The sequence below is a fragment of the Rutilus rutilus genome, assembly GCF_951802725.1.
Source record: "Rutilus rutilus genome assembly, chromosome: 7".
Taxonomy (NCBI): Eukaryota; Metazoa; Chordata; class Actinopteri; order Cypriniformes; family Leuciscidae; genus Rutilus; species Rutilus rutilus.
Genome location: NC_140221.1, coordinates 10,400,154 through 10,544,332, shown reverse-complemented (window position 1 = coordinate 10,544,332; position 144,179 = coordinate 10,400,154). Strand labels below are relative to the sequence as shown.

The following is a 144,179-nucleotide window of genomic DNA, read 5'->3' as shown; positions in this document are numbered from 1 at the left end:
ATTCAGCTTTCTGCCATCTGCCTTGTCTCTTTTCAATACACCACTCTCAGCTTGCTACTTGCACTGACTTCGCTCTCTTCACTTCGTTTTAATGTAGGGCCACTGTTTAATTCCTCAGTCTTGTAATGTATAAAGCTTTTCATAATATGAATCAGATCAGGGCAATATGAGCTGTGAAGCTTAGCTGTACATCTAAATTAAACGGTATTTGGCTCGAATGACGTGTCATTTGAAGCTAATTCATTTTAGGCAGATGCCAGCTTTATCAGGTTGCGTCCACAAACTCAAAAACCATAAACAAATCACATATATGGTTTGTGCCTACCACACGCTTTTTGCAATGAATTGCCAAAATTATAGTTGTGTTACTGAAGTTACAGAGATTAACCTATTTTTATATTATCTATTATCTGTATTTCATGTTATGTTATATTATTATTAATAGATTGAAATGCTGTATTGTATGTCTTTTGAAGAGCAGCATGAACATTCTGCCTAAAATGTCCTTTCACAAGTTCACACTTACATACAATTTGAGGGGGTAAAGTTTAATGCGTATTTGGCGTGCTGTCCGGGGGGAGGGCTCCGAGCTCGGAGTTCGGCCCGAACCCAGAGTACTCCCCCCGCATGTAAGTGTTTAGGACTAGAAGCGTGGAGAAGGGGTGGTGGGGAGATGCTGCAAAACTGTCAATGGATTGAGGTGAGACTGCTGAATGTATATGTTTACCTCTTACCATTGATTGCTGAGTGCTCTCCACTTGTGTTAATTATCTGAACGTGCTCCTCCCGAACTTTGATAATAAAACATCATTTTGTGTTCCACAGAAGAAAGTATGTCAAACAGGAACAACACGAGGGAAAGTAAATTATGACAATTAACAATTTTGGGTGAAATGCGTTTTCAAAGTCAGCTCAAGTGTTTTTGTTCTAAAATTGCTTCATTTCCTTAGCAAGACACCATGTCTATTTTCTATGAATGCAATCTGCCTGTGCATCCTGTGTGTCTGCCTTTACATTGACATCTATTCTGCTCTCTGTGTGATACCACTGCTCATTATGCACCTCTCTCTCCCTCCTCTCCAATTACTATCCTCACAAGTCATTTAGTGAGGGGTCTCAGACGACTGGGACACTCACAGTGCCATTACCCAGAACTCCCCTTGATCCAGCCCACAAACTGCCCAACCTGAAAAAAGATAGAGCAACCGGTGCTTTATTACAGTCATTTATTAAATGAATTTTTATGCCAAATTATAAACACAAGTAAAAACATTATCATTGATATTTGATTGTAGAGAGGATGTTTGTTTTAGATTGCAATAAAGTTTAGAGAGCAAAAATGCTAATTCATTTTATATCTACTGTAATATTCCTGTGCCAGTAACACCTTTTCTTCATACGTTTGATTGTTGAACTTGACATTGACATGAAGCATTACAGTTTCACTTTCAAGATTAAATATGGAAGGTGGGCAGGAATTAGTGTAAAGAAGAGTTATCAGGCTCTCTCATCTCTGGCCTCTCTTTAGATGTGAAATGCATGCTCTGACATGAATTAGCCCCAGATAGACTTATATACACATGTCCTTTGGGATTCAGAGAGCCCTTCACAAAATCCATCCTCCCATGTCTCCCCTCTTTTTCAAGAGGCTCTCTGATCCTTGTTCTCCATTTGTTCTCCACCTTGTCTGTTGACTATCACCTGTCTTTTGGCTGGCAGAAAGGCTGTCTGTCTCCTGCAGATATGCTGTGCACGAAATATGGTGCTTGCCTATACAAAAGTTGTCTAAATGATTATAGGGTGGTGTAGTTGGTTGCCAGGACATTGCTATGGTTGCTAAGGTGTTGCTAAGGTGCGTGCATGTTTGTGTTGCTATGCGGTTACCAATGTATTTTGGGTGATTTTAGCTGAGTGATATTCTACTTTTTTTCCACCAGACAAAAATGTTAAAGACAATATTTAGACTTTTATTGTATACTGTATAAACTGTTGAATTATATTTTTTTTCAGCATGTGTAGAGTACAGTGTACTTACCCAAGAATGTATTGAGTATTATACGGTATAACTACATGGATTTAACATGGGGCCTGGCTAGGTTTAGGGTAACATATGTAGAGAGGTTTGTTGTTCAGGAAAGAAGGAGGTGGGAAACGGCGAACAATCAAACGTAACTTTAATCATAAAATAAACAAACACAAAATTAAAATAAAGCGGCAGCCCCTCACGGACAACACACACATAAACAAAATATAACATAAATGTCCCAGGCCTGGTCCTCTCTCATCCTTCACTGTCATTGCTCCTCCTTTTATCAGTCCAAAGCTCCTCGGTGAGACTCGAGTCCGGTGTAGCGCTTATTAGCAATCGCGCCACCGGCCTCATACTGTTCTCACAGCTCTCTATACCTCGTCCTTCTAGCCACAACCTAGTTATTACTTAGTAACTGCAATACAGTACCTACATAGTATGTACATGCAGAACAGGACTGTAAAATAAAGCTCTACCACACTAACAATGTGCAACAAGTTACCGACAAATTTTAAAGGCCCTCTGAAGTGCCTTGAAATGCGCAGCATTGTTCAATGTGTTGACGTAATTTCCACTGAAACAGGAAGACAGGGCGGGATATATCGCACAGCACCTCCTTTTTTTAAAATAGCCAATATCGTTTATTTTATATCACAGCTCGGCCAGAGCTGTTGAGCTCGGTAAAGCCGCAATTTCCTCCTAATCTCAGACCGTTTCTCCTCCTAATCTCATCCACATCGCTTTAAAATATAGCATCTGTGTAATATTCAAATGGGTCCGATACGTTTTGTGGTCTGCGCCGACTCGCGCATATGATCTGCTCTGTGATATTTTATCTCTGGACCGGAGCAGACTGTGTGAGACAAATACTGTCGTAAAAAAAAAAAAAAAAAAAACACCATTAAATTAAAGGGATAGTTCACAAAAAATAAATAAATAAATCTGTCATTACTTACCCATCCTCATGTAGTTCCAAACCCGTAAGACTTTTGTTCATCTTTGGAACACAAATGAAGATCTTTCTGATGAAATCTGAGAGCTTTCTGTCCCTCCTTTGACAGTCTATGCAACTACCACTTTGACTCTTCGAAAAGTTCATAAAGAGATTGTAAAACTAATCCATATTAATTGAGCGGTTTAGTCCAAATATTCTGAAGAGGCTCGATCGGTTTATAAGATGAAAAGATTTAATTTAGGCTTTTATTCACATATAAACATTGATCAGCGAACATACACAGAAGCTCAACCGAACCTGCTTGATGCGCGAGAACAAACCTCTTGTGGAAGCTCAAACGTGCTGCGTAACACACAAGAATGAACCTCATTGGTTCTCGTGAACATGCTTTTGCTTAGAACCCTTTCTATTCCCTGCTCATTGTAGATGCAAACAGTGAGAAGAGATATCTCCATCTTCCCAGTGTGATAATTTCTGTCAATAGTTGTGGGATAAATTTTGCCATTTGTGTTATGTTATTTATTAAGGCAGCTGCAACTAAAAAAAAAAAACGCTCCACTGTACAACACATGGTTACGATGGAAAAATATTAAATTTTGTCAACTCAGTTGACAGATTTGACTAGTAAACTAATGGAGTTGACAACAAAACCCTTTATAATGATATAATATGTGACCCTGGATCACAAAACCAGTCACACAGGTATATTTGTGGCAATAGCCAAAAATACACTGCTCAAAAAAATTAAAGGAACACTTTGAAAACACATCAGATCTCAATGGGGAAAAATATCATGCTGGATATCTATACTACTATAGACTGGGTAATGTGTTATGAACGAAAGGATGCCACATCGTTTGATGGAAATGAAAATGATCAACCTACAGAGGATTGAATTCAAAGACACCCCGGAAATCTGAGTGAAAAAATGATGCAGCAGGCTTGTCAATTTTGCTGAAATTTCATTGCAGCAACTCAAAATGGTACTCAGTAGTTTGTATGGCCACCACGTGCTTGTATGCATGCCTGACAACGTCGGGCATGCTCCTAATGAGACGACGGATGGTGTCCTGGGTTATTTCCTCCCAGATCTGGACCAGCGCATCACTGAGCTCCTGGACAGTCTGAGGTGCAACCAGGTGATGTCAGATGGACCGAAACACAATGTCCCAGAGGTGTTCTATTGGATGTAGGTCAGGTGAGCGTGGTGGCCCTTCAATGGTATCATTCCTTCATCCTCCAGGAACTGCCTGCATGCTCTCGCCACATGAGGCCGGGCATTGTTGTGCACCAGGAGGAACCCAGGACCCACTGCACCAGCATAGGGTCTGACAATGGATCCAAGTATTTCATCCCGATACCTAATGGCAGTCAGGGTGCCATTGTCTAGCCTGCAGAGGTCTATGCGTCCCTCCATGGATATGCCTCCCCAGACCATCACTGACCCACCACCAAACCGGTCATGCTGAACGATGTTACAGGCAGCATAACATTCTCCACGGCTTCTCCAGACCCTTTCCTGTCTGTCACGTGCTCAGGGTGAACCTGCTCTCATTTGTGAAAACCACAGGGCACCAGTGGCGGACCTGCCAATTCTGGTGTTCAATGGGAAATGCCAATCGAGCTCCCTGGTGCTGGGCAGTGAGCACAGGGCCCACTAGAGGACGTCGGGCCCTCAGGCCACCCTCATGAAGTCTGTTTCTGATTGTTTGGTCAGAGACATTCACACCAGTGGCCTGCTGGAGGTCATTTTGTAGGGCTCTGGCAGTGCTCATCATGTTCCTCCTCGCACAAAGGAGCAGATACCGGTCCTGCTGATGGGTTAAGGACCTTCTACGGCCCTGTCCTGCTCTCCTAGAGTAGCTGTCTGTCTTCCTGGAATCTCCTCCATGCTCTTGAGACTGTGCTGGGAGACACAGCAAACCTTATGGCAATGGCACGTATTGATGAGCCATCCTGAAGGAGCTGGACTGCCTGCGCAACCTCTGTAGGGTCCAGGTATCGCCTCATGCTACCAGTAGTGACACTGACCCTAGCCAAATGCAAAACTGGTGAAAAACAGTCCGAAAAGATGAGTAGGGAAAAAATGTCAGTGGCCTCCACCTGTAAAACCATTCCTGTTTTGGGGGTTGTCTCACTGTTGCCCATCTAGTGGACCTGCTGTTAATTTCATTAACACTAAAGCAGCTGAAACTGATTACCAACCCCCTCTGTTACTTAACTGACCAGATCAATATCCCAGGAGTTTAACTGACTTGATGCTATTCTCTGATTAAAAAGTGTTCCCTTTATTTTTTTGAGCAGTGTACATTGTATGGGTCAAAATTATCGATTTTTCAAATCGTTAGAAATCATTAGGATATTAAGTAAAGATCATGTTCCATAAAGATATTTTGTCAATTTCCTACCGTAAAGATACAAAATATTTATTTTTGTGAGTGAATGCAGCACAATCGCTAACATAAATGGACAAATTTATAGGCGATTTTCTCAATCTTTCGATTTTTTTGCACCCTTAGATTCCAGATTTTCAATAGTTGTTTCTCGGCCAAATATCGTCATATCCTTACAAGCCATATCATCAATAGAAAGCTTATTTATTCAGCTTTCAGATGATTAAAAATTGACCCATGTGACTGGTTTTGTGGTCCAGGGTCACATATATGTTTTGCCTATGAGGAATTATTCTAATGTTATTATATGATTTCATTTACATACTGTATATATTTGGCCCGATTTACTTGCCTTGTAAACATAACATCTTTACATCTACTGCAGACTTGCAAACACGTGCACACAAACACACTTTTTTCTTTCATAACCTGTTCCCTTACATTGTTCATATATCAATTCATAATAATGTATTATTAAATAATAAAAAAACCTAACATCTTATGTCCCTTTTTGGGTACACGTTTTGTCCCTTATTTCAAGAATCAGTGAATTCCTTGAATGTGTGATGTCAGTATATTCATATTTCATCAAGTCCAGAGACAGTGAGGATCCCTCAGACCATGTGTGTAATATTCTATTACTATAGACTCCTGCTGCACATAATATCCTATTAATGAACACTCTAAATTCAAAGGCAGATACTCATTTTGTGGGCAGTTACAGATTTAAGCAGAAGAATTGGCCTGTCTTTATAAATACTCAGATGAATGAGACAGGAACAGGCTCGTGCTGTTACGTACATGCGATTTTATATGAGGTTGTGGATCCAACAATATCACATTCTCTATGGGAAACCACTATCTGCTCTTTCCTAACTTATGCATATGGCAAGATCATTTACGTAGCTTTCTAGTGTTTCTTGATCATTATTTGTTGCAAAGTGTTTTTGAGTGATGGACATTCACATCCTTTAATTCAAGCAGTTTCTTTGTGATGCATCAAATGGACACAAAAGTGAAGACCTCAATTGTAAAAAAAAAAAAAATCCAATCTATAATGCTTTTAGGGCTGCAGAAGATTTGTTAAAGAATTGGGAAGCCGTTAAATTAATTGGTTCACATTGCTCTGTTGCTTTATTCCAATGAACCGATTCAAAATAAAAATTCACTGTTTCAAGTCATCAAGGCAAGGCAAGGCAAGGCAAGTTTATTTATATAGCACATTTCATACACAGTGGCAATTCAAAGTGCTTTACATAGAAGAAATTAAAATAATAAAAAGAATAAGAATAATTAAAACAGTTTATACAGATAAAAATAAAATACAGTACAGTTCAAACAGTCGGACGAACATTGGCACAGTGCTCATTCATTAAATGCATAGCTAAACAGATGTGTTTTGAGTCTGGATTTGAATGTGATTACTGTAGGAGCACATCTGATCTCTTCCGGAAGCTGGTTCCAGCTGCGGCTGGCATAATAGCTAAAAGCGGACTCGCCATGCTTAGAGTGAACCCTTGGTATTTCTAGCTGATATGATCCTAATGATCTGAGTGATCTGTTGGGTTTATATTCAGTGAGCATATCTGCAATGTATTGAGGTCCTAGGCCATTGAATGATTTATATACCAGTAATAATACTTTAAAATCAATCCTAAATCTAACTGGGAGCCAGTGTAAAGACCTGAGGACTGGTGTGATATGTTCATATTTTCTGGTTCTGCTCAGAATCCTGGCGGCAGCGTTCTGTATGAGCTGCAACTGTCTTATGGTCTTTTTGGGAAGGCCAGTGAGGAGTCCATTACAGTAATCCACCCTGCTGGTGATGAAAGCATGAACAAGTTTCTCTAAGTCTTGTCTGGAAACAAAGCATCTAATTCTTGCAATATTTTTTAGATGATAGTATGCTGATTTTGTTATCGCTTTGACATGACTACTGAAACTAAGGTCTGACTCTAGTGTCACACCAAGATTCCTGACTTGATGTTTAGTTGTTTGACCCCTAGAGTGAAGGTATGCATTCACCTTGAGAACTTCATCTTTGTTTCCAAACGCAATGACTTCAGTTTTGTCTTTGTTTAACTGAAGAAAGTTTTGACACATCCAACTGTTGACTTCATCAATGCATTGGCACAGGGAGTCAATGGGGCTGTAGTCGTTAGGCGATAGGGCTAAGTAAATCTGTGTGTCGTCTGCATAGCTGTGGTAAGAGATTTGGTTCTTTCTCATTATTTGGCTCATTGGGAGCATATACAGGTTGAACAGGAGTGGTGCAAGAATTGAGCCTTGAGGGACTCCGCATGTCATGGATGTCCACTCAGACTTATGGTCTCCTATACTCACATAATAACCTCTCCCATCTAAGTATGACCTGAACCATTTTAGAACTATCCCAGAAATCCCCACCCAGTTTTCCAGTCTGTCAAGAAGTATGTTATGATCGACAGTGTCAAATGCAGCACTGAGGTCGAGTAGCACCAGCACTGATAATTTGCCTGAATCCGTATTTAAGCGAATATCGTTTATTATCTTTATGAGCGCTGTCTCTGTGCTGTGGTGCGGTCGGAAACCAGATTGAAAATGGTCAAAGGATCCATTCAAGCTCAAGAATTTGTTCAGCTGATTGAAGACAACTTTTTCAATGATCTTGCCTATGAAAGGAAGATTTGAGATCGGTCTATAGTTGCTTAATATGGTCTTATCTAGATTGCTCTTTTTCAGGAGGGGCTTGACAACTGCAGTTTTTAGGGAGTTTGGAAAACTCCCAGAGAGAAGTGAGGCATTTACCACTTCTAGAAGATCTGCTTCTAAACTGTTTAACACACTTTTGAAAAACGATGTGGGAAGTGTGTCGAGAGCGCAGGTTGATGTTTTAAGGTGCTGTACGGTTTCTTCCAAAATGTTGCCATCAATTTCTTTGAAGTCAGACATAGTAACTACTTTCTCAGGTGGTCTGATCTGTCTGACCCCAGGGCAACTCAAGGATGTGCTGATCACCTTTCTGATATTGTTGATTTTCTCAGAGAAGAAAGAAGCAAACTCACGGCACTTGCTGTCTGAGAGCATTTCACTGGGAATCTGGTTTGGCGGGTTTGTCAGTCTCTCTACAGTAGCAAAAAGAGTGCGTGTGTTGTTTAAATTGCTGTTTATAATATTTGAGAAGAAAGTCTGTCTAGCTTTGCCTAGTTCCATATTGAAAGCATGAAGGCTGTCTTTGTAGATGTTATAATGGACTACAAGTTTTGTCTTCCGCCACATGCGCTCTGCTTTTCTGCATTGTCTTTTCATATTTTGCACTGTTGTTGAGTTTCTCCAAGGTGCTTTTTGTCTGCCACTCTTCTTCCTGACTTTCACAGGAGCAATATCATCAATTACACCTTTAACTTTTGAGTTAAAAGAATCAAGGAGAAAATCAACAGAGTCAGCAGATATGCTTGGTGTTAAGGATATAGCCTTCATAAATAGGACACTAGTGTTCTCATTTAAGCATCTCTTCTTGACAGACACAGATCTAGCTTCAATGGCAGGAGAGATCAATATATCAAAGAAAATACAGAAATGATCAGACAGTGCTACATCCTTAATAACAATCAATGAAATGTTTAGACCCTTACTGATAAGTAAATCTAGAGTGTGTCCGCGATTGTGTGTGGGTCCATGTACATGCTGAGTCAGATCAAAAGTTTTTAAAACAGTTTTGATTTCTTTTGCCATATTGTTTTCTGCATTATCTATGTGAATGTTAAAATCTCCAGCAATGGTAAAACAGTCAAACTCTGAGGTAATTGCTGATAACAGTTCTGTAAAGTCCTCAGCGAAGGCTGGAGAGTATTTTGGAGGCCTGTAAATAATGATGAGTAAAATGCGTGGAGCACCTTTTAACACAATACCTTTATATATCTTTAAAAAGAGCAGCTAGACCCCCACCTCTCTTAACAGCTCTGCAGACACTCATAAAAGTAAAGTTAGGAGGGGCTGCTTCATTGAGGATTGTTGCACTGTAGCTGTCTTCTAGCCAGGTTTCATTTAGAAGCATAAAATCTAGGTTGTTTGTGGTTAAGTCGTTAACTAGAAGTGATTTATTTTTAAGTGAACGAATGTTTAAAAGTGCTAACTTAACAGTCTTACTTTTTGTCCCCACATCAATCTTACTTTCACATGTAATAGGCAGCAGATTAGATGGGTTTGCTGTACGGCTATTGAAGGCCTTAGACTTTCTATCTTGTAACAGAACAGCAATAGAGAAAGATACAGGCACACTGGGTTCCCGCTTGTTTTGTAAACATTTGAGAAAGTTACTGTTATCAGAGCGGGCACCCGACACATATCACTGAGAGCTGGTATCAGTTGTTTTTGGTTCACCTCGAGCAGAAGGAGGAGGGTGTGGGCCCTGGCGTTGTGGCAGAGGCCGAAGAGCTCTCACAGGAGGCGGAGGGCGAGCTGGGCCCGCAGGCTTTGGTGGCAGCGGTGCCTGTCGTTTTTTGGTTGTTATCTGGGGGCTTGCAGCAAAAGAGTGGGATAGTTTGGTTCCAGCATACACCAGTTCTTCCATTTTCTGTGAGAAGCACAGTAGTGGCGTTGCTGGAGAGAGGGAAAAGGTGTCTGGTGAAAGGGGCTGTTGCATCACTTAAAAGTTTTCCCAAAGCCCCTGTGTGTAAATATATAATACTATGTATGATAAATAAATATACATAAAAAAGGTTATCACATTTTAATTTTATTGGTTGTATTTATTGTATATAGTGTAAATTAATGAAATTATTGTGTACTGCTTACTGCACACTACACAATATACAAATCAGTACTACATACAAAGTACTGCTTTCTATTCTAAATAGTATGTGGAACAAAAATAAATGTTGCAAACCAAAGTCTGATACGTTGTAATCAAATGACCTGCATGTTTAATTTCAGTGAGTGGCATCCAGTTATCATTTTACAAATGTTGTGTTACAAACACTTTATTTTAAGGTGACATTGTTACAATGTAATTACACAATTAAGTACTAAGTAGCAATAATTAACTACATGTAGTTAACTTACTGTAGGGTTAAGGTTAGGGTTTGGTTTATGGTTAGTTGCTTGTAATTATTTTTAATTTACTGCTAGTACTGTTAGAGTAGTAAAACGTAACAACGTAACCTGAAAATAAAGTGTTACCTACATTTTTGAAGAAATGTTGAAACTTTTTGCCGTCCATTCAAGTAACGTGTCAAGAAGGATCATTCGGAAGTGGTAGGTCAAATCAAGTGCAATGCATTGTGGTATGCAGTACTAAGAAGTGTGCTCTGTTTCATACTGCACATTTTGGCATAATGTAGTTGGTCATCCAGGTATTTCATCCAGGTATTTGAAAATGTGCGCATCACAGGGGTCTCTCCCACAGCGGCATGGATAAGTGCAGAGAGTTTCCCCCGGACACTTAAAAGAGCAGTTTCCTTTCTAAAAGAGCAGAGCACAGGTGGAAACTATGTTTGTAAAGATTCCTTTCCACCTGTGTGTTTTTGGATGTGGTTGATATTATCACCCTTGGACGGCCACAATCTCTGCCTCTTCTGTTTAGGTTGTACCCACACTGAGAAAGCTTTGTGGATGTCTCATGTCCTTACTGCGAGACCATGGCAACATTGCGATCACGACTGGAGTCACCTAAGCTGCTTCCCACGCTGGTCCTTCTGCAATGCACAAGGCCGCAGCTAGCACTGGCACTGGGAGCGTTTCTGCCGGTTGCGACATATTGGCCCACCTGGACTTGGTTCTCGGAGCTCATGCTACTTGCGACAGCCCCTCCCTGGCGAATCCCCCTGAGGAGGGACCTTCTTTCTCAGGGCGCATGCGCTAGGACCTCTGGAACCTCAATGTCTGGCCCCTGAATGGGACACGGAAGACATGAGTGGGATATCATCAGTGATGATATACACTATCACTCAGGCTAAAGCCCACTCCACGAGGTGTGCCTATTCTTATCAAGTGAAGTCTGTTTGCTAACTGATGTGCTTCCTGAGGGGAAGACCCACAAAGATTGTGTCATTGCTTTCCTTCCTGCAGGAAAGGTTGGAAGGTCAGTTGTCCCCTTCCACCCTGAAAGTGTATGTGGCTGCCATAGCAGCACATCACGATGCAGTGGATGGTAAGTCTTTAGAAAAGCACAACCTGATCATCAGGTTCTTCCGAGGCACCAGGAGGTTGAATCCTCCTAGGCCATCCCGTATTCCCTCATGAGATCTCTCTGTAGTCTTGCTGGGCCTACTGGAAGCTCATTTTGAGCCACTGGAGTCAGTCAGCTTAGGACCCTCTAGTCGAAGATGGCACTTTTGACCACGCTTACTTCCATCGATAGGGTTGGGGACCTGCAGGCACTCTCTTTCAGCGAGACGTGCCTTTAGTTCGGTCCTGCATACTCTCAAGTAATCCTGAGACCCTGACTGGGCTAAGTGCCCATAGTTCCAACTACCCCATTTAGGGACCAAGTGGTGAACTTGCAAGCGCCGCCTCGAAAGGTGGCAGACCCAGCCTTACCATTGCTTATCGTTATTTACTTTGACTACACGAAGAGCTTTAGAAGCTCTGAGCAGCTCTTTGTCTGTTTTGGGGGACAGCAGAAGGGGAAGGCTGTCTCCAAAAAGAGGTTCACCCAATGGATCATGGATGCTATTGCCTTGGCATTAATATTGAACACACACAAGGAGTGTTGCATCCTACTGGGCTTTAGCCAACGGCGCCTCTCCTACAGACATCTGCAGAGTGGCAGGCTGGGCAACATTTAGTATCTTTTTACTATCTCCGGGTTGAGCCAGTTTCGCCAGCTGGCCGAGTACTCCACTTGCACACAGCACCTTTCCCCTCCCTGAGGCGATAACATGCGCTTTTTTGTCCATGTGAGTTCTCCAGACTGGCAAACTCTGAACGAATCTTACCTTTCAGCTGTGGATTGTTTCCTTAAAGAAGAAGAAGAAGAACAGAAAAGGTCAAAAGAAAGTCAGGCTAAAAGAACCTATTCCCATTGTAAGTACTGTCCTTTCGGTACCCGAGTGGTACGAAGGACTACATGGCTTACCTGGGCCGCTGGGAAGGTTACTATGTCGCGAGTGCACGCAGTGGTTACCCAGCACGCAGTGGTTTGTACACATCTGCTTTGCCAGAACTTCATAACTCAGTTCAGCGGTTGTAACCCTTTCCATAGCAACCCCTAGTGTCAGCCCTCAACAGTGACTGGCAGATGGGGAACATCCTAGTTACTGTCGCAACATCTGTTCCCTGATGGAGGGAACGAGACGTGATGTCCCTCCTGCCACAATGCTGGAATACCCGCTGGATGACCAGGACACGCTCTCGGCTCCTCAGCACAAACCTGAATGAGTGGAAGCACGCCATCTACTTTTATACCCAAATGTCTGGGCGAGTGGCGCATGCAAATTCCACTCTCCAATTCTTATTGGCCTTTTCTGTAGTATCAGAGGTGGTTGGGGCTCCCAAGTGTGACCCCTAGTGTCAGTCCTCGACACCACGCCTTGTTCCCTCCATCAGGGAACAGATCCTGATTATGAATGTTTGCCAGATAAATTTTACTCCCAAACAAAGTCTTCCCTTGTGGTCAAGTGCTTTTCAAAACCTATTAAAAGAGATTTATTTGCAAATTAAACATTACTAATTGGTAACTTCAGACCTTATGTAGATGATTTTAATTATTCCATTCTTCCTCCAGTTGTCCTTTCTCAGGCTCCCCCTCCTGCCCCTCGGTGCTGCGGTCGTCTGTCCCAGGGGAGAGGCTGTCCTCCCCCGCAGCTGTGTGAATGAGAGAGGATGTCAGTGCTGTTATCTGGACTATCTCCAGGGTGCAGTATCAGCCCTGAACAGCACTGGCCCAGACACAGTCAGAGCAGCCCCGTCAGCAGCGACATGACTGATACAATCTGTGTTTGGTGAATCAGCTCTTGCTCCCTGTTTCTCTCTCTCTCTCACACACACACAGACACACATATTTTCACTCGCTCTTGTCAGAAGGCCCACAGGGAGCCCCTCAGCCTTACAGATAATCAATCCAGAGCAAATAGTTTTATTGACATGACAAATGTTACATCTGCATCTCCAGAACAGATTTGGACAAGCTGTGTACCTATTGAGAGAAGGACAGAATATATACCTGCACTGATGATATTTGTTTGATACTTAAATAAGAAACTCACAAAACAAAAACCATCACAAACATTGGCATGAGTACAGTGCAAGCATTTACATCCAAACCCAGATTTTGGGCTGGACTTACAGCAATGATTCTTACTAATTAAATATATACTGAATATAGATGTATATAGATGGATGGATGGATAGAAAGAACAGACCGTGTGAATTAGAATGTGTAGAAGCTGGAAAAACAGGGGTCGGATGTATATTATGTGGAAATTTGCACATGCACATTTCATGTTCATATGCAAACTGCATGCTTTTTAGCTGTAACAGCACAAACAAAATGTCTTTTTTCTAGTGTCTAACAGGCTACCATTAAATACACATGGATGGGAATATGGATATGGAAATGATATGCAGATGAGGTTATGCATAGTCAAACTAAGTGCTGTACACTCCATATATTGCTGTGGAAGAGCCGAAGTGGGGATGCATTGTACGCACAATCTTCCGCGGTCTAGGATTGCTAAAAGGAATTTTGTTCAGATTTTGAATTATCTGTGAAGCTGCTTTGAAACGGTATGTATTTGTGAAAAGCGTTATACAAATAAATGTGAATTGAAATATTTTTAGGTAATTACAGCTACTGTCTAAAGCATTACTCATACAGTACTTATATTACTTATAATTGAATGCTGTTAAAATAATTCCTGTAGCTTAAACAATCAACCAATGGTTTGATTCCAAGGGAATGGATAAATGATAAAATGTTGATCTTTGAATGTACTGTAAGTCATTTTGGATAAGTGTCTTATAAATTTAAATAATCGAATAAATGTAATAATTAATAACTAGATTTAATGGTTTTGGTGTGTCAAAAAATCACTGCCAACACAAAAATGATCACTTTTCCCCATAAACATTACTGAGCTTGAAAATGGCCACTGAGCTTTATTTATATGGTGCTTTTTACAATATAGATTGATTCGAAGCAGATTACAGTGATAACAGGAATTAAAGCAACAAAGATTGTTTTTGGCTATATACAGCAGCTCTAGAAGAAAGGCATTGTTCAGTTTAAGTAAGTTCAGCTTTGATCCATTTTCAGTTGTAAAAATCATTAGTTATTAATTTAGGGGCCGTTTAGACAGCACCATTTTCAACTGAAAACAGAAAACTGATACGTTCTGGCTGTTAATGTACACAACTCAGTGAAATGATTATTTAATTTCAGTTAATCCACATTTAGATAGAACTAGATTTGTTTTATTTTATTCAGTGCATTAAAATATAAAGATGATGAAGGTGAAAAATTCAGTCTGATGCATTTAAAAGCACACACAAGATATGTATGCATTTATGCATTCTTCTGTAAAGGACTACATATATTTCATATGGTCTCTGAAGTGCAAAGGCAGGAATTGCTGTTCCAAGCTGTTGCCTCTCATTTCCCTTCTGAATCTCTTACTGCTATTCCACTGCCTGCTTCCATTTCCTCTGCTCTGAGCGAGAGTTGGGAATAAGCGAGTGACGTATGGAGCAGGAATGTGTTTGCTACTCAGCTGAATCACTGTTAGATGATGTCTGTTTTGGACCCTCAGAGGGTGTCAGTTAGTCAAAGAGTCACAGACGTGTCTGAGATCAAAACTGTGGAAACCTTAGCTGGACATGTAATTTTCTTGTGTTCACACTACATGTGGTGATGTCATAAGATTTATGAGAAGGAAAAGAATGGCAAGCTATGGAAAACTACATTTGATAAAGAAAAAGTTTCAAAAGACTCACATAAAATGTTCCTGTAGTTCAAACAATAGTCAACAACAGTCAAAAAACAACAACAAGGACATGGGTTAAATTCCCGGGTAAATCATGAACCGAAAAAATGCATAAATTGCAATGTAAGTCTCTTGGGATAAAGTGTCTGCCAAATGCAAATGTATATGAAGTTAACACTCAACATTCAGATCTATCAAGCCTCTCCCATTTGATTTCCTGTAACTTTTCTCTACTACAGGTTTATAACTGCTCAGTGCCACACAGGTCTCAGGATCATTAAGGGAGCTCATATCTAGCATAGATCTCAGTTTCCGTCTCACAGCTCATTTTTCACCTCCCAAACGTGCTCTGATGGTCTGCAATAATTCAATTAACAAATGACCATCCATATTTGATTAAGGCTTTAATAATTGCCAGCCATGGCTAGATAACTTTTGATAACTAGTGCCCTGTAAAAGATAATTCACTCTGATAAGTAATTATACTTTTCTATTAGAGTTCCATGACGGACTTCTACCACTCATTTGTAGGGAATCTGTAGAATATTTAATAGGAAATTACTTAGCTTATGAAATTAAACTGTCTGTAAAGCAGAACTTAAATTTTGATATAAGTAAATGAAAAGGTGTCAGTTTAAAGGCGGGTGAATTATATGACAACTCTGTGTGGTTTCTATACTACTCTAACACTACCGTCCAAAGATTTGTTAATGTTTTGACTGCCTTTATTTGATCAAAAATAAAAATAGTTATACTGTGAAATATTATTAAAATAACTGTTTTCAATGTTTTTATGTAATTTTATCCCCGTGATGGCAAAGCTGAGTTTTCAGCAGCCATGAATCCAGTTTTCAGTCTCACATGATCCTTCAGAGATTATTCTAATATGCTGATTTGCTGCTCAAAAAACATTTCTTATTATTATCAATGTTGAAAACAGTTATTGTTTTTGTGGAGTCTGGACAAATTCTTTCATCCCTGTTTCATCCAGGCCAGCCCATGGCACCCCCTCTGCTCCCTGGTTATCTGATGTTCTCCGTGAACAGCATTCTAAACTCAGGTCGCAACATCTAGCTACTGGGGTGCCTCAGGGCTCAGTGCTTGGACCACTTCTCTTCTCCATCTACATGACGGGATCTGTCATTCAGAAACATGGTTTTTCCTATCACTGTTATGCTAACAACACACAACTCTACCTCTCATTCCAACCAGAGAATCCGACGGTAGCTACTCACATCTCAGCCTGCCTGACAGACATTTCTTGCTGGATGAAGGACCACCACCTTCAACTAAACCTTGTGAAGACAGAGCTGCTTGTGGTCCCGGTAACCCAACACTACACCACAACTTCTCCATTCAGCTAGGTTCATCATCCATAACTCCATCAAGGTCAGCCAGAAACTTTGGAGTTGTTCCACTATTTATTTATTTTAAATTACGTATACTGCATTAGACGCTCGATGGTGTTTTAAGCCCCCAATGGCTCCTTAGAGGCAGCTAACCCTACCCTCAACCTTAAACCTACCCATCCCCTCGCTGCCTGGAAGGCGCCGTTGGGGGCTTAAAACACCAAACACTGCATTAGACTAAACTGGGAAGGGTTACAGTACTTGCATATTGTTGTCCTATATTGTTAGCTTAATTGCTTTTATTGCTCTCCTCATTTGTAAGTCACTTTGGATAAAAGCGTCTGCTAAATGATAAAATGTAAATGTTAAATGTAAATGTATATTTATTATAATATTATGAATAATAATTATTTTTAGATAAATGTTTATTCTGTGACTCGCTGTAAGATTTGACAGATGCGTTATGAGAAAAGTAGGTTTACACATTGTACAGTACATGTACTTACAGTGTACTTACCCAAGAAAGTACTGGTATATAAGGCAATTACGTGTGTTAAGGTTAGGTGTAGGTTCAGTGTTCGTACTTAGTTATAACCCAATTATTGTAATTGCGATAATAAGTACATCATAGTACATGCAGAACAGGACTGTAAAATAAAGTTCTACCGAAAAGTATTAAAACAAATGCAGTTTTGGGTAATTCATCATTCATTAGCATCTGTAAGCTTTGCTCTTGGCTCCAATGACAGGCAAACCAAGGCTGATTCTGGATGGTGAAGTTCTGGGAATGGAATATTTATGCGTGTCCCTGCAGGCCTCTTGCAGGCTGGAGGGCTGGTTGCAGTCCTTTGGCTCTCTCCTGCTGTGTGATGTATTGAACAGGAGTGTTGAGCTTGACTCTGGAGTGGCCTAAGGCTGTTGTCGATTGGCACCACCATATTTGTGATGTTTTGTTCTGAGCATTCACGTCAGTCCAGGCCTGAAGAAGCCAGAGTCCCTTAATAAAGCAGCACTGAAGAGAAGTCTGTGTTCTCCAACTCTGGGATCAGCTGTTCTTCACTACAGCTCCATTAGCACTAGCCCACTGCCCCTCACACCTCAGCCCGAGGTCAGCGTTCGTGGCACCCACAACCTAATGCGCAAGAACATACTGTCTCCTCATGCCTATTGAAATACATTCAACTAAACACAAAGACCACACTTCATCATTCTCCTTTTTGCCATGAACAACCCTCAGCTATGAGTTTTTAAATAATTTATTTCGTGCAGTGCATTTAAATGCTGGCTGGTTGACTTTTAATACTTTTATTCTGTAGCTTTTTGACATTTTAAAATATGAACATTTTAGTAGCCTGTAAATTTTTTAATCTCCCAATAAGTCTTTTGTCATCACATTTGATTTTATATTTCAATGCACATAAATTGAATTTGCTCAATTTCAACTTGATTCAATTCATTCAGGATTCTAATTTAATTTAATTTAATTTGATTTTAAATATTTGACAGGAATGAGATCAAAGGGATAGTTCACCCAAAAATGAAAATTCTGTCATTAATTACTCACCTTCATGTCGTTCCAAACCCATAAGACTTTCGTTCATCTTCAGAACAGAAATTAAGATCTTTTTGATGAAATCTGAGAGATTTCTGTCCCTCAATTGACAGTCTACTCAACTACCACTTTCAAGCTTCAAAAAGTTAATAAAGAGATCGTAAAACTAATCCATATCAATTGAGCGGTTTAGTCCAATTTTTCTGCAGAGACTCAATTGTTTTATATGATGAACAGATTTAATTTAGGCTTTTAGTTACATGTCAATGGAGGGACAGAAAGCTCTCAGATTTCATCAAAAAGATCCTCATTTGTGTTCCGAAGATGAACAAGTCTTACGGGTTTGGAACGACATGAAGGTGAGAAATTAATGACAGAATTTTCATTTTCAGGTTGGCATGCATAAACAAATTTATACAAAAATACATTCAGTAGACAGCAAAAAATATATATTTCTGATAACATAATAATTGTTTTGCATGTGGTAACCCTTGTGAAATAGAAGTGCACTTAACTGTATTAAATGTGCACTTGTACAGGCCTACTTCAAATCTAAACAGTATATTTTTTAAAATCTGATTGCATATAATGTAATATGTAATAAAAAGCCACTTAAGTGTACTTAAAGTACACTTTCGTGACTAAATTCATATTGTGTCCTTTTTCACAAGGAAACATCTACACTGGTTTATGCATAGTGAAAATATATTTTGAAATAATACAGTAACCTTATCTAATTTAGGCACAGAAGATGAGTTTTCTATAAGATTTCTACATATATGTAATATATGAACTATATACAGTGGCTAAACTATGAGTCATTACACCTTCTCAGTGGCTTAAAGGCTGGAGGTGTTTTGACAGAGATGGAGGGAGCTGTGAAAGCCCTGGAACATTTGTGTGGATGTCTGTGGAGATTGAGAGCAGATAATAGCCTCCGTGTTGACATTCCCTCTCTAACTGTGACCAATTAATGATGGCTGGCTAAAAGAGCATTTCATTAGTTTTTGCCCTTGGCTGTTGCGCATGCTTGCGAGGGCTCTGCTGAAAACAGATTAGGACATTAACTCATGAGGGGCTGAAGGACTTGTGGAGTCATGCCTTCAGGCTCTGCCAGGCTTCAAAGAGCCTGGCGCTATCGTATCACTCGCTGCACTCTATCATCCGCCGGCCTGCCAAACGCATTCATCATAAGGCTGCTTTAAAGGTCCAGACCATCGCTTTCACCTGGGCGTCCTTTTTATGCATGGAGGAGAGCTTCATGTTTGGAACGGCCAGGTGCACTGCAATAGTACATCCAAGGATTACCTAATTGTAAGATTTCATTATGACTTGATGACAGGAGAATCTGTCTTGATTTGGGGGTTGTTTCAATCCGTTTTTCTACAGAATTCTATTGGATGTGTTTCAATGGAAGCAATGAGCCCCTCTCATTTCGATGAACCAATCACAAACATGACGTCTTTCAACTGTTTCTCCTTGACAGAGAATGGAGAAGTCTTTTACGTCTCAGTTTTTTCAAATTCTTCCAAAGACCAAATTTGCTGAGCTTATATGTCAACAATTGAGGGCGAATTCCAAATGCCGTTTTTGCACCCTTGAAGGGCACTTCGGGAGGGGAAGCCATTTGTAGGGGCATTTCAAACTAAACTAACAACGGATTCCCTTCTCAAAGGGCCCTTCAAGTCTGTAAGCGAAGGGTACATGCCATGGTCCCTTCAAGAAATTTATTTTATCGTTTATGTGATACGTTAGGTAAAAGAGACTACATGTGAAGAGTGACCACACTATGGCAAAGTGACTACACTATATGGCAAGAGAGGGAATACTGTACACACACACACACACACACATATAGCCTATATAATGCACATTTTAAAAACTTCATTATCAAATGTAGATTTATTTGCAACATATTAACAGCAATAATAAGAAATTCCTGTTGTAAGAACAGCTAATGGGGTGATGGATGCCACGCTGTGTTGTCAGGTGAAAACAATGAGGAAATGATATTGTCGTTAATTGCCATCACCAAGTACTTCCACTTAGGGCTTTGGTCCAGACTTTATACCAGCCAGATGTGCGAAAAGAGAAAGAGAAAGACTTAGAGAAAGAAGAGGTGAGGTACTTTATCTGCTGTGTTTCACCATATCTCCATCTAGTCTTTTAGCAGACAGGCAGAAGTGAGCTTTCAGTGGCAAACAGGGACTGAAACACTGATATGACCTGTCATGTTGACTTGAGGATGCCATAAAAACAGTGTCCAGTGTGGCAGATAAGACTTGTGATTAATGGCTAGTCAACACCAGCACGCTCTGCTGAGGGATTGGGGAGCTTTATGAAAAATGATTGAAGAAAACAAAAGCAGGGATAATGCATTTTGTATGTGTTTGTGGATGTTAAATGTTTATTGATGCGATATATTGAATCAAACAGAATGGGGAATGGCTCATTGAAACAGTTATTGAAAACTGCATTTTGAAATAATGAGGACTATTAACGTTATTTCCTGCTGTGATATATACAATTAAATTTCATTCTAAATACAAGTTAGATCATAAGCAGCTTGGTATGTCTCACCGTTTGTTGTGTGTGAGCGTGAATGCATGTGTAAACACACTCGTGGAGGCCCGAAGTGTGTTTGTGCATGTCGTTCTGAGTTTATGCTAATGAGCCGCAGAGGGCAAAGAGGGAGGGATGAGATCTTCTAACGGCTTTTTGAATGAGATGAATGGGTTACAGATGGCCCACTCAATACATTAAAATGAGACATGCAAAGCAGGGGCGGGGCTTCCTCGTGATGGGGGCTTTTCTAAAGTAGCTCAGCACCTGTCTATCTTTCGTCATGGATGTATGCAGACACACATATGATGCAAAAACACGACTGACTCACCATAACAAATAAGCATGGACAGGCTTCAACCAGACTAAAAGTGTAATCAACTCATTAAACCAACAATACTGCATCTATATATAGATAGATCATATTTAGGTCATATTTCATGATCTCTAACACTGATATCACTCTGGGTCAATAAAGAGTGGAAATATTAATATCATCATCAGCTTAGTGTGCTCTCATGATTATCCATGTTTTTCTTCTAATGCACTGTGTGCAGATTGTTTCTGCCTCAGAATAAAAAAAAGGAAATTGTGACTTTAAATCTCCTTATTGTGACTTTATATCTCACAATTACACTTTGTTTGACTTTATATTTTGCAATAACGGTTTTGTTTCTTGTAACTGAGACTAGTAATTGTTTCACATAATTGCATCTTGCATTGTGATCTTACAATGACTTTATATCTCACAACTGCATCATCCTTCCTTGTAATTGCGACTTCATATCTCAATATGATTCAAATCTCACAATATGACTGTACCTTGCAATAATGACTTTATATTTCCCAAATTGCGACTTTGTTTCTCGTAATTGAGACTTCAAATCTCACAATGTGATTTTAAATCTCACAGTGAGACTTTATGCCTCACAATTACAACTTTGTTTCTCAAAATTGCAACTTTATACATCTTGCAATGTTTCGCATAAATGCAACTTTGTTTCTGATAATTGCAACTTTATATCTCACAATGTTCTTCTACATCTTACAATGTGACTATGACTTTATATTTTACAATTACAGCTTTGTTTCTCGTAATGCGACTTTGTATCTCATAATTGTTTCTTTATATCTCGCAGTATGATTGTAAATCTCACAATGTGACTATGTCTCACAACTGTGACTGTTTCTCATAATTGCAACTTGTCAGTCTCACAATGTCTTTGTATCTTGCAATGTAATTTGAAACTGCGCAATTGTGACTTTGTTTTTTGTAATTACGACTTATAAATTTGCAATTTAGTTTCTTGTAGTTGTGACTATATCTCACAATGTGATGGTTTTGTATACTTTTGTGATGCTTATATTCCACTTCCACTGTTTGGAAAATAGCAGCTTGGACATTCCACTAAGTAACTTGTTTAACCGAATAAAACCATTCCTTAAATACTGATGAGGGCTTATAATGTGATTCTACCATTTGGCTTTTCAAGACATTTCCAGAGGTCTTTCTGATCTGACAGTGAGTGTTTGGAGTAAATGTTTATGATTGAGGAGCAAAGAAGTGAAGAAATGGATGCTGGGATTGTGAGGTTCAGCTGATTTCTCTGCCTGTATCTCTCCTTAGTGTCACTCTGACACGTGCGCACTGCCCTCTTTCACCTCCTCCGTCACCCCCATTTCACCGTCTGGCTACCCCTACCGTAACCCCTTGATCTCCACAAAGACACACTGACCAGCCCTCTTTTTGGCAAACACATCGTCTGTCCATCCTGCTGTAATTCATATGTGGGTGTAGAGATTTCTTTGAGAGACACCAACACAGATGCCAGGATCTTCTGTTTTCTCAGAATGTGCAGGCTGTTAGATTGATCAGACTATTCTGTTTATTTAACCAACGGATGAAGAACAGACCAAAGAAGACATTTAACTCCTTCCAGCTTTATTCATTTTGTCCAAATGAATGGATTGCAACTAATAAGTCAAATAACAACAAAGATATGGCTCTTGTAAATTTGACACTTACTTGTGAATTTACAGCTGAAGAGAGACTTGCACAAATAATTACAGCAAGCAATATCCAAATATCTATTCCTATGTCTGAATAGTTTATATATATATATATATACACTCACCTAAAGGATTATTAGGAACACCATACTAATACTGTGTTTGACCGTTCCACCACATCCCAAAGATGCTCTATTGGGTTGAGATCTGGTTACTGTGGGGGCCATTTTAGTACAGTGAACTCATTGTCATGTTCAAGAAACCAATTTGAAATGATTCGAGCTTTGTGACATGGTGCATTATCCTGCTGGAAGTAGCCATCAGAGGATGGGTACATGGTGGTCATAAAGGGATGGACATGGTCAGAAACAATGCTCAGGTAGGCCGTGGCATTTAAACGATGCCCAATTGGCACTAAGGGGCCTAAAGTGTGCCAAGAAAACACCTGCACAGTGGTAACAAGGCATGATGGATCCATGTTCTCATTCTGTTTACGCCAAATTCTGACTCTACCATCTGAATGTCTCAACAGAAATCGAGACTCATCAGACCAGGCAACATTTTTCCAGTCTTCAACTGTCCAATTTTGGTGAGCTTGTGCAAATTGTAGCCTCTTTTTCCTATGTGTAGTGGAGATGAGTGGTACCCGGTGGGGTCTTCTGCTGTTGTAGCCCATCCGCCTCAAGGTTGTGCGTGTTGTGGCTTCACAAATGCTTTGCTGCATACCTCGGTTGTAACGAGTGGTTATTTCAGTCAAAGTTGCTCTTCTATCAGCTTGAATCAGTCGGCTCATTCTCCTCTGACCTCTAGCATCAAGAAGGCATTTTCGCCCACAGGACTGCCGCATACTGGATGTTTTTCCCTTTTCACACCATTCTTTGTAAACCCTAGAAATGGTTGTGCGTGAAAATCCCAGTAACTGAGCAGATTGTGAAATACTCAGACCGGCCCGTCTGGCACCAACAACCATGCCACGCTCAAAATTGCTTAAATCACCTTTCTTTCCCATTCTGACATTCAGTTTGGAGTTCAGGAGATTGTCTTGACCAGGACCACACCCCTAAATGCATTGAAGCAACTGCCATGTGATTGGTTGATTAGATAATTGCATTAATGAGAAATTGAACAGGTGTTCCTAATAATCCTTTAGGTGAGTGTATATATATATATATATATATAGCACATTTAAAAACAGCAGAAGTTGATACCAAAGTGCTGAACAGGTAGAGTAAAACAGATTTAAAACTGTTTTAAAGATTAGACAGAAAATAATACAAAAACCAAATTATAAACAATTGAAAATTATACACCCCCCAAAAATAAAATTAAAACAAAGAATAAAAATGTGTCTTTTTGAAGACTATTACAGAGCCTGGGAGCAGCAGCCGAAAAAGCCTGGTCACCTTTAGCTTTAAAACATGAACAAGGGACTGAGAGGAGTAATTGACTGGATGACCGAAGAGATCTCGAGGCAGTATACAGTGTGAGGAGATCACTTGACCTGTAGCCATTGTAGGGAGCCGAGTACATGAGTAATGTGCTCACGTTTTCTAGTGCCTGTCAATAATCTGGTTGTCACATTTAGCACCAATTGCAAACGATCTAAAGCAAATCCAGGCAAACCCAGATAGAAGGAATAACAGTAGTCTAACCTTGATGTTATAAATGCATAAATAACCCTTTCAATGTTCTTCTCAGAAAGCATCTTCTTAATTTTAGCAATGGATCTTAACTGAAAAAACTGCTTTTCACAACAGCATTGATCTGTTGGTCAAAACACAAAGTTGGATCGAAGATGATCGAAGGTTTTTGACTCTGTCGCGCACATTGGTAGAGTATGAACCATGCTAACCTCATAATGGCAGAAGTCAGAACTGATGGTCCAAAGATGATTATTTTAGTTGTATCACTATTTAACTGTAAAAAAAATCATGTCCATCCAGCATTTCATGTCACAAAGACATTCAAACATATTAGACACAGAACAGCTGATATTTTTAACAGGAGGATAAAGCTGAATTTCATCGGTATAGAAATTATATCGTAAGTTGTGTTTTGAATAATATGACCAAGGGGAATCATATATAAAGCAAAAAGAAGAGGTCCCAAAATGGAACCATGTGGAACACCATAAGAGATTTGAGCACGAGATGGGAAAGATTTCCTTATATTAACAGAAAAAGTTCTCTCTTTAAAATCACTTCATCACAGGTCCCTGAAACCCAGCTACCTGATCAAGTCTTCGGTGTCAAATGCGGCACTTAAATCAAGCAGGTATACAGCAAGAACCAGAGAGTAAAATAGAATTGGTAACCTTCAACAAAGCAGATTCAGTATTGTGTAGATCTCTAAAACCAGACTGAAATGTGTCAACAATATTAAAAGTACTCAGGTAAGATGAAATCTGAGAGTACAACTTTTTCCAAGACTTTTGAAATAAAGGATCATTTGGAAATGGGTCCGTAGTTATTCATATCATGCTGATCAAGATTTAACAATGGTTGTACAATAACAACTGGCTGACACAACTACAGGGAGCTATTAAGAACAGCAGTTATGACCAGACTTAAGGCTTAAAAAATATGTGTGAGAAAATCAGAAATACAAAATGAGGGCTTCATAATAGAAACAATATCATAGAGTTGAGAAGGAGACACAGGTTAAAAAAAGAGGGAGAGAGTTCTGATGAGAAGCTGTTTCTAGAGGAAAATAACTTTGAGATGGCATTAGACAGAATGCACTCAACTTCATGAATAAAAAATGATTTAAAAACCGATCACACAGGTCAGTAGAAATCTCTAATGGGGCACAAGGAGTGGGATTTAGAAAGGCATTAATTGTACTAAAAAGGACCTTCAGCCTTTGTGCATTTGTGCAATTAAATCTGAAATTTGTTTTAACTGTGCCTCCTTAACAGCGCTCTGATATTAATAAACCCCATGAAGATTTCATCTGATATCTGAAGATTATATTTCTTTGATCTGTGCTCAGTGCACCTACACTTCTGTCTGATTTCATCTGATCTGGGTTTGAGTGTGTGCTGCTGGCGACTAACAGCAAACTATAGCTTGTATATACTCTTGTGTACTGTGTGTTCATATTTTGTGTTTTCTTGTCGTTCGTTCGTCATCTTCGCTTTATTATTATTATTTTGCTTCACTTCTGCTATGATGCATTTTGGGGGCTGAGCAATGAAGTGTGTTTGTTTGGGTTGATTTCAAATATCAATAGTATTCAACAACGATTTTGAAAAATCACATACTGCACCTATAAAGGGATAATTCACCTGAACATTTTAATTCTGTCATGTCATTTCAAACCCATAATTCTTTAGTTAATCTTTGAATAACAAATGAAGACATTTTTAATGAAACCTGAGAGGTTTCTGTTCCTCCATTGAAAGTCCAGGTAACAAAGAAAGGTTAGAAAGGCATTGTAAAACGAATCCATATGAGTCAAGCCATTTAATCCAAGTCTTGTTAAGAGATATGATCACTTTAAATGATGAACAGATTTAATTTAGACTTTTATTTTAATCTAAATAATGATCACACATACAAAGACCTATGGTAAACACGGAAGCTCATGCATGCATCATATGCTAGAACCAACACTATCTCACGACCAATTCGTACGAATTCGTACGAGTGATAAAAAGGTGGCTAATTCGTATGAATTCGTACGACCTCACTCGTACGAATTTGTACGATTTGTCTAAACCCACGTGATGGGTAGGTTTAGGGGCGGGGTCAAGGGTAGGTCATTCGTATGAATTCATACGAATTGGCCAATTCGTAAAATATGTACGATTTAGCAAAAATCGTACTAATTCGTACGAGTGAGGTCGTATGAATTCGTACGAATTAGCCACCTTGTTGAATTGTTGCGAATTGCCGTGAGATCAGGTTGGCTAGAACAAACCTCATTGGTTTTCATGCATCACGCACACACAAGTACCAATGAGGTTTCTTCACAAGCTTCTGTATTTACCATATGTGCTTTATTTATGTTTGTTTATATGTGAATACAATCCTAAATTAAATCTGTTCATCATATAAAGCGATCATATCTCTTCACAACACTTGGAGTAAACCGCTCGATTCATTTGAATTTGTTTTACGATGTCTTCATAACCTTTTTGGATCGTTTAAGTTTTAGTTACCTGGACTTTCAATGAAGGGACAGAAATCTCTCAAGTCTCATTAAAAATATATTGATTTTGTCTTTTGAATTAGGAACAACATGAGAATGAGTAAATGATGATAGAATTTTCATTTTTAGGTGAACTATCCCTTTAAATGCTTCTGAAAAATATTCAATTAACAACAAGATGATTTGATCGCTATTGATGTTGCCCGTATTACAGTCTAACAAGTGGATCGCATAATCCATTCATATTTTCATTGTGTCATCAAGGTATTGAAAATTCCTTGATATTCAATCAAAGATTATATTTACCCATGGTTCCCATTCATCAGAGGAGAAAGCCTAAATGTGATTATGTAGAGGAGGGATTAATGTGGAGATAAGCACAAGGTAATGCATAGTAATGATCTGACAGGAGTATTCCTCCTCCTTCATTTGCATATCTTAAAGTGCTGACAGGTGTGCCAGGGCACGAGGTAGAAATGAAGGCCAGTTGACGCTGATAAGACACCGTGGGGTGTTTTATACCTTTGAATGTTGCCGATAATGTGGACATTGGTTCTCTCTCACACACACACACACACACACACAAGCATGAAAAAACTCTGAGTATGTTTGTCACAGATAACATACTGTAGATGGCTTGCTGGACCAACTCTATGTCTAATGTAGTCTGTCTGCAGCTCTGTTGTGGGCTGTAGCACTTGTGAGGGCACTGATAAATCAAGTCGAATGTTATACTGAGGTATTTTTTGTATTCACACACACATGCACTCTTTGCGATGTGCCTCATGCATCATTTTATCTGAATCTGCCACATGTTGTTGATTTTTCTCCACCGACAGGCAGCCCTGTCTCATAATATATGCTTGGCTGGTGCTTATAACAGTACAGAATCAATCGTTATATTGGCAACACACCACACCGCACTGAAAATGCTGAAATATCCTTCTCGACAATAAATGTGCTGTGGCCTGCTCATAGGATAACATCCTTTACCGGGACTATTCAATCCATGCAATCTATATCATACAGCAACATCATTACAAGAAAATGTTCTTCTGTATTCTTATTGACTAGCAGTGCATGTGCATATGTCAAATGTCAGAGATAATTGGGCAGAAGTGCAAATGGAAAACAAATTTATATTCATTACTGACAATGCTAATGTATCTTCCGTTGGGTTCTTTACTGTTAAAGCCTCCTTTGCATGCAAGTTTCTTTGGGTCATTCTTGGGAATCTGTGCATTTCTGTACCTTTTCTATCCCTGTGACTACTGATATAATTAAAAGGAAAAATCACAGACACTGAACTTTTAACTCTCTATGGTGTAGCATGCAACATAAATATAATATTTTTTGATGTAAAGTTTTTTCCTCTGAATATCAGCCAATTTGCATGTTGCCATATATCAGCATTATAGTTTAAAGGATTAAATAGAATTGATAAAATATATACTGTAGAATTAGAAATACAAAATTAAAATATCATGCTTTCACTGTCTAGCTTTCTTTCCGAAATGCGTTATCTAACTTTCTCTTTCACAGTTTTTGTAAATAAATTTGTCTAATAGTCATATAAACTTAATTTTTCTTTAACCTTGGCACAAATAACAAAAATATTGAAAGTGAATACTTTGGTGTGGTGCAATGGCATTTTGCTGGATAAGGATATGGTTTGCTGGTTTAAGCATGTTTGTGGTGAACTTCAGCCTTGTAATATTTTCAATGTAGCGGGGTTGAATTGTTATTGCTCAAAAGATGTTTTGAAAGAGAAACTCCATAATTAATAATATCCATGTATATAATTAGATTATGTAAAGATGAAGACGATTCTACCAGAATTTGAAAAGTTATTTACATAGACAAACAACTATTATTACCATGCTGTAAACACATATTTAGGACTAGGGGGAAAATCCATATTTGTAGATGATTTATTGGAATATTACAGCATCCATTGTGTCTACAGTATTTATGGGAAATATGGTCATACTGCTTTGAGTGGAAACATTTGATTATCTTAAAAAATCAGCCATAGCCATTTCAAATAATATAACAAATTGTATTATTGGTTTATGTATTGGTTGGTAGGTTGTTTGACACAAATGGCACTGTTTGCATATGAGACCTCTTCAGAAAGCATTTATAAGTTATTTTGCTTTTAATCATGTGATCTTCAAATACACAGATTGTAGACACTGCAGACAATCACAGCAGAATAAGGTCTTCTAACTGTCTTCTGACACGGCTCATGCAGGGTCCCCAGGAGTCACTGTATCAATTGTGGTGCCGTTATTGGGGTGTAATCGGGCATGAGAAAGGCCAGCTTGCTCAGGGTTGGGGGCTATTGTGAGGGTCCCATCTGTGACTGCTGTGTGGAAAGGGGGGTACTGGCCTGGAGGTCTCTGACACATGTCTGTGAATGGTGGGTATGAGACGGGGCAATGAAGAAGCAGCTGATACGCCTGGAAGTGTGGGTGCATTGAACAACCTGTCTTTTGCAATAAATATTTAGCTTTTACCCCCCCAGATTTCTAAGAATGTGTTCCTTTTCACTATCCGCCAATGTTTCATTATTGTTAACCTAGAATGTGCTTAAAGGAGTAGTTCACTGTAAAATGACAATTACCTACCCCATGATTTATTCACCCTCAAGCCATCCTGACTTTCTTCTTTCAGATGGAAATCATCAGAGTTATATTAATAAAGACCCTGATGCTTCCGAGCTTTATAATGGTAGTGGATTGCAACCATCAGTTTGAAGCTCAAAAAAATGCATATCAGCAGTACGTCGCATCACTCAGATAAGTTACGCTTTAGGCGCAAGTAGACTGCATATGTTCGTTTGGCCGGAAGCGAGTTATTTTACTTTATAAAGTTTTAAATATTAATCTTTTTCTTACTCAAACTCAGCGCTTTGCTTCAGAAGGCCTTTATTAACCCCCCGGAGTTCGTTTATGATGGATGGATGCACTTTTTTGAGCTTCAAACTGATGGTTGCAATCCACTGCCATTATAAAGCTCGGAAGCGTCAGGATGTTTATTAATATAACTCCGATTGCATTCGTCTGAAAGAAGAAAGTCATATACACCTGGCTTGAGGGTGAGTAAGTAATGGAGTAATTTTCATTTTAAAAGTGAACTACTCCTTTAAAATACCTATTGATCTGTTTGCAGATGTGCATGTGTCTTTCCCTCTTCCAGAAAACTTCATATTGTCATATTGACTTGTCTTTGAGTGCACATTCAGCACCATCTCCAACACTGAGACCCATTTGAGAGCGAGAGTGTTGGCTGATTGATCCCGTGGCTTCCTCTGCCGGGATCAGTGGGTCAGGCTGCTGGAGATGATAAGCTGAGATGGAACAGGGCTATCACTGCTCTGGGGTCAGGACCCCTCTGTAAATTGAGCTGATTACTGCCACTGCTGGTCAGTTTTGCAGGGAAGATCCGTAATCATCGGCCAGGCCAGGGTACAGCAGAAGGCTGCTATCACAGACAGTACATTCTGTAGTAATGGACATGGCTGAAAACTGTTGTCCCAATATAGTGCAGCCAGTGGCTTATTGCTTTTATAAAATGGATACTAAAACCACCATTCTTATGTTAGAAGATCTAGACCATAATCTAAAGGTAATAGTTGGCCTCTGTGGGTGCTGTAAACAGCGTTCAAAAATGTTTGGGACTAATTTAAGTTTTATGTATTTGAATTACAAAGTTTCAATCCATTTGGATTACACAGTTGTAACAAACTAATAAACTTAACGTGACGCTTATTTGTCAGTCATAACAGGTAATAAACAATGTGAAATTTCTGTAACAGTGTAATATGTTTCCCATGTCTTGTTGGGACTTTTGTGTTATTTCCTGTGTCCGTGCCACGTTTGTAGTCGATGTCTGGCGTTCCATGTGTGTTCTTTCTATGCTCCCCGTGTTTCCCGATTGTTGTTCTGTGTCGATTATTATTAAACTCCTGCACTTAGATCTGCTCCTTTGCGTGCTTGTCTTGCACCTAGCATTACAAACAGTACTAAACTGAATGTGTTTTAAATACGCAACAACCAGGTTTATATGTCCATCATCAATAAATCCAATTTCTTTCATTCTCAACTGAATATTTGATGCTTGATCCACAGCTAGCATATTTTAACCATGTTCATATTTTCAATGGATCAATTTCATTGCACAGATTTATGCTGATTGTAAGCAATTTAAATAAATACACAATATGATTATTTAAAAATAAATCAAATAGATGCAAATAATGAATAATAAACTATGGCATGATTTTTTTTTTTTAAATGCATACATTTTATTTGTTTCTTATCTTTTTCATTTATGTATGACCAAAATTATGTATCACATTTTTTTTTTTTTTTTTTTTTTAAACTGTCTAATCCAAATCCAAATTCATATACTGAATATGCTGTGTCATGCTTTCACAACATTTTGTGCTCTAATATTCGTCATATGCTTTAGTGTCAAAGACATTTTATAAGTCTAATTTTATAACAGAGAGATATTTAAGATTTGATTTGAATGATGGTTCCTTTCCCGAGTGAGTCGTATTGAACTGCGAGTGCTCTGGGAAAATTGTGTCAAGCTAAATTGGAATGATGATACTTGTGCATCTCAACCTTCTGGGACACCTCTCAACATCCCATCAACATATTCACACACAGAAAAACAAAAACTGGCAGGATTTGCACAAAGCATGAGGGTGAACAACTCAGATGGTCTCCACTCCCTACTTGACACAAGCTTGACCTGTGTGTTTGTGTTTGTGTGTGTGTGTGTGTGTGTGTGTGTGTGTGTGTGTGTGTGTGTCTAGCCCCTCCTCGTTTCAGTCTGTCTCTCTGTTCCTTTTCTGTGCCAACTGCTCAGTCAGGGCTGTCCTCCAGGGCCGGGGTGCATCCTCAGGTCACCTGGTCAATTAAATTCAAATTGAGGATAAATGATCAGCACATTATGTCCAAATAAGTAAGTAAAAGGAATTGACTTTGAAATGGCTCTGGGGAGCGAGAGAATGCAGAGCTTCACTAACAAACCCTTAGATGATACCTCAAATCAGGAGTTTTGTCACCCCCTCAGGCAGCTACATATTTTATGCATAAAAAAGCATTAAAAAATACAGTGCAAGACAAAAACAAAACAAATTAAGTAATTGGTTTCCAAATTAAATTACTGGCTTTTATACCAGTATTGTACTAAAGCAAATTGCTAAAATATTATCTGAACCTTTAGTACTTAGAAATATGCTGTTTTTACAAAACTAAATGCATATTTTCTTTTTATTTATTTCCCTTTTAAAGCAAGTTCTGTCAATAAACAGTTTTTAGAGAATTTGGTAAAAGTAAAAAATAACTACAACAAGGAAACATCACCTGAAGCATATTTTTATTAATGTGTATGTTAATATATTATATATATATAAAAATGCTCAAAATTTTTGTGCACCCTCTTATTTTTTTCCCTAAGTCATGTGACCAGATAGTTGCGCTATTGTTTTTCTACAGCACCAGCATCATAGCAAAAACTAAACAATTAAACAAAAAAATTAAACCTAATTCCTAACCTTTTTCCTAATGTCGAACAAAAGCTTAATTTGGACCATAATAACGTAGAGACTTTTAACTTGACCACCCTGAACACCAAAGCAACTGCATAGCAACATCCTGGCAATTAACAATACCCTAGAATTGTGTGCGTTTTGCATGGTCATATTTTCTTTAGAAAAATCTATTTTCTTTAAAAAAATGTAACCTAATACTTTTCACAATATATGTGTTCATTATTTTGTCTGTATCTTTAAGTATGTGTTCTTGTCTGTGTGTGTTTATGAGAGAGAGAGAGAGAGAGAGAGAGAGAGAGAGAGAGAGAGAGTAAAAGGCATGTAACGGTTTTTGTCCCTGAGGGCCTGATGACACTAAAGAGACACACAGAAGAAAGGAGGAGGGGAAGCCCATCACCCTCTGCTCCATTCTGTTCTTTTACAACTTGACAAAATAGCCTTTTAATTTCGCTGAACGTCTGGGGCGTCTGCGGCTCTGCCTGCATCAATCTCCATCATCAGCAGGCTCCAGGCACTGAGTCCCCAGGGTCCTCTCACTGCCAGAGGACCACTGTCTCACCCCCTCTGGGTACACGGCAAAAGAGAGCCGCCAAGTCTCTCTCCCTCTGTACAGACAGAAATAGAGTTCACCATCTTTCTATGTCTATGTAAAAACACTGTATTATGCTGCAAGGCCAGTAGTTAGCAATGTCACTTTGTAAACAAAACTATGTGCCTATAGACTGAAAACGTAATATACACGTGCATGACGACATCGTTTTCACAAATTCACGTTTTTTGTTTACCTGGAGATGATAACGGTATCATTTTCAAAAAACGTTTTAAAAAGTTTGCGTTTTCAGGCCCCCAAAACGTTGTTGTCGTGTGAATGAGCAACCAAACCGCATAGAAAGATTTTTAAAAAGCGTTTTTTTGGTACAGATGACAACATTGTCAAAATGATCCCTGTTCACACGAATCCACGAAAACAATTAAAAAAGCTGTATTATGCTGCTAGGCCAGTAGTTGGCGACATCACTTTGTAAAGAAAAACTACGCGCCTATAGACTGAATATATAATATGACGACATCCTTTTCACAAATTCACATTTTTGTAGGCCTAGGCCCTGTCCCAAATGGCGCACTTCATGTGGACTTTCGGTCTTGTGGACTTAAATTGCGCGTGCTCGCTGAGTCTATGAGTCCGTAGGCTGTCTCATTCAGCATTTTAATGCTCTGAAGTGTGCTCAGCAGCGCCCCCTTTGTACCCTTGAAGCAGTCTTCCGCGAAACCCGCATAGATGCAGGCTCCACACACTTTAACTACCCAGGAATCCTTGCGAAAGGCCAATCAGACAACGGATGGGAGGAGATTTCACTCATGGACAATTGTTGACATGGCTGAGAAGAAAATATTACGGTTTTTATGACCTATATGTACATTTTACCAGTTGTTACCTACAGTTTATACAAACATTATGGTCATCGAGCAGTGGTTGATGTCTCAAACATAATAATAGCACGTTGAATAATACCATCGCATATGATTCATTAAATAAATAGAACCGAATGTCAGGGCTTTCCCAGCTAACAATTTTTGGTACCCAGAACATTCTCAGAATGTTAGTTTATGGTTCCCAGAATGTTATTTTTTATGGTAACCACCCAGCAACGTTCTGGGAACGTTATTTTATTGTTACATAAAAATAAAACCAAAAAAGAACATTCCCCTAACGTAAGTATTTGGTTCCCAAAAAAATAACCAAAAAATAACATTAGGGGAACGTTCTGTGTTAACTGGGTTAGAGTCATATCATATGTAAACATAGTATGAATATTGAAACCTGTAAATTAATCTGAAACGCATGCACATTTTCATTATGTGTTAAAATTGTAATTAGTTCAAATGGAACATTATGTATTATTATGTACAACTGTATAAATCATTTAAATAAGCATGATGTATCTATTGTCTAATGCCCAGGTGGCATGCACAATATCAAAATACAGAACTGAAAAAGTAGGCTGTGTAGCTGACATGGAGATAAGACGTCGGAGCGCAAAAATGTGATTTATCCTGTCCAACAACAACCAGGCCGTTATTTCCGGCGTGACGATCGAGTCTGTCCCAAAAATACCTCTCAATGCGCACATGTGGACTCGCGCCTATGGCTCTATAGTTCTGCACAACATGACGTCACCAAAGTGTGGACTCTGAGGAAGTTCACAAGTCCGGAGTGTGCCATTTGGGACAGGGCCCAAGTTTATTTGGAGACAATAAGTTTTCAAAAACGTGCACTTTAAAACACGTTTTCAAAAGTTTGCGTTTTCAAGCCGCCAAAACGCAGTCATGGTGTAAATGAACGGCCAAAACGCATAAAGGGCCCTATCTTGCACCCAGCGCAATTGACTTTGTACACCGACACATGTATCATTCCTATTTTGCACCCGCGCACAGCAGACTTTTCCCTCCACAGACGCACGCCGGTAAGTTAGGGAATGAACTTGCGCTCCCGGGGGCGGTTCAGCGCAAAGAGGAGGCGTGTTCCGGTGCAAACGTTCCCTGGTGCTATTTTGCAGTTCCAGAAAACAATTCCACCACTGACTTTAGACTAGGTTTTTCCTGGTCAGTGGCGGAATTGTTTTCTAAACCTGCTAAATTTAGAATGCTGCGTTGCGCATGTTATTCATATGCTATTTTAAGGGCGCATGCTTGGCAATAATCAATGTAGCGTGTGCACAACGCACATGCACTTTGCTTATCTCGTCTACACACAGACGCAGCAGTTGACATTTTTAGAAAACCATACATTATTACAAGGAAAAATATTAACACACGAGGGAAATCATTGTTGTGTCCATGAAGATGTGAAAAAATAGGCTTACACATTTACCCAAATTATTATACGCCTGTTTAACCGAAGCTAATTTGGGTGGGTTTCTCCCATCCCCAATGTCCCTTCTCTGTTTTACGGCCCTGACGAGAACGTCAGTCTCCTCGGCTGTGAACCGCTCCCGGCAAATCCGCCGTTATAATAGCAATCCGCCATGGAACAAGCGCGCCTGCTCTTAAAGGGAATGTGAGATGTCGATCTGATTGGTTTATTTCACGTTACGCCCAAACCACACCTATGAATAATGAAGCTTCTTCAGACCAACCCATTTTAGATTTGCGTCGGGCGCAAGAGTCATTTATCCCGCTGGTATAATAGCAACAGCGCCCAAGACCCGCCCACAAAGTTACTTGCGTTTCACACTTGATACTTGCATTTCAGATCGTTAAAATAGGGCCCAAAAAGTGTTCCATTCTTAGTTGAAAATGGTGTAGTGTAAACGTCCTCTGAATTCACAGTTCTTAAAGTTCAATGTTTTCACGCTTTCAAGTTGAGCAGGTGGCCCTCTGTTCTTTAGAATGTTTCAGTGATGCTTTCGGGTTTGAGTTCTAGCGTTTCTGGCTTGATTGAACATCTTTTAACTCACAGGAAATGTCACTGGTATGGCCTAGCCAGATGCAGGGACATCATTGAGTTAGACAAATCCATGATATCAATTGGCAGGCTGAATGAGAGACAGTCAATAGGGATTAGAGGGAAGTCTCTCCCTATTTTGTTGCGTTCATACCTTTGCATCTAGCATGTCAACCAAGGTAAGTGAAGCAAAACAGGTGTGAAGAGTCTGTGGACAGAGAACACAGTCTATCAGCCTCATTCACACAGAAAAAGAGGCTTGATAAACTCTTCAACCAGCCATCTGTCAGGAGTGGCTGTCTGTAGCTTCATCATGCATTTGAAATATATGCTTAAAGAAATATTGTAGAATTAAGGTTTAGGTTGAGCAGTCTTAATCTAAATCTATGGTTTCTCAGCTCAATAAACTGTGTTTTATTGTTTAAAACAGGGATGCTATTGTTAACTAGAACTAAAATTAAAACCATTAAAAAAAAATGTCTTACTTGAAACTAAATAAAAAATAATAATAAAAACATTTTCATAAACATTTTACACTTTCATTTGGTTTAATTTAAAGTACTTAAACTAAAACTGATAAACTAATAAAAGTGACAAAAACGCGCAACAAAATTACTAAAACTAAAATTAAAGTGAAAAGACGAAAATATAAAAAATAACAGAAACTATAATATATCAAAGATACTAAAATAACTGGTTTGTGGTTTTTGCTAATAAATCTGCAAATATCATTAGTACATACAGCATCTGGAAATTCTTTGGAATTCTTGTTTGTTTGCAATAAATTACAAAAGACCATGTTATATAGTGAATATGATTATAGTCTAGGGCATTGTTAGGCAAGTAGTGAATGTTTTTTGAAAAATACACTTTTAGAAAGCAAATTAAGTTTGTTCTTCCCCAAGAATATCTAATTCCTGACGTATAAACTAGGTCAGTTAACCCAATCTCATGAAAAATACATTGTTTTACTTAAATTGTGGCGAATTTATACATTTGTTTAATTTGATTTGTGTGAAAACTAGTGACTTTTAGAAAGAAGTAAGCATGAATGTCTACCCCTAACTCCACTTCTAAAGCTAACCCTCAGTGGGGCATGAGCAGATTGTATGAAAACGTACGAATGACATTCAATTCGGCAAAACGTAAAAAGTAACCAATGTCCATGAGGGTGTGCTGGCCTTAGTGGGTTATCTACAGAGATACAGTAGCTGGTGAACAAACAGTTTGCATCATAACTGTTTCTATATTTTAGCACACTGACCAACAAGCATGAAATGGTCTAATTCATAATTAAAGCACTTCATACATAAGGAGATATATTGAGATCACCAAGCTCCAATTCAACCTCAGCTCTATGGCATCCACACTGGGGGGCAATCTGCATAAAAACCACAAGGTAAACCTGCTCTCCACTACACCCAAACCGGCCTGACCTCAAGCTCCCTTTTGACAAATGGTTGCCATGGCGATCTCTCTCCATTCACTGAGCAAAACCCTTTACCCTGCTTTAAGAACAGTCTCACTGATATAACTTTACTTCATGACCAAGTATGCGGACATTCCTTTATAATGCCAGGTACACGTTGTTTGCTGCTACGACCTAGGCTATACGTCTGCTGACTAGCTAATAAAAATGCAACATGAAATTGCGTTGTCACAGTTATCTGGACTTATTCATCTTTAGTTTCACTTTCATGGATTTTCAGTTTATTTTCATTCCTCACGTGTTCCTTTGTTTGTTTTTGTTGTCATGGACACTCATCAGATCATCACACCTCTTCATCATCTCCTCATTATCACTGTGTATTTAAGTTCCTCACCTTCACTCTGTGTTTGTCGGTTGTTGTTTGCGTGCACATGCTGTTACTTTCGCTTTGTCATTGTGGATTACCTGAGTTTGTTTCCATTAAAGAACCATTTTGTTTAAAGAAACCTTTTTGAGCTCTCCTTCGTCTTCATCCTAGTGACAGGCGTATTGATCAATGTGACAATGCTAAAACTTGCTTGCCTCTATTTGGCCTCTTTTCCCTAAGAAATGATTGCATCCATATTCTTCTCTTTTGCTTACTCCTTTTCTTTTCTTTTTAGTGCACATAAAAAACACAATTGCCAAAGTGATTCATCTTGCTCTTTTTTTTTTTTTACCATTAGCACATGCTGATGACATTTTATTCTTCTATAATAACTTGTCGTAGCCTACAATTCAATGTCATCATCGTACAGTCTACATGCATGTACCCAAGTTTATTAGAACCATGTCTTACAGTATGATTTGTAATGATCTTTGCCGAAATCACACAGTCTATAGCAGGCACAACAGGTTTGGCTATTTCATTACTATAGGTGCATACAATCGAGCATATTTCTTAGACAAATATGTAGCCAACCAAGAGCCCATAACTTTTATCATAAACGCATACTGTTCTTGGTTGTGAAATGAGCAATAGACTGAAGGTTTAAATTTGATCAGTAAGGCAAACGTATTTACAAAAATATGCAGAGTCACAAAACACATTCACTCAACCACCTGTGTGTGGCTACAACTGTGCTAAGTGGTTTCATTTGGCAAATCATAATCAATTATGTTTTCGGCAAATTATGTGAATGAGCGGTCCCTCTGGGTTGCCATCTCATCTTGTTGAACTCAATTAGCAGTAATTAACACGTGCTAATGAGATGAAGTGGAATCCAAAACAAACAGTGGGAGCTCAGCCTCATATCTAACAGCAACAGAGGCTGAACGCAGAAGGTCAGGTTCACCGCAACGGTCTTAGCTAGAGGATTCAAACAATAGTTTACGCAATCTCACTCGTGCAAATCCTTCAAACCGAGCTGAAGCAATGGCAAATAATAAACAAAATGGTGTATGATGTTTAAGCACTCGTGGTTTTTGATTTACTTGGTGGTTTTGAGGGTGGCTTTGTAGTTCAACATGTCTTTACACCCATTCGAGCACAAAAGACATTAAGTTTTACAATCAGTTGTATTCTCTCTCTCTCAAGTTGACTGCACAAGCTGACCACAACCCTTTCTTTTGTATTGGCTATATTTTTCATCTGCTTGACAAATATTCCACGCAGGCATAAAAGTGCAAGTCGGACACCGGTGAGATATCACTTTCCCTGTGAGAATAAAGCTGTGTCCTCTTTCACATTTAAAGGCTAATGCATCTTTCTTCACAAAGATGCATTGTAACAGCACATTGATCTTCTGCAGAACTCCTAACATTTTTTATGAATAATACTCATAAAAATAAACATGTGTAATGGTTCATCAAAGAATGCATGTATTATCAAGGACAAATTTTCCATAGAGTTCTTGATGTTATAGCCTATTATTGGAGGAGAGAAAAAAAAAGAGGGATCCAGGTGATTCAATGATTTTAATAATTAAATTTACAACCATATTTAACCCTAGAAATCTTCTTTTTTTAAATAAGTACTGCTCTTTATGGAACATGTAAAAAAGAGACTTTTTAGCACCATCTATTTATAGTTTAAGTCAGAGATTTAGTTATAGCCTTTTCTAAATAGCATATAATCCATTAACAAAGGATAAGTAAAGCCCCCCTGTGTTCTTTACATCACCAGGACATTGTGTTTTTTTTTGTTTTTTTAGAACAATAGAAAGGCAAAAAACACAATTGGAACCTTTATTTTTATGGATGGCATAGTATTTTGACAGTTTATTTACTTCACATTGGCCCATTGCATGATTCATTTCTCTAAATTCTGCTGTAAGATTAGATATCGCGTAAAGCACTCACGCATGACTTGTCTTGATAAAACAATAAAGTCGTAAGAACACGTTCTCTCATTGCATTGATGATCAAATCCCATGGCTAATGATATCTATAGCATCCAGGCATGAGGCTTGTTCGCTGTCTGTTGTGGCCATATCTCTCTGTGCAGCTCCTCCAGTGGTTCCCAGCGCGCTGATAATATCTCCAGCAGCCGGAGACTTTATATTATAATCATTAGTGATCCTTGCCCTCTCACCCGTATACTGAAGAACAGTCGCAGAGGAACATTAATCTGAGCTGGAAACGGCCGTGTCCTTCTTTTCCCACATGGCTGTCGAGGTCGTGTTTTTTTTCTTTTTCTAATTGTGCATAATTTTTTAATCACTATGAATTCACATTATGCCAAACTAAAATATTTCAAAAGGCCTACATTTCGTTACTGACAAAACGAAATTTTAGTGTAGTAGGCTATATAAAAATGTTTATTATAATAAATAATATTTTATTAATAGAATAATTTGGCCTAACAATATCGCATGCAGTCTGTTTATTTAAGCAATAAGTGATCTATAATTAAAATAAATATCTTATTTTCATGTTGCATTAAATATCAAATCATCTTGCTTCAAATTGCCTCAGGTAAGGATTGCTTAGTTGATAACAAGCTTCCATTATTCTGCAGATCCTTCTATGCTGAGATTTAAAGGGTCATGAAATGCCATAAATCCAATCTGTCGTTCTTTACAAAAAAACGTCAGTAGCCTTCAGAATGAAAGTGAAGGTGCTTGACTTAAATCCATGTCTTGCATTTCGTGGGAATTATTAATTTCTAACAACAATGAATTCATTTATTATCAATGAAGAAAAATAGACAAATATCATTGCATTAAAAAATTTTTTTTACACAATACTTCCACTATATTTTTTAAATGTAATTAGTCACCATGCAAGTTTATTTGCTAATACTCACTGTGTTGTTTCCGGATGGACTGTATAGGCAGCAGAAATTGCAGGGGAAAGTGTTTTCCACCTAAATGACTGTAATCTGATTGGTTCTGTTCCAGCGTGACGTCAGTTCGCAGGGAATAAGGTCTCTCGGCAGCATCCAAACGCATGCCAGCGACTGAAGCAGAGCGAGATGCAAGTGGAAATCAAACAAAACGACCAGGAATATATGTGATATACTTTGAAATCATTGATTTCACCTTTAAAAAAAAAAACGAATTAAACACCTTTACGCGTTTATTGTTCCTGTTCAGGCACTGGGCACATTGGAGATTCCGCGCGCTCTATTGATTTAAATGTAGAATAAGTATCCATTCCACGAACTAACACTTCAACTAAAGTTTGTTTTTATTCATCTTAATGCTAAACCATCAACGTATGTTTAATCGTCTAAAGAGGAGCTGACACTTGTCCGTTTCTGTGCTGTCATCTTCAGGCAAAATTTTGGGATGCAATACATTCAATGCCTGCCTTTTTGATGACTTTTTGTTTACTTGGATCAAGGACCACGTAGTGTTCTCTAACTTTTGGCAACAGATTTTTACCCTCTCACCAAGGATAGCAACGTAGTGACTGGAGTCACAAAATATGATCCACTGTGCTGGATGCGAGAGGCCTATTCTGGACAGGTTTCTTCTCAACGTCTTGGATAGAGCCTGGCATGCAAAATGCGTGCAATGTTGTGACTGTAAATGCAATTTAACTGATAGATGCTTTTCAAGAGAAGGACGACTCTACTGCAAAAACGACTTTTTCAGGTGAGCATTTAAATCGAAGGAAGTCTTAAACTAGATTTTTTTCCCATGCAAAAAAATTATACAAAGGCCTATATATACTTGGATCTTACTGTATATATACATATATATATATATATATATATATATATATATATATATATATATATATATATTCCATACACACCATATAGCCTATAAAATAATAAATGCACAATGAAATTCTAAAAATAGAAATTTCGATACGACTGTTGCACATCACATTTTAAACCCCCGAATAGGCAACTAGACAACTTGTTACGTGACAGACTAAAACAGTTCTCTTTGTTTACATGGTATGAGTGTCAGGCAAGGGGATGAGATTTCCAGCAGCACCTGACGGATGCGTTCCCTGCCTCGCCTCAATCGTTCGCAGCGCACGCGTTTGTTTGCAAAAGCTCGAGCAAAGATGCGATAAGTGGATTTGAATAATGAATGAGCTCGAGAGGAAAGCCACAGAAATCCAGACAGAACGCATTTGATAACCATTTCAGCGAACTGCATTTACATGCAAGCGCAGAGACAAAAGAATGTATATTGTGGCTTGTGAAGTTTATTCTGTTAATGCATTCTGTCAAATCAAGGCTGAACATATGAGCAACTCTTTCCTGAAAATTTAAATTGAGTAATTCTGCATACACTATAGTTCATGCATCTTTGTGGGTGGAAAATGTATTTAGCCCATTGATCACTATAAAATGCAATTTTACAATAATGTAAAACACAACAGTAAAAACAAGTGAATTGGTAAACCTACCTTTCCATCTAGTGTAAACAATTATTATAAAGATCATTGTGTAATAAATGGTTTAGATGTAAAAAAATTGGAAGAATTAATGTATGTTACACTTAACATGACAATATACAATTGTTAAAATTATGTTTTATAAATAAAGTGTCGCCTTAGTTAAAAGGTAATTCACAATTATTAATTCACAAAAAGGCATTTTGTGAATTACCTTTTAACTAAGGCGGAATGTTTTACGTTGTATTTTTTATTTATTTAATGTTTATTGCAATATTTAAGTGTCGCGCGCTTTTCTCTTATGCTATTTTGCTCTGTCTTTATTATTTACCATAATTGCTGGAGAGGCCAATTTTGACATGTGTAGCCATCATAAGGATTTTGGTTGTAGCCAATACCCCCTGTGTTATTATCAGTAGGCTACATTTTACTGTAACATAATAGATTGTAATAGCTCAAATATGTTGGTAGCCTACATTAATATTATATCATAATGACACCCACAAGCACATTCACCTTTTATGGTGGTTCTGGCAAATAACTGTGAATTAAAGTGTAGACATGTCATGCAATAAACTTACTATGGAATCAGGAATTAAATTAGAATTTTTAAAGAAATAAAATCAGTATGGGTGAATCTGCTTTCATGAAACAGTTGCAGTGCCAACAATCTTTCTCACAGGCTACATTTTCGTATCTATTTTATTACTTTGTTTTTGTGAAGTTTGACGACTGGTTTTTGACTCGCTTTTTTGACTTCCATGACTTTATTACATCTTAATGCCTGTGCTCTTCTCGCAGACGTTACGGCACTAAATGTGGAGGCTGCGCGCAGGGAATCTCGCCCAGTGATCTAGTTCGGAAAGCGCGAAGCAAAGTCTTTCACCTAAACTGTTTCACCTGCATCATGTGCAATAAACAGCTTTCCACTGGCGAAGAACTTTACATACTGGATGAATACAAATTTGTCTGCAAGGAGGATTACGTCAATAACAGCGTCGGAAAAGACGCAACCCTTCTGTCAGGTGAGTCATTTTGGAGATTATAAATTTGTCTGCTCGATGAATTACACGAACAGTGTTAATAATAAACTCAAGGCTATTAAGCTTTTTTTCTCTCTCTCTCTCAGTGTCTGCTGATTATATAGGCTATGCAAATTTGTGTTGTCTTCGAATTTGTGGCACATTTTGAAAAGAAAATATAAATTGCGCATTTATTTAGAACTGTATCCATATTATGACAGAGACCTGAAATGTTTTCTGTGCTCTTTACAGTTACTACGTGCAGTGACCCGAGCTTATCTCCAGAATCTCAAGACCCGCAGGATGATAAAGACTCTGAGACTGGACACATGTCAGACAAGGAAACCTGCAACAATGAAAACGACGAGCAGAATCTGGGTGGCAAACGTCGCGGGCCGCGAACTACAATCAAAGCCAAGCAGCTGGAGACACTGAAAGCTGCCTTCGCCGCAACCCCCAAACCGACCAGACACATACGAGAGCAGCTGGCGCAGGAAACAGGCCTCAATATGCGAGTCATTCAGGCAAGTATGCATAAAACTCGAAGACTAAAGTCACTTGGCAGCGAGAGTTTATCTGATGAATGCGCACAGGTGTGCGTTGGCTATTTTACGCATAGACCGCGGCTCATAGTGGGAGCTGTTCGTTTAATATGTCAGTATTTACTGGTGGCGTATGAACAACTTGGTTAAAACAAGTAGGCCTAACAACTAGAAAGGTCTCTAAAAAATAGCCTAATGTAGGCCTAAATGTCTGAAAGTGGGAGAATATTTCCGTGTAGTTAAAATAACTGCAGTGACAGCTTTGTATAATTTGGCCTACTCCAGATAATAGGCGTGATGGTATGCAAATATGTCCCCTGCAATTGTCTGACGTGATGTCTAAATGACAAAAAAGTCAATGACATTCAGTGGATAATAGTGCTGAGTTGTCTTGTCTGCAGTAACGACCCGTCGTGACGAATAGGGTTGGAATATTAAACGTGGAGAGCGTGTCATTATTATAATTATTTTTATTTTTTTTGGCAGAAATAATGACAAGTGATTTTGGTATAAAATCAAATTCTCCAAATTTACCCAAATTCTCCAAATTTACCCAAATTCTCTCTCTCTCTCTCTCTTTTTTTTTTTTTTTAAATATGACTTCACGCGACGTTTACGTGCTTCATTTAAATAGGCTAACTATTGCAGTTCAGTGTTTTTTTTTTTTCTTAGTCGTTAGGTTTTCCACGTGCTGTCAAACAGCAACGTTACTCTCAATAATGTGTCTGGGGTTTATTAATATGGAAACTAATGTGTGTATTTTCTGTCGCGCAGGTGTGGTTTCAGAATCGGCGCTCTAAAGAGAGGCGCATGAAGCAGCTGAGCGCGCTGGGCGGCAGAAGACACTTGTTCTTCCGCAGTCCGAGGAGAATGAGGGCGCTGGGCGATCGGATGGAACCAGGAGAGCTCATGGCCAATGGACATTTCTCTTTTTATGGCGGTTAGTTAATATTCATGAATATTAACTAGAAACAAAAATGCATCTATAGCGTATATATAATATATTTTTCGGAATGCAGCAGTAAGTTACAGTTATTATAGGCCTATATATATATATATATATATATATATATATATATATTGATAAATATAAATACAAATAATTTATTTCACAATCATTAATGTTTCCATGTGGTAAAAACAAACATGCAAAAAAATAGACTTACATTTCGCACAAATAACATTTAGAAAATGGTAGGTTTTAAGGCTGGTAATTTATTATTATATGTTATAATATTAAAATAATATAAATATAATTATACATATATATAATTATATGTTTGTAAACTTAAAACAACTTATTACACAATCATTAATGTTTCCATGCTTACAAAAATAAAAACAAACATGCAAAAAACATTATTATTACATTTTATTTTATTAAAATGATATAAATATCATATATAAATGTGTGTGTGAACAATGATACAATTGCATTTAATTTGAAACATTTATTTTACAATAGGCTAATATATATGTATATAAAACTTAAAACTATTTATTACACAATCATTAATACTAAAACTAAATTCCATGCTTACAAAAATAAAAACAAATAAAAGCTATATATTTACAAATTTGTTAAAATATAAGGCTGATATATTTTTTAAGGATAGACATAGACCTTCAATATGAAAATACACAAAAATACTGAGCAGTCATAATGTATTGATATACAGTATTCAGTTTTCACCCACACTGCCCTACAAAGTCAAAACACAGTAATTACATCAATATTACACCTGATTGACCTGATTTCAGTCGACAAATGTGCAGTCAGGCTTTTCGCCTTAAATGAGAAGGCTTTGAATGATCGCATGTAATGATCATTTGATGATCTCCACTTTCTTACAGACTATCAAGGCGAGTACTATGGCCCGGGCTCAAACTACGACTACTTCCCTCAGGGTCCACCGTCCTCCCAAGCCCAGACTCCTGGTGATCTAGGATTCATGACCTCCTCTGGCCCAGCTGGAACCCCTCTCGGGAGCATGGACCATCATCACGGAGCACACCACCCCTCCAACGAGACACAATGCTTCAGTGAGATGATATCGCATCACCCAGGGGACTCCCCCAGCCCAGAGCCCAGCGCACCCACCTCCATCCACAGCATCTCTGACATGTGTGACTCCACTCCACCCTTCACATCCCTGAACTCTCTCAGTGCCAATGGATACAGCAATCTGTCCTCAGAGATGAACGAGGGAACGGTGTGGTAGCAAACAACAGACTGATTCAGGACACAAACACGGGAAAACGTCTGTTCATGTGTGATTTCATAGCTACAAAATGTCTATTTAGTTATTTATTGACATTATTTATTTGTTCATTCGTTTACTTATTTATTTAATGTATTTATCTATTTAAGCAGCATTTGTGTATTTTGAAAGTGGAATGTCAAATATGGGTCTGCAGACCTTATAGCTGTGCTATAGACAACGACAGTTTAAGAAAAGCTGAAACAGAATGTTTATATTTACAACACCTGGTGTGTCTGTTCACATGTGTATCATAACCTGACGACTCAGACCTCTTTGCCTTTTGAGGCTTTGCCATAATGACACTTGAAATCATCTCACACCAAAATCTTTCTCTGCTCTTCATGCGGTGGAGTTATGAGTTCCACCAAGTCTCTGAGCGTTTTGCCTTTAAAAGGGAAAATTAAAATTGTTGGGACAAACCCTTTATTTGAAATGAAATATGACTTGAATTATAAGACAAAGTCTACCTTCTATAAATCATTTCATATATGGTCAGTGGACAGAGAGGAGTCAATTGTTTACGTATATATATTTCTTCAGGGGTTTAAATATCAACCCTCTTGATACTGACATGAACTTTTTCTTCAAGCAAGGAACCAAACTTTTGTATTGATTCAATTTATATCTGACTTGTGATTCGCTGTATTAGTTTGTATGATATTGTGTTTGCACAAAGAATACACTAAACAAAACCATAAATACATGTTGACAAATGAAGCGCAAATACATGTAAATTTACTTTTTTGAGATCGACTGGCATAGGATTACTTGATAATCTGTCATTTTAGAACTGTTAAAACAAACAGTGCTCTAAACAGGGAGTCTGGAGAACAAACTGGGAGGACACAGAGGCATTCATAGTGGGACAAATGGCAAAAGGATGGGTTTTTATGGATTTTATTTGAGGATTTGATAATGTCAGTGTTAGGTCACCCTTGTTGCTAAATGTAATAAATGTAAAACATGTGTAAATGTTCATAAAATCAAAACTTTTCAATATATTTTTGAACATGTCATAATATTTCTATATTATGACATCCAGAAATATGACTTGCAAAACGTAGATTTTATGAACTTTCACTGACAGTGGCCTATTCCAGAATAACAGAATCAAATCTATAGGCTGCATTATTTCTCATGAGCATGAATTGCATTATTTATCTTTAATGACGTTTTAGACGTGTCAATTTGGCAGTAAAATAAAATAAAATAAAATAAGCGTTGCATAGCCTACATAAAATGCCTTTGGCATTTTCTTTAGGCTACTTATTTCAAATTTACTAGCATGCAGCTATTGATTCGATATTATGTAAAATTCTACATATTATCGTGCTGAATGTAAAAAAGTCTATAGGTCTATTTATCTCACTTTTTTGCATAGACCTACAGCTCAATTTGTTTGCCTTAACATGCTTGTTTTTAGCCATATTAAAAACATTATAGTCCCCAAATCAGATAAACATTATAGGAAAATGTATGAATTTCTTTCATCTCTTTTTCCACAAAAGAAGATATTTCGAAGAATGTTGGTAACCAAACAGTTGATGGGCCCCACTGACTTTCATAGTATTTTTTCTCTCTCCACACTATGGCCCATCTGTCTGGTTACAGACATTCTTCAAAATATCTTCTTTTGTGTTCAACAGGAGAAAGAAATGCATACAGGTTTGGAACAACTTGAGGGTGAGTAAATGATGAACTATCCTTTAAAAAAATTATATCCTCGATCTGTCGGGTAAAATATTTCTCTTCTCCACACACCCACAGCTTTGATTATGGCAGGTTTCCCTAGAGCATAACAATGTGGAGTATTAATGATTTAAATACTGTTAAACTCACTCTGTCTGAGAAAAAACAATCGACTGTGTACTTAGCGTATCAAACAAACACCAACCTATTTTGTGTGCACGTCACGAGACGACTCCTCGGGCGCGCTCCGATGATGTCATTAGAGGTGCAGCGTGGGACAGACATGGCAGCTTCCATATCACAGCAGCTCGAGGATTTGTTAAATCCTTTACCAAACTTCGTGGATCCCGAGGACGACCAAGATGAAGGTATTGTACATACATATCATAACCGTTCATTTAATGTGTTGTAAGGCATTTTAGTGCTATTATAATGGCCAATCTGTCACCTCCATTGCAAGCACGATGTGTCTGCATGCCTCAGTGTACTGAGAACTGACTTTACTTCACACTTATTAAGATCAACGACTCATAACATTTGATGTAAGTTTGTAATAAATACGATATTCGTAACAATTACTATAACCACACATTAAATTATGCTAAATAACTGCTATTTTTGTTAAAATGGTAACTTATTTTAAGTTTCCACTAACACAATGTACAATGGTGTGTTTTGTTTGCCGTGGAAGTACCGTGTTATTCTTTAAAGTATTATGTAAATACTATGGTAGAGTATGTGTTTGGTAATATGGTAACCATTCAGTACCATGGTATTACTATCTGATTCCATCATTGTACCATGATACTAACACATTAGTTATAAGAACATATATTAAGAAGAAACTTATTACAGCAGGATCTATTGATAATTACACTACAAGAAATGTGAAAGGCATTGCTTTTATGCTATAGACATAGTCATTATTATGGTTTAGTGATATAATCAATATCTTTACCTTATATGCAGGTTTTATTTATAACAAATGTATCACTGACTGTTAATATGATTAGCTGTAAACTCCCATGAGTACTTAGCTAAAATAAATAATAATATTTCATTTATTTGAACTGCAGAGACAAAAGCCAAAGTCATAGAGAAGTTTGATGAAGGTGGAGATGAAGATGATGATGCCGAACTTTTATCGGGCAATCTGCGGAGGCGCTCCGTTGCCATTCTGGCTGACGGTGATCGTCGATATTGTGGCAAGGCGACATCCAGAAAAGATCTACAGAAAGAGTTGGATGGATCAGGTGAGGTGAAAATGTTTAACAAAAATAGAGATACTTTTTGGTTACATCAACTAATGAATAACTTGCATATAGCTATCTGTGCATAATATGCTGGGATTGAGGAATTAATTTGTATGCACATTTTTAGCTGATGAAGAAGAAGATGATGATGATGATGATGATGATGATGATGATGATGAAGAAGAAAATGGAATGCTGGACAAGTACATGGAGTGCATCAAAGATGATGATGATGATGATGATGATGATGATGATGATGAAGATGGTGACCAAGATCACGCCGATGTCGAGGAGGATCTCAATGGAGACGATAGTTCACAGATATCCAGCTTGGTCTCTAAAATGAAGGGCACAGACTTTATGAAACTCACAGAGGGAATGGATGATCTGGGAGACAGTGAGGAAGAAGAGGACTCAACAGCCAGTGAAGGAGAGAGTGAGGTAGGCTCTGAGGAAGGTGAAGAAGAGGAATCAGCCTTGAGGACCTTCTCTAAAGAGAAAGTTGATGAAGAGGTCGAGAAAGGGAAAGCAGTGAAAAATCAACTCGGTATGGATACTTAAACACATTCACAATGTGCTCTAAAAATAAATAAATAACAACAATACATTTATAATATATATTATAAGAAAAATAGAAAATACCAGAAAAATACTACTCAACTTTATGCTGTTTTCAAATCTCTCCAGCTCTTTGGGACATGATGCTTGAAAGGCGAATCAAAATGCAGAAGGCTCTTGTGACAGCCAATCAGCTTCCACAGCCACAGACATTCCCAGAGTTCAAGAGCAGGGGAGGGGCTGAATACGCTGAAGCTTTAAAAAATAGTAAGTGAATTGACTCCATTTTACCCATTTAAGTTAACAGTGATATAAAAAGAACAGTGTTTTTCTAATCATTCCTTAATCCTAACTCAACTTTGGTAGTTGCAAATGTGCATATGTCTGAAATTTCACAGAACATGGGTCAACTTCTAGACACATTCTTTTCTTTCTTATTTTGACGCATTACCTATTGAAATGTTGTGTTTCAAATTCGGACGTCAAATATTAATACTTCACTTGAAGTTGGCATGAAGTGGAAGTCTTTTCTTCCTTTTTGTGACGAGAAAAACGGCTTCTCGAACAATCTCTAGGACGGGACTTGAGTTTGTCCATCGGGAATTGATTGGACCGTTGTCATTTGGCATTGCTGCAATCTCATGTGAGTGACAGGTTACTGAATGGGAGAGGTTAAAGTCCCACCCTCAGCCAGGAAATGTCATCAGAGAAGAGATCATCATTGCAAGAGGGAGTGGAAGTTATTTTGATGACATCAATGCACATGAATTTAAAAAAAAAAGATTTCAATTTCGATTTTACTGTAACTTTAATACTATAAAGGTGTTCCTTTCCATTGTTCTTAAAGTACATTTTAAATGTAATATTTAATTTATTGGTCAACTACTCTGCAAGGTCGCATTAAATTGATCAAAAGTAACAGTAAAGACATTTGTTGTTACAAAAAAATGAATGATGTTCTTTCAAACTTTCTATTCATTGTAGAATCGTGACAAATTATTTCATTGTATCATGGTTTCCACAAACATTAAGCATCACGCCTGTTTTCAACATTGCTAATAAGAAATGTTTCTTGAGCATCAAATCATATTAGAATGATTTCTGTAGGATTCATGTGACACTGAAGACTGGAGTAATTCAACTTTGCCATCACAGAAACAGATTGCATTTTAAAATAAATTAAAGTAGAAAATTGTTATTTTAAGTTGCAAATGAACACAGCCTTGGTGAGCATAAGAGACTACTTAAAAAAAAAAATCTTACCGACCCTAAATCTTTAAAAGGTAGTTTATATGCTTGTATCCTCTTAAAATATGGTTAACCGACATGAACAAAAGGCATGAAACTCATTGTAATTCTCCCATCCTGAGTCCACAGTGAGTGAGGAATTATATGATCAGGCAGTTAAATTTCCACCTTTATCATAATTTAAACCTGTGCAGTTAACCAATATCCCCTAAGGAAGCACAGCCCCAACATCACTTTTGGTTTTAATATCAGGATTCTTCTAGCTCTGAGCAATTAATACATTTGTGCACCTTTTTCTCAGGCAGATCTGGGTGCTTAGAGAGACTACCTGCCCCTCATTTGCATATTTATTGCATTGGTCCTTTTGCCAGCGAATGATTGATGTGGGACCGTCCTCCTGAATTTTGAACAGCACGTTGCTTTGGGGTGAAAGGAGAGGGTGCTGTGCGTGCATACTTTTGATTAGCTGTAAAGATGACACAATCTGTGCAACCCCCCACCCCCCCCACCCCACCCCCCCACACACACACACCAGTCCTTTTATTTATTTGCTCTTTATTATGTAAAGTAAATTATAACATGGGCTTCAGGGTTTGTTTCAAGGCTAGTAGTGTTTCGCATGTTGGTTCTGCAGGAATACTAGGATTTTACTAGTACTAGGATATTTTATATAATAGCAAGTCACTTATTTTTATAGCTAACAGGACAAGTTTTTTTTCTGCTTTGGTTCATTTTTTCGGTTTAGGTTTTGTTTTTGCTTTGGTATGGTTTTGGGCATTACGGGTAAGCTTTTGTGCTAGAAATGGCACTTGTTCTTCCAATGTACATCTATGGAATTAGTAAGGAACTACTTAAGTCTTAAGATTTTAAATATGATTTAATACCTCTCCTCAACCACAAATGGCTAACTTCTAGTTGTCTCTGACATCATTTTAAAATTGAAAAATGACACACTTAACCTTTAAGCTTGTTTTTTTTTTTTTATGCCATGGAGTCAGTATCTTGTTTGATGGCTTGTTTGCTATGGGCTGTAGAATTTATTTCTTTGTGTTTTTTGATGTTTTTAACCAGTGTAGTGCAGAAATGATAAGATCAGAGGAGGTGAGTTGTAATGACCTTGCGTTTACAGTAGTGTGCTGAATAATGTTGTGGTCGACATATGCTTTATGATAAGCTCATATCTGTGTGTGGTAGGTCATAAAGCCCTGAAGGCTCTACAGAGGTCTCTGCTGGAACTCCAAGATCTGCTGCTCTACCAAAACCCTGAAACCAGAGCTATTTCTCAAGGCAAGACCTGGGGAGCCAGCAGGTACCAAATTCTACTTTTAAAATACATTTTTATTAAGAAAATGTTGACAGAATGTTACTTTTTGGCTGAATTATTCCACATTTTATTAATGAACCAAAAAAACATGGTATTGTAATATCAATTACTGTTCAATTTCTATTGAACTCATTCTTTATTTCTATTTATCAATGGGAACTAATCACAGGTTACTATTTTTGGGACGCTTCTTACATGTCTTTGGTCTTCTGTTGTCTAAACTGTACTGTACCATAAGCATCTAATTTCCTCATGTACATTTTTTTTTATTTTTTTTTTACATATAGCAGTTCTAAAGATGATGAAGAAATTAACAGTGAGGTAGATATGGAAAATGGGGATGATGGCCAAGAGGAAGAACAGGAAGCAGTTCGGAAGGGACCCCCCAAACGAAAACTGGAAATGGCGGAGTATCCCAACTTTATGGCCAAACGCTTTGCCGCTTTTCTGCCTTACCGCGATGCCACCCTGCAGAAATGGTATGACAAGACGCGGCTCACAACGGGCAAGAGCAATAAGGTAATAAAAATAGTGTCTATAACCTAAAATGTTATGTTATAACCTTTTTTTTATTATTTTAATATGTTACTTGAGGTTCACTCACTCGTGGAACGAGCTGTTCTTCCTGTTGAGTAAAGTGTCATATAAATGAGTGTCCCGTCATTCTAAAATTCTCCTTTCACTGTGAAGTGTGAAGGAGAAGTGAAGTGGAGCAGGACAAACGTCCTTGTTTAGGATTCTCAGCCACAGACAACTGGTTTTGGGTGAGGGGCATTTTTACTGCGTGATAAATATAAGCAGCACGGCACAACGATTCATATGCTCATTGTCTCCAAATTATTATGTCTACTGTTTAAAACAAATAAAGAACCTATGTAGGAAAATGGTAATAAGCGCAAACAGTGGGAAACTTTGTATATATGTACAGTGTGCGCATGTCAAAAAATGTATTCCGATTTGAAGCTTGTGACATATAAACACGCACATCATCAACCCGATCACTTTTTTAATTTATCATATCAGATTTAGCAATCGGTATGAATTCAATCCGATTGAAACAAAAGTTGTACATGCTACTGCCAGTGACTCAATGCGGAGTTGCCAGTTAAGGGGATCTTTCCAGCTCTTAACGCCGAATCTGCTTTTGGATGGTGGTTAGATACATGATGGGCTAATGTAGGACAACATCAATAACTTAAGGTCATTAAATATATTCTGGGATGAATATATTCTGGCAATCCTGCTTTTTTGTCATTAAGGGAAATCATCTTGTCTAAGTTACAAATTTGATTGGTAAATGATAAAGAATGATTTTCCCCCTACTTTTGTATTTAGTGCATTGCATAGCATATTGTATGTTCAGGGATGACAGACTGATAAGCAGACATGGTATTTATGACTGGATGTAACTTTCGATACTTTGCGGTTAAAGTGGCTCTCCTATTAAGTTTGTCCTATGAGTGTGGCTCATGAAAAAAATAGTGAAGACCACTGATATATGCGGAAAAACGATTATGTTCAACCTTCATTCTGACCATCTGTCTGAATTTGAAAAGATGGTACTTTAAAGCTTGTCAGTAAAAGGCCACTGTTATGATTGGCTTACGTCATTGTCATATATATACATATATAAAAGAAATGTATTAAAAGAAACCACCCACTTGTTTCCAAAGCTGAACTGAACTGGGTTGCGTTTCCCAAAAGCATTGTGAGCCCAAGTTGATTGTGGAGACCATTGCCACCAATGTTCTCTACGATATACTTAACTGAATGGAACATGCATCTGTTTACTATATTCAGTGTAGACAGCGTCAGTGATTTATAATGGGTTCTATTTGCTTTTGACGTGACGCTCACATCCAGTGTTGGCAAATGTCAGTCGTTAAGCGACTAAATGCCAGTGGGCGGAGCCTATGGTGCGATGATGTCTTGCTCTGGAGGCAGGCATATAAAATTGATGTCACAGATCCCACAATATCAAAACACGACGTTTTTGAAGCTTGATTAAATAAATTGTTGGTTTATAATAAAAGGAATTTGCAGGATGTTTTAATGGTACTAAGACCCCTTATATGTCAAAATATCAAGGCAAATTTGATGTCTCATGTCATGACCCCTTTAACACCCCAATTGTTTGGTGTTCTAAAAACAATCTTTATGATTATGACTGTACACATAGGATGGCAAGACTTTATCAGTGAAGAAGAATAGTTGGCGAAAACCGAAAGTGAATGATAGGGACCATTGAACACTAAGAAGGATTGTATGCCAAATTCACAGAACTTAATTTTTTCTTAAATTATTATGAGGTCTTAACTGCATTTATAATAATATAGAAGAAATGTGTTGTTTAATATAGGCCCGGTATCACAGACAGGGCTTAAATTAAGCCAGGATTAGGCTTTAGTTCAATTAGGACATGAAGGCTTAAGCCTTGTCTGTGAAACCGGGGCTTAGTTTTAGATTGAATATAACGTCACACTGCTCACGTCATCACTTCTTGATTTTCAACTGCTTGTGTATCTTCACTAGTAATTTACAATTTCTTTGTCTTTTCCATCACACAGGGTTTTGGGGCATTTGACAGGAACATCTTGACACAGGTGGAGCAGGTTTTAATGGACAAAGAGAGGCTGGTGAGACGTACACAGACGCGCAGGTCTGAATACAGAGTTCTGGGGAAGCCGGAGCCCATCGCGCCTGAAATGGACAGCAGTGTCACAGAGGGAGAGGTAAGACATGGCTCTGATTTTAGAGGGATGATTCTCTTTTAATTGAATATACTGCTCTGTAGATTTGCTATAGCATTGTTAAGAGTAAAACATCTTTAAGTTAGTCAAGCCAGCCAGTTCAGTAGGTGACAATGAGTTTTTATATTTCTGTTAGTGTAATTGTATTAGGAGTAGCACAATAATGTAAAACTACTTTTAAAAGTAGTAAAAGTAATCTCATGCTAGTAGACTGACTGAGCTCACTCTCTGTTTTAGGCAGCTGAATTGGCACTGAAAGCTAATGTGCACCTCAAAGATATGGACGAGGAGATTTTTGATGACGATGACTTTTATCACCTGGTAAGAAAACAGACAGGATGAATCGTTATTATGCAGTTTATTTGTCAACAACAATGACTACATTGAGTAGCTATAAAGAGATTGTAGACATACTGAGGTGATGTCAGGAAGCTCTCTCTCTTTTTCACAGCTACTTCGAGAGCTTATTGAGCGCAAAACAAGTGCGACAGACCCCAATGATCAAGTGGCCATGGGAAAGTGAGTGTGTGTGTGTGCGCATGTAAATGTTTCATGCGTCGCGTGTATTTGGCCATAGTAACTCAACCTCTGATCTCACAGGCAGTGGCTTGCCATCCAGAAACTACGAAGTAAAATCAAGAAGAAGGTGGACACCAAAGCCAGCAAAGGCAGGAAGGTCAGGTAAGCTGAAACACTGCTGAAAGACTCGAGATATGCTCAGAACTCAGGATATACTGGTGAATCTCACAAAACCTGTCAATAAAATGTCCAAGCCATATTTCCCCCCAAAATCAAAAGAAAAATTAAGAAATTATATTTAATGTGACATTTTCATGCATGAGTCATTTTCCACCCAAATTCTCATTTCTCTGTCTGTCTGTCTCGTCTGTCATCAATTAATTGTAAATAACAAATTCTAAACAAATCGATTTTAATTAAATTTTGCTTAAAGGAAATTATTTAATTTATTTTACTCTTGGTGTTAATAATGGCCTGTAAACTAAAGCTATCAAAAATGTCATTAACTGAAATAAAATAAAATATTTCAAAAGATAAATTATTTCAACTAGTTGCCAAGTTGAAATACTAAAAATTAAAATGTTCAGACAGGAGGATTCTCATTTATGTAACATAGGCATTTTCTTTTCATTTTGGGGTTAAAAATGGTCTGAAGATACATGCATACAATTCACTCATATAATACACCAAAACAATTGTTTTGACACTAGCACAACTATCGCAGCTCTTCGATACAGCGTTATTTTAGTTTTATTCAATACAAAAACAAATTCAAAATTGAAAAAAAGAGAAAATGAAAACATAAACTATAAAAATAAAGACTAATTAAAAATATTAAAGGGATAGTCCACCCAAAAATGAAAATTAGCCCATGATTTACTCACCCTGAAGCCATCCTAGATGTGTATGACATTCTTCCTTCAGACGAATACAGTCTGAGTTATATTAAAAAATGTCCTGGCTCTTCCAAGCTTGATTATGAGAGAACGAATGGCAGTTTGACTTTGGAAGTCCATTAAAGCGCATCTATCCATGATTAAAGTGCTCAACACAGATCAGAGGGGGTTAATAAAGGTCTTCAGAAGTGAAGCGATACGTTCGCGTAAGAAAAATATCCATATTGAAAACTTTGACTAAAATAACTAGCTTCCGGCAGACGGCCATACTAAGACTTACGCCAAAAGAGTAACACTTGAACTTGACGCACAACGTAATGACGGCAATTGACGCCTCTCGCGGTTCAAACAAACAGGGCTGGGCAATTGCGTTCGTCATTACGTTGTGCGTCAATCAAACTTGGAAGAGCCAGGACATATTTTTAATATAACTCTGATTCGTCATGTCATATACACCTAGGATATCTTCAGGGTGAGTAAATCATGGGCTAATTTTCATTTTTGGGTGAACTATCCCTTTAAGAACTATAATAGTATCTCAGTGATACTAACATAACTCTGCTTTTATTTTATTAGCTTACAAAGCCATTTTTTTGGCAGCAAGTCATATGCTGTTATTTGGTAGCTTAATTCAGTTACGCCCAGATAGATGATATTACAGGAATGAGGTGAGTTGTTTCTGCTGATTAAGCACCAGATATCATCTCTTATCACACATCTCATTTAATTGTGTGTTTGTAATGTAAATGAGTTCAAAATCACTCACAATGAATCCTCACAATTCAATTTATTCAAGACTGTTTGTGTTTATACTTGTCATGCTTTCCAACTTCTTGTCAGGTTTCACATTCACAGTAAGCTGATGAATTTCATGGGTCCTATGGACAACAGCAGCATGAGTGATGAAGCCCGGTGAGTGACGTCTTATGTTCTTCTCATGTCTGATTTTCTCTTTCTGCTGAAAAATCATATTCATATGATGTATAAAGTTGTTTAACAGTGTAGTTAACACAAGAATGAGAATGCTGTCATTTATACTGTGGAACAAAAGATGTTTAGCAGAGAATCCCAGCTGCTGTTTTCCATACAGGAAAAAAAGGACAAAGCAGCATCAGAAAAGCAGTTTACATGCATTGTGCGCTACATTCCCAGACTTCTGAAGCCATACGATAGCTTTATGTGAGGAACAGACAAACTGTCTTTATAGCAGCTAGAACAATCTGCAATATGTTTCATTTTGTGTTCTATGGAAAAAGAAAACAAAAATGGTGTTGGAATAACGTGAGGGTGAACAAATGATGACTGAACTTTCACTTTTGACTGAACTGTCCTTTTAACTGTCAAAGCATGATTTGAGTGGGCTTTTTGTGTGCCAGTCTGTGTTTGTACCCTTACTGTATTACTGTGCTGTAAGGACACCAGCAGGAAGTTTTGTGTGTGTGTGTGTGTGCGCGCGCATGCGTTTAATTAATGGTTCAGTTGTGTGTTTCTCTGTCCTGTCAGCCAACAGTAATCCTCCTCAAACAGAGAACAGGCTAATCAAACACACTTTGGAGATATGCAAATACACAAACACTCACGCGTCAAAGATTTCACTTTAATCCCCCTTCTCATATTTGTATGTTTTCTCATGGTTTGACAAAGACTGTTGTACATATCAGGTGTTTTGTAGCTACTTTTTTTCATTTTCTTATGAGTGATCAAAACATACATACACTTCTGTTCAAAGTTTGGGGTCAGTAAGATAACATTTTTTAAAGAAATGAAAAGAAACTTTTAATTAGCAAGGACACAATACATTGATCAAAAGTGACAGTAAAAGTAAAAAGATTTCTGTTTTTATTCATTAAAGTATCCCGAAAAAAATATATCTCAGAGTTTCCACAAAAGTATTAAGCAGCACAACTGTTTTCAACATTGATAATAATTTGTTTAATCAACCTATAAGTTACATTTATATTTTATAAATATATGGACTACCCAAGCAAAAATATACCTTAAACTACCCTGTTTTTGGGTTAATACCATGGTATTCATCAAAGTACCTTAAAATACTATGTAGTACATCAATGACACACATTCAGTACCATGGTATATATTAGTAGTAAGTACTGTGATATTTCTGTCGCTGTAACATGGTATCACATTAATTTTGTGCAGGTGTAGAAACACTTTTCATGATGATGCTTATCAGATCAGTCTTGATCTGTTTATTATGGAAGCTTGTTTCTGCCATGGAATATAATTGCGACTTTTTATCTTGCAATTCTGACATTATAACTCGCAATTGCATTTTTTCTTTTTTATTCAGTGGCGGAAACAAGCTTCCATAGTTTACTCCCCAGTACTTTTCTGTCTCCTAAATTTTAGTGTGTTTCTCAAACAAAATGATCAAATGACTTTAGAAGACTCTCGACAACAGCAGTCAATATTCACTTTCTTTATACAAAGAAGAGCTTGAACATTCTGCTAAATAACTATGTTTGCGTTTCTCGGAACAGAATCACACAGATTTGGAGTGACATGAAGGAGAGTGAATGAGAATTTTCATTTTTGGGTGAAATTCCTTAGAAAAATATTGAAATTGTATACACCTAAAACAGGAAATCACAGTCCTACAAAATCAAGCCTTGAACACTCACAGTAATTATTCCTGAGGAGGTTTTAAGGGTTCCAGCATATGCTGTGCTGTTTGGAGAGGTGTAGAGAAGAGAGAGATGGAGGATGTGGAGGCAGGATTACAGAGGAGAGGATGGATTGATGAAGAGGTGAAGGATAGACTTGGCCTGGTGATCACGGTCACAGTGCTGCTCTACTTGAGCACGTAGGGGACGAAAACATGAAGCACTCAAGGAGGTGACAGAAATGAAATGAATTATGCTGAACTGTAATGCACACACACATCTTTAGGAAGACCAGGAGACAACAGAACCAATTGTGTCAAACTCTATTTGCATTGTAATGCGTGTGTGTGCTTCTCAGAAGGTCATTTAAACGTATTTTGATTAACAATGGATGAGTTATCTGTAATCTCAAAACTAGATTTTAGCCACAGTAATTTATGTAAGAATGCTTTATCGAGTAACATTTTCCTTCCTGCATATACATGTGAAACGAAAATGTATTCAAAGACCAGAAACATCAAGTAATATTTCTTATTTTTTTCTTAAAGCTGTGTGTGTGTGTGTACACTGTTCAAGAGTTTGGGGTCTAGGATTTTGCGGGGAGAAAAAAATAAAATAATTATTTTATTTAGCAAGGATGTGTTAAATAGATTAAAAGTAACAGTAAAGACATTTATAATGTTACAAACAAATTCCATTTAAGTAAATTATGTTCTTTTGAACTTTCTAATTATCAAAGAATGTACTGTATCACAAAATAGTTTTCACCAAAAATAGAAAAGAAAAAGCAGCACAACTCTTTTCAAAATTGATAATAATAGGAAAATAGGAAATGCTTCTTAAGCATCAAATTAGCATATTAGAATGATTTCAGACTGGAGTAATGGCTACTGAAAATTCAGCTTTGCTCTCACTGGTGTACTTTAAATGAAATACTAGAAAATAGTTCATTTAAATTGTAATGTTTCATAATATTACTATTTTTACTGTATTTGTGATCAAATAAATACATCTTTGGTGAGCATAAGAGACCAAAACGTTTAAAAAAAATTCTAACCTTGACCCCTTGAGTTTAAGGCCGATTTATCCTCGATTTAACCCTCCCGACAATCAGAGAAAAAATCTTGTCCAGGACCCTGGTCGGTTACGATGTTAATGTGAGGGGTTTACAGATCAAATCTTGAACCTCGCAATCTGCTCATACAGTTTGTAGCATTAAATTCACAATATTAATCTTTTTATCTATTTTTTTTTTTTAAAGAGTGCATGCAGTATATTATGATAGTGGTCAAACTTTTTTTTTTGAAATCGCAACATACTGATAATAACACTGTGACCGTTATCAGAGCCACAGATGACACAAAATGAAGCCTGACCTTTGCCAGCCACACACTCATACGTAGTTACACGTGCTTGGTGGCTTGGTCTTATTTACATAACAATCGGTGAACTACAGTTATAATGATGTATGCCGATGGCATCAGAGAGTGACCGGTGACCTTTGCCGGAGAGAGGTTCTAGGAGACCTTTTCCTCGTGCAGCCAGATACACTCGTACACATAAACACTTTCCCTCGCCTGCTTACACATCCCCTCTGCCATATCTTAACACCGGCTCTATAACACCGACATGCACCACTGGCCCCATGAATGTTAATGTTGACGTTGCAGGACTGGGAGTACACGCACACCATAGCACACACACAACCTACACCCTCTCTCTCTCTCACTCTCGCAAGCAGCATACAAATTCTGTGGGGGCTTAAGAGATAATCTCAATGCATTTGTCCCTGATGGGGGTGATGGGAAGAGCCAGGGACTCTGGGTAGTGTGAGGGTCCTGGGTAAACCTCATCAGGAGAGATGGGTCTCATCTTTCCCTCTGATCCTGAGGATCTCTCTTCAGCCCTCTGCTTCTCCTGGTTCTGTTTGGATCAGATTGTATGCGTTGTGTGACGGCGGCTACGTGCTGTAATCCTGAACGCTGGTGGTGCATTTCTAACAGGGATTTGGGATTAAGGATGGTCCTGTTAGCCTGGTCTCAGCCCTGGCCCTCTGGGACATTAGCACCTCAGTCTCAGCACCGTTCATGTGTGCTTTTGTCGTCTCTGCATTAAATAGGGCCACAGTTTATCTATTAGGATTTGTGGCTTTTAGTCGTGGATGAACAGATTTAGTTCTTCATGCCACCTGTATATAGATTCTCTTCTCGTTTAATTTGTTTTGTTTTCCAATTTCACAATTTTGTTGCCTTGAAACAAAAATCTAAGTGATGAGAACAAATGTACAGCTCAAATAATACACATTCTTACCAGTATAAGTATAAAAAAGCTTTACATTTCTGCTTTTAATCTTCAATGAGTTAATATCTTCTGAAAATTTTACTTCCATTTGTAAGTGCCTCATCATAACCTTGATCTTTCTTTCTTTGAGGTGAAGTTGAAATTATTGTATATATGTGTGTGTGTGTGTGTATATATATATATATATATATATATTGTGTGTGTGTGTATATATATAAATATTGTGTGTGTGTGTATATATATATATATATATATATATAATGTGTATATACATATATATCTTTTAAAAAAAATTTTTTTGATCAATGTTGAAAACAGTTGTGCTTAATATTTCTCTGAAAAACCATGATACTTTTTTTTTTACGAAAAGAATGTCCAAAAGAACACAATTTATTTTTATTTTTTTCTGAATTAAAGCATTATGTATCTTATCTTAATGTCTCCCAAAATTTTAACGGTAGTGTATTGTCATACTAGGTGTATGTATTTTAATATGAACATGGCACTCGGTACATGGCACAACAAAAAATAATTACTTTTTAAAATGACATTTTCTGAATTGAGAAATGCAGTAATTTATTCAACCTATTTTCTTCTATTTGTGTTCAGGTCTGAGCTGTTTCGTTCCCTGTTTGCAAATGGTCCAGCACACTGAAACATCTCTCAACATGCTTAAACCCCAGTGTGTGTATGTACTGCACTGTTCACACACTTCTGCTGGTGAAATTCTTCCGGGACCTCAGACTCAAACCTAGTTTGTTTTTTTTGTTTTCTGTAAATGAAACTAAAAATGTCTTTTTATTTGTGAAATGACACATTTTAGTGCCCTTAAATTAAAAATACCATTTTGTCAACAAATGTGTTTTGTCAATGTCTTCACTGATCCCTTAATTTTACACTCAGTTCTTGATCACATATAGTAAAACCAATATGTACCTCTGTTTTAATTTCCCTCTCTGGAAGAATTCTGTAATGTTTTCTGATCAGAGGTATCAGAGAAATCCTAGGTTATCCACCTCAGGCTTTCACTATTGTGGCTGCCATAATTTTAATTGGGTATTGAATTGCTGTGATTCAATTTGGCCTTTGTCATTGTTGGTAGGTAGTATGAGAATAGAATGTGAAACCCACACAGAGGGGACCAGATGAGAGAATGATTGCTGAATTGATAAATCAATGGAAGTGTGTTCCCAGATCCTTCTGTCATTTGATTTCTCTCAAGACTGAAGAATAGCATGAAGACAAGCACTGATTATTTCTTGTTAGAAACATGCAGTCACTGAACATTCAGGATTTCATCTCTTTTGCATACTTCTAATATGTAATTTTCCACCCTCTCTGATCCTTAGCATTTAACATCTGGATATTTAAAGCAACTGTTTTTGTTACTGTATATTTATGACATCTATACATAACCCATCATTAATAGCTAGCCTTTTGCATGTAAATGAGTAACAATGCCTATTTCCCACATTACATTGTGATTTAGCTGTCGAAAGATGTTCTAAAATGTAACAAACTGGGGAGCCCAAACTCTGGTTTGAGTCAAATTCACTAGTAGATCCTTCAGGGTATTTCAGAGAGGAGGGGGTGCCTAACTCACGTCAACTAACCACTGGTGTACTTCAGGGTTCGGTACTTGGCCCTTTTGTTTTCACACACATTCAAGCACATGGACGTCCCTGCTAAGCAAGTGACAAACAGCTCTATTTAGCATGCCAGCACAGCTCTCAGCTTGTCTAGTGGGCATCTTGGTCTGGATAAACACCACTTCACCCAGAAAGTATGTACTATAAAACTGAAAATCCTGTTTTTCATGATATGACCCTGTACAATCAATCAAGATAGAGCCTCTACAGTACATGTAAGATAATTCGATTTTATTCAGTTAATATTTAGAGGCAATCACAGTTTGCCACAGTAAATTCTCCATTTTGAACATGGAGAGACAGCTTCAGATCACTTCAGTAACATGTTTAACAATGCTTACAGATACATGAGACATTTCATCACCCATTTGGGTCACAGCATGTCAGTAAACTTGACAATTTTCACCTTTCTTTGAGTCAAGCAGTAGTGGCAGCTTGAGGTTTTCCGGTAGTAGCTACAACCATCATGTCAATGATACACTGAGGATACAACAGAGCATCTTTAGATTGTGTATAATACTCTATTCACCTCTCTCAAGTATCATTTGCCCCCTCCATTGCTTGCTTTTAGTATATTTCTACACTATACTCCTGGTAAGTCTTTCCAGAATATGTACATGGTAACAATCAAATTCAACTAACCTAAACGTTTGTTGAATGTTCTACAGTTACGCACTTGCAGTATAATGTACCATGTTGTTTTTAGAGATGATCGTTTAATAAGTTATTAATATATTCTCATGATATTTTATCTATGCTAAAAAAAAATAATAACAACAGCATATAAGTACAACACCAGTGGATTGACATTTATTTTAAAAAAAATATTATTTTTTTGGTTAAACGAATGAAACAAGCACAGTCAAAATGATGTGGTCATATGGCTCAATGGACCATCCTGCATGTGAAGAATAATACTGCCCCTAAACTGCAATTTATACGACAACAGCTACATCACACCCATTATAACCAGCGACGCAGAAGTGATCTAGTCACATGGCTCGTTCTTAGAGTGGACCGGTGTTATAACCTGACTGTTGTAGTAGAAAGTATAAAAGTTGATTATGAAATTGCAAACGTTCTCTCTTGCAAAGTAATCTACTGCCTTTTAAAGAAAGTTCTAGAAAAAAAAAAAAAAAGTGAAATCCTCTAACAGCTTTGGGAAGCTTGTTTCTATAATTGGTCTCCGTTCATCTAAGTCTCAAAGTGCACTTGACTAGACTGCAAAACTATAAATGACAACACTAGTACTTTCTCTTTTTTTTTTACTTTAGTGTTTCTGAAGGTGTGCATTTATGTGCATTGATAAGTACTAACACAGAGTATTTTTTCTGTAACTCTTATTTCAGATTCATAGCCAACAATGTGAAGTAAGTCACGGCACTGCCATGTTGGCTCCTCTTGTTCCAGTTTCCAGTAACATCAGGCCTCTGCGATGATTGACAGGGCTCTACGAGGATGCAGGGGCGTCCATGGTGGACAGGATACGGACCACCTCGGCACGCTGCGTGGGGGAAATGTGCTGGGTCATATGAACTATCGAGTCCATGGCCACTTCTGGGTTAGCTTGAACCAGGCTAAGAAAAAAAAAAAAAAAAAAAAAAAAAAAGTGTTAATTTAAAAACACAAGACATGAATTTAACAGTGAATAAATATGGTTGTAAAAATGCATTGCATTGCAAAATTCAATGCAGTGATTTAATAAAATGAATTGACCATTTCTTTTCCAATTATATTGGCATATAAATAGTTATTTTAGTAAGCAAACAATTGTAGTAAGCATCCATAAAATCCAGTTCCCCCTTCTACTTCTGGTATGGAGGCACTGGTCTCTTAAATCCACTTGCATTTGTATCAGCTTTTTTTTTCTTACCCAATTATGAATCATGCAAAAACTTGAATCAAATTGTGACCAAATTTCCAATTTACATCATACAATTTAGTAAAGAATTGGAATTGCACTTGAACTGCTGTCAGTGCAAATACATACATAATATATATATATATATACACACACACACACACACACACACACACACACACATTATATATATATATATATATATATATATATATATATATATATATATATATATATTTTTTTTTTTTTATATACATACATATTATTATAAATATATATATATATATCCCCTGGAAAACTGAGTCTGATTAGTTAACTCTTTCCCTGCCATTGACAGAATTTTCCAGCTTTCCGTGTTTTCTGAAAGAGTACAGAATCTCCTGATTAAAATACGTGCGAAGAAATAGCAGAAACAAGCGCTATCATGTGTAATCATGCATATTCAAAATAACGCGATCATCAACATTAAACAGCGTATAAATCAAAACTGCCTAATGTTACTAAATGAAAAGTAGACTCAGGATGAGCTACAGGACTGTTCAAGCATTAGGGGTGTTGATGGACTCGATTTACTCCATCTATGTTTTGATCATTGTTCTGAATCCGATCCAGATGTAGTCTGACTTTCTCAGCTTTTTGCTCAAAATGTTGCTTTTTTATGAAACCACATTCAAGTGTTGATAAAAAAAGAAAAAAGAAGCTAGAATAAAACGTTTTTTTAAGCAGCGGTCTGTTCTTTCTTTTGATATATTGCATGTTCAGATATTCATACAACAAAATATTCTGGGGGCCATACAATTTTTGTGAAAATGGTAAAAAAAAGCTGGCGAGGAGAGTTAATCACAGCAATTTCTTTTGTAAAATGACCAATAAAGTACATTTCCCCAGTGTCTCTCATATCAGTTGTTTCTTCTTATACACATACACACACATTAAGGCTGGTGTCTGGACGTTACCTGCGGATTTGTTTGAGGATATGATCTCTGCGGATATATTTGATATTCTCATCGATGACAGATCTGGCACCCTCTTCCTCTGCCAGCTGCCTCTCCAACCATTCCACAACATCCTCATTACTGTCCCACAGATATGCCTAAGAGAGACACGCACAAAAATGACACATAAACATAAAGAAACAAAAAGAACAAAAGTAAAAAGTTCTAAACACCTTAAGCTCGCTTGAAACATCTTGCCAAACAAACTTTGACAATGTCTCTATTTGAAAACCAAATCACAATCCTAATCAACGGCTCTTCATTTAGGCTTAGACTGATAACATCTAAAAACAAAGCTGGACTTGTGCTTGTGAAGATTTGTCGAGGCATTAATGGGCTTCCGTGCTTCTAAAAACCGCAAGCACTTGTAGTCGGCAAGAACATTTAATGCCCCATATTAATCATTTTTAATCCGTTTGCTTTTAATTAAGAAACAGCGTGTTGCTCTGCTATCTGCGCGTGGCAGGGTGGAGATTAATTGTAGCTTAAGATAGCTCGCTCAGATTGGGCTAATGTATTAGTGGTCCAGACACCGTCTTCTGCAGATCCTTTAACCTGCCCTGGGGACTTGGCTCTGCTCCAGGACCTGGTGTGGCGACTCTTCGGAGGCCTTGTCGGAGCTCGGGAGAGCTCATCCATTCCGATCATAATTGTCATATATTCCCTGGTCCACAATCCACTTCATTAGAAGAAAGACTTAATTTTACAATCACTAAGACACATTTCTCAATACTTTAGTCACATTTTCCAAACTCTTCACAAGATTTTTGTTGCCGATCTGGAGAGGAGATTTGTTAGTGCAGTAAGCGATTTAAAGGTGCAGTCTGTAAGAATGACAGCTAGAGTTCGAAATTCAAAATATGGGAGATCCTTGTTTCCCCGGACCCCTCCTCCTCAGACTCGACGGTCACGCGGGTTGTTTGAGGACACGCAACAGGAACGAGCGCAGTTGACAATGAAAGCTGAGGAGACTTACCCACTGTAAGTTAATGAGTTGATTTATCCGCGTTTTAATATGCTGTCATAGAGGTTTTTAGATGGATATTGAGGCTTTTTAGGTTGTGTGGAATCTGCAATCTCTGACCCAGTCTGTTTGCTGGCTGCAATACGCTGCGTTTCCTGCCAACTGGCATCCCGAGGTGTCGAAATACTATTGGGTGAACTGGCAGTGGGGGAGATCACACAGACCAAAACAAAAACCCAATGACAACATGGAACGCACATTTCATAACACGCACAAGTGTTTTTCAGAGAAACGAGTATGTTAATTTACCATGTTTCCTAAATATCTGCAAGGTATTTTTATGCTTTAGTAGAGTGAAAAAGTTACATACAGCACCTTTAAGAGAGAATGAGCAAGCAGGACATTACTTAGGTCAGAGGAATATAACTGGAAGAAGGGTTACGATCAGGCAAGAGCTAGAACCTGCTTTACAGTTTTTTACAATTGCTAACAAGCGTTTATCAATACTTAAAAGTATTTTGTATAAACTCTTTACACAGCAACACACAGGCCCATATATCACGCAACTGGCCAAATAGTTAATTTTCTGGCCAAAAAAATAAATCCAAACTCTACATTTCAAAATGCTAAAAACCATACACTTTCTACTCTATCACAACAAACTCGACTCAAAATTGAATCATTCTGTCAAAACACTAGCACTAGTTTTCTATTCAACATGTATATAGTCAATCATAGCGCAATGACTGTCCAAATACTAACAATTGATGGCATTATGAAAATTGCATTACTTGTCATGTTTCAGTTCTACCTGCAGACAATCTAAAATCCATTGTTTCCTTTTACTGTACGCCATTCTACATTTTTGGTTGAGTGTTGAATGTGTGCATTCTTGGCAACATACTATCTAAAAGTGAATGAGGCATTACTTTATCGAATGTACAGTCGTAACAATTGCTCAGGGCAGCCACTGGACAAATGGGTTCAGCTGACTCATTGATCAACAACAAATACAACATACATGACCTTTGGTTACTATGGAAGCTTTTTTATGCCACAGAAGTAGTAAGTATAAAAGGTATCTCACTAGATTTTTTTCTTGCAATTGCGAGTTTACATCTCACAATTCTGACTTTATTTTTCTTATAATTGTGAGATATAAACTAGGAATTGAGAAGGAAGTTTGAGAAAGCCAGAATTGTGAGATAAAAAGGTCAAAATGACCTTTTTCATTTTCTATTCCATCGCAGACATAAACTTTCATAGGTTGCACAGTCCAGCACACATTCTTACTCCTCTCCCCTAACTCTTGGTGGGTTGATGTTGCATGAGTTCTCCCATCCAAGATAAATTTCTTCTAACCTTCTTCTCCCTTGTCCTGATCCAACTACTGCTCTCCCTCCATCAACTATTCCTCTCCCAGACATTATTTTTTTCTCACTGCTCCTCTGAGTTGTTCTGCATCCACATTGAACAAAACCAATTCAAATAGTCCCTTTATTACTGTGTATGTCCATGCAATGTAACACCTGACTACACCTCCGACTGAGATTGGATCCAGCTATTTCTCAATATTACAGTGATTACAGTGATATTTCAGTACTTTTGAGGTGCTGTTGCAGAAGTAGAGGCTTTGTACTTTATAAAATGTAAGCTTTTCAGAAATGTGTAAATGTGACAACAGATCAGACAAAAAAAATAAAAATAAAAATAATAATACTGGAAAAGATTTCCAGCGCTGGAGAGATGTTAGAGAGCGTGAAGGCCTAAAAACAAAACAGACACTTAGGTTGCTTTGTTTCTGCTCGATACGAATAACTATTTTTATTTTATTTTATATTTATTGTATTACAGAACCAAGATATGCTGTTATATGTATGCTGAATATCTCAGCTGATTCAACAGCTGTCTCTATAGAGCTGCTAAGTCCCGCCCCTTCCGTAAAACCTCGCTGGACCTCTAGGTTGAAAAATCATCAATGCAAGTGAATGGGAGAAAATAATTATTTTCTGGTCCCGTTTGAATTGTGCCATGAATGTGAACATATGTTGTCTGTGATTTTATTATAGAATCTTTCATGTTACGAGTTTGACAGTATATGGTATGATTCGTCGGCTAGCAGTTGTGGAAAAGACATAACGAGAAAGAGTACATGTCGCCTATGTGACGTCACCCCATAAAGTTGACTTACCCGTGGTTTTCGCCAACCTCAACGATTTTGTCCTCTCCCTGAAAGAAGGCGGTGAAGTGCACCAAAGACACAGTCATGTTTAGCGGGATCCGTGAGCTAGTGTCCGTGTGCGAATGGTGGTGATGTTTCAAAACGCGTCGAAAGCAGCGAAGAGATGTAGTCCACAAAGTGCTCTCACACAAAGTCTAACCGTATCAAACTTCTACCCACTAAATTGTAGCATTCTTCACACGAAAGATTATATAAAAAATTCACAGACAACATATGTTCACATTCATGGCACAATTCAAACGGGACCAGAAAATAATTATTTTCTCCCATTCACTTGCATTGACGATTTTTCAACCTAGAGGTCCAGCGGGGTTAGCGAAGGGGGTGGGACTTACCAGCTCTATACTGGCGTAATGAATCCAATCTTCAAGCTAAAGAAAATGGATTAATATTTGAATGCTACCAATCCCGATCTGAATTCTGACTTGTGATTGCGTCTGAATCACAATCACACTGTTTGTTCGTTGGCCAGAGGAGAACTGCCTGACTGACTGAGCCTGGTTTCCCCCAAGGTTTTTTTTCTCCATCGTGTCAGCTGATGGAGTTTGGGTTCCTTGTCAATGTTGCCTCTGGCTTGCTTAGTTGGGGACACTTAATATTCAACAATATTATTGATCTGACTGTACTGATGCGGTTGTATGAAAACTAAACATGGCTGTATAATGACCTCATTTTTTACAGAACTGCTTTATAGATGAATTGAACTAATTTAAAGGATAATTCCAGTATTTAACACTTTGAGTCTATTTTGTAGTTTTTTGGATGAACAAGAGTGGTGGACAAAGAAATTGACAATGGTTCCTGTCTCGACTTTTTGACTATTTTAGAATTGCCCATGACCGCTTTAGAATGGGAGTCTATGGCCATGCACAAACATGTCCTTAAAACAACCCTTAACGTTCATTTTCAAAACTGTGCAACTCACCGAGTGGTTAGTGGTGTTCGTTGATGATTAAAAACAAATATATCGGCGCAATGTATGATTTCAATCCGTTTTTTTTCTATAGTGGAACTATTTTTTCAGATACCTCACAACCACGTATAAACTTCCGCTCGATATTTGAGTCTGAAGCGTCTTTTCCGTTCCCGGTAGCGCAGTAATATCAACGAGCAATGAGTCCTCCAACAGAAATCAATGGGATTTTACAAAATGCCAAATAAAACACAACAGAAACTATATTTCGCTACTCTACTTGTTTTGGAACATCAACGAACACCACTAACCACTCGAGTTGCACAGTTTTGAAAACGAGCGTTAAGGGTTGTTTTAAGGACATGTTTGTGCATGGCCATAGACTCCCATTCTAAAGTGGTCATGGGCAATTCTAAAATAGTCAAAAAGTCGAGACAGGAACCATTGTCAAAATGTCTTTGTCCACCACTCTTGTTCATCCAAAACAAACTACAAAATAGACTCAAAGTGTTAAATACCGGAATTATCCTTTAACAATTAATGATCTCTACAACGGAACTGAATCAACACTGAACTGACTTCAGCTGAACAGCCAAAATGCATAATTTTCCTGTTATAACTGTAAAGCTGCTTTGAAACTATATGTATTGTATAAAGCGCTATATAAATAAAGGTGACTTGAATTGACAGATTCTCCCATACTTGCACCAGGATTATGTGGTTGCCCGTGTTGCATAACATGTTCACTATCATGGGAGCGGAGCATTGAAGCAAGGGGTGTGTTTGTTTGGGTGTCTATTTCAAATATCAACAGTGTTTCTCAGAAATCGCTTACTGCACCTTTAAAGCAATAGTATTTTTTTATTTATTTGTGACATACTTTCACAGCTCCCTCTGCCTCCACGAACCAGCGCCGGAGCATTGCCTGAACCTGCCCGTCCGTCAGCTCGCTGTTAGCACACTGGATCTTCCTCTTAACCGCGTCTTCCAGCAATAATCGCCGCAAGCGCCAGTAGAAGAACAGCCGAGATGTCGGCCACTCCAGGATGTCCTAAACACACGCAATAAAAGAACAAGTCCAGATTAATTTAATACATTTAAGTCTTATTTTATTTGAGCTTTTGATTCTTCAACTATGGAGAAATATGAATTCAAAATCAATGGTTCCAACAGAAAGTGAAAAAAGACTAGTATGAGCTATAATAGAAGTTGAGTACTGACAGTGATGACTCCTTTCTCCTGCATGCGGCCCGGCGTGTCATGAAGGTCGGCGAACTGCACAGCTACTTGATGATATATGGGCAGCAGAAACTCCTCTCTCTCTTTCAGTTTACTCTCCAGCTCTTTACGTTCAGACACATTCAACTCCGGGGTGCCTGAAACCACACACACAGCAAATTTATGTAGAATGTATGAAAAATGAGTAGCTTAAAAATGGGGACAGAGCAATATATTAGTCGGGCCGATATGTAGCCGTTTCAGAAGACAACTGCCCACCAGAAATATTTCTATAACTTTTGAGGCAACTTTTTTCAGATGTGAGCATGAAAGTTAAAGATATCAACTGCCATTAAATTACAGTTTTTTTTTTTATAATATTTTTTTGTGTTTATAAAAATAGTTATTACAATGGATTTATTTTTGACAAACAACTGAATAGCAATTTTGCTGTTAAGGGTTATAATCTTTTTGCCTATCTTGTCAGCGTTTTTATTGTTAACTAAAACTATTTAAACCAATTTCCGTCAACTGAATTTTTTTCTTTATATAAATATTAGATTAACTTTCAATGTTTAAGTACTAAAATGACTAAAACTAAAATAAAAATTAAGCTTACCGTAATAAATATATTTAAAATATAAACAGATACACTCAAAAACTAATACAAATTTAGGCACATAGCAAAAATACTAAAACTTAAAAAAAAACTTAAAATATAAAAATAAAATCTAATTCAAAATATTAATAAATGCTATAATATATAATGATACTAAAATAACACTGGGAACAAGTTATTACATTTTGACGAAACATCACAATTTAATATTTTATTTAGAGTAATATGCACTGATGAATAGTAAAAAAAAAAGAAATTATATTAAGAAAGTAAGTCCATTTTGATTTTTTGTCGGCTTTGAGGTGCAGTAAGCGTTTTCTGAGAAACGCTGTTGATCGGACCGAGCACCAAAACACACTTGTAGCCAATCAGCAGTAAGGGGCGCATACACTCATTAGGAGGGAGGTGCCTGTGTTGCATGATGCGTTCGTGAATTTAGGGATGGAGCTATCAAGATAGTGGTGTGATCGCGTGTTTGTTTTAGTGATTTCAAATATCAACAGTGTTTCTCGCTTACTGCAACTTTAAGCACACTGGCACAATTCTACTGTTTAGGCATCTGTGTGTTGACCCCTTGTTCTACACAAGAAAATTAGCAAGAATGATCACAGAGCGACAGTGCGGCCCAACCGAGGAGCTCTCCAGGATCTCCCATCACCCTGTGGCTGTTTGTGAGAGAGATCGATCACATCAGAGGCAATCATTCAGCATGGCTGCATGTGACACAGTCCTCTTTAGTGACTGCTGAGGGGGTAATCGATCGAAGGAGGTACAGAACAGCAGCGGGGTCTGATTGATCTGAGACCCCTGTGATTGACACGTCTCCTCAGGGAGGAGAGAGAGAGAGAGAGAGAGAGAGAGAGAGAGAGAGAGAGAGAGAGAGAGAGAGAGAGAGAGAGAGAGAGAGAGAGAGAGAGAGAGAGAGAGAGAGAGAGAGAGAGAGAGAGAGAGAGAGAGAGAGAGAGAGAGAGAGAGAGAGACAACACTCATACATGTCCAATAAAACAAAATAAGATTTCAGAGGAGAGAGAGAGCACTGTGAACAACTTACCTAGTCTTTCTGCAAGCCCCATGTACACAGGGTCCACCCGTCTCATGGTCTTCACCAGGTCTTTTTTACGGAACTTGATCTCCACCGTGCCTTCAGGCTCCAGGACACCACCACTGCGGAACACACACACTGATGAATCAGCTCACTCCGGCCATTACAATGCATCTGTTTGAAACACTGGTACAATGCTATCCTTGCATCATCACTCAAATTGGCCGGCTAGTAAGGTCTGACGTAGTGTTGTCAAAAATATCGAATTGTATTCAGAGGCTGTTCGAAATAAGAGAAAGTCATTGTAAACTAAGAAGAATGTATACCGGTATGTTAAAAAAGTAAGGGCAAGAACTAATCATAGGTGTGATTGGCAAAGGACAAAAAAGCAGGAAAATATACGGCGCACCTACCATGATGTTTTTGGTGTGTGTTTTGTTTCCTGTTTTAACGCAGTGTTTACTGTTATGTTTACGTAAAATGTAAAAAAAGGTGCAATGCACATTGACAAAAAATAAACTAAACTAAAAATAAAAGCCTTTGTTCCACATCCTAATTCTTACCGGCTGTCCTTGTCCGCATACATCTCCATGTGGCGAGGGTTGATGGTGGGGTCTATGACGACCCATGATCCTCCCCGGAGCTCCGCCTGTGGTGGGATGTACACCAGCACTGGTTGTCTGTACTCTCTCAGCCCGTCCACTATATATGCTCCAAACTTTAGCACCTGGTCATACATGTCTAAAGACAGGAGAGGTGTTAGCAGAGACCATCACAGATCACTAAAGCACATACCAGTTCTCTTCCCATATCACTGACCTTTCATCCCTCCAGAGAAGCCTCTCCAGTTGGCAAACACTATGAGCGGAAGCCCCTCTCTGTTGAAGTCTTTAATGGCCTGTGCAGTCTTAAAAGCAGAGTCAGGGAACCACACTTGCCCTGCTTGCTGAATGATCTATAGGAAACAGCACAAAACACTGGTCATCTTTCTGACAGAAATCATGACTGAGGCTATGTTGACACTGCCAGATTATCAGATTATTTGTGTATCCAAGTGGAATCTGGTCTAAATGACTGACTGTCCACACTATGCAGATCCGGTGTGGGTGTCCTGTGGCGCTCTTTCATTTGCCAGATAATCTGTATTGGTTTCTATGGCAATGACGTTGCGTTGGTAGGCATATGCCAAAAAACAACAACAGCAATGTGGAGGGGTTTGCAATAGAGATGTTATCTTATTTACAACATGACAATGTGTTGCTGCTGTGCTGGATACCGGCATCTTCTGAGGCAGTGGCAGACACGCAGGAGGCTGGTGTGCGTGGCTTTATTCCGTGCTTTTATCTCCGCCGGTCTCAAAACATGTCTCCATTTACAAGCTGTTGTAATTTTCAGCTCGACAGGCACTTTGCAGCAACACAACCTTGTTTATGCAGCGACTTTCAGCATATTTCCTATAACAACGTCTGACATGTGGCGTGAGAAAGTTACATAAACCACGCAAAAACCAATCAGAGCGGTCAGACTGAAGCTGATTTCCAGAAATGCGATTTGAATAGGATTTCAAACCACATATGACTGTAGCTCAAAAAAGACGCATTTAATGTGATTTTTTTGCCGTTCACACTTGCTACGACTGGATTCCAATCGGATATGCACAAAAATCGTATTTGACTGACAGTCTGAACAAGGCTTGAGAGTCTGGAAGTGTTTCTAAGTGGTCACCTTGGCTTCCGAGTCCAGATTAGCTGGGTCTGCTGGGATTGACAGCTCCACCGATCGGGTTTCCACTGCAACTACTCCAGTCGGGATCCCGCCCAACCTTCAATTACCAAGAGAGACTAATTGTTACAAAGGAACAGAATAAAACAAACACACACCAATAACAAAAATAAAATTTGGATTTTTTAAATTTGATCTAATTTTCTGAAAAACGTTTTTTTTAAAGTGTCATTATCTTGTAATGTTTATGATACATATTCAGCTGGAACTGGGTGAAGGATAAGATAAATTACATCACAATATTCTTGAAACATGTTTAGTTCAATTATATAAATATTTATATAAAATTTCTGTCTTACACACAAATGAAAATTTCAACAATGAAAGTAAGGCTTTCAAACTAAATATTTTATAAATATATAGCATTTTTTTATCAATTTATATTTAAATTAACTAGTTTTTGTACTGACATTTCTTAATTTATTAGTGATTCATTTAAAATTAATAACATTAAAGGTTCCAATGATGTATATAAAAAAAAAATACTGTACAATATTTAAGTTTAAAATACTGAAATAATTTAAAATAACTCCAAAAAACAACATGGCAAATAAAAAAAAAGCTTTTCATGCAGAAAAAATTAATTAATAAAAAATAATCAACGTCTGTATTGTGTTAGACAACTAGAGGAGAATTGAGTAGAAGACTGATGAAAAACTAATGTTCCCCACAGGAGCTTTCAAAGTGCATTTATCAGAGCAGGACCTTTCCAATTGACAAACGCTGCCCTTTAGGCACTGAGGTCAGAGGTCAACACAAGTTCACTGAGGGGTGTAAAGGCTCAGATTGTATGGTTAATCATTAGAAAAATCACTATTTGCAAATGTATGTCATTGCATGTGGCATTTATTTTTAAGAAAGAGAACATAAGCACACTTTAAGAAACCATATTTTTAAAAAAGGTCAGTTCTGAGAGCTCTACAGAAGCATCATTTGTTATACAAAATATCAAACCAAGTGGCATCTGCAATGACATTCATACAATTTTAAGATTTGCATAAGAGTCAAAATACTTTTGGGGCCGCTGTATTGATAATTGCTGCTTACCTAGCCCGTCCTACGATTACACTCTGTGCCCACGGGTGCATGATCTCCAGAAAAGAGCCATGGTCGAAGAACCCGCTCACCCACGCACCCTTAGTGTCTGTATGGAAGGAGAGAGACCATCAGAGCTGCATTAGAACCCAATCTTAACCGAGGGGAAGCTGCTGCAGGAAGAGGTTACCGTTCAATTACACTGAGACCCGTCTCAGCACTGAGACAAAGATTCTTCTCCCTGCCACCCACTCTCGATATCTCCCCACCTCACTGTGGTAATTACAGTGATGTGTAATCTGTCTCGCCAATAAAAAACACTCCATATATCCCAGAGTGTCTTATCTCTGAGAGGAGAGACCTAGTGCTGTGCCTCAAACATAAACCCTCAGACCACAGCCATCCATTACTGGATACTTCCCCCAACTAACAACACATCCCTCAACACAATTAATACACAAAACTCAAGATATCGCTGTAGGAAGCATCAACAAATCCTATGTTCTGAGTTCAACAGAAGTTTGACAGTATAATATCACTGATACAGAAACTTAATGACTCTCTATTTGATCATTTCCTGTTTATTCTACATTTTCTGCATATTGGTCACATGACTTTGACAGTAATTCACCCACATCATTCACGTTGGTAACGTATAACCAGACCTGTGGTAACTGGGACCGTGGCACAGATGCTGTCAATATAGCTGTACTTGTATTGAACTAGGGTTCTAGCATCCACTCACTCAGACTGGGACGTCCCGCTAGCATCCAGCGTGGGTCATAAGGTGCCTTGGTAGGAATGAACTCCACTAGCCGATCAATGGGATCTTTAGCAGAGAGCATTGGAACAGGACTGGACATGTTCTGAAGGAAAATAGCACTGTTAGACTCAAAATCACATTCTCCGGGTTACATGTCACAGTGTTTTCTGCATACCTTTGGCATGTAGGACAGCCAGTGAAGTAACGTAAACACTCCCTCGAAATCGTCGCACACAGTGGTGTGCGTGACTCCATTATTGTGCATGATCTGTACTCCACCTAGCTGGTTATTGGAGGTGTACACCTCTCGACCCAGAACCTGTAGAGAAAGAGCAAAAAGGTGAATGAGTAAATGGTTGGCTGCCATACAAAGTACTGGAGTCACAAAAACTGGAGAGCACAGCTCACACAAAAGTCACTTTCAAACCAGATACTCAACCATTTTAAGGCTGTTAGTGCAAAAATATCCCCAAGATATCCTCAAGAACTTCATATTAGGTTTTGGTTGCAGAGTTTTGTCCGTGAAAGTATATTTTTTCACTCAGGGGCAAAGTTTGAAGTAGCTGCGCAACGGTGTACTGTTTGCGAACATTTTACCTCCAGTCACGTTGCTGGGAATGTGGAACGAGTGAATAAATGAAAAGAAAACCTGAAAAGATTTCCATATCAAAGATGGAGTCCTATTAAACAATCCTCACGAACCGATGGCAATTCGAAAGTGATTGACAGCCGGCGTTAACTTCCAGAAAGTCTGCACTGATGATCTGTTTAGAAACACTGAAACGAAGACCTTTGTTTTTGGATAGATTTTGTTCAAAATGACTTTACAACCATGCGTTCTTCATTTCGTTTGAAGTACAATGAGGTCTTGAGTCTGAACAGCTTTTAAAGAAATTTCTGTAGAACTAATGGAGACTGATATGCCATAATAACTTGGTTCCACACCAGTCTAATTTTGTGGAACTATCGATTTCATATTAACCCTTGCCCTTAAACAGCACATAAAAATAAATAAAAAATAAAAAAAAACCTGTGGAACTGTCTCTATGGATTCAAGAGTCAAACTATAGCAAGTTGCAAGCAATTCAATGATGCTCAAAGTCCAAAGAACTTCAACTTTGTCATAGGAATTGTTTGAAAGGTCAGAAAGGGTCATAATAAAATGGATGGTGACACCTTGGAAATAGACTGGTTGGGGGATTCTTGGCCAGAATAAACTACAATATGTTGATAATCAAAAAAGTAATGTCACTAACTCTTCTTTGTGCTTCTTACATGAGAAAGAACATCATAGAACTAGGAAGCAAGATGTGTGTTATGGCACAATGCTAGCGGAGGTCCTGGGGCTGCAGATCAATACCATCACACAGGCAGTCAGTCCTGTGCTGTAGGCTGAGGAGAGTCTGCTTTCCGCTCAATGCTGTCAGGGACCCGGGAAGAATGACGGTGTCATTGAGTGGTCAGTGCGGGGGAGAAAGGGGTTATTTATGCCTCTGGGACTGCATCAATACTCAGATTTCTTCTTCCTTTCACCATTCATTCACACAATACTTTCTGTAGAGGTAATGCAATTTTTCTGTGGTGTCACAGGCCATAAATAGTGTAAACACTGTGAAGCATTTCTGCTTATTTTGAGCTCCTTGACAACTTCTGGTTCAATGAATGGCATGAGTTTGAAGCAGGACTACCGGTTTGGCTGAACAAAATGGTATATGGCGTGAATGTCCAATGTGTGTGTCTAGGAAACCTTTTTCACTGATTTTTTTGCAATTGTGTGTTTGGTGCCGCAAGTGGCACAGAAAAGCACTACTCGGCTTCTCTTGATTTCTGCTTGCCCCGCAAGAAAACTAAACTTCTTCAACTTTACTTCTTTGTTAGGGTCAGTCTTGGTTTGGATCTTGAGTCCATGAGGTCTATAAGGTCCAGATCTGGAATGCAGGGAACCTAGTTTTTGTCTGGCCCTTGACTTCAACTCCAAACTTATATGGTTTTTTTATTGTGGCATACTTCCCTTTTGTTCCAGTGGTTAATAAAAGACTGAACTCTTCCATACCTTCAACGGTGACAGAATCACTGAGGTTGGAACATCCACACAAAATCAACTCTGAGACTGATGTCTTCATAACAATCAGAATCACTTGCAGACCCGCCAGGCCCGAGACCTGTGATGCTCATCATCGGTATTCGTAAATGAGCAGATCATGGTTCTGATCTAACTAACACAAGTAATAGGACTGTAAAGGACATACACAGATGAGAATATTTGGGGTGTTCCTGCGGTTCCAGAGAGGACAACCGGACACTGGACGTGACAAATGAAGACCGTGCCTGAAATATCTGAATACCATATTTCTGTTGAAACCAGTGAAAGGATATAGACATTCACAAACTGCTAATGGGAAATTATTCTGAATAAAAACTGTTTCTTGGTTCCCAACCCCAATCTGGACTGCTGCAGAGAGTGATGGTGGAAAGGCAGAGCGAGACAGGGATATCTGCAGCAGTAGAAGTGCTCAATTCTGTTCTCAGAGGAATATTATGGGAGTGCCTCCCCGGTCTCAGCCCCAGGCATCAGCCTATTTCTATGCAAATAACAACTTCACGCTTCTCTTTCTATTATTCCTGAAGGAGCAGCAGCATCATGACGGGAGACAGAGAGAGAGAGAGAGAGACATGCGGGGGGATGGCAATCACTGAGGGGTGAATTATACACCTAGAGAAACGCACACATACACGTTTGTTTTTCAATCATGGCAGGTGACTTTCCATTGACTTTCATTGTCTTTATACAGTGATATCAGTTTTCATTCTGAAAATTTATTTCTGATTCTATTTAGGTCCCAATAAAGCATGCAATGCTTTTTCTTCCTTTTTTAAAGCTTGAAATCATTAGACCCAAAATGCAGACAAATGCATGGTAAAAAAAAATTACTAGCACACACTTTGTACATACAAATTTTCTCCTTTTGTGTCATATGGAATAAAGTCGTGGGTTTGGAATGACATGAGGGGTGAATAAACGATGAAAGAATTTACATTTTTGGGTGAACTGTTCCTTTAACACATGCTTGAACGCACAGCCGACCACAACCAATCCCTGTCACCAGTAAAATAAGAAACTGGCTGATTCATAAAAGTCATATTGTAATGCAGTCGTGGTAATTGCATGAATTAGGGATTCATTTATTTGGGTCATAGTTGATCGCACACCAGGCTTTTAGAGTTCACGCTAACCTGTCACCATTCCTGCCTCGGCCCAATCAAATTACTTCACACAATTAAAAGAGAGGCCAATTAAAGTGCCCTTATCAGCTGAGTGAATAGATAATTTATGCACAAATGCCATTTTTCATAGCAGCAACTAAACAGAGAAGACCTTTGAAAATATACAAAGCAGACTAGGCAAAAAAAAAAACTGCTTCGAGGAGGCACAAGTTGGCATGTGGTGGATTCTATTTCTAAACCACAAAATACAAAACACGTTTATGTGCGGCTGCTGACCTTATTAAGAGCTCCAGCTCCAGTCAGGATGATGTGAGAGTTCTCCACCTGTATGGTTCTTTGGCCCAGTCTCACCAGGTACGCTCCGATTCCAATGGCCCTGCATGTCACCTGAGGACCACCGAAGACACAGAGGCTCAGAAACACTTTATCATATACCGTACCGTTCAAAAGTTTTGGGATGGTAAGTTTGTCATTTTTTGAAAGAAGTCTCTTATGCTCTCCAAGGCTGCAGCTATTTGAAAAATACAGTAAAAACAGTAATATTGTGGAATATTATTACAATAACTGGAATATTATTTAAAAATACCTATTTTTATTTTACCACATGCTGGTGATGGCAAAGCTAACTTTTTACCAGTCATTACTCCAGTCTAGTATTAAATGATCCTTCAGAAATGTTGAAAACAGTTGTGGTGCTAAATATTTTTGTGGAAACCGTGATGTGTATTCTTCAGATTCTTTGACATATAGAAAGTTTAAAAGAAATCTTTTGTAACATTGTAAATGTATTTTTGATCAATTTAATTATACATAAAAAAAATCTTACTGACCCCAAACTTTTGAACAGTATTGCTTTACTAAACATATTGCTTATACGCTTTGAGTATTCAAAGGTGGCACTTTTCCAAATGCTTTGCCAAATATTTGCCATGGTTTGTAACAAGTGTGTGTGTTTTGTCAGCATACCAGGTTCATGGTGATAATTTCCTCATACGCCAGCGATGATTCACCTGCGATCATGCCAGAACCTCTCAAGTTCTCCACACCCAACCCCTCCTCTTTACCAATGATATCAGTGATCTTATACCTGCAAAGACACACAGGTTCCATTAGAGGAGAATTTATTTAATCCTTAATCAATGACAAAAAATATCCTGTTACTTTCACAACTCAAAACTTCCTCCCAGTCCAACCACTTATTGAAACTAAACAGCAAAAATGACTTCTAATATCAGATATAAAAGAAGTAAAAATTCCTATCCTGTGTTCAGCAACTGAGCATGCCAGTAATGTTGAATTGATGGGAAGTAGGAAAGAAACATTTTTAAATGGCAGTAGAATGTAATATATTTTTTACATTTTTATATAACTAGTGATCCTTCCAATGGATAATAAGACAGGGTGTAAATTGCTAATGCGAAACTATTTTTTTTTGGGGGTGCAGAAAACCTTTTTGTGCAGAATAAAGTACACTTTTTTTGCGAAAAAGGAAACCTACAATTATTTTTTTTAAAGTTGAGCTAAACAACTGTTTATGGGATAATAAGTAACTCACCTGGATTCTCCCTCATCTTCTACATGTTCACATTGGACTGAGTTCAGAGCAGACACCTTCTTATAATCCTGAGGTGTGAGGTACAGGTACTTAAAGCCCTATGAATCCACAGAAAAACACAATGATTATGACACACATCCAAAAGATAATCACTACATTAATGATCTCTGATCCCTTCCCCTGGAGCCACTCCAGACCTTGTATGGGTCTGCCGGATCCTGCCAGGCCACATGGAACATGTGTCTGATCTCCTCTGCCAGGCCGATCCGGGCTCCGCTGTTGGCAGCGATATAGATTCGCGGGATGCCGCTTTCCCGAGCCATTTCTGAAGCCTGCAGGAACAGGACATCCTCCTGTGGCCCGAAGGAGCCGATCTTATGTGTGATGTCATTGCTGATCACGATAACCTCACGGCCGGCCGGGTACTCAGGGGTTCGGATAGTCATCCGCCATGCTACCATGCCAATCTAGTGAATCAGACAATTGAAGAATCATGAGTGTTAAGCAAGTTGTGATCAAATAAATTCATTTTAAATCAATGCTTGCAGAGCCTCACAAACATTTAAGAAGCAAAGGGGCCCCCTACAGTGTGCAAAGTGTACTGCATGTGATGGTTTGTTGAAAATGAGCAAGACAACACAAATTAAGATGAAGTTGTGAAGTGCATAGTTGTGTTTAGGATAAGGAAAATATGTTGCCAGTTAGCCAGTGTCATTAACATGGTGCATCCTAACCTCATTTCCTCCAGGTAGGCGGTTCATCTGCACCAGCTGACCTTGAGAATCGAGAACCAGCTCAGTGAAGGTGAGCAATTCCGATGGAAGAGGACACTTGGGTAAGTTGGCGTGTGCATCCATGGACTGCCATAACTTCCTTAGAGACTAGAGAAAAATGGACAGCATAAGAAACTAATCACTCAGAAATATTTATAGTAAGAAGTTATGAAATCACAATAAATATTTATGTTCATATATTTCAAGTGCTCTTAAAAAAAAAAAAAAAAACATGAAAGAAAATGTTTATTTACAGGTGCAATGCAATACTTTCTCAGATTTCTGAATTTATTCGTAAACAATTATCAATTTTGAAAACAGTTGTGTACAATTCTTTTTTTCAGGATTCTTTGATGAACAGAAAGTACTATTTCATTTATTTGAAATAGAATCTTTTGTAACATTATAAATGTCTTTACTGCAACTTTTGATCAATTTAATGCATCCTTACTGAATAAAAGTATTGATTTATTTGATTTCTGAACCCAAACTTTTGAACGGTAGTGTATAATGTTACAAAAGCTTTCTATTTCAGATAAATGTTGTTCTTTTGAACTTTCTATTCATCAAATAATTCAGAAAAATAAAATAAAATAATACATAACCATTTTTAACAATGATAATCATTATAAACATTTCTTTAGCATTAAATCAGCATATTATAATGATTTCTAAAGAATTATGTGACACTGAAGACTGAAAATTTAGCTCTGATCACAGGATTAAATTATATTTTTAAATATATTCAAATAGAAATGAGTTATTTTAAACTCTAATAATATTTAACTGCACTGTGATGCCCTGAATTGAATTCAAATCAAATCTTGAGCTTCTTAAATATTTGCCATCACTAGACTACTGTTTCAGGTTGTGGACGATACCTGACGGAACATCTCTGGGAAGTCGTAGACGTATGTGGTGCCGAGGCTTTGGGCCTGGAAGCGTTTGGACTGCAGGAGGTCTTTAGTGACGTAGGGTGTGTTGATGAGCATGCCGTGAAGAGGACCCTGCTTATCTCCATACGCCTGGAACATGATCTGAGGAGAGAGATGGAGGGCAAGAAAGAGTCAGCAAGTCAGGCAGAGTTAAAGTTATACAATTAACCACAAAAATAATATAAATATATCCCCGCATATAGACAAACAGATGACAGTTGCCCAATGATGGAAACAAAAAAGACAGACAGTTGATGTAACAATGACTAAAGGTGATTTGCAAACATTTTAAAAACTCTATTACAACAGCAGATTGTACATTGAACAAATGTACAATGTACAATGTGTTTGGTCACATGACTGAATACAATTTTCTCATAAACAATAAAAGAATAAATATACATAAAATAAATATCAAGATGTTCAATATAATTTTTTTAATATGATAAAAATATACAATACAGTTTGAAAGTTTGGGGTCAGTGCGTTTTTTGATAAATTAATACTTTTATTCAGTAACGATGGATTAAACTGATTAAAAGTGACAGACCTTTATAATATTACAAATTATTTCTATTTCAAATAAATACTGTTCATTTTGAACTTTCTATTAATTCAAATAATCGTGAAAAAAATTAAATAAGTATCACGTTTTTACAAAAATATCAAGCAGCACAACTAGTTTCCAATATTAAAGGCACAATATGTAAGATTTTTGGATTAAAATATCCAAAAACCACTAAAACAATGTTATATATTTTGTTGACTTGAGTACTTACATTATCCCAAATGTTTCCAACATGTTTAAATTTGGAGAAATCAGCTATTTTAACGGCCCGTGTCATTGCGTCATATCCAAGCTATCCTTGATTTCTGGTTTTACTTCCAGAAAAAAAAAAAGAAAAGTGAAGTCTGCACACTGCAAGCTACTCCAGATAAATTTATTGAAAGCACAACTTTATTGTGCTTTCAATCAATTTATCTGGAGTAGCTTGCAGTGTGCGGACTTCACTTTTCTTTTTTTGTTTACTTCCGTAGAAACCATGGAAGACGCTTTAATATATTATGTGCTTTATTAGACAAGTGAGCAACTGTTTGGACACTTTTATCGACAGAAAACTAATCATTGTTATATACAGTGGTTCATATACTGTAGTTCAACACGGTTAGACTTATTGTTTGAATCTCTTGTAATGATTTACAGCGAGTAACATGTTTGTGTCATGGCGGCTAACATAGCAAAATCAGAAAGAGCTTTATTTGAAGAAACGGTAATACATCATTTTCTCTATCATACAATATACTTTAAAATAAATTGCATCCCGTTTAGCAACAAGTCATCCACCTTTGAATAATAATATGAAATTCTAATATCGATCTAGCTTTCTGGAGTGTGCATGTGTCTCATATCAGCCATCGAGTTAACACACAGTAATGTTAACATAACTTTCGACACACTCAAACGTATTTAGTATGATTGTTTTGACCAAGTAAAACAGCGCTGCGTTGCCCCACAATTGTAATTCTTCAGACAAACTGACCTGTATGAGTAGTAATTCAGCACTTGGGTGTTTTATTAGAATGAAATAAAATAATGTGAATTTAAGTGATTAAACATAACTATAACAAAGTTCAAGTTCAGGGAAGGAGGCGGACGATAAATGTATCTTTAGTCATAAAATAAACAACAAAACGAAAGGAGCGGCAGAGGCTGACTGCGGCATATAGGCAATAATAAAACAGCAACGTAAAATGTCCCAGGCTCTTGGCCCGGCCCTGCTTCATACCACAATAACATAAGTAAAACTTTAATTCATTAGCTCACCCATGAACATGATTTCTGCCTGAGTCCTGTCGGATTGCTTTCCATCAGCTGTGGAGGTAAAGACGACACCTCCTATGATTCCACACTCATTCACGGCGTCATCAAGTTACGCCTTTGTTATTGTTTTGAAAAAGCGACCTATACTGGCGAAACTTACATACTGTGCCTTTAATAATAATTAGAAAAGTTTCTTGAGCACTTAAATTAGCATATTAGATTGATTTAAAGATAGGAGTACTGACTGCTGAAAATAGGAGTACTGGCTGCTCAAAATTCAGTTTCGCTATCAAAGGAGTAAATGATATATTCAAATAGAACTGTTATTTTAAATTGTAATAATATTTCACAATATTACAGTTTTTATTGTATTATTGATCAAACAAATGCAAGAGACTTCTTTTAATAAAATCGTACCGAATCCAAAAGTTTGAATGGTAGTGTAATTTTCATGTTATATTTATCATTAATTATAAATATAATTTTGGATCTATTCTTAAATGCTTTGCAGACAAATATATATAAATTGTGTCTACGCATGCATGTCTACGTGTCGAATCTGAAGAAGGTAAAACATATCAAACATTTTTCAACATTCACTACAAAATTCCTATTTGTATCATTTCATAGCTTTGGCTTTACTATTATTCTAAAATGTAAATAAAATAAAAACAGTCCAAATAAAGTATAATTAGGTGTGTCCAAACTTTTGACTAATAGAGAATTTACCATCGACAGAAAATTAACAATGATTAACAAACAATGAAGGATGACAAAGGCATAATACTGTAGTTCAGTTTGAGATGTCTGTGTATGTATATGTCTGTGTATGTATATATGTGTGTGTGTGTGTGTGTGTGTGTGTGTGTGTTAATGAGAGACACGTGAGCCCCACCTGTCGGTCTTTGTGCCCCACCTGTCCTGTACGGGAGTCTGTGACCTCCTTGTACAGGCTGATGTCCAGGTAGTAGCCACTCTCATTGGTCAGGAAGAGGCGGATGGGGATCTGCTTGCCAGTGGGCGTCAGTCGGATGTTGATCTTCAGCTCAGCTTGGAGCACGCGGAGTTTCCACAGACGACTGCCGTAGCGCATGACCATGGAGCGCACGGATTCCTCAATCTGATGAGAACACAAAGGCTCAAAACACATGCAAAGATGTACCTTCCTAAAACAAAAATCCATTGAAACTCATTGAAACCTTAGAAGGGTCCATGATGACGGTTGGGACGAAGTTGAGGAAGATGTGGTTGCAGTCTGTGCGCACTGTGGTGTTGTTGAAGGCCACCTCCAGCTCATCCATGGCCTCCAGCAGCAAACGTTCTGCCTCGTTGTGCAGGTACTCAAACGATGCTTCCTACACAGCAGAGAACCACACACGGGGGCTTTTCACATTTGAAAAGTTAACCCTGGGTCATTCTAAACCCCAGGTAAACAAAATCCTGGGTTATCTTGCTTCACATTTCACATTGCTCATAATATACCTGGGGATAACAACTAATCCTTGGTATTCATAAGCTGGCGTTTCACACCTTTAGATCCCTAAACCCTGGGTTAAAAATGTTATTTGCGTATTTGCCGTGTCAGTGTCATTTATTGGATAGTCTCAGCCTCAGATGTCACGCACACGGACCGCTGACACGTGTGTGTCGAGTTATTTAACGGTCCGCCTAGAAACTAAAATGCCGTTGACGCCAAACCCCCTCATGGAAGATGTTTACAACTGTGACAATGAGCACTTTTCAGGATCAACTAAATGCTGGATTTTTCAAAAGTATGTGAAGTAGACTCTTTAAAATACGTCCAAGAGTTTTACACAAGTTTGTAATTGTAGAGACATAGACGTAACATTTTCACTACCCTAAACATGACGCAGAACAAAACAAACTGTGACTGGTTCCTTTACATGTCAGTCAGACGGCCTCTGGGCGGTCCTTGGCCAATGAAAGCTGCTATGGAGTCCAGAGCTTCTGCTATAAGTCTGAATTTCAAGCTACGCGAGACTATTGATTGGATGGCTGCAGCACGAGACCTGTTTACATAAAAGCTCTAGCATTGCGCATCCTCATATTAGATATTGCCAACTGTTCTATCAAGTTTATACTGAATGGACTTATAAAGGTAAAAATAAAATGCTTCATTACTGCATTTTCTGTCACAATTTGCCATTTTTCTGAAACACAGCCTACTGTTTATCCCTCTGGGGTCGGCGGTCGCGACGGCGAGACCAGCTCGCTTTTTTTCTTATCAGTGCAAAAGAGACTCAAAATACTCTGTTGATTTTGATCTTACATATAAGTGTTATACATCATTCAAAACTGTTAAAGGTCTTCTTTTATTTGCGTACACTCATAATAAAAACAAAATGTTGTGTTTTTTGTAAAATAAAGAAAAGAAACATGATGTGTGTTCTGCCGTCTCTCTCAATGTGAGGTTCACTCTGAAAATGATCTGTAACTCAGCGAATACTTGTCACACTAACATGAGACGTGTCTTTACAAAGCTATTTTTAAATTATGTAAATTATATCAAAAACAAATATTCTCTGTTTAAGTAATCAGTATGAAAGCAAGGACATTTTCTCCAGCCCGTGCTCATTAGCTCTAATGTGACCACACCTAGGCGCGCAAGAGCAATTGACATGCAAATCGTCCACGTGAAGGAACGCAGACCTGTAAACGGCCCATCACCTCAAAAACAAAGAATCAGAGACTTCATTACTCCTCTGCTTTTTCATCGAGTTTGGAAGACACGTTGTGTTTGTGCTGTGCTATGTATATATGTATATATATATATATATATATATATATATATATATATATATATATATATATATAAATAAATAAAGGCAAAAAGTTATGTGACTGTTCAAGTCTCTGTCTTTAGATCAGTGTGTTCAATAATGTGCTTTTTGACCTTTGTTGTGTATCTTTGTAAATAAATGACAACACAAACGATCAAAAAGCCATTCTTTTTTAAATCTCTACTCATTCTTTGTTCTGGTTCTCTCACAGTCCCCACCTGATAGGGCCATTATGGGACGGTCTTTGTCTTTCTCAGGTGTGAAACACATCAATATTCATAATGATTCACACCTCCTCGCATAAAGCTTTCTTACACAAAACATGTCTTACAAATTTTAAATCAATATATTGTTTTATCTAAATGAGTAGGCAGGATGATTTTCACATAGTTTTGAAGCAAATATTCTAGGCTACGTGATACAATTTTCAAAAGTCTTGTGAAGAAATAATCAGTATGGGTTTCAGTTTGTTTTTTCACAAACCATGCATAAATGTCATTATCTCAAAACTAGAAACTTTTACATACATGCTGCTTACATATTTTCGTAGCAGAGTTTGCGCTGAATACAGTGTAATCAGACTTTAGCCATGAAAATGTCACAAGTAACAGAAATAGGCCAGAGGGTTATACAACATATGTTTCCGTGAAAGTCCAAAGCATGTGAAAATGAAGCACACGAATGACTAAGCATCTAGTCATAACATTCTAACTAGGGATGCACGATATATCTGCCACCATATCGGTATCGGCTGATATATGTTCATTTTTAATGTTATTGTTATCGGCCCGATTAGAAAATTAGGCCGATATTTTAAAGTCGATAAATACTGGATTATTTCCTTCAGCTGAGACACTTCAGATGCACAAAATCAGGCAATTTTGTAAATCAGGCTCTCAAAAATTATATAAAAATTTGGATTTAGATTTATCAGCCAATATATCGGTTATCGGTTTTCAAATATAAAGAATTATCGGTTATCGGTATCGGCCAACATTTTCATATCAGTACATCCCTAATTCTAACACTGCTTCGTTTCACAATGTACACATTTAACACTACAATGCAGGGTTAAAGCGGGGCTCAGTAGTTTCGGGATTTCTTCGCTGTATTCTCGCTTTTTGCTCGCAGGTTTCTCTCTAGAAGCTCTCTGTGGAAGCTCCCCCACAGCCTCGGAATAGATATTTGACAACACTGTTGTAAAAACTCGTTGGCGATTCTCAGACACCAGAGGCTAGTAGATCAACGACATCGGCCCGCCGGCCCAAAGTTGCAAGTGCGGATTTTCCGCTCACGGGCACCAGGGGGGTGCGAAACGACCACCATTCAACCCCAACTAAGTAATATAACCATTCTAATGACTCTGAAGCTGTTCAGTTAAGGTAAAAAAGTAAAAAGTTACTTAGATCACCTTTAACACTGCAAATGTGGTGCTAACCCTGCTCCAGAGAAAGGTTTCATAACCCCGGCTAAAACGCATTTCTTATCCCGCTTCTAAATTACAAGTGTGAATCATTCCTTTACCCGGGGTTAAAAGTGGGGTTTTGAATGACGATAACCCAGGTTTAAGCGCAGTGTGAAAAGCCAAAGCGGCACAGGCCTAACCATGTTTATTACTAGAGTGATGCTCCTACCTTGGTGACCAAGTCCGAGTGGCGGATGATGGCCCGTACAAAGAAGCGGTAATCAGTGACCTCGGTGCCCACCTCCACGCGGGCGGCTCCCAAGTACAGGTGCATTTTGTGGTTGGCACAGGGGATCGCCGTCAATGCAAAGTTACGCATGCGGTTGAGCTCCAACTGGAAAGCCAATGCGGGTTCCAAGTGCCTGTAGATACGGTCTTCCACAAACTGAAAAAAGGGATTGACAAAATTGGTAAAAGCTTTTGTTTTAGACAAGAATAAAGCTTGGCTAAACAACTATTAAAATGAACTTCGCTTTATAAATATGTATTAAAAAAACTATAAAAAAGCACTAAAAAAGGAGGCCAAGCATTATTTTTTTTTCTGTTTTGTTTCACTGAGATCAAAAGAACAATAAAGCTGTAGTCAAAAACATTGGGTTTCATTCTCTAACTGTGAATAACTAACAAATGTGTGTGTGAAATCTGTGTGCAACAGTTTTCACAAACAAATCATGATTTATCAATAAATTTCATACTAAAATTTACAAATTCTAAATTTACAAAAAAAAATGGGAGCACCTGAGAGCATTGTATGTTTGCTGAGAGTGAATAAAGGCTGTAAAGAAAAGGTCTTATTATTGAGATTACTGGTTTGGCTGCGTTTTATGCAAATGATTAGCCTCGGGTACGCAGTCACTCATTTAGAATGGCTCAATTCAAAATAAATTCAGAAATTATTAGATCATTAAAATATTTTTGTGAAAAGTTCCCCTGTGCATATAAATATGAATAATCCACAAAAATGATTAGTGAATGAGACCTAATATATTTCACAATTCCATTTGCAGCTGCTAGTATATTAAAAATTAAATGCAAAAAGATTAAACAAAGTTGAACTAAATGTTTCCAACCAATAAAAGACAAAAATGTTTTATGGCAAAAAAAATACAAAAATAAACATTGGTTACACTTCTTATTTGCACATACATCTGCATTCAATAAAACCACATGAACACTCAAGAAATGTATAAAAAAATATTTAATATAATAGAAAATATGAACGGAATGAAATTGCTCGTTTTAAATTTAGAGAATGTGAGTCTACAGGAGCAGAAAGTGCCCGTGAGCTATAATAGCAAGCTAGATTTAGTAAATGTAGGTAATCACAGCTGCTAATGGATGTCATCCCTCTCAAATGAGACAAATAATTAAAAAGTTCATTAATGTAATGAGCTTTGCTGGAACCATTTTAGCAAACTATCAGGGCTGAAGGAAGCGAGAGAAACGCCATTGATCATGATGGAGTTACTTGCACAGCAAAGACAAGGAACTGAGGAATATAACAGCTTTTTCTTTTACTCCTCCTCATTTTCCCTTTGTATTTTCCCACCTAAACATAAAGCTGCTGATGAATTTAATGAACGCTTGCATTTAAAATCGTTACAGTCTTTTGTGCCTGTCATTGATAGTCTTGTGTAAAACAACTCACCTTGTCTCGAGCCCGGAAAGTAAAAAATTTGGGGAATTCTCTCTGTGAAATAAAGACATTAAACATTAACAGTGAAATAACACTAGATTCTTAACATTCTTAAAATGTGTATTCACTACAGCCATTTACAGAACAAAAACAGGTACAATTAGCACATTTCAAAGACTTAACAGTGTAAGCAATTTAATTAAGAGACCATTTATAATGGCTCTGTTCCAAAACCTAGGAGTCAAAATGTTAATTAAAAATAATCATTATTTCTACTAATATTGTTTATAACATTTAATTCATAAAAAAAAGTTAACTTATGTACATTTTTATGGAAAGAAAACCAAATAAAACTGACTTACAAATTCGGTCACTTTTTGCAATTTTGATTCACTGATTTATTCCAAATAATGTCTTCATCACCATATCCATGTCGGGGCTCAAACATTGATATATGAGATTATTTGTGATTAATTTGATTTATTAATCAGCATCATGCAATGACTTCATCTTTGAATCATCATTTAAATCAAATGACAGCCCAAATTTTTATACTTCAAGTGTATTGGGTCATTAGCTTAGCAATATGCTAACATCCAAGACAGTGAACATAACCAAGAAATATTGATCACACATACTGTAAATCTCATTCAACTGATAAATACTCATAGTCTAATTAAAAATGAACGGTGTGTGCCACATATTTTACTGTTAGTAGGGCTATATGAGTTCTGAATCATTAGCTTAGCAACACGCTAATGTCTCTAATAGAATCAACTGAAAGCTAAAGCCAAGACTCTCATGCGCTTTAAAAAAGTAGTGCTACTGGTGAGACCTGCATAAGAGAAAGTTCTTTTTGTTGCATTTCAGTTCAGTCACTTGTGAGGTTCCATTTTGGTTAAGATGTCGCCTAAGAAGGTAGCTATTTAGAGAGTAGGCAGCGAAGCAGCTCAAAAGGTTGTGGAACAGAGCCAATGTCTCAAACATTCCACAACTACTTACATGGAACCTCTGGTCCACCTCACAGTTGACTTGCTTCCTGAAATCCTGTTAATAACGGCGTCAAGAGCACAGGGAAAAAGACACACACACACACACACACACACACACACACACACATGCAGTGGGTGTACCAGACTTGAGATCAGTTACTATGAATTACAATACAATTCAAATTAACAATTAAGTGATTACAGATTTAATTAAAATTTGATTGAGTGAGAGAGCGGAAACATGCTCAAATGTCATTTTTAAAGCATACCTTCTGAGCAACCAGGAAGGTAAGTCTTCGGATGCCGTGCTCAAATAGCAGAGATTTCTGTAGTAGAAATGATATGAATGAGAAAAAAATTTGCTGAGAGTAGAGAAAACAACTTTAATTTTAACTCTGCTTAAAGACAATCAACCCATACAGAACATAACGTTTTACCTTAGAGTGGGTAAACTCACGGAACATGGCCGCCAGCCCATCGTCATCAATGTCGCTGTCCGTCTTTATGGCCACGTTAAGGATATGAATTGGCTCATCTTGAATGCTCTACAATAAAACAAACAAAACTAGGTATAGAAAACGTTGATTTCCCCCCCCCCCCCAAAAAAGCGTTCTTCAAGACAACAATTTAATATACTCAAAATATTTTTATCTTTTAATCTTTTTTTTGTGTATGTTATTTTATGAAAGGTTCAGAGGGTGAAAGGTTCACCTTGTTGTCCTCCTCTCCATAAAGAACAGGGTTGCCCCCCTCAGGAAAGGTTGGCGTACAGGGGGGTGAGTCAGAGAAACAGCTCAACACATCCTTAATGTTCCTATCATAACAGTCAAATTAGACACTCAAGCACCAAATTTAGGTACATTTTTAGAAAACTGCTTTTTAAAGACAACATGAAACAAAATTCATAATATGTAAAGTGTGGTGTCTGTTAGGAGTTCGTAAGGAAGGGATAATGTACATCCAGCCGGTTGTTATCCCAGAATAAACTTAGACAGGGTGATCAGGACCCCGACGCGAAGGGGTCTTGCATTAGCCTGATGGGGTTTATTCTGCGATAACAACCGGTTGGATGTACATCATCCTGCTTATTACACGGCTACGTGCCACAGTAAATAACCAGACATGAAATATTGATCCGAGACTAAATATTTTATTAGCTCTTCAAACACAAAGCTTCCACGGAGAAAGCAGTTGCTAGCAAGCCTTTAAGTTTAAAGACGGACATTTAAGGGATACGGTACAGTCATATCACTTATTACATGGATTTTCATCACATAAATAATTATGGGGATAAGAGATATTAATTTGAGATTCATTTGATTATATTATCTTATAATACATTACCATGTACAAAACAATCGGCACAAAATGGCCGCAGCTGCGTTTGTATGAAACAAGAGAGCGAGTCCGCGATACCCGGATGACATAAATAAATAATTGTACACAAAATATTAATTTGAGTTTTAATCGTTTATTAGCTCACCAAACGCAAAACTTCCACCAAGAATAACTGTTCTTAGTAAGCATATTGCGTCAACTTCAGGTACCCGGATTAGCCTGCGTTATCATTTTTTACCGGTTGTTATCGGGGGAATAACATACCGCTGGATGGCGCGATTGACCAATCAAAATCAAGTATTCCACAGAGACGTGTAATAAGCAGCTATAAAGCACATGAGACAGGAGTAGCGACCGTAATCCATCTTGTTTACCCTTCACTTCTGTTCTCAACACAAAACACTCCAAAATAGTAAATCACAATATAATTCTACTTATGAACACAAAATAACATTACAGATTTAAATGCAATTAAATTTTGAGTGAACACAGTTTGACAATGTTTGGGGATCTTGAAATAAAACCCATTTATCTGGGATTTGATGGGTTTGTACTAGAATGATATTAAAAAAAATGTAAAAAATGTAAAAAAATTATATATATATATATATATATATATATATATATATATATATATATATATATATATATATATATATATATATATATATATATATATATATATATATATATTAAATATATATATATATATATATATAAATATATATATGTAAACTTTTCACTACTCAATTTTTGTGGCCAAAATATTTCATGGTAATTGGTATTATCGTGATATCTATTTGTCAAATTCATTCAAATGAATTTATTCAGTCAAATTCATTTTTAATTTTTAAATTTGCCATGACAGGTTGCCACCTGTCATAAACGGCAAACAAATAATTGTGTAGCTACTACTGCCACACAAAATCATGTTGGATGAGATGAAAGTGAGCAACTCTACCTACACCTGAAAAAAGTTCTCACCAAATGTAGGAGTTTTTCGGATAAAAAAAAAGACAACAGTAAGTTCTTTTTGTACTCTTTTTGTACGGTTTTGGTTACAAACTCTTTTTCCATCTCCCTACACTTGGATTTTGAGTGATTTCTTAACCATAAAAGAGAAAACCCCAAATTAAAATTAAAAATGAATTTGACTGAATAAATTCATTTGAATGAATTTGACAAATAGATATCACGATAATACCAATTACCATGAAATATTTTGGCCACAAAAATTGAGTAGTGAAACTCTGAGCCCTAATTCGCAACGTTTACAGGTGAATTTCATTACATTTCGAAAATCTTGAAGTTTTTGTGTCATGAAATGACAGCATTGTTAAGACTTTATACTGACACCTACTGGTGTGGATGAAATATCGCGCAAAAAGTTTTCTGTTACCGATGCCAAAAATACCATATTTTCAGGTCTACTTGTCACCTTTGATATATTTATTTCTTGAATGAAAGTGCATAATAATAGGAGGGCAACAAATATAAAGTGAGTAGTATTTTGCTTGTCATGTGATCTCAATGTGTCAGCATGAATGGGTCCCACTCTTAACATAATTTGCTAATTTTCTTGTTGTTTATGTATGGGTTAAACTTTTATACATTATGATGAATTGTGCAGATTAAGATCAGGGGCATTTAATAAGCATTTGTAATTCATGTTGCCTTTATTTAACCGTAACATACACTAACCTGGTGAACTCCTGGAAGGAGCGGAAGGAAACCATGGCGCCCATACGCTGACAGGGTGGAGTGAAGGAGGTGTCCAGGAGTACATCACTAACACTGGCCACATGGACCATGCCGTAGTGGTTCAGGTTGGAGGAGAAAGACATTCTGAGAGCACAACACACACACACACACACACACACACACACACACACACACACAAACAAAAAGACCTGTCATTAAACCAGCTGCATACATATAACCTCTGAAAAATGTGGTAGATCACCCCAGGAGAAAGACCAGATCATCACCATCACACATCAGCCTAGACCAGAGGTGTGAATAGGAACAGCATCGCCTCCTCACAAGCTGAATGTGTAAGAGCTGAACATTATAAAAGGGGCCAGTTGTCAGGAGGCAATTAGACCAGATGTAAAAGGAAATAGAAGTATGACTGAAACTTCACTGAATGGGTGAATTCATGCATCCTCTTTCATTTATTTATTTGAATTCACGGAGGAGGAACAGGTTAGTTAAGAATATTCCAGGTTAAATACAATCTATATTTGGGCTGTTGTTAATTATCATAATTTTGGTCATCCCTCCATTTGTAAAAACAAAACAAAAAAGTGGTTTACTGTTACGCATTTACAATAGGGCTTGTTGACCAAGCACAGCTTTCCAAACTGGGGTCTGATTTATACTATAAGAAATTAATGAAATAGGTTTAATACTATTTTTTAATACTCACCACATTTGATTATGATTCAATTTCATGTTTCTTTCTAAAATCAGAAATTGTGAGATTAACTGTGAAGATTTAATTTTATTGACAGACCTACTAATATAGATCCTCACACATGACATGAAACGATAATTACTTTACAATAATATAAAATTATAACTTTATATTTATATAATATAAAGAATTGTTCACACACACAGTATAAATTGATTTTTTATACTGTACGTGACAATATACAGCTTCCTTTATATTTTAGGCAAAGTGTCCTTGAGGATCTTTATAACTGGGGGTCCATGGCATCAAAAAAAACCCAGAAGGTGACTTTTTTGTTAAAGAGCTTCCATAAATTATTCTGCAAAAAGTTTTATATTCAAGCTGTAAAGCGGTCTATATTGTTTAAACGTTACTTTGTGGTGCTGTACACTTTACCCAGACTTCCATTGCAAGTGCATTACTATTAATGCATTTTTCCAGTTTTTACAAACTGAGGGAACCAGTAGCAACAATAGCAAGTGCTATTGATTTTAAGTTGTATTTAGCCCAGAACATTCCTTTAATAAGACCCATAATTATAAGCTAAATCAGCACATCTACCATAAATTGTTATAATTTACTAAACTTCAGTATGTGACAAGTCTCCTGTTCAAATGTTAGTATGGACAGCAATCCCTTATTTAAAGACTAATTAAAAAGATTTACACCCGGATTTCATAAAAACAAAACAAAAAAACCCAGTATATAGATTACTTTTGCCCGATTAAATCCTCTCTGGGATTAAACACTGTAGCCTGTCCTGCACTACCTGGCCTCGCTCTCAGCAGAGTCACTAGAAGCCCCTGTGGCGGCACTAGCGTTAGCCGTGTTATCTGGCGGTTTGTAGTCCTGTAGTGGGGCAGACATTTTCCTGGGAGGACAACGATGACAGTCACATTTTGAAACTTGTACGCACACATAAACAGACAGAGCAAGAACGTACACAAACAATCACATACGCATGGCAGATTTAATCGCCACTATTATGCAGTTAATTCAAACCCAGTATGAGGTCTAAACAATTTCATTTAAATTAACATATAACAGGAGTATCCCTATTTGCATGCGCTAGCACAAACAACATTGAAGGTAATTTCAGACAGACACACACACACACACATCTGTATTGAGAGTAGTGCAATAAGCCATGCAAATTAGTTTGTATTTACTGAGAACAGAATAAAAGTGCCAATGGAGGGCTGTTTTCATTAAAACAAACTTGTACACAAAATAACTGCAATCGGTTGATTCAAAATGTCAAGAGACACACAGAAGGTGTGATTCGATCCATTCATCAGGATGTGAATGTGTTTAATTTCAGGTTACATTATGTCTTAAAATATGAATTCAAATACATATGTGATTACACTTGTTTTATGTTTGGAATACCATACTTATTTAGTATTACTCAAAGTACACAATACATACTACATTTAAAATGTATGTGTTTGACCATACTGCTTTTCTACTCTATTTTCCGAGTCTACACGTTGGTTTAGGGAAGAAAGAATGTGTACTATACCTGTTTAGAGTGGGGATGTTCCCTCTGCAATCAAACAACATTGATTACTGGTTGGTTAGTGTCAGGCATCAATTGGAGGGGTCAGTCAGAGATCAGAAGTGTGTGGCCTTTTCACATAACTGACAGTTTCTGCTTTCGGTACGATTTTAACTTGGACTCACAGCCTGCTGTCAATGAGAAGTGGCTCAAAGACAATTTTGTTGCATTTGCACAAAGTTTAATTATATTATACAAGCGTCTCAAATGAGTCTTCAGTGATTATTTGAATGTGGTCACTGCATAAATGCATAAATGCATAACTGACTGATTTAGTTTATTTAAATACATTGTAAATCTTATGAAATCTATCAAGAACAGTCCCAAATTTTAGTCCCAAATGGATTTTGTTTAAAGAAAATGTAGCCTGTTTTAGGAGCTTTACCTTTTTGCTTTGTGAATTTTTTTCTTACATTTTTTAAATCTGCTTAAAGGGATACTCCACTTTTTTTGGAGATAGGCTCATTTTACAACTCCCCCAGAGTTAAACAGTTGAGTTTTACCGTTTTCGAATCCATTCAGCCGACCTCCGGGTCTGGCGGTTCCACTTTTAGCATAGCTTAGCATAGATCATTGAATCGGACAAGACCATTAGCATCTCTCTCAAAAAAATTAGAATCTTCTGTAGTTACATCGTGTACTAAGACCGACGGAAAATGAAAATTTGCGATTTTCTAGGCTGATATGGCTAGGAACTATACTCTCATTCCTGCTTAATAATCAAGAAACTTTGCTGCCGCAGGCGTAATGATATGACGCAGCACCTAAAAATAGGCTAACTTCCGTCAACATAACCAACGTGACAACCTGCTTGCGGCTGAAACTACACAAACTTAGTCCTGGTCATGTTGGAAGTTACCGAGCTGGGGACTATTTTCAGGCGCTGATCATATCATTACGCCTGCTATACCCATGGTACGACAGCAAAGTTTCTTGATTATTACGCAGGAATGAGAGTATAGTCCCTAGCCATATCAGCCTAGAAAACTTTTCATTTTCCGTCGGTCTTAGTACACGATGTAACTACAGAAGAGTCAAGTTTTAAATAGCGTTAGCCTCATAGCATAATTGCCTAAGTCTTTTTTTTTATATATTACTTAGGCAATTATGCTATGAGGCTAACGATAGGAAAAATATCGAGACTCTTTGGTAATTTTTTTGAGAGAGATGCTAATGGTCTTGTCCGATTCAATGTTCTATGCTAAGCTATGCTAAAAGTGGTACCGCCAGACCCGGAGTTCGGCTGAATGGATTCGAAAACGGTAAAACTCAACTGTTTAACTCTGGGGGAGTTGTAAAATGAGCCTATTTCCAAAAAAAGTGGAGTATCCCTTTAAGCACATTTTCCACTTTTCTCATTACTGTACTGTTTTAAATTAACTATATTACAGGTTATTATTAAAAAAATATATATCTTGTATTATAGTAATGATTCATCACTGAGAATAATGTGAATTACTAATAAGGACAGAAGTCAAATGTATTACGTAATGAGAATTAGGAGTGGGGATTACTAATATTTAAAATAATTAAAATAATAATAATAAATTTATTAAATAACAATGCAGAATAAAATAAAAAATTGGGGTGCACAAGACACTACCATTCAAAAGAGTTAGGGTTCTCTTTTCTGTTGATGCGCAGCGTGGACAAACCGTCACTAAACATTTGTAGCGCCATCCAATAATCACAACAAGCTTTGTGCTTTGTTACTTTTAATATGAAGCAAAGTCTCAACTTTAAAATTCAAACATTCTCATCATCTAGTGCTCAACCCTTTAATTGTTTGAAAACCCTAATAATTTAATAACACTGTTTAAAAATGAATATTTTGACTTAATAATTTCAGCTATTTCATATTTTAAAAAAATCTTTTTTTTTAAACACAAAATATTACAGAATTTTAATGTCAGCCATTTTTTCATTCATTAGCCATAACACCAGAATAAATATTGGCGTATCGGCCAGAATTGTAATATCTTGGATCCCTATGTGAAATACAATTTATTTCTATTGATTTTATGGGATTAAAATTGAGAACACTTCAAAATGAAACCAAGCCACACACTTCACATATAACTGCCCCTCCTCACATGCAACAATTCAGCTCTTAAAACAATGCAGTAATAAATGCAGCTAAAATCTCCTTCATGTACTTTAACAGTACAAATGCATTAGCCATTCATTTTACACAAATCACAGGCAAAGCAGCAATGATAGCTGGGAATTATTATAACTATTTTTAAATAGGACTAAATGCACAAACTGAAAAAGCAAGAAACACAAAATTGCATAACATGCACCTGATGAGACTGAATTAGTTCACAAGCATAAATCAGCAGAGAATGAATAAGGAAGTGCAAAAAGAGCGATCTGTTAGACAGCCAATCAGCACAATCTCGGAGCATGTCCTATTGGTGGCATTCTTTGGTTTGCAATAGATCGGTGTCACCTGAAACACACGGATGTGGCCAGCACAGATGAGAGACACCTTAAAGGCTAACTTTTCTGGGCCCTGTGATTCAGACCCTGTCACTAAATAACGCTTTTCTACTCTTCCTTCATACAAACCTCCTGATCATGACAGACAGTAAATCAGTGGCATAGATTGTGCATAGGTAGAGCATTTTAAGGGTGAAAGGGGAAGTGGTTTGTGGTACAGTGGAGGAGAATCTGTGTCGCAAGTTTTTCTTTACGCAGATATACTGATGAATATAGAATTGAAACCTATTTTCCCCAATTGGCCATGTCTTTCATTGTGTTTTGACATGCTCCTCCACGGTCCAAGCGAGGGAGGTGTGAGAGGTGTGAGAAGGAGGGCTGCGGTACATCTTGAGGTACCTGTTTGGGTGGGATGAGGGCAGCATGAACTGGAACTCCACGATGCAGGTGTTGTCTTTCAGCTGTCGGTGCTGGACACTGTTGAGTTCATAAGCGATGTAAGCTCTACGAACATACACCTAAGGAAAGAGAGCAGGAACCATGTTCGACATCTTATAAAGACAAAATAAACACTGTCCGTTTCTTAGATAAGTACATGTAAAATGGCAGTCTTACCTCTAGAGCAGCCATCCGTACCACCTGATTACTGTGGTAAAAGAAATTTGGCAGTACGTCAAAGATGGACGTCTCTGACAGGATCAGTTTCTAGAGAAAAATCAAGAAAGGTATCAATAATTTGACAATACACAATGTTCTGAAGTAAAATATTAGAATTTAAGGTAAAATATGTCATTTCTGTGCCAGTAGTGGAATCAAATGAAACTGCGAATATACACTTACTGTTCAAAATGTTAAATCGGTACGATTTGTTTTTGTTATCTAATGAAGTCTCACCAAGGCTGCATTTATTTGATCAAAAATACCGTAAAACAGTAATATTGTAAAGTTGTGCTGCTTAATATTTTTGTGGAAAATATGATGTTTTTTTTTTTTTTATGTTGAACAGCATGTATTTTTTGTTGTTGTTGTTTGTTTTAACAATGTAAAATACTTTACTGTCAGCTTTGATCAATTTAATGCATCCTTGCTGAATAAAAATATTAATTTCTTTAAAAAAAAAACCTGAGCTGTAGTGTAACTAGCTAAATCAATTAAATAATGAACAATGAAGTCAATATTTAATGTTAAATTAATTATCAATTAATACTTATAGTATTAGGAACTAATTCTATATATTAGATGTATATAGATGTATATAATACTATATAGTAGATGTTATGTATATAGAAACTAATAGTTTCAGCTCTAAAACTGTATTAAAGTATCTACATGGCTTGTTCATTTTATATAATTATAATAACAATATGGTAAAATGTGAAGTGTTTTGACTGCTGTGTTAATGTATTTGATATATCTAATATATCTAATCGTTTGAGAATAAATGTCCGATCAGATCATGTCAGGGAATAAATAATTAGCTTACAAAAATTCCACTTCCTATCAATGCCCTTCTAATTCCTATTCAACATCCTGTGAGCATGGCCAATTCAATTCAAATTCCTCAATGAACTAAACTAAAGCCATTTCGATTTTAATTCTGAATTTTTCCTTAACCTTCAACATTTAACAATCATAATAGTGGCAAAACACTGATAGCACTACAGATCTGTCGATCGCATTCATCCAGCATGTCCTACCTGCAGGTTCTCAATGCAGAACTGATGTCCGTACATGTCAATGGCGGACAGGAAGATGGATTCCACCTGATTGTGTCGCAGCTCGTATGAGGGAAGGTGAGAAGCGATGAGAACCTGCCGTGCCCGCAGTGCCACCTTGGCATTCGTGGTCTTGCTGAGCTGCGTGAGTTCTGTGAGGATGGCCATGAGCTCGTCCGTCAGAGTGGGGTCTCGTCCACACAGCTGATCCTACAGAGAGAAGTTAGGGACAAACATTTGAAATCATGAGTGGACTGGAGTCACAGATATAAAATATAAATGCTATTATTATATCTCGACTGGTATTACATCTCACAATACAAAAGTTGGCCTTCTGAATGATTAAAAACAACCAAACAATCATTCACATTAAACTCTCAGTTTGAAAATTGTGACTGTGTACTCACTATCAACATGGTGACCAGAGAGTTCTTCTTTGTGACTTTTGCATGAGAGAATATGTAGTTGAGCACATTGGACATGTCCCCTTTGTTTTCCTCTCGGAGTGCAAATACACACTTGTCATAGTGACCTGACAGTAATACACACACATATACACAAAAGAATAGTAAATTATTTAATGCAATTAATTATTAATGAAACAGTAAATAAAATGGAAAGAATAGAAAAAGCTAATATTTATTAAATGGCAAACATTTTCTTAAATCTTAATATTATATATTAAATCGTTTTTTTTTTTCTCATTATTCACGTTTCTATTTTCTATTAATACACAAGAACGGATCATAATGTTACAGTGCCATCCAGTGGTCAAATGATAAAATAAGGCAACTTCCAGTGATGGCATTAAAAGTCAAATAGGCCTGGTTTCACAGACAGCTCAACCATGCAGTTTAGCCTGGGACTAGACTTAAGCCTTGTCTGTGAAACCGGGCAATAATATGCAGTCTTACCATGCTGAAACTGAACTTCCACTCTTAAATACTGCCTGAGGAGGTCCATCACCACCGCCTTCATATGACCTCTGATGCCACTGCGGTACCTGGGTAGACAACAGACATGAAGGCCAGTTAACCGGTGGTTGCGAATGTGTTTAAGTCACTGATCTATATAAATGACTGGATTCCTCATTGCGTTCTTTAAACTGCCAGCAGGCGGTGAAGCCACCAGTAGTGTTCCAACGGCCATATTACTATTCCCAACTGACAGAAGGCATCATTGACTTACAGACAAAATCTTGACCTAAAATCACCAGATTTGCAGCCATCAGTGGGACAGGATTAATTTTTAGGATACATGTATGAAAATTAATTGTTACTTCTGACGTCATCTGTAATGTACATGGTCTTTTTGGGCTGAAATCATTAAGATGGGTGCATCTACTGATGTGAATAATATTACAATACATACAAGCTCCCATTACTATATTGCACTTTGTATTAAAATCCAAGGTTTACCATGCATCATCTTGCTCTGAGTGGCTTGAAAATAAAGCTTCATGTCTTTAAATCCACATGCAGTCAGCATGTTGTGAAGAATGTATATTATTTCCTGATGTCTTTTTGCTGACCGACATCCACTTCAGACTCTTGGAGAACTTGGAAACCGTTAAAAAGCTACAGGTCATCTCAAATTCTTTGGCTTTTTACTAGCATGACAGTTTCAGTCTCACACAGGATTTTTGTTAAACTGTGGTGGGTGGACCTCAGCCCCTCAAGGGGAAATGTTTTATTTTGACGGAAATCATCTGACTAATCAAGATCGACTGCATTTTCCAATTAATTCAATAGAACGTGAGGGAAAACTAATACGGCAGTACGGTGGCTTCACTTTTTAGGATGTCACAATCGATCCAGTCATTTCTATAGATCAGTGGTTTAAGTTCATGTGGATGTTTGACTAACTTCTGAACCAGCTGTACAATGCTCTGAGTGTTCATGAAGAAGACCTCTCTCTCTGACTTCCTGTTCAATGTGGCAGCATGACTGTCCAGTATATTGGCAATCTGAGATGAGAATTTGACAACATTTATAAACAATGGTAGCAGTTTTATAGCTTCAGATAGGCATGAATTCAAAGGTCGACAAGCCGCACCTGCTGGCTGGGAAACTGGCAGAGGACAGAAGTGATGTTGCTGGCATACTGAGCCATTTCTTTCTTGATGGCCTTCTCTACGGCTGGAGGGATCCGGCCTGAAACACTCGTCATGATGTCCTGAAGCTCCAGAAGGGGCAGAGAGGGGTCCCTCAGAGTCTTCATCAGAAGCTCCACCCATTCCTTCAGCTAAAACACACACATACAAATTTTCATGCCAATTTACAGCAAACCTGATCTGGCAAAGTGATACAAATTGCCCGCTACACACACACAGTTGCTTTTACACTTCGTTTTGTTTTTATGTTTAGATCAGAGACCATTAACATTAACAGCAATTATTTATTTATTAACTATACATTTTATCATGTATTATATATATAAATAAATAAATAAATAAATAAATAAATAATAAAAATATCATAAGTATATGAGCAACGAAAAACAAATAGTGTCCATTTAAAGCAGTGGATCTCAACCAGGGGGCCTCACTAAACTTCAAAGGGGCCTCAAGGTGACTTACTGATTTACAATAAGACAAAATAAGCATTATAATAAGCTAAAACAACTAAAGCATTAAGATATTTATTTTTTAATGAATGCCTTCAGACATTTGAACAACCAGGATTCCCATGTCCTGGAAAAAACTGTATATATAAAGGTAGTCTAATTTTAAAGGGGCCTAATTATGCTCATTTACGGATTCATAACTTTGTTTATGGGGTCTACTAGAATATGTTTACATCATTTAATGTTCAAAAAACATTATTTGAAATCTTATGATTTTCATTGTTGCAGCACCTGTTTTCACCCTCTGTCTGAATGCTCTGTTTTAGTTTCGGAAAAATGCATGTTTCTTCGGAAAAACTCAACCAGGACGTATGCCTTGGGTGGGAATTATTTAAATGAGGGATATTGTGACATGTACGTTCCTGGTAGAAAACTGAAGACTACAATTGAGGCGTTTCAAGGAGTTCAGAAACAGTCCGCACTGATAGAGAGAATATCTCCCTATGGAGTGGACTTTGTGCTTGTTTCAAGCTCAAACAGCGACATTGCACACATTTAGCTCTTAAAACTTCTGAATTCTGAAATTGAATATGCAGAAACTAGTAGTGTAGGGCCTTTGAATATTGGGGGTCTTGGAGCCAAAAGGTTGAGAACTACCGCTAGGAAGTCCAATGAAGTGGTTGAAGAGCTACATGCGTTTTCTCACCCTGCCACTGAAGAAGGGCTCTGGCAGACAGTAGCCGTTCATAATGTGCACTAGGTGATCCAGAGTGCTGTGAAAGACTCGGTGAAGCTTCTCTCCCCGGAGAGCCACGGACTGAACAGCGGGTAATGCTCCTGTATACAGCTCCGCCTGAAACAGACACACTCATTGGAGACACTAAACCACTTCAACTCTCTGTAACTTCTGAAAGGGAACCTAACTAAAACTCATACGTTTACCACATGTAACACACGGATATACCTGCTGTACTCTGCTGGGATCATCCAGCTGCAGTTTGGCGATGATACAGCCCGGCTCCAGCACTGCACCAGCTCTCTTCACATAGTGAATACAGCCAGACTCAGAGGCGTTCAGGGTCATCACCATCTTCATCACCTAAAAGACATATATAGCATTAATAATGCAGCAAACAAATAAAAAGACATTTCACACATGCACAACAGTTTCTGTTGTCTCTCTAGTCTTGTGCAGTCAGACTTTGACTATTGCCGTAAAGTCTGGTCTACTTATGCAGCTTATTTTACCTGAGAACTACCCACTTGGTTACATCTTACACACCTCTATCTCTGCATAACACTGTCCAGCAAACACGTGTCCACCGTCCTCCACAGTATACTGGATGAGTTTCCCAGCAGATAATGATCGCAGGAGTGAAGGGTCATTCTCCTTTTCAAACACACACGTCTTGTTACCGATAATGATGCGATACCTAAGGAATAAAATAAAAACCTGTGTTTTCTTTCTTTCTTTCTTTCTTTCATTTTTTTTTTTTTTTTGTTATACAAGAAAAACACATACAATTATCAAGATAGGCAATAACAGAGTAACATATTAATATAGTTACAATGCATGCCATTTATCATTGGTAAAAAAAAAAAAAAAAAAAAAAAAAAAAAAATCTCCAAATGTTTTGAATGTATCCCCTTTTTTAACCACAACTATATGCAATATAACATGAGGAGCTAATAAACATCTATTTTTTTGTGATAAACTTATTACCTCAATATTACTATCCCAATATTATTAGGAAAAATAATATGTTAATATCATTAATATTTCTTTTTTAACATACTGAAAATAAATTAAGACAAGTAAAAAAACAAAACAAAAAAAACATTAATGCAGCATCTGTTTTAACAGTTTAACTGACAGAATTGACAGAAACATCACCAAACACACTACATAAAAAGGCACAGCTAAATGTAAAAATGTAGTTACAAAATTAAGGTTCTGCAAAAAAAATAATAATAATTAAAACTGGCAATTTGCAGTTTAGTGCAATAATCATTTAGCTTGCAGTAACACATAAAAAAGTAAAATACTATCTTTATGTTGTTTCCACATTAATGTGTAGGATTCAATGTAATGTGATTAATAATAATGCAATTAATAAACTTGTTTGATTAATGGACGTCCCTAACATACACCTACATGCATACCTACCTACATGCATACCATACATACATAATAACATTGCAGCTTTGTTATTGTGTTTAAAAGCAATATTAAAAAAGGGTTAAATAAATGAAATCTTAACCAATCGGAAAATGGCAAAAAAGCTTCCTTTATACTGCATTGATTTATTAAAAGCATTAGATGCCATTCACCTTTTTATTTCAGAAAAATGTCTTGGGAAATCAACTAATTTTACTGAAGTACAAACCAACATTTAAATATAGTTCTGCGCCTTAAATTATGAATCTACACATTGAGAACCATGAACATGAACAGCTCTTCTAACAATATGTTTTTGCGTTCTCCATCCTGTATTGACACTCAGAATCCTACCTGTCCACCTCCTCCTTCATGTAGGTGGTGTAGCTGCTGCCGTCGTATGAAAGCAGCAGACCTCCATCGCTCAACCGATGGACGTCCACCTCCGCTAAAGATTCATTCATGATGACCACATAAGAGTTAGGTGACTGTCTGGTCACCTTTAGAACAAATTTGGTTCCCTCGTAGATCAGTTCAACATCCACCGTGTTCAACAGGGTGTGTGCAGGTAAAACCTGCCCTCTGGAAACATACAAGAGAAGAGAGCAAAAGGGTGAGAACATCCTATGACTGCAATAACAACTACTTATTTACTGGATTGATAGTGTTGATTAATCCTTTTTTATTGATCTTCATTTTAATGAACCGATACTAATTCATAATTTCAAAATCGTTCTTTTACTCTATACCATTTTCTGTTTATGCATGAGCAAAACTTCACTAAAAATTATTTTTAGCAATAAATCATGATAAGCTTTATGATATTTTGTTACTTTTGATAGCAAACAAAGTGTCAGCTTTCAAATTCTGTGAATTCTATCATGGAATTCAAATAATAAATACAATTTCAGCACTCTTTAATGTGGAGTGAAAGATCGCTGCACAGAGCACACATGAACTGATCATCTTTAGTACTAGTTATAGCACGAAAAAAACATGAATCAACATCAGAAGGTATACTATTAGAAACAGTCAAACTTGCTGAAATGTATGTCTCATGTAATCGCTCAATCAGTGTTTCAATCACAGAAGATATCAATAAACAGCTTGTAAAGAACGCCATGTAAAGTCACACTTACCTCAGGAACGCAATTCAAAAATGTATCTAATGAGGAGCATTTTGCTAAATGTATACACTATATTGCATATTCATTATATTTTTACTTAAAGGCAGGGTAGGCGATTTGTACCAGAAGATGTACTAACCGTGGTATTCAGAGCAGTAGTTGCCCAAAACAGAATTTTAATAAAGTAATCAAATGTAAAAAATGAAAATACATATTCAAGAGCAATGAGTGAGTTTATATTTGTCTTTTGTTCAGGGTTTTTCCTACATTGAATTTTTTTTGGCGGCCGCCAAAACGATTTTTTGTCCCGCCAAAGCCTTATTTGATCTGTAATTGGGGTTTGTGAGTGAAGCAGGCTACTGACGGAGTGACGGAGAGAACGATCACAGCACCGCTCGGATTCTTATATGCATCGCGATGCGGACGTGGACGATTCTGAATTGATTCACAAATGTCAAAAAAATCAAATCTCTAAAAAAACATAATATTGACGGAACGCAAAAGGCGGAACTCTAGCGGACGTGCAGTGCGCGTGCAGTCTGTGGCGCGCACATAACAGACGCATGATGCCTGAGCGCCAAATTCGAACGGCACCCTCTTCGTTAAAAGCTAGCGTATGGAAAATTGGCAATTTCATTGTTACCTATTTAGTATTTGTTGTATGAAAGCTGCTTTCAGTAGCCTATTTAGTTTTCACATCAATATACTGTAAACCGATCTGTTATACTTACGTTATACTGCCCTGCAATAGGCTATGTGCAATGCCAGTCACAAAAAAGTTACATTTTGACTGTGCTCTCTGCAGATGTTCATTCACTTTTTTTGTATAAGCTGTTTTTGATTGTGGTATACAGCAAACATTTCAAGTCATACCTCTTTATTATTTAGTTGTGAATAAGAGAGGCTTTGTATGTTACCAATTATTCAGAATATGCATAAGTCCACAAGCATTATATGAGAGCTGCTGGTACATCATTCTATATTTTTGAACGAAAACTGTTTGTGAATTTGCTACAGCAAAATGTTTTTTGTCTGAAGGATTATATTGCTCATTGGAAATAACAGGAGGATGTTGGTTAGAAGTCTATTATTAAATGCTAGAGATTCAGAATATGCTGAAGTTTGTATTAATTTACTACAAGTATGCTGCTAGTACAGGCACACATTTATTTTCATGTTGGTTCTTTGCAATGTTCAAATAACTTCCATTTGTTTTATTAATAAAATTTATATAGGAAGATGGAAGTAAGTTCGTTATGGGTCATCATAAATACTTTGCTAAACGTTTTGCTAAAAAAAAAACTTTAATAATCGATAATCGTTGTCCTCTCAATCGTAATCGAATCGAATCGTGAGGTGCCTAGAGATTCCCACCCCTAATCTGAAATGAGAAAGTAAGTGTGCTTACCTAATTTAGCAAGAGTGTTTAGTAAAATTTAGCCTTAATAATCCACAGTATGTATAGGCCTATGACAATGTGTAGTAAATTACCTAAAAAAAAAAATTAAAAAAAAAATCACAAACTGTATTTATTTTAAATTGAACATTTATTGTCAATATTGGGCTTGCGGATCATGTGGGTACTAGGGTACTCTTTGCTGTGTGTGGATGACCATGTCGGTCAGCCACCACCGAAGACCAATTTTGACCCAGGAAAAACCCTGTTTGTTGTTAGACAATAATGGCTGCAGTAGATTTATTAGGCTGCTGTCACTTTAAGAGCTTCAAGGACCCAATATACTGTTAATGGAATGTGCCAGTGGCACAATAATAGTTTCACGTCGATTATGTTTTTTATAATTATCGTTGGAAGCCAAAATCAAAATCAATTACGATTAATAGCACAACCCTATCTGCAGCAGTCAGGTGGTACAGGTCAGCGCTCTTTAAGTTGTTTATGTTCATTATTATTGTAATGTTATGTGCTTTGAGACATGAGGTAGTTTAACGCCGTCTCTCGTGACACTTTTGTTTGCTCCCTGCTGTACGTGTTCATGTGTTTTGAAGGAGGCGTGGTTTTGGAAATGCTCTGAAGGGAGGGTGGGACCTTATGCTTTCAAAGCTAGCTCGCTATTGCTAGCATCTCTGGAAATTACCAATCTACCTTTAACCTGTTAGTCTGAATAAATATGCCACAAAAACTTTTTTATTACAGCCACTGTTGGAGGCTGTCTCTCCACAATTGAGTAGAAATATAATTATCATTAAAGTAACAACATGTAGTTTTTCGACCTTCATAATATATTTCCAAGACCCTTGTGATGGTACATCGACTTACAATAGGTTGAATGACACGTCTGCCAGAGCCTGACGGGGTCTGTATCGCTTTTACTGGCACTATGTAACTTCGGGGTGCGGGTAGTAACCAGAGCTCAAAAAGAACTACAAAATTCGACTGCTTTACGGCATACGTCACTTCGCCAATCACTTCCTCAAATTCGGCCGTGACAGGCCAACCAGCGCGTTTGTTTTCGTGCGTGTGTTTTCGTCATGGCTGAAGCAGCAGCGAAACGTAAGAAGTCCAAGGTTTTGTCGGAGTAGAGTCGGAAGAGGAAAAGGGAGAGTGATAAACTGAAAGGCAGGACGAGGATCAATATTGGTCGAGCGTTTGCTTGCTGGCGTGAGCTTATCGTCAGACCGATGCTGACTTGGCCGTCATGCTGTTGAACTAGTAAGTAAATTGCTTGCATACTATCTTTAGTTTTTCTAATCTGTTGTCTGCCTGGCTACGTTACGGAAACTATCTGGTCCTCCATTTATCTTCATGAATCAGCTAACGTTAGTCGATGAGCGAATTATCAATCTGGTAGCTAGTAAACACTAACATGCTAGTTTTAGATGGTTAGGATGCTATCGCTATCATTCTCGTTCAGATTTGAGCATTGCAATCGACATGCAAATCGCAAATGTTTGAGTTAAAATGTTTAGTCTACTAAACATGTATAAATTATGAAAGGAGGAAGATTAATAATATTATCATTGCCCATATGAAAAAAACCTGCATGCTTCATATACAGTAACAGCCCGTTCTCATCCCAAGTCGTCATATACTGACGCTTTCAAAATTTCTTCAATATCTGACGCACAAAGCACCCTTTAGCGTCCATATGAGACGCATAACCCTACCACAGACCTAAACCTACCCATAACCGAAGCGTCTCATATTGACGCTAAGGGTGCTTTGTGCGTCGGATATTGAAGAATGTTTGAAAGTGACGATTTGGGGATGAGAATGCATTGACAGTAACCGTAAATCATTTTACGACAGCGGTAATGGACAATTCCGCTTCCAACCTGTAGGGCGACCGCAGAGGAAAAGTTCCATGTTGTTGCTTTAAAATCATTAGTTGATATAAAAACGGCCTTATGTGCAACTTAAATGTTTTTTATTTGAGTGTTGATTACTATATCTTAAAATAAATAGCAATTGATTTTAGACACCATTGTTATTATAACTTACTATAATATTTAATGTTTTAGTAATGTACCAACTTGACAGGGTTTCCTGTATAGTTTGAGCATTAGTTGAGAGATTGATGTACTTGGACATATCCAAATGAATCGGAATTGAATCAAGAGCTTGTGAACCAAAATTAAATAGTAAAATCTGTGTCAATACCGAGCCCTAATACTCATATATTTGGACTAGTCATGCAAACAATAAAACAAGTGTATAATAATAAAGAGTGCTCTCAAGATGGTATACAAAATGATTTGTTACCTCTCCAGTGAGTGCAGGAAGTTGGACACACTGTTCCTGAGGTTGACATCAGCCACATGCAGAGCTCCACTCACTACTCCCAGCATAGTGTCAGGACGCTCTGCCTACAACCACAGTTACAGACATTCAAACTGACAACCGTTTCCATTTGTCATTTAAATGATGTGACTGAATGGTAACTTATATAGTGGACTCAAATTAGGGAAGCGTATTTGAGCATCAAACATTAAATGTCAAAATGTCTTGCTTAGAGTTGGGTATGGTTTCAATGTTAGCGATTCCGATTCTGCTTATCGAATCCGGTTCTTATCGATTCTTGTTTCAGATTCCAATATTTTTTGGAGAGAAAAAAAAGAAAAAAAAAGGGCAAATACTTGAATAAATATTTCTACCTTTTCTTCTTGCCAATTTTAAGCAATAACCAGTAAAATGTCTGTTCAAATAAAGATTGTGTTGATTACATTATTACTCCAGTAGGTGGCAAAAATCAACTGTTAATTTTTTTTCATTTAATCATTTATTCAAGAAGACTCGAGAGATTTATTCAAATATTATTCAGTGAATCATCCATTAATTAAACAGGTATTTATAAATGAGACACTGAATTCATTAGTTTTAAACGTGTTTGAATTAATGATTCAAAGGAGTTTTTTTTTTTTTATGAGTATCAGCAAAGAATTCATTGATTTCTAGCCCTTGCATTAGCTTTACTACTAGATATATTTATGTAGATGAGAAATAAAAACCCGCCCTGTACAGCTATGATCAGCTGTTCGGCCTAGCTTTCGATGTTGTTACGTAAAGGTCAGTTTTCAGAATGCCGTGGCATACAGTATGCACACCTGGAAAAACGAGTGCATCGACACACCTGCACCGCATGTGTGTCGAGACCACTTGCCGCGCGCCTACACTTGAAATAACGAATTTGCATGCGCAAAAACGCGATATGTGAACGTCCCCAAAGTCAGGAATTGATAAGCGTAATCGAAATGCGTGCGTCTTATCAAATCCCTGGTTTTTGGACATTTGTTACCGGTTCTAAAATGGAACCGGTTCTCGATACACATATATACATATATACACATATACACACATACATACACACATACACATACACACATACACACACACACATACATATATATATATATATATATATATATATATATATATATATATATATATATATATTATATATATATATATATATTATATATATATATATATATATATATATATATATATATATATATATATATATATATATATATATATATATATATATATACACACATACACACACACACACACACATACCCAACCCTAGTCTTGCTGTCATAGGCGAATGTTTGAATGGCTGGAAGGGATTACAGGCATGTTCATGAGAGTTGTGATGTGAAATGAAGACAGTGGGTTCATGTACCTGCATCTTCTCTGAGATGAGTCTGTCCAGCCAACCCGTGTCGATGGTGTTGTGCTGGAAGCTTTCAGTTTCTAGCAGCTTTATGAGATACTCTACTGTAGTCCTGAAGTCTCCTCTGATGGACAGCTCCTTGAGGGCCACCACCATGTTCCTAACATGACCCATTCAGCTTAATCAATAATACATCTCATTATCTTTTTTCTTATCAAATATCAGTAAACTGTTTGTTTTTATTTGTTTTGGCTACCTGAGAAATAATGGACAGCAGGACAAACGCTTGATTGATAAGCATAAGTGAACGGACCTGCATAACTTTTACGTAATCATTTATTTATGCATGATTCTTATATTTATGCATGATTTGCAATTAATTAAAACTGACAAGGTGAGTCATTTTGTGACAAACACTGCCTTTTCTCAAAAACAGATTTTCAACAACAGGAAGTACTCACGAGATGGCTTCCTCTCGGTTTTCTCCCCAGGAGAAGCAGTGGCCAAACTGAGAATCAGCAAACTCGTGCAGACCTCCAGCAGCCGCCACACTAAAGTAGCCCCACACGTTCTTGTTACTGCGAAAATTTAATTCCTGGACAGTTCCTGAGCTGGGCTTAAAACCCTGACATACAAACAAACACACACACAAAAAATACAGACAAAGCCTCATCACAAGAAATTTGCATGGCAATTACTTTATAATATTACCACCAATAACATTCAAAACAATGTTATTTTTAAAAACAGTGTTTTTTTTTTTTTTTAGTATGAATTTTTTTTTTTTAACAGTCTTTTATGTTTTACCAAGGCTGCATTTATTTAAAAACAGTAATATTGTTCTAATATATATATAGTCTTCAGTGTCACATGATGTTTATGAATAAGCTGATTTGGTACTTAAGCTTAAGTTTATTTTATCAATGTTGAAAAGAGTTTTGTCTGCATAATATTTTTGAGGAAACTGATAAACCCCTGAAGGAAACTGAGGAACCATCCCCCCACCCCACCCCACCCCACCCCTTTAAGACTTCAAAGACACTTCCTTTGCATGTGAAATCAACATCAGAGCTTATTAAATTTTCACATGATGACCCTTTAAGTATCAATCAGGCTCACACACCTCATCTGGGTTTTCGCTGGTAATTCGAGCTGCAATGACGTGTCCTCGTGGAGAGGGGGTGTTAGAGAGTCCATCATAGTCAATGGGGGAGTCTCCCCACGGCTGCATCCCGTACATCACTCTGATGTCTTTAATGCGGTGAAGTGGGATGCCCATAGCGATCTGAATTACAGAACAAACAGGTCACACAATAGCCAAAAATAGCTTTCAAAATGAAAAAATAAGATAAAAAAGCATTACCCAATTTCCCTGTAAAACAAATTAGCATGCACTTAATATCTATGATATCCTGGCCCCTTGATATTAGTAAAATATCTTCAAATATGCACTTTCCCCTCTAATTTCTACACACCCTTGGTTATGCAATTGATTCCCCACTGTGTTTCTCTCCACATTGCCCTTTTCAGACCTTTTCTCTCCATTAATTCCCCTCATTCATCTGCAGCATTCTTTGTGTGTTACATAAGCGTATGAACCCCCCCTGTCCCACTCCCACTGGACCTGAAGCACACTGGCCTCAACCAAGTGACCTATATAGAAACGACAGTTGTCACGTGACCATTGTCTGCCGCAGAGACTGTGTTATATTGTTCACTAGATGCTGCCAACCTAGTGATTGTGGCGATTTGAATGAGCCTTATGCTATGTGGCAAAGACGGTTTATTAAGTGAAAAGCTTGCATCACAGTATTCCACTCAAAACGTATTAAAGCAATATTTCAGGTTAAATACAACTTAAAGGGATAGCTCACCCAAAAATGAAAATTCTGTCACCCTCACCCTCATGAATGTTTACAACATTAAATAAAACGCACATAAAATTAAAATAAAAACAAAGGAAATCTGACTGTACAGTAATGTAGGTACAGTACAAAGAAGCAATTGTACAAGTGAATTTAAAATGCATCTTCCCTTTGGTTTTACAAACTGAGGGACAAGCCAAAATTATTTTCTATGGAACTTGAACAATATATATTGTTTTCCAAGAATATTCCTTTAAAACACATTCACATTCAGACCTGCAGTTGGGCCGCAGGCAGGTTAACATCAGCCACCATCTCAGTACAAGGATGTTCCACTTGAAGACGAGGGTTGAGCTCCAGGAAGTAAAAACTGCTGTCCTGACTGTAGAGATACTCCACTGTACCTGCACTCACATAGCCCACCATCTTCGCCAACTTCACTGCACACTGAAACAAACAGATACACAGTTCTTCACTTTTATCCGTTTAAGTAACCCAGTGCTTCATGGCGGCAGATACTTTATTAATTCCTTTATGGTAATATAGCATTAGCATTCGACTTCTGCTGAATCTGATGCCTCATGATAGTCTGTCATACCTTCTCCATATCCTCAAACACATCAGAGGTGGCAATAGTTGCTGGAGCCTCTTCTATGATCTTCTGGTGTCTGCGCTGGACAGAGCAGTCACGGCCGAACAGAGAGATGGCATTACCGTACTGATCAGCCAAGATCTGCACCTCCAGGTGACGGGCATGTTTGGCCAATTGCATGACAAAGATGGGGGAACCTGGAACCTCAGCTTGAACCTGAGGAAAACACAGTATTGAAGTTATAGTTCTGAAATTATACCCTAATAGACATTGGAAAGTTAACAGTTAACCAAAAGGTGGGTAAAACTCAAACTGGCAGTTATAAAACGAACAAAACCTCACAGGCTTCGTAATACTCAATTTCAACAATTAACAAATTAATAACTTGAAATAATTAAGAAAATAATTAATAACGAATTATACAACTATTTGATGAATAGAATTAAACAATGATTATTTGATAAATAGAAAAATCAAAAGAACAGCATTTAAGGGGGGGGGGGGTCAATACTTTTATTCAGCAAGGATGCATTAAATTGATCAAAAGTGACAGTAAAGACATTTATAATGTTACAAAAGCTTTCTATTTTAGAAAAAAGCTGTTCTTTTTAACTTTCTATCCATCGAAGAATCCTGAAAAAAATTTGTACACAACTGTTTTCGACATTGATAATAATAACTGATGCTTCTTGAGCAGCAAATCAGCATATTAGACTGATTTCTGAAGGATCATGTGACACCGAAGACTGGATTAATGATGCTGAAAATTCAGCTTTGCCAACACAGTAATAAATTGCATTTTAAAATATAAATCAAATAGAAAACATATTTTTAAATTGTACAAATATTTCACAATATTACTATTTTAGCTGTATATTGGATCAAATAAATGCAGCCTTGGAGAGCAGACGAGACTTTTTTTTTAAATATTCAAAAATCATACAGATCTAAAACTTTTGAACGGTAGCGTATATGTTCAACTTCACATACACTTGCGTAGGCCGATATATACTATATTGCATATTTAAACTGCTTGATTGCTTGCATCATCGCATAATAGCTGCTTTTGAAACAATGTGTATTGTGAAAAGCACTACACAAATACATTTGAATTGGCTTGATTTTACTTGAATAACAACTCTGACCTGTCTAAAGAGGTTGGGGAAGTCTTCTGCACCGTTGACCTTTCGGATACCTTTCCCTCCTCCGCCTTCAGACGCCTTCACCATCAAAGGATACCCCACTAGTTCAGCTGCCTATCAATAAAAAACATGCTCTGTCACTGACAGAACTAAACTATGAACATGTCACATTGTAAATGATGCAAGTATGTAGTTTACCTTCAGTCCAGCCTCCACATCATGGACACAGCCCTGCTCGTACAGATCAGATGGGACATTAACAATTCCTTTCTTCTGGTCATCCTCAGTCCACTCTACAGTCAGCCCTGTACAAACACAGCATCATGGTGGTCAAACTCCCCCCAAAAAAACACACAAAAAAAACAACAACATGTGGTTTGGGTACGCATGTCAGAAGTTTCTCTATTGGAAAATCCTCACTCACAAGTACTCTTTGTTTTAACCTTAAATATTTTTTTTTTCTTTTTTTCGGTTCATCGGAATGGTACGAAACTTGCTATGTGAACACACACACACACACACACAAATCATGGACATAATTCAAAAAGGTTAAATGGTTCAGAAAAAATAGTCACACTTGTGCTCTTCGTAGTCAAAAATGACTGCTCTGGAAATTAATCCGAAACGAATTTCAAGCGTTTAGTACTGCGCCCAAACAAAATCTTACTGAAAGCAATTTTTTTTGAGATATCAACCTCAAAGTTGGAGCACAAGTTTAAAAAATATATATTTCACATACAATTTTTTAATAGTATTTGTGCTTTTTTTTAAAGTTCACTTTCAGCAACAATCTGCCAAGTGGCAAAGCATTCAAGATTTATGACAGTTTAAGCTAGAAATAAAATTTTCCAAATGTAGCCTATTATAACTAGGGATGCACCGATACTATTTTTTTGTAATTTCCGATACTGAGTACTGATACCTGTATTTTCATTGCATTTTTAATTTTTTAAAACTATTGGGCAGAGAAACCAAAAGAACATGAATCAAATTAGTTGGCTTAGCAAATAGACATTTCCTTCAATTATTTTCAAGCCTAATTATGCCTGTTACAGTATTGTAGGAGCTATAATTACTTTCACTTTTCATATAATTGCTCTATCATATTTTTATCTTTAATTTAGTACCACAGTGAATATTTAGAGCTCCAGCAGGGCTCAACCAGTCAAGAGCAGTGAGTGATTTTCTCTGTCTTTTGTTGTTAGATTAACACTGAGGAGAAAGCAGTAGGTTTATTTTGGCTGCTGTCACTTTAAGAGCTGCACGTATCCAACATACTATTACACAAGTGTTTTCTTTTCAACTCTTTACATAACTCCTATGTTTCACAAATAGGCTATACTTGCCTATACGGACATTTTGACATAATTTTGTGTGAATTTGTCCGTTCATGTGCAAGAAGACATTTGATTTAATATCCATTCAAACTGAGTCAGCTTTCTGGGTCTGCAAACTTCAGGTTACCAGTCTGACTCTTTAACCATTAGGCCACAACTGCCCCTTGCACACACACCAACAGAATAACAGCCAATCATCAGTTTGGAGCTGGTGATTTCATTCAGATCTTACCAGTTTTGCGTGCATATACACATCAGACAGTTACTGAACAGTTCATAGGTGTGCTGTCTGAGGCTGACACTAACCTGATCCACTCCAGGGCAACGTGGGGATTCCAGCTGTCTGGGCCACAATAGAAGAGGCGATCTTATCCCCGAGAGCCCACATAGCCTGACTTGGTGGGCCTAATGAAAGATACAAATCGCTATAGAAAGAGCAGCACTATCACTGTACATTAATAATTTAATCAATGTGGTGCTTTATAACTCAGTCTCACCCATGAAGGCGATGCCATTCTTGTGCAGCAATTCAGGGAGTTTGGGGTTCTCAGAGGCATGACCCCAACCGGCCCACACGGCCTGAAGACAGTAGGTGAAAAAGTGAGAATAAGTGTCAAACTTTTTTTTCAGCCGTTGACATAAAATCTTTTTAAACCATATTTAATCTCAACAATTCAACCCGTTCGCATGTTCACACTTCTCTGATATCGGTTAATTGTCACATGACATAGTCAAACAAAAGTGTTTTGATGTCATTTTTGTTTTCTATTATTTACCATCTACATTGTGATTATTTTGTTATACATAACAATATATTGCAACTGTAAAACATTTCATAGGAAATGCCTCATAAGATTAGATCTTTTAAAAAAATGCCTCATATCGTTGCAAATTCAGGCAAAGAGAATGATTTTATATCAACAATTATTACTATTTTTGACTAATAATAAAAAATGAAGACAGAAATAGAGTACAATAATATTTGTCTTATCACAGTAATACTGCAATAATACAATTGTACCTTAAAAGTGAAAAATACATTTAAAATTATAATAATACTTTTATTTTATACTAAGTTACATTACTAATGTTTTAAATTCTTTACTTTCAAATGTTAGGCATTAAAAAGCCTAATTTACATTTTTATGATTTAATTAATGATTGGCTTTTCATAAACTCAAGAACCCCAGAGGTTTACAAATTCCCATTTGGGAAACCCTGCCTCAGATAAAATTCTGTCATAATTTATCACTCTCAAGTCATTCCAAACCCATAAGACTTTAGTTAATATTTTAAACACAACTTAAAGGGATAGTTCACCTAAAAATGAAATTTCTGTCATTTACTCACCCTTAAGATGATATTTTGAAGAATGTCAGAAACCAAACAGTTGATGGACCCCATTGATTTCCATAGTATTATTTTCTCCATACTATGGAAGGCAATGTGGTCCATCAACATATTCTTCAGAATATCATCTTTTTTGTTCAGTAGAGGGTGAGTAAATGATGACAGAATTTTCTTTTTTTGTGTGAACTATCCCTTCAAGATATCTTTAATGTCCTCCCAATTGAAAGTCCAGATAACCAAAACTTAGAAAATCCAAATAAGACAAAAGGGTGTCGTAAAATGAATTAATATGAATCGAGGGGTTTAATCCAATTCTTGTGAAGAGATATGATCGCTTTATATGATGAACAGAAGTGTCTAAATACTTTAGGGAGCCACTTATTATTTGCTGATCACCAGCCATGAAAGCTCACATGAATTTACCTGAACAGGAATTCGTTTAGCTATGTCCAAAATGAGTTCCACATTAGCATAGTTGTTGTTGTTTGTCCCTCCTGGGACAGGTACATAGTGATCTGCCATCTTGATGTACTCTGTAGACATAGTTAAACATCTGTATTTAATTGAGCACATTTGAGATTACAGGCCTTTTCACAAATAACTTCCTCCTCACTGAACTCTTTCTATGCAAATTAGGGCAGGCTTGCGCCAACAAAGCCAACTGACATAGTTTAAACAATGAAGTGAAGGACCAATGCAATCTTGTCTAAATACATTTGACAGTCCATGATGGAGCTAGGAGTGGGGGGAGGTGTCATTGAGCTATTTTTCAACTCTTATGGCATAACAGTAAAGCCAAGCTTTTTAAAACGTACCTGCGTTGGCCTTGAGGTCCTCTGGGGTGACCATGACGACAAAACGTAGGGCCCGTTCATTCCGAAACATTTCATAAGCCCAGCGACGAATGGAGCGCATGCACTTCACAGCAGCAATGCCATTGTTGGCAATGAGGACCTGGAGCAACAAAAATATGATATTCAGCAGCTTTCGTCTGACCAGGGTTAGATAACTAAAAACTAAAAACATAAAAACATTCTGTTATTGAAATAATAACCGTTATTAAATGTTAACTGAACATTAACGCTTTACAATGTGGTTCAATTTAAAGCCCCCCTGTGGTTAAAATCAAGCTTTTAATGTTGTTTACATGTCTTTGTGTTGTTTTCAATTATGCTTTAAGACAAACCATGTACAAATGCACAAGTCAACACCATTGCTGAGTATTTTCTCTTTAAAACTGCAGTCTCAAAAACGTGGTTTGAAATCGCTGGTGTTTCTGACGTCACAAACTACCTTGTAACCAATCACGTCAACGAGTGGATCTCTGAGCTGGTGTGAGTGAGTGGAGGCGGGGCTAATTAGCATATTCATAGACCCGTGTATACTACATGAGGGAAGGATGTTACATTCAAGCATTTTTAAAGCATGAAGAATTTTTTTTCAAGGAAAAAACGTTTAAATATGTCATTTTGGTGATCGAAAAATGACCTAATAACAAAAATAATACAAAAGCATTTATTAATACATTATTAAAATCAAAAGTTGCATCTGTTCATATTTTTAATGGACCTCAACTAAAATGAACTAACATTGAATAGTTGTAATTTTTATTAACTCATTTTAACAAAATTATGAAGTACTGTTACAAACTCAATGCTCATAGTTTCTTAGTTCATGTTAGTTAATGTATGAACTAACATTAACTAATGGGACCTTGTAAAGTGTTACAACAACTTATCGACTGCAAGCCTTAGTGCTCAATACCTTTTTTTTTTCTTTTTTTTTTTGCTCAGATCCCTTATTTTCTTTTGTTTGGCTGTTCACATTAATTTTAAATGTGGCCAATATCATATTCGAGTATGAACAGGCCACAGTCCTGAACTGATCCGCATGCGCAAAAGAACAATAACAAAGATGGCGCAAAGCACATAATTATACAGAAATAAACACAAAGATTACTGAAGTCAGTGTTTACGCGTTTATTTATATGGTGATGTGCCATGCGCGCAGGCGATAAGGATGCAGACAAGGACGAGAAAGAAAGCTGTAATATTTACTATTTATGATTATAACAGCTCACTGTCCCTCCACTGACTAACTTCACTACCGTCTTACAAATTCACTGAGTGACCAAAAAACTACCGGTATGTAAAAGCTTTCGAGTGACTCCCATCTGCACAGAATTGTGATGAATGTTGATCTAGAGTGACGTAAAAGTCGAATGAAGTCTGATATGACTTTTCAGACTGAGAAGTCTGAATGAATACAGAAAATATAAATATAACAATTCAAAATATTACTAAAAATATATAATGGTATCTCAATGATACCAAAATACCACTGGACCACGCTTGTATAGCAGCATAGCAGACATCAGTCATGGATCTTACCTTCTCAATGACTTTGTTTCCACCAAAGCGGGTGACAAACTCAGCGGGAGAAGCGACAGTAAAGTCTCTCTGCAGGTCCAGGCGTCTACGGTCCCTGCCCTGCTTCACAAGGTGAAGTCCTGACATGCTCGGCCTTGAGAAACAAACACAACACCATCATAATTCACAATGTGGCCTTTACTGAATACAACAAGACTAACACTAAAGACACTTGGAAATTATAGCATTGACTATACTAAATCTTTTCAATTCAGTACAAAAATATGGAGCAACACACATGCGAGAGAAAAAAAAGTGGCCATGACATAACTAAATTAAAACAATGGATCAAATTAGCCCAACGCGGCCATGATTTAACAAAAAGAAAGAAACATTCAATTGTGGGAACAAATTCTTAAAGGGTTAGGTCACCCAAAAATGAAAATTCTGTCGTTAATTACTCACCCTCATTTTGTTTCAACCCCGTAAGACTTTCGTTCATCTTCGGAACACAAATTCAGATATTTTTGATGAAAAACAAACAAAAATAACAACTTTATTCAACTATTCATTTTCTTCCGTGTGGGCCTCTGACGTGAGTTCACGAGAGCGCCACGACACATGCGCGAGAACTGAGAAGATGACGCAGTCTCGATGTAGTGTTTAAAATGGTTCTAAAGTGTGCATTTCCTGGATGTCCAAATTGTGAGAAACCAACGAGAAAACGTAAAAGTGCCTTTCCAATGCCGCGAATTGAATGGTTTACCTTTCACACTTTCCCATCAATGATCGTGAGCATCATCTTCTCAGTTCTCGCGCCGTCGTGGCGCTCTCGTGAACTCACGTCAGAGGCCCACACGGAAGAAAATGAATAGTTGAATGAAGTCGTTATTTTTGTTGTTGTTTTTGTGCACAAAAAGTATTTTCATCACTTGATAAACTTAAGGTTGAGCCACTGTAGTCACTTATGACTCTTATTTTAACGATGTCTTTACTAACTTTTCTTAGCCGGCAGATGAAATTACATAGAAGCCTATGAAGGAGTGAGCCAGCTCTCAGATTTCATCAAAAATATCTTAATTTGTGTTCCGAAGATGAACGAAAGTCTTACGGGATTGGAAAAACATGAGGGTGAATAATTAGTAGTAAAAAATAGAATTTTCATTTTTTCATTTTCAACCCTTTAATTTGTGGCAACATATCCATTTTTTCCTGCATGTCATGTGAGGGGCAGTGTACAAAAATGCTGATTTGGTAGAAAAACTTCCACACTCCAAAAATATTAAACTATGACAATGATTCTGATCATTTTTTATATGATGAATGATGGATGGCTTCAGGGGAAGAGAAGGGCAATAAAGAACTTCCAAACTACGTGCAAAAACATTTACCTATGTTTAGAATGCAGTACTAACACACTTAAAGAGGTGGTTCAGGATTTTGGACATCGGACCTCATTTCCAAGTTAGCCTGGGTGTTATTTATCAGTGAAGACAGTTTTCAACATTTTTCATCCAGTCCTTCCAGTTGCATAGTTCGCCGGTGCTAGGCTAGCGCGAGTCAACGGTATCTGCTAGCCTGCCATTAAAAACAGTTTTAACCACTCCACAGGTACACCAAAATCAAATAAATTATAACGTCAGACTATCGATGTCTGTTGAGAGAATGATGTTAGAAATCAAACTACTCTTGCATCTCAATGATCGCATTACATTTACAGGAACTAGTTTCTCAGCAGCGGTGGAATTTTACTTTGCTCCGGTTAGTAGTACTGTGCCGAAAAATAAACACAGAACAGAAGCGCACTACAGTCGGGACGTCTAGCTAGCTAGTAGTAACCTTGAACAACGATATCGAAACATTCGATTGTAAACTAAGGAATTGGCAACATGGTCATTCGGTGTGCATTTCAAAATTGTGAAAATAAACCAAATAAATGGTCGCCAAAAAGTTTCCACAAATTTCCAATGAGAGATCCAGAAAGGAACCAACTGTGGCTTCTTGCTGCTGGCTTAGACAACGAGACACCGGCAGAGACTCTACTAAAGTTGCGCATTTGTAGTGATCATTTTAGACCAGACGAACGTGGCCATAGTCCTATGACTTGTTGATTTCTTCGTGAAATATACTCTGCTTCTGTAGTGATGAGTGTCAGTGGCAGGTAAATACACTTGCGTGATTGTCATACGGACCGGCTCTCTCGGTTGCCTAGGTAACTTAATATCACTCCGCCGCTGCTGTAGACTGTGCTAATAAATACAGGGAACAAAGTATAACTATTGCAATGCGATGAAAGGGTAGTTTGATTTCTAACATTATTCTCTCAACAGACATTTACATCGATAGTCTGGCGTTATAATTTATTTGATTTTGGTGTACTGTGGAGTGGGTAAAACTGTTTTTAATGGCAGGCTAGCAGATACCATTGACTCGCGCTAGCCTAGCACCGGCGAACTATGCAACTGGAAGGACTGGATGAAAAATGTTGAAAACTGTCTTCACTGATAAATAACACCCAGGCTAACTCGGAAATGAGGTCCGATGTCCAAAATCCTGAACCACCCTTTTAATACTGAACACAGTATATACTGCACATCAGTGTTTCTCAACTGGTGAGTTGCAACTCCATTTTGAGTGGGTCGTGGAGTGTATAGTAAAAAAAAAAAAAAAAAAAACCCATTCTAAATGTCTTTTCTAGCCTGGTCGTTCACACATCAGATATGAAAAAGACTGTGGAAAAATCTTTTCCACAAACTGTGGATATGTAAAGCTGTGTAAAAGTGGGAGTGCAGAGGGTGGGAACAACAACCAATAATACACAGACCGGCAACACACTCATTATATACTAAGGCTGCTCGATTATGGCAAAAATCATAATCATGATAATTTCGGTCAATACTGAAATCACAATTAGCCTACTAATTAGCCCACAATTATTGGTGGGTGATATGATCAAAGTCTTATTTCATGACATGAGTAATTTTAAATGTCAGTGAAATTTCACAATTATCGATACTTCAGCAAAAACTAATACTAGGTTAATTAATCTAAAAAGTCCTAAAAATAGTTAAAAAAAAGACAACAGTAAACAGTCAATATGAACAAAGAAACCGAAAAATCAATAGAACAAAAATACAAATGAAATAAACAGTGCTTTAGGTTTTTCAGGAAGATGTACTAAAAGTGGTATTCAGATCTGTAATAGCCTAAACAGAAATTGAATAAAGTAATCAAATATAAAATAACACTGCTGTATACATTAAATATAGACTAATCCACATTAAAACATTCTGAGCAGTGAGTGATTGTATCTTTGTCTTTTGTTGTTTGATTAACAATAATGACTGCAGCCGATTTATTAGGCTTCTGAAGAGCTGTACAGATCAAATATACTGTTACACATGCATTTTCTTTCACAACTGTTTACATTCAATTAAAACATAATTGACTGTTTACGAAGATTCTTACCAAAACGGCAATTCGACATATTTGTGTGTAGGCTATTTGACCATTCAGGCATGTATCTGAAGCACACAGTACTTATGCACGTTCCGCTCAGTCTCAGAGCACGCGCACAGGAACAGTATCTCTTTCGAGGAGATTAAACACTGTTTAATATCAAGCACTCCCCCAGTTTAGCAACAGCATTTTACAACACTCACTTACGTATTTGGCTGATTTTTATGTCAAGTTTATGGAGGAACGAAAGTGCACCACTGTCAAGGAAAGGAATGTGCGCTGGACGGAATGCAGCAGCGGCATAATAATCGTTTAATGTTGATTATCTTGTTTTCGAAAAATCAATTATGATTAATTGCACAGCCCTATTATATAAACATTAATATTAATAATAAAAAATAAATAAATAAATAAATAAATAAATAAATAAACAACAAACTCACAAAAATCGAATCATTACAGAATACAAGCATCTATAATGAACAAATCAAACACATTCTGATAAATTAGTCTTAGAAATATCAACAAATCAGCATTATAAGTTGTTATTGTTAATAGTTATTGGTCTATATATGAAAAATGAAGAAGGCTTATAATAATATTTTCATTATGTTTACGAGCACTACAATCTCTGAACAAATGACACACATCAGTTTTACAGAAAGAATAAAGGCATAGTTACTTTTTTGTCCATTCTTCTTTGAATTTTCGTTGTACATCATCCTCTCTGTGTATCAGAATGATTCATCGTGTCATTGCACATATATATTTTATTTGTAGAAGACATGATGAAATATTTGTGCATTCACGGTGCTGGTTCATGTTTGCAGCAGGAGAGTATGTGAAATATGTACATAAAAACTTCAAACACTCTTGCTCCGGTGCGGATATAAACTGACATCAGGAAAGGAGGCAAAGTCCTCTTCTTTTTTTAAATCTTTTTTTATTTTTTTTATCAAATGTAAATTCATGTCCCAGTTATTCCTACACTTAATGTTGAACATTTTCCTGTGAAATAAACCAAATACAATTTTATTTTGTATTTTTACATTATCAAAGTAATTAATGTTCTATTTATTAAAGCCAAGTACAAATAAGTAAATGTTTTAAGCATTTTTACATTTATTCCAAAATAATAACTAAAGGCAGTAACAATTTATACAATACTTTTTTACAACACTGGTCACAGACACGAAGATGTACTTTTAATTTCACCAAGCTGATTGCTGCCTAAAAAACCCCCCACAGTCATCATGTTTTTAGGCCATTTCAAGTTTGATTTTGAAATGACAAAGCGGTGATATCTAAGTGGCTGAGATATTTAATTAGTATTCCCATCAACGCCATCATTTTTGTTCATTCAGAATGATTAGCGAACGCGCACAGAAACAAGAGGTGGGATTTATCACACAAACCAGTTGTATCCAATCATAACCAATCATAGCACGATGGAGGCATTGCCTCCCTCTCACGTGACTGTCCTCTACTGATTCTCAATTACACCCCACCAAACCCAGCGCACGCTTTAGGGGGTCTGTTAAAAGTCAATGGGCACAGGGGAGGCAAGAGAGACCCAAGAGTGCAGTCTGGACGATGGGCCGGAGCGACACATACACTTACGGCACATGTATCCAAACGCAAAGCTGAACAGGCAGGTGAACAGCGTTCAAACGGTCCTGTGTGGCATTTTCATTCTCCTCTGTAATGCGATCTCATGCATAATACAGCACAGTGATTGGATTAAACGGGTTAATTCTCATGAATAAATGCAGAGAAAAGCTCTGAAACCGATTATGCAGACTCGTACATGCAGCCAATTGTCCTGAGTACCAATAAATTACATAACTATGACATTCATTCTATTCATCAGGATCAGTGTCCTTATGTTTTATTAACAGTTCATGTTAGTATTGTCTATTTACCATGGTAACTGTATTATCCTTAATCTTTATTAAACTTTATTTTCACTTTGTGTTATTTTCTATATTTTTTGATGACTGTGGTTGCTAATACCATCTTACTAACTTTATTGTACTTTTAAAAACTTGTTAAGTAAAGTGGGATGGTCCTTGTGTGAGTCAACCATTTTTTAGATATAAATTTGCCTGGTTCAAATTCCTAAATATTTGGGTCGTGGCTTAATGACCATGGGAAAATGTAGGTCCCAGGGCCAAATTAAAATTGAGAATCACTGCTGTACAGTACGTGAAAAAGTATGCATTATGCATATCAATCAGCAGTATGCTACATGCTGCATATCAAACAGTAGCATGCTATGTGCGTGTTAAATTTAGCCAGGGAATCCAGTTATAATCTGGATATAATAACAGTTTGCATATCCAGTTCTGTCTGATTCTTGAGTCAAGAAAGCAGATATTACTTCTGGGTCTGGTTCTTCTGGAAATGAAAGATCAAGTGCAAGTGCATTGTGGGATACGGAATCTCACACAATATGCTTCGGTTGCTAAATGTATAAGATGTCATTTGATTCAAGACATTGAGAAAATGCATACTGCACATAACATGCACACTGCACACTGCAGTATGTAGAATGAGGAGTAGGTAGTATGCTGTCCCTTACATAGCATTCATGTGTAACTTGAAGTTACAGTATTGCAATAATGCTACAAACGCTGGCACACATCAAGTGCTCCTTTAAGGGTGAAGGACTGGAGCGTCTCGAACCACGTCGGTAGCCAAACAGTTGATGGACCCCATTGACTTCCATAGTATTCTTTTTTTTTTTCTACTATGGAAGTCAATGGGGTCCATCAACTGTCTGGTTACCGACATTCTTCAAAATATCTTCCTTTGTTATCAGCAGAAGAAAGAAATGCATACAGGTTCGAAACAACTTGAGGGTGAGTATATGATGACAGGATTTTTATTTTTAAGTGAACTATTCCTTTAATTTGCAGCCCCTTCTCTGAACACTGAGGCATGAGGTATTATAATCATAATTTAAATCACCAGTAAATAAAATCAGAAAACACAAAAATACGCAATGAGGAGCAAGATGAGTTATTATTTCACTAAATAAATGATGTATGTTCACAAAGGTGCAAACAAACAGCAGATTTGCCAGAAGTGTCTGCAAGTGGTCCAGTGACCACACAAATAGAATAATAATAATAGAAAGTGACTTTAGATCTAAGTGAGTTTAGACCTAAGTGGCAAAGACCCATGTCTTTGTAGTTTAATGGGCAGTTTCAAATCAATCAAATGTCTCTGCAGTAATTATTGAATCTGTTACTACCTATATGCAAAATTTAATCTCTCTCTCTCTCTCTCTCTCTATAAAATACAAAAAAAAAAAAAAAAAAAAAAATCACACACCAAAATTACTAAAACTTTAAAACAAAAAAAATGTATTACCAAATACAGTGCAATGCATAAGTGAATACACCCATGCTAAAGTTGACTAAAAAGAGGAATAAAAAATCATATTTTGGAAATTGAACAATGCCTTAATTAAAAAAAATTAGGAAAAATCCAACCTTTAAGGACACCAATTTTCTTTGTGAATGAATAATGTATCGTAAATAAATAAATGTCCTTCCTTAAAATACATGGTGCATAAGTGAGTACACCCCTATGTTAAATTCCCATAGAGGCAGGCAGATTTTTATTTTTAAGTATTTTTATTTTATTTATTTTTTAGGATACTATGCATCCTGATAAAGTTCCCTTGGCCTTTGGAATTAAAATAGCCCCACATCATCACATAGCCTTCACCATACCTAGAGATTGGCATGGGGTACTTTCCATAAGATCATCTCTCAATGCAAATCAAACTAGCTTTTAGGCTAACTGAAATAAAACCATGCCAATCTCTAGGTATGGTGAAGGCTATGTGATGATGTGGGGCTATTTTAATTCCAAAGGCCATTCTTTAGCATGGGTGTATTCACTTATGCATTGCACTGTACATAATAATTACCGAAAATATTACCAAAAAACTATAATAGTAGGATACAAAACTAGCACTGTCAAATATGATTAGATTACACTGAAAATATATTTCAAATTATTAGTCATAAAAAAAAATAAATAAATAAATAAAAAAAAATACATTAAAACTTGTTTCGCATGCAGTGCGGTAAAGACAGGAAAAGTTCTGGAGAGTAAACTGCAGTTACCTGAAAAATCATGTTTTGGACCTAGAACTCTATGAGGGACTGAACTTAAAACCTTTTGCCAACAGTCCAGATCCTTGACCATTACACTACCACTATTGCAGAGTATATAAAACAGCCTCCAGTCTGACTCCAAGCTATTCCTGAAGCATCACACACACACACACACACACACACACACACACACACACACACACACACTCAACACCACCCATAATGGCATGTCTGTGTGAGACCTCAGTAGGCATAGAGATGCAAAACACTGCCACGCCTGGCAGTGCAATCGAAGTTAACCAAACTCACAGAGAGGCGCTTGTGCACATTTTCACACAGCAAAGAAATGAACCCAAATGAACCTTGATGGACATAGTACTCAAGCCACCACTTTGCACAACGCTTCCGTCACACATGAGCTAACAGATGTAATCACTTATTTTTAGACAACCAGTACTAGTCTTATCAGATATCAAGCACCAGACACAGAAAGCGTGATACAGACTTGGTGAAAGTGGACATCCATGTCACAATAACTGCAAACAAAGAACACAAAGCATCTCTGACCTTATATTGAGCAAGGCTCCGTCCAGGCTGTCAAAACCCATCTCATAAGTGCTGTCTGAACTGACAGAGGAGGGGGAAAGGGAGCGTGGATTCTCCTCCAGCTGCAGGTCCAGCTTCCCTGCGGTCTCATCCTCGGAATTATCCTCGGACACAGAGCCCACAATGAAGTGAGAGTGCAGTGCAGCCACATCTGGAAGCTTCTTCTCGGTGTCCTGCTCTGCCATGGGTAGGCCACGCTGACAGGCTGCAAGCACTATGGGAGGGAGAAGAAGATCCATTTGCACAAGAAAATATGATTTCTTAATTACATATTTTACTTAAATAAACATATTTTTTCCAGTGAACATATGACAAAAACAAGGATGATGTGATGCAAAATTGCAAATGTGTATCTTGCATTTTACTTGCACAATGTAACAAAAAAAGAAAGAAAAAAAATCAGCAATCAGTATTTGGACTAACTCTTTACAAAGTAATTAACTGTAATTTAATTATGTTTGCCTTGAAAAAAGAAAAGTAAGGGATTACTCTTATGTTAGTTACTTCTGATGTAATTGCATTACATACTATAGCTATAGAACAATTCTATATAAACAATAGTGGATTTAACATCTTATGTTAAAATGATTTTTTTTTATAACATTCTCCTTTTAAATACTTTGGTCAGTTCAAAAATAGTTCATGCACTTTTATATTATTCATTTGAAAGATTTGAAAGAGCATTTTCATGTCTATCCTTGCATTGGTTGATATGGGATTTAGAAAACAATAAGTAATGCAATCCTTTTTAGAGAGAGTAACTGTTGAATATGTTATTAATAGCTAGCTAGTAATTAGGCTAATTACTTTTTTAGAGTAATTTGCCAAACACTGGTAGCAACAGATTTGTTCTTCCGTATTGTGACATACAGCTGACTGAAACTGATTATTGAAAAAAGAAAGAAAGAAAAAAAAGTAGGGTAGGGACTTGGTTTTCTCCACTGATTGTAAGAAAGGCTGATGTTTAAAAAAAACTAAATGATTGGAGAAGTAAATTTTCTCCAAATTTTCTCTCGAGCTTAAAAATATATAAAAAAATTAAACAATGCATGGAGTAGTTCATAATAAGATGCATTTAGAAAATAGATTTTCAGATTCAGATATCCAATTCATGTCAAGTTCAATAAACGCAAACTCGCTATGACAGATCAGGTCTTACTGAACAAGTTGGTATCACATGTAATATCATGTTATTTTTCTATGTATTGGAACTGAATGATTACCATATCATTATTTTTTGTTTGTTGATTATCATTTTTTGTCATTGAAGTGCCACTGTGAGTTATTAAATACAAGATATGACTGACAAATAGGGGTGGTTAATCTGTCTGATTTCCCGATTCGATTCGATTACGATTATTGAAGTCCCGATTCGATTACAGTCGATTTTCGATTATTAACGATTCTCGATTAGCGATGATTGATTTTCCAGTTCACAACAGTAAACGAAAATACACTACAAAGTGATTGCAGTATTAAAAAAAGTATTAAAAAAAGTCAGCTGCTGAATTACTTAACTCTTTTATTGAGTAACAACTCAAAGCACTTTCTGTGTCGTGTAGTTATAACTTCAGAATTATTTGTATGTAGCTTATGTTCTGTAGAACACAGAAATGAATACATCACATTGTGTTGTGACTCATCAAGTTGAACTAAACAATAACAAATAAATGAAAGGCTTATTTCCTTTAGGAAGTAGGCTAGATCAGAACCAACATACTGAAGAAATTGGACAATTTTCTTCTAGAAAGACAAGGTGTTCAGCTAAAGATATTAAATAGCAGTCCCAAACTAGCTTTTGTTAATTCAATGTTGGTATGAGCCACCACAGTATTTTACAAATATAAAAAATAACACAAAGTGAAAATAAAGTGGCATTTTGGGGTTAATATTGAAACGACAGTTACCATGGTGAATACACAATACTAACAAGAACTGTTAATGAAACATGGAAACTGCTCCTGGTGAATAGAATGAAAATCATACCTGCATTCAAATCCTTCTCAGCTAACACACGACGTACCAGTAACGTGATTTATTGGTATTTTACTTTTATTTCATGGCTTACTAATTTACAACGTTGCATGCTCGTAGTTTCCTTTGCACTTTGCACTATACAGTGAAGCGATACACAGCGCGCCCCTCCGCATTTGTGCGTGCAATTGAAGAGTGTGCGCTACGAGTACAGTTTAACGGCTGACAGGAGAGGAACGTCCGTTTTTCTGAGGTGAAATACTTTTTATTTCAGCGTACACATACGTCACTGCCTGGTAGTTCCTATATTGTGCTGGGTTTTCTGAAGTAGTTGTGATTCGCCTCTCATAACACAACATGCTCTAAATGTACGCAGAGTGGATTTTTTATTTAAATTTTTTTATCGCGGCTTTGAGCGATTACGTAATCCTGGCATTATTTTTTTTATTTTTTTTTATAAAAAATCGATTTTTGAAAATTTAATAATCGATTCATACTCGTCCATAACATACTCGCGATTAATCAATAATCGATTTTTTTCACCACCCCTACTGACAAATAGGTGACCATGTATTCTATTGATTCAACAAGGTACATTCAGGAAATGCATGTTGGAACTTGCTTTATATTCATGAAATATGTGTAACAGTCACTTTCCAAGTCATGCCTTACTAGAAAAGAAACAAGTGCAGTAACATACGAGACAGTCCTATAAATAATACCATGGTACTATATCAGTGTAATTTTAGTTTTATTTATATACTATTATAGTATTTATTAATAGTTTGAATATTTGTTTCAGTTTTTGTATTTCTTTTAAGAGCTTGTCTTTTTTTATATTTCTGTAACACTTTACAATAAGGTAATATTAGTTAACATTAGCTAATGCATTAACAATCAGGAATACATTTGTTACGGTATGTATAAGTCTTTGTTAACGTTAGGCCTATATAATACAAATACAACTGTTTATTGTTAGTTTACGTTAGCTCAGGTCCATTAAATAATCTTAACAAATACAACTTTTCATTTTAATCATGTATTAATATATGTCGAAATTAACAGTAACTAAGACTAATAAATGCTTCTTTTATACGTTTTTTTTTTTTTAACCATGTTAACTTTTTTTTAATCTCAGTTATTTGCCAATATGCAACATTTTTAAGTTTTCCATTTAATACTTATATTTGACTTAATCTAATGGGAATTTTAATAGTTTTACTTAACAAAACCAACATTGACCCACAATGACTTATACTACAAATTCCATGATATTTACATAGAAGGTAGCTAAAAGTATGTAGCCTACTTCCTCTAGATAGTATGTAATATGATGTACTTCCTCCAAGTAGCAGCTAATGGTATGTTTGGTACTTATTTGTAAGTGATGCTCTGTGCACATGGTAACGTTACCATAGTATTGTTGTGTTTTTGGTCGCGTACTATGCAAATAGCAATCAAAGCACCATGGTGCACCATCATCGACTCCCTCATTATCACAAGTAGCCTACAAGTTCTGCAACAGTAGCGCTATTGTGTGTTCCCCATTCTACGCGACTCCATGTGAACCTGTCTGATTACTGTGCCTTGATTTAGCAACTTACCTGGAGGACTGACACATGTGAAAGAAATATGACCTCACCTCATCCAGCCTGACGAACCTGACGAACGAGTCAGAGCATCGCGGACCCTCAACATGTATAACACTCCTTTTTAATCATCTAACACTTAACGTTACATTAGAGCTAATTTGCACTCATCCATAACTCTAGTCCATAACTAGTTGCCTTCGATCAGTATGATAATCATAATTTCAAACATGTAATCTGCCTGTCTCAACTTATACTGATTAAAACAGTGCAATCGGTTCAACCTAGCACACATGCTAACTCTTCATACCATCACAAACACTCCTGCCTTCTGATCTGCGTAGGTTCGCCAGCCAAAGTCGCTGTTGATGTTTTATAAATCCATCTAGTAACGTTATGTGAAGTGCCATGTGCAGCAAGCACTCGCTCCCAGTAATAAGCTTATGTACTCACCGTGAGACAAGAGTCTGCAAGCAATTCTGGTGCGTGTAAACGGACGTTATTAATATCGATTGAATGAATTCCCTCCTAATTGAAGACCATCTCCTCTCTGGTGATGGCTAATAGGCTATATAGCAGCATAATGGTACAGGCTGTGTAGTTCCAGCCTCTTTGACAGCAGCATCACGGTGGTGTGATGCGAGGAGGGGTTACTTCTGGACGTCGTCCTTTGACCTCACGATGCAGTCACTCACGCTGCATCAGTGGACCAATCGTATTGCGCGCTTTGGTCGGGGCGGGTTTACGTATGGAAATAAATGCGAAGGTGTGCCTAATGATATAGCGCTTCGTTAGACACGTGTTTTCTGTCATACAGTAGAATGTTCTGAGAGCTACTTTTGCAGCGTTGGATTAAAACAGAAAATAAAAACGTGGACGGGAAGCGTTAATGTATTTGGTATTTAGAAAGCAAAGCTGAATATCTGAAAAGAACGCATATTTAGTCCTAATGCATTTTTATTATTGTTAACATGTTTCAATAAATAATTTTATTATTATTATCACCCCACCATTAGGCTTATGAAAACATGTGATGACATTCTCCCTGAAATTCCTAGTTAGAATAGTTTTAAAAGCGTGGATGTAAACACAAAGAAGCTGTTCAAATGAGCTTGTGAGAAGATGAGTTTGTTCGGTTCGGTGTGTATAATTGTATATAATTATTATATAATTATTATATATAAATCTCATATAATTTTTCTATACCCTTCAATAGCCCATAGTGAATTCAAGGTGGGGTAAGCGATATTTGAAAAAACGATACTTGAAAGTTGGTCGGAGGACACAACAACATGTAGCCAATCAGCGTTAGGTGGCGTTTGACAGTGGAGGAGAGAGAACGAGCAAGAGGGAGATTTGAAGAAAGGCTGCAGAAAGAGAGATGGCTGAGAGACATTACAAAAGAGACCAGCTCATATCACTGGAAAATGAAGGTTATGATCAGGAAAGAACTTTAGGACCCACGTTAATATTAGAAAAGCTTTCCAGCGCTGGAGAGAGCTAAGCGGGAAGGCCTGAAAACAGACGCGGAGGTTGCTTTGATCACGTTACATGTGAGTAACACTGGTTTTGAGTGTCATTGTCTGGACCTGCTGAGCTGTTGGCAACTAACAACAAACTCTTGTTTGTATTTACATACTGTGTGTTCTTTTTTTTGTGTGTGTGCTTCCTTGTCGTTCATCATCTTAGCTGTATTTTTCTTGAAGCATTGTTTTGTTGCGCTTTTGCTACGATAAATAGACATCCACGCTTGCATTGCGTGTGTAATAAATAACGGTGGCCAGCTAGTGAGAGTTTTGCTGGCTGATGACTGCTAGAGAATGCAGTGTTTATTGTTAAGGGCCCTTGTTAGTGCACCCGACCCGACTTCAAGACCGACTCGGAGCAGGGCGGTTAGGACTGGAGGATGAGCTTTGGAGGCGGAGCAATGAAGAGAGGGATGTGTTTGTTTGGGTTGATTTCAAATATCAAAAATGTTCAGCAACGACTTGGAGAAATAACATACTGCACCTTTAAACATGCAACAGGATACATGATAAATATAGGAAATGTTGCATACTACTGCTTAAAACTGTATTGCCAGAACTGCCCGGTCCTGCTGATTTGCCTTATGCAACGTTAGGAAGATCAAGCCCTTCCTATTGGTGCATGCTACACAACTCCTAAGCCTTTTGTTCTTTCCAGACTGGACTATTGTAAATGCTCTCTTGGCAAGCCTTCCAGCATGCACTGTCAAACCTCTGATACTGATCCAGAATTTGGGAGCAAGAGCCGAGGACAGCGTTTGTGCACTGTTTGCCAATAGCCACTCACATCAAATTCAAGGCACTGATGATTGCCAGAACAACCACTCTGCACTCCTATACCTAAACTCACTACTAGCTTGCATTCTGCAAGTGAACGGCACCTTGTGGTTGTATCCCAAAGGCACAACATCATTTCACTGACTTTCCCTGCTGGTGGAATGACCTGCCTAACTCAACCCGAGCTGCTGTGTCTTTAGTCATTTTCAAGAAACGGCTAAAGACGCATCTTTGATCTATCAATATTAATGCTTACTATTATATTCTATTCTATTTGTTTCCTATTTATTTATTTATCAAGAAAAACTCACTATAATCACTTTTTACTCTCTACTTAAGTTTTTGAATAAGTGTAGGCCTACTCTATACTGCAATCACTCATTACAATTTGCATGGCACCTAACTTTTTCTGCAGCAGTTTATTTCTGCTACAAAAGAAGCAATATCGCCATGTACTGGGCATTGAAGGTACCATATCTTGTGCGTTTTGCCCTTCCTCAACTTGTCAACAAGGCTACTTTGCACGAATGCTAACTAGTGCATTAGCAGTTGTGAATTACAGGTGTTTCATAAATGAGATGAGGACATGACTGCAGCCGGTGATGAGGCCAAAACTAGCATGTCCAATTCAAGTAGGCTTTGACTCTTTCATTTTACTTATCCGTTATATTGAAGAGACGTTTTTGAAGGATATTGGTTTACTTATGCCCTTTTTGAGCACTTGAGCTTGAGTGTTTGTAGACGTTTAAGAGACTGTTGTGTCGACCTTCATTGCATTTTTGAGCAATACTTAAGTACTGTTAAAATTAGATAGGTTACTCTAGACTTTTACTCATTTGGAATTGGTGACTTGTAATGGAGACTCTGAACATTCCATGAGAAGCTTTAGTTTTGGTAAATCCTTATCCATGTTTGTACAATAACAGCCTTGGTCAACCCAACATAACAGATCCCTCACATTTTATTGGCAGTCAGAAGTTGATAGTCATGGTGTACTTTTGAACATGTTTCTGATTAGTAAGCAAATTTGCTGATTTGATCAGAGTATTTCAAAAGGTGCAACCTTGATCTGTTCGACCCATATGCAGTCTGGACACAGAAGCTTGATTATTGCATGGGCAAATCATTTCACTGAAATCATAAGGAATGAGTTTACATTGTGCAACATATTTAAAGTAAGAATCAGAGTTCACGTTATTTGAATTCATCGTCCTTAAAGTCAGCATGAAAAAGAAGTTTTGATTTCCATTTTGATTTTATGGTGATTTTAGGCAGTGTTTTTTTTTAATGCATTTTTGGTTAAATGCCTAAAATAAGTCTATTAACATAAGCTCAAGATATTTTCAAGTTTTAATCTATGCCATTAAATAAATCAGTTACTTGAAAAATGCGGTTGCTTACAATTGGCTAAATGAGACTACAGAGGTTGTTGTCATCACACTGAACAGGTAAACTGATCTACTTACTTCATCTGCTTTTACAGTCTCATTCTGTTTATAAATGCATTCTATTTAAACTCAAACTTTGAGGGAAAATGTATATATATATATATTTTTTTAAAGGGGAAAAAAAGGTGTTGACATTACAGTCATGTGACTATGTTGTAGTTTTTACGGTTTAGCTTTTTACTTCTGCCAAATGTATTAAGGCTTCAAAATTCATAAATGCTGTGTTCATTTGTGAAGATTATCATTATAAACAAAACGTAGGCCTATAAGAACCATAAACTTTTGTTAGTCAAGGAACTTATTTTCTGTAATAATCCAAAAGCCAGTGTGGATGCTAACTTCTGTGTTGGCCTACAAAAATATGTTATCACTGCAGTAGGCCTACTTTGAAATTGGACATTAAACACTGACAAAATGGAAAATTACAGTTATATTTATGTTTGTTGGTCAATTATTATTATTGTTCTGCTCTACTCTTTATTCTCAAACAAATTGTCTTTGATCACTGTCTTAAAATAGGCTGTTTTAAAAGGTTTCCGTGATTTTGTATATATTATAATTCAAGAATACTATCATAGCATGCAATAATACAGTTTATCATTGGTCAGTTGATGCTTCCAGGCCATTTTACTTCCACTCAGAAGAATGATTATTGACTAATCTAAAACTGTGGCTGATATTTCATCAATGTTCAGGATTTATTTGCTTTGAATTACTAAAGCCTGAGATGTAGCAACATGTACTTTGATGTCAGATTGTACCTTTATCCTCACTTGAGCACGTGCAAATGTGGTGAGTATTAATATTTGCCAAATGGCAACCTAATGGAAGTATGTCCTGTTTCAAATCCATTTTATATATTTTATTTCAAAGACATTGAGAATGCCACTGAAATAGACAAAACCTAATTTAGCACTGCCATCTGCTGGCATTGTCTTCACACTTCAGGTGACATTGAGTGATTCACATGAACTGGTTTCTCTCATGGTAGCACTTGCCTACATATTAAAAAAGCTTGTTAAAAGCCAAAAGTAAGTCTGATATATTCTTTGCCTGTACATAGTCATTCAAAATCTGACAACAAAAAGAGATATAAAATTATATTGAATATCATTATATTTTGAACATGAACACAATAAAACAGAATGTAAACCATACTAGCATGCAGTCAGATATAGGCATAAAAAAGGCAGAATTTATATGTATTAGTTGTCATATGTAGGCCTATTTTTAAATCAGTTTGGCCAAAACAATGGGTTGATAGTTTTATGTCACAGTTTCACAATTATTGCTGTTTCCATAGGTGTAATTTGCGGTGGGACATGTAGACTAGGTCTTCCTGGGAAAGATTTGTATGCACTTCATTTAGCAGAGAATATCTCAACTGTTATAGACTAATATGACCGTATTGAACAACTACCCGGGACGAAAGTCCTGAAAATGACCACAACCGGGGACACTATTATCACACTACAGGTGAATGGGACTTTTTTTTTATTTTTTTTATAGATATCCTCATACATTTCTACCAGTTTAATCTTCATATTAAGAGAAATACTTTTTCTATTACACTTTGTCTTGAAAATAAAATAAAATATGCAAATTAGGCAATATCTCATTAAATATGCGTACATATAAACCCTTGAAGCTACAGATTTTCTGAGGTGATCACAATGTTCACAATGACCATGATTATAAGGTCATAGAAGAGTGTAAGCACTGATTTGATATAAAGAAAATGGCTAAAAAACAATTTGACGACCTGCACATTGCTGCGTTCGATAGTAATGCCCTTAAGATGGACTTTGAGAGGACCGCTTGCACCTCAACTAATGCAAGAAAACATATACAAAGAGCCTATTATCAACAGCAGCTTTGGGTCCAAGCACCATTTACAGACGCCACCTCGATCTTAAATGCAGATGCTTATGGTTTTGTAACTGGTAGAAATTTATGAGGATATCTATAAAGGAAAAAAAAAGTCCCATGATTCACCTGTAGTGTGATAATAGTGTCACCGGTTGTGGTCATTTTCAGGACTTTCGTCCCGGGTTGAGATTTTGGCACACATCCCACGTTGTTCAATTGGGTCATATTAGTCTATAACAGTTGAGATATTCTCAGCTAAATGAAGTGCATACAAATCTTACCCAGGACCTCTACTAATGTCCCTACCACTTATTTTTAGGGTCATAAATTGAGAATTCAAAATTTCCATGATCTTTTGACATAAGAGGTCATTGTTCTGTAAAAAATATCCTGTAAGTTTCAGAACCCAAAACTTCCTTGTTAGTCCAAAAACAGATGTTATTATTACTGTAAAGTACAAACCAATAATCAAGTCACTTTTATACAGTAGCCTACAGATTTCAGAGCAGCTTTACAGTGATAAACTGGAAAATAATGATTCAGTGATGCAAAGTTCAATGCTTCAACAGAGCTCTAACAAGAAAATAGTGTCATTGTTCAGCTGAAGTCCGTTTAGTGTTGATTCAAATCCGTTCAATAACTGTAAAGTTCAATTTGAAGTGAGTTTAATTAGGCTAAACCATCATTGTTTGGTAGTACTATCAATTGAACCCTTTGTAATTAAGGAGAGCCCACTTAGACCACTTAGGATATTAAGACCATTACATTCAATTTAAACAAAATTTTTCTTGGGACAAAATTTTCCAAAATAAACAATAGTAAAGTTTTATGATCTATGCACCAAGTGTATCCGAATAATTATTCATACATAATTCCGTTTACACGAAACGATAGGTGGTAACTCCATTTAAAATTTATTTGCCAAAAAAAAAACAAAAAAAACTTTATTTGACACAACCAAGAAGACGTATAAAGCATATGTAAAACGCATAACATTGTGAAACGGAAATGTTTCAAATATGTAACGAGATATTTTCCACAAGAGTAGACTAATGGCGGGACGTTTAAAATAATTTTAATATGCAAAACTGTTAACCAGTCATAGTCATGGTAGGGCTGCACGATTATTCGAAATGAAACTGCACATGATTTGGCAAAAGCTGCGATTATCTTATGCAGCTTGTCAGAGCAGCATGGCTCATTGGTAGTAAATGCTGGTCCATCTGAAAGCCAGAGGGTGCTCTCACGCAGACACGCCAAATATGCCCTGCAGAAGTAGACAACATACCTGACGTTATTCCAAGAAATCCCCAAGGGCATCATATACTATAGCTGAATAAACCGAAGATTGACATGCTTTGATTGATTTATTAAATGCTGTATTTTGTTGGACAAAAGGTTCATAAATGCTTCTCATGTTTGGAAAGATGTTTGACGCGTGTTGCTTTTTCAAATGCACGTTATAATAGACTCAGACTCGCAGTGCTTTCAGGTGGAGCAGCATTTACGGATCACAGAGCCGTATGTCACTGACAATCTGCACATAAAAATTTCATATTTTGAAATAATAATGTGTTTAATTTCATAATCACAATAATCCAAAACGGTTTAAGGGCAATTTCCATGTTAATTGCGATTAATCGTGCAGCCCTAAGTTGTGGGCGTTTTGGCACACAATAGGCACACCTATTGAAAGAGAGAGTCAAAAACAGCATAGAAAATAGCTTATTACTTTTAAATTAGGATGTTTTTTGATGTAAAAATCTTGAAAACATTATAAAAAATAAAAAATCTGTCAGAAATGCCAAGTTGCTCCAGAATAGCAATTCCTCTTGCAGGGAAACAAAATTTGTAACATCAAGTAACATTTAAGGAGTTATATCATTGCTATATTTTCGATGTATTGATTTAGATTTGGGAGAAAATTCTGATTAATCATCTGTCGACTAAATTGGACATCATGCATCACTAGCTATATATTTCAGCTACAATTCATACTATTACTGTGACTGTTGTTCTTGAAAATACTTCTTCTACTGTTACTTTTTTTGACTGTAAATAAAGGTTTTTGTGTTATTATGCAATTTGTAATTAGACCTACATCAAAAAAGTAATGTGACTAAGTGATGTACTTGTAGTACATCAGATTACAAAAAGTAATCTGATTACGTAATGCATGTTACTTGAAATGCTTTACTCGTTGCATCAAAAGAGTAATCTGATTACGCAATGCACGTTACCTGTAATGAGTTATTTTACTCATTACATCAAAAAATAATCTGATTATGTTATGCATGTTGTATATTGACTGTCCGGAATGTCTTTCACACTGAAAGGCGGACCTGCATCCGCACTGAATGAATGACAGGGGCTGAATCCTATATCGCCCCCTAAACCCTCAATCACTATTCCCTACGTTAGTCCACTAATTCAGTTCACTTGAATGAGTGAGCGAATTCGGACAGCTGTTGAGTGTACATCGGTTGTACACTCGTTATTGTGGTGCAATGTGGGATAGAATGAGTGCACTCGATAACATCCACTATGGTTCCAGACACCACTACAATGGTTGTCCCCTCAAATAGTGCCCTATTTGTGATTTTGGAATCAGCCAGGGTCCCCGCTGTAAATAAGAGGAATACATTTAGTTGCGAAGACTTGTATTAAAGGGGGGGTGAAATGCTATTTCATGCATAGTATACTGAGTTTTTTACACTGTTAAAGAGTTGGATTCCCATACTAAACATGGACAAAGTTGAAAAAATTAAGTTGTACGTTTGATGGAGTATTTCTGTGCCAAAAATACTCCTTCTGGTTTGCCACAAGTTTTGGAAAGTTTTTTTCGAGTATGGGCGTGTGTGACGTCAGATGCGGCGGAATTTCCTTATACGGGTCCTAAGGGCACTTCTCCCGGAAGGGCGCGCACGCACCCGTAGACCAGAGCGAGAGAGCGAAAGCAGTACGGCCATCAGAGCACTGTGCTCGGCTTTAGGGAAGTCATCGGCTGCGCTGCATTTGCAGATCGTCTAATGCTTAAGTAGGGCTGGGCAATATGGAGCAAAAAAGCAATTTGAGCAATTCTGGAGCTATAATTGACTCTAGGAGCATATAAAACAAAACAGCTCCTTGGAAAAAATGAAATGTAATATTGTAGTAGTTATAAACAAAGGTTTATTTTTTATTTCAGATTAACATTTGAGGCAATTGTATTCATAATGTCAAAATTAAACCGACGTAATGTTACTTGAAGGCATTATAGCCTACTATTCCTGCCAAACTTCCATGGTTGCAGTTAGTGTTACTACAGTAAATCCATGGTGAATGTTGCTGATCTGTGGACACTGGATAGTTCATTCATGGCACAATGTTTCTTCCTGGTTTCCACGTCAGCGCTGTTTGATCCGTTAATAACGGAGAAATGTGAATGTTTCTCACTAGATCTCGCAGCGATGTTAATACTTCTGTGGCGAATTCAAATGCTTTCTTTACTGGATCATTAGCGCTGTGTAGTAACAGTGTCGCATGATCACGATCGGCACGCCTCCAGCCGCTCTTTTTTTTTTCCGGAAAGACTCCGTACAGCCTATCTTTCTTTTATAAATATAATAAAACTAAAGACTTTTTGGAGATATGAAGGATGCAATACTACTCTATAGGTACTCAAGATTAACATGAGATTGACTGAAACTGAGTGTTTCACCCCCCCCTAAGATTCACATCAATCAGATATTATGTTCAAATAAGGAATAAAGATTGGTCCATGGCCTTTGAGAATCGATATCGAACCGACCAAATTTAATATTGTCTTTTTTCCCAGCCCTACCGATTACAGACTTCTAGGAGTTTGAAGAAGGCCTTCCAAACCCTTGAAATTAACTGGGGTCCACAGTCTGAGACGATGTCCTCTGGAAGGCAGTAGTAACGAAAGACATGATTGAATAACAACTCAGCTATTTCCATGGTGGTGGGTAAATCCTGGAGGAGAATCAACCAACAGGATTTGGAGAATCAATCAACCACAATCAGGATACAGGTACTTCCAATGGAGAGAGGATTAGTCATGAAATCAACTCCTAAATGTGACCAAGGATGATTGGGAACGGGCAGTGGAAGGTATTTGCCTGATGGTAGCTGGCAAGGTGACTTGGATATGGCACAATCCTTAACACCCTTTCACAAATCTTCTGATGTCTCTGATTATGATGGGCCACCAGAAGCAATCTTTTAGCAGTGAGAGGGTTTGATTAGCCCCTGGGTGACCAGTGCCCACAGAAGAATGTGCGGAGTGAATGATGCTGTAGAGTTGATTGCTGGAAATGTACTAACGAACTAGTGAACACCCCGGCGGAGGATCTTTAGAGACACTGGCAAGATCTCATCTTGGGACCATTGGCTTGGGACCAATGGCTTGTGATTAACTTGGGACTTAGGATGGGTTCTGGAGTTTCAAGAGTGTTCTGGGAGCATGAATTCTAAATAATGGATCAGCTCTGCCATTCTTTTTACCAGGAAGAAAAGAGATCTGGAAGTATAAATGAGTAAAAAAGAAAGCCCACCTGGCTTAACGGGGGCTGAGAGGTTTGGATTCTCCGAGATATTGAACGTTTTAATGGTCAGTCAACACTGTGAACACTTTGAGTGCTAGTTTGCTGGCAAGGAGCTCTCGATTTCCGGTATCATAGCTGATGTTAGGGGGTAACAGTTTAGGACCCAAGGACCAGATGTTTGAAAGAAGACCCGGAGTCAGAATTATAATAAATTGAAGAAAAGTTTTACTGAAGATAGTTTGCAGTTTCATCAGCAGAAATCAGCTTCAAGACTCACACAGGAGTTCGTAGGCCACCCCGCTTATAGTTACAAAGATCACAGCAGTTATACCCTACACCAAGGTGTAAGCTAGGTTGCAGTTTCTGATTGGCTAAGAAATAGATAAACATAGTAATTTTCCACACATATACCAGACTGATCTCATGAAATGGCGTATGTATGACACGCCAATTCATATTTCCATTTTTGGCGTGCTATCAACACGCATAATCGCTTTTCAGCGTGTTTATCAACGCCGTTGACTTACGTTACATTACTCTCTATATAAATATATATGACTTACCCCAAACCCGTCCCTAAACCTACCCGTCACTGGGGTTAATACCATTTATGAGTCTTCCCCTACCATCCTAGTAAAAAAATATCGCTCCCCAGATGTAGATTTACATTTTGCTTCTTTTCGCTCGGACATTTAACGGCGTAGACATACACGCGGAATCACTCGGACATTTAACGACATAGACATACACGCGGAAGATGACGGCGTGGACATACACGCGGATAGCTCAAAATGCGTATAGATAACACGCCACTTGACTTGAAAGTGACGTGTATGTTTACGCAAAGTCATGATGTCATGTTGCATATACAGATAAACTGAAGCATATCTCCATCGAACAGGCAGCTGATACTCGGACCCTGAAGTTAGGCACGTCATGACCTTCCCAGGTCGCAGATTTGGGTTGCTGGGCGCCAACATGTCCAGAACAACAACTCAGTCAATCTCCAATAATGCCAGTGGTTCCTTAACCTGTAACCAAGAAGACTAACACACACACCGACACACAGCTTTTCCAAGGTTGGATTTGGCCAGGCTCTAACTATAAACAGGAGTCTCGTCTCAAAACATCAAGATAACATTTTCTTTCTCTCAAAGATAGGACACTTTAGTCTAAATGGAAAATATAGGCTTTAACTGAGAAATGGTCCCTTATAGTCATCAGGGTACCCTAGAAAAATAGAGGCATTGACACATATTGAAGACATTTCTCAAACACAAAACAAAACATCTTTCCATATTTAATTTCTGGAAGCCAGAATAAATGAGCAAGCACTGTTACTGCATTCATCAAATACAGACATTAGAGAATACATAAAAAGCACATTTCAGTAATCACACTGGTAACTTTAACAAAGTAAAATCTCCAGAGAAGTCATTCAACTCATTTGATATTTAGAAGGAAAATATTGATTAATACCTTGATTATAATCACTCATTACATATACATTGAAGCAGCCGTGGATTCCAATCCACCCCCTTCACTGATCTCCCCCGGGGTTAATTACGGGAGAAAAAGGCACATGCTGTCATAGTACTGCTCCTACCCCGGTAGTTGATGCATCTACTTCCACAGTGAAGGGC

The 144,179-nt window shown here is 37.4% G+C and overlaps 3 protein-coding genes across 12 annotated transcripts; 2 read left to right on the top strand and 1 right to left on the bottom strand.

Moving 5' to 3' along the window:
* Positions 1 to 40,792: 40,792 nt before the first annotated feature.
* lhx1b (LIM homeobox 1b) lies at positions 40,793 to 46,638 on the top strand. The gene is made up of 5 exons (XM_084414897.1): positions 40,793 to 41,426; positions 42,988 to 43,211; positions 43,461 to 43,732; positions 44,525 to 44,690; positions 45,605 to 46,638. The coding sequence occupies exons 1-5, from the start codon at positions 41,257 to 41,259 to the stop codon at positions 45,970 to 45,972; spliced, it is 1,200 nt and encodes a 399-aa protein (XP_084271023.1). The 5' UTR covers positions 40,793 to 41,256; the 3' UTR covers positions 45,973 to 46,638.
* Positions 46,639 to 47,545: 907 nt separating this feature from the next.
* Positions 47,546 to 62,032, top strand: aatf (apoptosis antagonizing transcription factor). Of its 2 annotated transcripts, none has more exons than XM_084412848.1 (12): positions 47,546 to 48,071; positions 48,780 to 48,956; positions 49,084 to 49,503; positions 49,644 to 49,781; positions 51,957 to 52,071; positions 52,374 to 52,605; positions 54,654 to 54,818; positions 55,074 to 55,157; positions 55,288 to 55,355; positions 55,437 to 55,517; positions 57,092 to 57,163; positions 61,786 to 62,032. In XM_084412848.1, the coding sequence occupies exons 1-12, from the start codon at positions 47,816 to 47,818 to the stop codon at positions 61,829 to 61,831; spliced, it is 1,854 nt and encodes a 617-aa protein (XP_084268974.1). In that variant the 5' UTR covers positions 47,546 to 47,815; the 3' UTR covers positions 61,832 to 62,032. The 2 variants fall into 2 exon arrangements, with proteins under 2 accessions (XP_084268974.1, XP_084268975.1); XM_084412849.1 differs by having other exon boundaries at positions 47,552 to 48,071; positions 52,377 to 52,605.
* A 1,000-nt stretch (positions 62,033 to 63,032) lies between these two features.
* acaca (acetyl-CoA carboxylase alpha) lies at positions 63,033 to 133,047 on the bottom strand. 9 transcript variants are annotated; one of them, XM_084412839.1, is made up of 56 exons: positions 132,823 to 132,956; positions 128,768 to 129,020; positions 124,753 to 124,797; positions 120,633 to 120,765; positions 119,058 to 119,196; positions 118,666 to 118,775; positions 117,390 to 117,471; positions 117,199 to 117,297; positions 115,754 to 115,860; positions 115,559 to 115,669; positions 114,420 to 114,629; positions 114,098 to 114,268; positions 113,080 to 113,241; positions 112,418 to 112,581; positions 111,966 to 112,116; positions 110,543 to 110,646; positions 106,049 to 106,276; positions 104,819 to 104,969; positions 104,501 to 104,635; positions 104,243 to 104,389; positions 103,027 to 103,215; positions 102,837 to 102,937; positions 101,886 to 101,974; positions 101,379 to 101,503; positions 100,954 to 101,181; positions 99,872 to 99,961; positions 99,656 to 99,774; positions 96,779 to 96,802; positions 96,026 to 96,127; positions 94,503 to 94,646; positions 92,175 to 92,277; positions 91,901 to 92,008; positions 91,733 to 91,789; positions 91,474 to 91,518; positions 90,484 to 90,525; positions 89,005 to 89,220; positions 85,769 to 85,924; positions 85,465 to 85,689; positions 84,573 to 84,620; positions 82,694 to 82,849; positions 81,774 to 81,920; positions 81,237 to 81,506; positions 81,040 to 81,137; positions 80,451 to 80,571; positions 79,761 to 79,871; positions 76,435 to 76,578; positions 76,242 to 76,362; positions 75,509 to 75,605; positions 74,405 to 74,501; positions 73,499 to 73,634; positions 73,243 to 73,420; positions 72,689 to 72,801; positions 71,022 to 71,176; positions 70,681 to 70,851; positions 65,643 to 65,779; positions 63,033 to 64,402 (listed from the first exon to the last, which is right to left on the bottom strand). In XM_084412839.1, exons 2-56 carry the CDS (start codon positions 128,989 to 128,991, stop codon positions 64,276 to 64,278), a joined length of 7,263 nt encoding a protein of 2,420 aa, XP_084268965.1. In that variant the 5' UTR covers positions 128,992 to 129,020; positions 132,823 to 132,956; the 3' UTR covers positions 63,033 to 64,275. The 9 variants fall into 9 exon arrangements, with proteins under 9 accessions (XP_084268965.1, XP_084268967.1, XP_084268966.1 ...); XM_084412841.1 differs by lacking the exon at positions 84,573 to 84,620; XM_084412840.1 differs by lacking the exon at positions 91,474 to 91,518.
* Between the last annotated feature and the right edge of the window lie 11,132 nt (positions 133,048 to 144,179).

Coding starts and splice junctions, on each gene's coding strand:
- aatf (XM_084412848.1), top strand. CDS start 47,816: ATGTGGAGTATTAATGATTTAAATACTGTTAAACTCACTCTGTCTGAG. Junction 49,782..51,956: donor CGCTGAAGCTTTAAAAAATA/GTAAGTGAATTG, acceptor TGTGTGTGGTAG/GTCATAAAGCCCTGAAGGCT. Junction 55,356..55,436: donor GATCAAGTGGCCATGGGAAA/GTGAGTGTGTGT, acceptor CTGATCTCACAG/GCAGTGGCTTGCCATCCAGA.
- acaca (XM_084412839.1), bottom strand. CDS start 128,991: ATGGCAGAGCAGGACACCGAGAAGAAGCTTCCAGATGTGGCTGCACTG. Junction 89,221..90,483: donor CTTTCCGGGCTCGAGACAAG/GTGAGTTGTTTT, acceptor CCCTTTTTTCAG/TTTGTGGAAGACCGTATCTA. Junction 76,363..76,434: donor GGCTGTCCTACATGCCAAAG/GTATGCAGAAAA, acceptor ATTTTCCTTCAG/AACATGTCCAGTCCTGTTCC.
- lhx1b (XM_084414897.1), top strand. CDS start 41,257: ATGATCCACTGTGCTGGATGCGAGAGGCCTATTCTGGACAGGTTTCTT. Junction 43,212..43,460: donor AGACGCAACCCTTCTGTCAG/GTGAGTCATTTT, acceptor TGCTCTTTACAG/TTACTACGTGCAGTGACCCG. Junction 44,691..45,604: donor ACATTTCTCTTTTTATGGCG/GTTAGTTAATAT, acceptor ACTTTCTTACAG/ACTATCAAGGCGAGTACTAT.